The sequence below is a fragment of the Acartia tonsa genome, chromosome 2 (assembly GCF_053477335.1).
Source record: "Acartia tonsa isolate MP-2025a chromosome 2, ASM5347733v1, whole genome shotgun sequence".
NCBI lineage: Eukaryota > Metazoa > Arthropoda > Copepoda > Calanoida > Acartiidae > Acartia > Acartia tonsa.
The window spans coordinates 169,347-313,525 of record NC_137261.1 but is presented as its reverse complement, the minus strand read 5'-3'; the positions used below and the strand labels follow the sequence as shown (position 1 = coordinate 313,525).

Below are 144,179 nucleotides of genomic sequence, written 5' to 3'. Positions count from 1 at the left end.
TGCTTTAGGAATCATTATGCACAGTTGAACATTGATAGGACAATTCTAACATGTGGCCACAAGGATTGTGATAAAAGTTTAAAGTTGAAATGTGTATATTTAGAAAATAAACAATTGACAAACCTCTTTCTTCATTATGTATCCCTTCAGTTCCATTGTATGATTCCTCTATTCTTCTCTGGAATATTCCACCTAGACAATAAAGTTAGAGAATAGAGGGGGCAAGGGTATTTCTTCATTATGTATCCCTTCAGTTCCATTGTATGATTCCTCTATTCCTCTCTGGAATATTCCACCTAGGATAATAAAGTTAGAGAATAGAGGGGGCAAGGGTATTTCTTTATTATGTATCTCTTCAGTTCCATTGTATGATTCCTCCATTCTTCTCTGGAATATTCAACCTAGATAATAAAGTTAGAGAATAGAGGGGGCAAGGGTTTTTCTTCATTGTGTATCATTTAGTTCCATTGTATGATTCCTCTATTCTTCTCTGGAATATTCCACCTAGTATAATAAAGTTAGAGAATAGAGGGGGCAAGGGTATTTCTTCATTATGTATCCCTTCAGTTCCATTGTATGATTCCTCTATTCTTCTCTGGAATATTCCACCTAGGATAATAAAGTTAGAGAATAGAGGGGGCAAGGATATTTCTTCATTGTGTATCCCTTCAGTTCCATTGTATGATTCCTCTATTCTTCTCTGGAATATTTCACCTAGGATAATAAAGTTAGAAAATAGAGGGGGCAAGCCTGCAAGGGTATTTCTTCATTGTGTATCCCCTCAGTTCCATTGTATGATTCATCTATTCTTCTCTGGAATATTCCACCTATGATAATAAAGTTAGAGAATAGAGGGGGCAAGGGTATTTCTTCATTGTGTAGCTCCTCAGTTCCATTGTATGCTTCCTCTATTCTTCTCTGGAATATTCCACCTAGGATAATAAAGTTAGAGAATAGAGGGGGCAAGGGTTTTTCTTCATTATGTATCCCCTCAGTTCCATTGTATGATTCCTCTATTCTTCTCTGGAATATTCCACCTAGGATAATAAAGTTAGAGAATAGAGGGGGCAAGGGTATTTCTTCATTATGTATTCCCTCAGTTCCATTGTATGATTCCTCTATTCTTCTCTGGAATATTCTACCTAGATAATAAAGTTAGAGAATAGATTGGGCAAGGGTTTTTCTTCATTATGTATTCCCTCAGTTCCATTGTATGATTCCTCTATTCTTCTCTGGAATATTCCACCTAGGATAATAAAGTTAGAGAATAGAGGGGGCAAGGGTATTTCTTCATTGTGTATCTCCTCAGTTCCATTGTATGATTTTCTCTATTCTTCTCTGGAATATTCCACCTAGGATAATAAAGTTAGAGAATAGAGGGGGCAAGGGTATTTCTTCATTGTGTATTCCCTCAGTTCCATTGTATGATTCCTCTTTTCTTCTCTGGAATATTCCACCTAGGATAATAAAGTTAGAGAATAGAGGGGGCAAGGGTATTTCTTCATTGTGTATCCACTCAGTTCCATTGTATGATTCCTCTATTCTTCGCTAAAATATTCCACCTAGGATAATGCAAGTCAATATGGGAATTTTATTCCTTTTATTTCATTTTTAACGAAGGAGCTCTAAAACTGTATTTGTCACTATATGTATGGACATTTGTTTTTGTCAGTCTGTCAGTCCATCAATCATTCATCTAATCTACATGTTCTTCTGTCGATCGGTCCTGCTTTAAAAGAAGTAAATGTTATTCTTTTCTCGTGATTTTCTTAATTTAGCAAAATCTCTCTTTTTTTGTCTTTTTTAATGAGAATTGAATATCTGCTCTATAATTCACTTATTCGCTACTTATGGATGTTGTCATCCTTGTTTTTATTTATATCTAATAGCTGTACTGAAACATGAAATGTTAAGCCGTAAAGGAATATTTGTATAACTAAAGAATACAAAAATGAAGGAAAACTATGAGAAAATGTTATTTTTCACTATTGCTTTGAAACCGATTAATATCCTCTGGAACTGAACCGGTTCTCTATCAATATTGAAAAATAATGTATCGTTTTGTATTACAATTTTCCACTAACAATAATATATAATCATAAAGAATTATAAGTTGCTCGGAATTTCGTACCATAAGCCTAATAAAAATAGAATTATTCTTATATCTTTATTTCACTACCCGCGGAAAGCCGTCTATAATACGAGGCGATATAAAACTATTTAGAAAACCAAGATGACATAAGTTTTTCTACTTTTCGTTGCATATAATAAAATGTATCTTTTAACATTGATAGACCAGGATAGGTAAACATTTTGCTATTTTCAAGTATCTTTTGAATTTTAAAAAGCTGTAAAGGACCTTTATCAAGCTATGTGGAAAAGTAAAACAAAATTTGTAAAGAAGATTTATTTAATTCATGCATACAGACGCCTAGACATCTTTTTGATTATATTGTAATACTTATTTATCGGAATAATAATATATACAGCTTTCCACGGGTATTAAAATTAAAAAATAAAAGTATGATCAAAACAAGTTATGATATTTATTTCAATATTCTTGGAAAATTGTAATATCCCAATGCTATACATGAATTTTTAGTACGGCTAAGAACCGGTTCTAATCCAGCGGATACCAATCAGTTTCGAAGCCATACTGGAATATTTATCTCTATCCCAAAAAAAGATAAATCCTGTGTACTGTCTCAATATAAGATTCTAACCTCCAACTGAAAAAGGATTTTCATGTTACACATAAAATATCAAAAACTATAAATCATTAAAAACATATATTGTTCAGGGCTCGGCAGCCGCAACTAAGCCTCAAATTAAAACCCGTTTGGATACTTCGAGCTTGTTTTGGAAAATAGAGAAATTGCCAGGCTTTGGTCAGATTTAGACTTTCAGCTAAATTGTAAAATTGTAAAAAGGTTGATTTCACTGAGGATTTTATGCGGCAAACGCGCGGCTGCCGAGCCCTGTCCAGTGTCCAGGGCATATATTTTCCAACTAGACAGGTTGTTCCACGGGTTTAGACAAAAACTGTTTTTCATATATTGCATCTGGACCACATTATTTTTGGAGGTCATGCCAACGCTGGGGCTAGGACAAAGTTTTTTTCCAACGAAAAGTTAAAAATATCGGGGGGGGGGGGGGGTCAAGAAAGGGTTTTATTGAAAGCATCAAGACAAAGTTTTAAATGGGATCTTTTATCTTAATGTGAGTTTAATTCCCACATCAAATATGCTTAACCCCTAGCCGCCCCCCTCCCCCAGCCCAAAAAGGAACATAACCCCTATAAAAAAACTTGTATTTCTTTCTTTTGTAAACAAAATCAAATAAAGGGGCTCAGGAAACCCCAAAAACACCAAGGAGTCTAAGCCCCTGTAAAAAAAATTATCAATGTTTTTTTACGAATTACAAAAGTTTACACTAGAAGTTTTTAACCAGAGTTTAATTTTACCAATATGAACATTGCATTGATTAGACAATTTTGATAATATCTCTATAGCTTTAAGATGATTTCTATATGGAAAGGTGAAGTTTCCATTAACACTTGAAGCGAAGTCCTATGGGCTAGAGCGAATCCGCTGGTTATAGTATAAATAAACATGAAAATATTCCTGAATGTGTGAAATCCAAAGGTCTACTGCTAGAATTTGTTGTTCGCATAATCTAAAATATAAATGGATATAGGATATATTGACATGGGTTAATTTGTCGTCAATTTAGGTCACTAATATGAAACTCATTTATAGGTCAGTTCTTTCATCCAGTAAAAGTGATAGTATGGGAGATATCCTTACTTTGGCCAGCTACGAGTTTCACTTTATTAGAGTACATTAAAATATTGTGCAACATCCAAGTAATAATAAACCGATTAAGATATTATATGAGAAGGAAATCTGTTTTTAGGGAGGGGAGGTATGTTGGGCTGTCTCTGATTGGTAATATCGTGAAGAAAAATCATATCCTTCATTGTTTCATATATATATATATAGCAAATTACAGACACTTTTCCACGAACTGTATAACAAATTTTATATTTTTATAATTTGTTCAGTATATTGTACGCAGAAATTGTCTATAATACGATGCGATAAATAACTTTTCCTACCATTTTCTCATAAATAAGATTTCTTCCGGTTCTTGAATTTGATTTATTTCTAACTTCATTATGTTTTAACACTTTTGTATGACACATTCCAAATAAAGTTAATACAAAAATAATATGTGAATTCATAGTAGATATTTATTATTAGTTAAAGTTTTCACTATTTTCCACTATAAATCCTGTTATATAAAGTTTTAAGGATTTTTGTAAAGTTTAAAATCTCAATAACTTTTAAACTGGTTGAGTTCTGCTTTATAGGTAAGATTCATATAGGTCACAGTTTGGTTTTAGGCTATTTTACTTCAGCTTTGTGATTGTTTTAGACTATTTTCTGGTTCCTTATCCACTGTATACTATTCCTTTAGAGGTTAGGGGCGCAGCTACTAATTAACTAGTAAGTGATTAGATTTTAATTCTTAAAAGCATGATTGTTTAACACACAGAATTTATTTTTTATGTAATCGATGCAAACGGTGGTTTGTTACTAAATATTAAACACAGATTATGTTATTAACAAGAACAAATGTAGTCATAGTTATTGGTCTAATATACTAGAGTTAACCAGAGTTAAGCTAAGCTTTTTTTGCATGTGATCTGAGGCATTTTTAAAAACCAATACAAACTAAAAAGCTACGTTGCACTAAATTAAAAATCAGTAAACTGTTAATTAAAATTAAAATTAGAATACGGTTAAATAAAATATCTTTGTTTTCTAATATTTGAAGGGCACTTTTTTCATATTAGACTTTTTAGGCTTCCTATAGAGTAGCTTGACTCCATGAAGTAGATTATTGGACCATGGCATATTAAAATGTTACATCATGGTCTAGTGACCTCATGGGGGTGAAACTTTTTTTATTATGTCAACATTGTACAAAACACAAGATTAAATTTTAGGACAATCGATGTATAAATACTTGGATGTTGCATCAGATTTTCATGTACTCTAATAAAGTGATGCTCCCAGCGAGGAGTTTTAACGATACCCCCTTTACTGAATGAACGAACTGACCAATAATGAGCTCCATATTAACAAACTAAATTGAAGACATATTTTCCTGTGTCATAATATCCAGGTTTATTTTATCCGCTATTCTAGTACTTTTGATTACCATGTAAAATGAGATTTCCTTATGTCGACATACAATTGCAATAGTTTATGTTATAAAATACAAGTGGCTATAATTAACATATTATCGACATGTCAAATGATATTATTAGTGTGGACTATATTGTGTTATGGAAAAGTGGTCATCAATGACATTTTATTTCGTTAATTAAAATTAGTGGTTGACCATTTAGGAGCTAGCAACATTAGGGTGGGCCCATTTCCCCCTTTTTTTAGATTTTACCGTTATCATAAGTTGTGGAAGTCATATATATGTATGATAAGCCCCATTCAAGTTTAAAAAGTGACTTGGCTCTTATGGCTGCCGGCGCGCGGGGGGTATAAAAAGTGCCCACCCCCTTATAAAACCAAAAATTTTAATTCCTTCAAACACAGGCATGTCGCATATCAAAATGACCGCATTGAAATGCTGATTACGAATCTGAAAACCGTTTTGAAAAATATTGCTCCTAGTTCGAATAAGATCTCATTGAGTTCCTAAAAACAACTGATTTAGTCAAAATTTTTCATTTTGGTAGGTTCTTTGAAAATTATTTCAGACTGAATAAATATTTTTCAAAACGGTTTTCAGATCTGTAATCAGCATTTCAATGCGGTCATTTTGATATACAACATGCCTGTGTTTTAAGGAATTACAATTTTTGGTTTTATAAGGGGGCGGGCACATTTTATACCCGCGCGCCCGTTGTTTTTGGATTAAAAAACCTCTTTCAAGTTTCACAGGGTTTTATATTGGCCCAGTAACCCTTGCCAATGTCTACTAATGTGAAATTCCAAAATCGACCCGCCCTAAGCAACATATTTTCAAAATTAAGAATAAGAGGGAAAAATGTTTTCGTTAAGTCAAACAGCTAAATTCTTCACTTTTTTAAAATCATGCAAATGTAAAATTTAACAATTAACCCTTAACGGTCGGGGGGGGGGGGGGGGGCGTTGAACGCCCCCCCATCCGGTTTTTTCTATCTCATTTTCTGTGTGTGAAAGATGAAGAGCCCAAACTGCTTGACTTTTTAAGTATGGGAATGACACATAACTGAGGGTTGGAATTTTTTGAATATCTCCATCCTGGCGGGCACAGGATGCCAGCAAACCTGGCAGGGTCATCCAGGTAAAGAGCAAAATATTTTTTTGACTAAAACAAAGCATTTTATCATACCAAAATACTAAAAAATCCTCTAGTAGTACATCCTTATATGAAATACAGGTGTTCAAGTCACTTTCAGGTTCCAGGTATGATCCTGCAGGTCCTGATCCTCCAGGTCTCCAGAAATCTTTAAAAGGCTCCTGTGGCCGCAATTTTTGACTTAGAGACTTCAAATTTTAAACTTAAGCTTTTCTTACATGTCTACATAAGGTATTAAAATTTCATGAAGATCCGCCGCCGTTTTCCCGCCGACCGCCGACTGCGGTGGCTAACAGCTGCCAAGTACAGCTGCGGCCGCTGAAATTTATATTTTGATATTTCTAATGTAAAATTTACATAAAGATAAACATTTTCTGGAAAAAAATTTTTCTTCTAGCTTCAAAAATAAGAAAATTACAGCCGTTTGAAATTTTTAAGTAAAAAAGGACCTAAAAACAAAGGTTGTTAAATAAAAGGGTGAAGGAAGCGAAAATTGACTTAGACTTATAAAAGGTCGGAAATTCATTATCAAACAGGGGACTTGCACAAAAAAATTTAGCCCTCTAGCTCTAATAGGAACTGAGATAATAAGGGGGGGCGTTGAACGCCCCCCCCCCCCGACTGATTAAGGTGCGGCAAGGGGCCCGACTGTAAAGGGTTAAGACAACATCCACAAGTAGCAAAGCACAAAAATCAAGTAATGAAAAATCATGAAGGGACAAAGTGAGTTATAGATCAGATGTTTAGTTCTCATAACAAAGAAAAAAATTAGAAAAAATATGAACAGGAAAATTTGAAAATCATAACGTTTATATTAGGGTTGGGCCGGATAATTTTTTGGCCGGATACCGGATATCCGGCTATCCGGCCGGATAACCGGCCAAATTACCAGATACTAAAGTAGCAAAAAAAATTTCTTCAGAAATCTCATATAAATTTACATAAAGTTAAACTTGTTCAGAAAAAATGTTCTTCTAGCTTCTATAGAGCCGGATATCCGGCCGGATAGTTACAATATCCGGTATCCGGCCGGATATTGAAAATGGCCGGATATCCGGCCAGATATCCGGCCACACCGGATATCCGGCCCAACCCTAGTTTATATCTTTTACAGCATGACCGACAGTTAGACGGACAAACAATGTGTAGATTAGGTGTCAAAAAAATTTTCACTAAAAATTTCAGCTGTCTATCTTTAACCTTTTCAAACTGACTGGGGGACCGACAAAGTGAATTAAATAGTAGCTTCACTACTAACAAACGGTGACAAATTCAACTTGTAATAAAAGTTGTATAAAATTTATGCAAAACAAAGATTGTTAAACTGCAATTTTATAATCAGATATTCTACACAATAAATGTATAATTATAGTTGTATAATCCAGACAACTACCTAGCTCAAGAAGGGGGAACCTTTTTTTTGTCTGCTATAAAATTGCTTTATGTTCTTTTATGGGGACTTGACTGTGTTAATATTGACTTTAGTAAATTTTTATTGGTTGATTAATTAAGTGTTGAAATGATTCAACTATTAATTTTAATTAACCGAAAGGGTAATTTTGTGTATCATCATTGGGGATGTATACCAATTTATCTCTGAGTAGAACTTAAACTGTTTTTAACCTATTTTTAAAACGTATATAAAAAATATACTATGACACCAGTAGAATGAGACTGCAGAGCCTAAATTTGAATTAAGTCCCCAATAAACTTTTTTGAGGGGATTTAAATATTAATTTTTACTGTTGCCGTGATCAATTTGACTGAAGCAAAAGGTCTTCTTTTTATTTGGGTAAAATTCGTAGCTTTTAGAGTGTTTTGCTTCATAAATATTGTATTCTGTTATAGAGTAAAATTAGGCCTTATGATTTTACTATAAAAATTCACTAAAAAGTTAATTCTTTATAATAAATCAACGAATTAACATTAACATGTTTGTGTTCTCTCACTTATTTTAAAAACATAAAAAATGGCTGTAAAGGGTTAAATGACAACAAATGTTTATGCAATACAACAAATTTATTTTTGTCACATATACAAATGTGTTATAAAATAAGATTATTCAAACCAGGGATAAGGGATGGGAAACGTAGGAAAATATTATTTCAGGCCTATTTCAAGCCTAGGCCTATTTCTAGCCTAATAAACCAGTTTTGGGATAGCGCAGTGGATCGTATAAAATGCTAATGAAAAAGCTGTGTGTGTGTGTGTAGATAAAGTATAGAATCAAATTCAGGTAGCTAGTTTAAAGTAAAAAACATAACTTTTTATAAACCTATATATTAATGGCTTTTGTTAAAATGAAGTTTTTTCTCTCCCAAAATTTTTTATCTTTTACTTTGGTAATTTGAACTGTCAGAAAGCTATCGTTGGGTTTCCCTCAGACAGATTTTAGTTTGTATTATTTGCATTTTTATTAATGAGTAAAAATTTTATTTGAAAATTTCATTGCTAATTAAAATTCAAAATAAATAAATAAATATGCACTTGGGTAACATTCTATCAAGTTCTTTGGGTACTATACTGGATATAATGTAATGATATATCTGTACTGTGTTGTATTGTACAAAAATTAGGGTGAAGGTGTTGTATCAACTCCGTACTAAATTTTTAAAATTCAAAATACAACATCTAATTTATAAACTACCAAATGAAAATTCGTAGCTACCTTCTTTCCAAAAAAATAATCCCGTTATTTTTGTTTTTTCTATGTGGCCCTTTTTTAATGTTTAACTCTAAGCAGATTTAATAATTAAACTAATGTGATCTAACACCATTTATATTTATTTTTTCATAGCAGACGAAATCATTATTTTTTCTAGAATTGTCTGCTTGTAAAATTTCCGCCATCTGGAGCCAATTGGTGATTGGTTGATACAAAACAAGCCCAAATCACAGAACACTATTGGTTTAGAGCGGTAGCCAATATGAGCCGTCCGCCAGTAAGGTCATTAAATTAGGCAAATGGTAAAAGTTGCATGATCCCTTTCAAAACCAGGCCGAGACCTAATTTATGGCCAGGTTTCCTATCCCTTATCCCTGATTCAAACATATCTTTTAAAATAATTTTAAAAAGTATGTATCTTTTATGTATATGGTTTTCATTCTTTTCATTTTAATTAAATAAAAAAAATATTTAACTACATTGGAAATACGTCACTTTGTGAAAACACTCTTTTTTTGAATTGTAAAGAATTATATAAAACAAGACTTCTTATTGGTTAGATTTCAGAATTATTTGTTTTATTGTAAATGTTAGATTTTTAAATGAAATTAATTGTTTTGGAAAAAAAAAATTTTTCCAATGAACAGAGTAATGTTTTTTTATTGTATCAATATAAAGTGAATTATATAAAAATGTTCTGTAAGCCACAAAATTACTCGAAGTAGAAAAAGAGCTTTTGCTTCGGTCAAAATGATTACAACAACACTAAAAATTAATTTTTAAATCCTCCCAAAAAAGTTTATTGGGGACTTAATTCAAATTTGGACTCAACAGTCTGATTCTATAGGTGTCCTAGTATATTTTTGACCTCCCATTCAAAAATAGGTTAAAAACAGTTTAAAAGTTGAACCTTGCACACAATTTAAATATATAATCATAAACTTTGCCATGTAAATCAGAGAATAAGAAAAAGTTTTTGTTCCACAATTAGGAAAAGTGTTTTCAAAGAAAAGAAATGGGCGGGACGGGAGAAAAAAATACTCAGTTTAACCTAACTTAATTATAGATTGAATCTGACTGTACATCAAACTATCCTAACTTTGTTTGTGATTTCAACCCTTAAAGGAGAAGCGTATCTACATAGATGATAAGTTCGTCCGTATGTCCACCATGAACAACATGCAACACACCTGCCGTTAAAATAATTTTATTGGTAAAAATTTTCTTGTCATGTCAAGACTTCTCCAATTCCCTGTATGCAAACAGGCAAAATTTAGCTTTATCAAAAAATCCAAGTGAAGAATAATGGATATACTATTACTTGGACGTTGCATCAGATTTTCATGTACTATGATGAAGTGATGCTTACAGCTGGCTAAAATAACGATACCCCACCATCCGGCCCCTTTCTCCATTTCCTTCCTCCTACTAGACCGATAAATATTGGGAAATAAATTTACGACAACTTTTCCTCTGTCAATATATCCACGCATATACTATATCCATTATGTAAAGAATATGTATATGGATATATTATACATAAATGACATTTTTTTTTGCATAAAACCGAAATATTAGATTGAAGTTTGGAAAATCCTTTTTTATTGCATAACGATGCAGGAAAAAAATCGGTAAATATAATAAAACTACAATGGATTTAAAATTACTTAGATATTACACCAGATTATTATTCACTCTGCACTGATAAAGTGAAACATGTTGCTGGTTGAAGTAACGATCCTCTCCATCCACCCCTCTTCTCCTATTGGATGAACGTACTGGCCAATAAACAATGTTATTGTCGATGTCAGCAATCTAAATTAACGACAATTTTCCTTGTCATAATATCCACGTACAGTCTACATCCATATTAAAACAACATTTTTGCGTTATGGATCTTATAATTAAAGTACATCAAAGATATATAACACGCACATACTGTTCCATAAACCTAAATTTCCCTCATTCATTATCTTTGATTTATTAAATTTTAGCTGATATGCCCCTAGAGGCCAATAGAGGTAAGTGTGGGGGAGGGAAACGGCACCCATCCCCAAAGTAAAGATTTTGGCATTTTATTTCTAGGGCGTAGTTTACCCTCCCACAAAAAGACATAAACACCTCCCCAGAACCTATGTGAAGCTACATTGTAAAGGAGAACGATGTAGATTCAGCGGTTATCCTTATGTAAAGATCGACAGACAGACGGACACAAAGACATCTTGCTACTAATTTTTAAATATCTTAAATTATCTGTAAATATTTTTTTTATTTTTAATTATATCACTGCTATGACCGTTTTTAATCTTGTTATTTATTAAATCTAAAAAAATATCATAAAAAAGATGCAACATTATTTGGTTAGGTCGTTAGATAACACAATATGCAATGCTTTAGGGATGTTATAAAGGAAAGATAAAAAATAATAGAAAAACAGGAATCAAAGCATTCATTTTTAAAAGAGCTCAAAAATAACATTTGAAAATCAATAAACCTTAAAAAGTACCCCTTACATCTTTTAGGGCGTAACCGACAAACAGACTGACAAAATAATATAGAGATTAGATGCGCATATGTCACAGGAATCTTTACTATATAAAATTCAGCTGTCTCTTTTCAATAGTAGACGAGAAAATCACACTAAAGACTGACTGACGGACGGAAAGACAATGTGAATTATAGAGTAGCTTCGCTACTAAAAAAACTGTGAATAAAGTGAGAAAAAGAAACCAATTTTCTTATTCCCCCAGGAAAAGTATAATGGCACCTTTGGCTTTGGATTTTTATTGTATGCAGTTCTGTGTGTGTGTGTGTGGGGTGTGTGTGGGTGTGAGTGAGTGTGTGTGTAGGTGTTTGTGATATTGTGGGTGGAGAAAATGTGATTTTTTTATAAATTTGAGTGTAAGGAAAAGAGATGACAAAATATGGTTTAATAATGGATGTTGAATATACTTTGTATTATGGCAGGGGAAAAGTTATCATAAGTGGATAACATGGAACTCGTTTATTGGTCAGTTTGTTCATCCAGTAGGGACGGGATAAAGGAAGTGGATAGGTGGGTATCATTATTTTAGAACGATGTGTGTTTCACTTTATTCAAGTACATGTTGATCTGGTGTAAGATCTAAGTAATGATGCAGCCATTGATTTGGTGTTTTATAATACACTAGCGGCTTCGCCCCTAGCCTCTAGGGGCTTTGCCCCAAGAGGTGATTAAAAATTTTTTTTTTTGCGAAATACGTAAAAGAACCAAGGAAATCTTCTACAAAAAAATGGGGGGGGGGTTATTGTTTTTGGGGGGGTTGGGGGTGTCCCACCCCCCAAGAAAATAACCTAAAACCACCACAGGACCAGTAGGTATATTCCCTGAAGAGAAGAATCCGATCGGTTCAGTGGTTACCGAGATCTTAAGGGACGGACGGACAGACAGACGGACAGACATCGTTCTACTTTGTATTATAGATAGATACTTAGTTCTTCTTATTTTTATGTTTTGCCAATTTTAAAATTCTTATTTTTGCCTTTCGTGACTTCATAGTTCGAGAGGTTTTGTGACTTTTTTAAAAGAACTGTCATGGATTTTTATTAGCATTGTAAACCACAGTGTAAAGAGATGAATATAAATATAAAATAATGATAAGATATGAAAGTGGAATTGAGAAGGAAATTAATATAAAACATTGGGGACTAGTTTAACAAACATACCAATGTCCCCTTCATTCCTTAAAGAAACCACAGTGTAAGGAGATAAATATAAATGTGAGATAAAAATAAGATACGAAAGTGGAGAAAGAAAATCTTGCAAAACTTTGGGTCCCATTGTAATAAACTGCCCAATTTCCTCTCCCACCCTGCTTGAAACCACAGCGGAGAGTGATGAATCTAAATATGAAATAATAATAAGATATGAAAGTGGAGTGGAGAAAGAACTTTGGGGACTAATATAATAAACTGCCCAATGTCTAAACCCCCCCTCTCTGAAAGAAACCACAGTGTAAAGAGATGAATATAAATATGAAATAATAATAAGATATGAAAGTGAAGTGGAGAAGGAACTTTGGGGACTAATATAATAAACTGCCCAATGTCTAAACCCCCCCTCTCTGAAAGAAACCACAGTGTAGAGAGATGAATATAAATATGAAATAATAATAAGATATGAAAGTGAAGTGGAGAAGGAACTTTGGGGACTAATATAATAAACTGCCCAATGTCTAAACCCCCCCTCTCTGAAAGAAACCACAGTGTAAAGAGATGAATATAAATATGAAATAATAATAAGATATGAAAGTGAAGTGGAGAAGGAACTTTGGGGACTAATATAATAAACTGCCCAATGTCTAAACCCCCCCTCTCTGAAAGAAACCACAGTGTAAAGAGATGAATATAAATATGAAATAATAATAAGATATAAAAGTGAAGTGGAGAAGGAACTTTGGGGACTAATATAATAAACTGCCCAATGTCTAAACCCCCCCTCTCTGAAAGAAACCACAGTGTAAAGAGATGAATATAAATATGAAATAATAATAAGATATAAAAGTGAAGTGGAGAAGGAACTTTGGGGACTAATATAATAAACTGCCCAACGTCTAAACCTCCCCTCTCTGAAAGAAACCACAGTGTAAAGAGATGAATATAAATATGAAATAATAATAAGATATAAAAGTGGAGTGGAGAAGGAACTTTGGGGACTAATATAATTAACTGCCCAATGTCTAAACCCCCCCTCTCTGAAAGAAACCACAGTTGAGAGAAATGAATATAAATATGAAATAATAATAAGATATGAAAGTGGAGTTGAGAAGGAAAATCTTGCAATATCCATTAGAATTAAAGTGATGTGTTTCATTATTATAATCTCAAATAATCCTCCTTTTTGAAAATTAAAAGAAACCTTCAAGAAAAAACCGCTCAATTCTATCTATATAGCAGCCGAGTATATAACGTTACTCCCACCAGATGCTTTTTGCCTTTTTACATCCTGACTTATGATGATATAGAATAATCGATATATGATATAATAGATACTTGGATATATTGACAGGAGAAAATTTGTCATCGATTTATGTTGCTAACATGGACCTCAATTATTGTTTAGTTCGTTCCTCTAGTAAAAGGGTGTGAAGGAGGGGGGGGGGGGAGGTATCGATATTATATCCTAGCCAGCTGAAAAATCACCTTAATACAGTACATGTAAAATATATAGAATGGACTGGATTATATTTTAATAGATAATGTTTGAAAATCTGACCAGACAGGGGTCGTAAATCATAGCGGTTCAGTGGTTAGAGAGATCCTTCGGTGCAGACAGACACATACACTAGACATCCTGTTACTTTTTGTAAGGATATAATGGGATGTTATGGACTGGAAATAAAGGTACTAAGAAAGAGAGGGAATGTCTGATTGAGCCAATAGGAGAATCCCATCGGTACATACATTTAATTTCATTGGTTGAAATTGTGTACACATCTTGTTACGAATGCATGTTTTTTTTCATTTCACACTTAGATAAAAGTCAGCTGTAAACAGTATATTTTCTTAGTAGAAAGCTTTGCGGAATCAGAATTAATTGCCCAAAAATTTCGTTTAAATTTGAAAGCTTAGTAACGAGGTGGATTCTTAAAAAAAAAGTTAGGCTGGCTACTCGCTGGTGAGGCAAAATTATTTTTGTGAATAATCCTCCAAAATCGAATAAAAAAATTTACAAAAATTAAATAAAATCTTAAAAGGGTTATTAACATATGATTTTGTTTAATTTTTGTAGATTATTAATGTGCGTTTGGATTATTTTTCACAAAAATAATTTTGCCTCACTATCGAGTAGCCAGTTTATAATTTCTTAAGAATCCACATCAGCTTGAGTCGAAAGTAAACAATACTTTTGTCTGCTAGAAATGTTCCTTCTTAGATTTGACGAAAAAAGGGTTCAGAATATGCTTCTATTCTTCTATTTCTATTGGACTGGATTATATTTTAATGGATAATGTTTGAAAATCTGTCCAGACAGGGGTCGTAAATCTTGCCCTGCAAGATAAGATAAATGTTTGCAGCAGACACACACACATACACACACACAAACACACACACACACACACAAACCATCATCTTATCAAGAAGGGAAGGGACATTGGGCTATTTATTACGCTCGTCCCCAAAGTTTAATTATGGCAATTTTTGTTCGTTGTCTTAGATGATTTCGATCGAATTTTGATTGGTTGGTTTATTAATTTGACATTTCAACCACTAATCGGGAGAATGAGTAATTTTGTGCATCATCATTGGGAATAAACACCAATTTATCGGTAATTGTCTTATCCCTTTAGATCCCTGTCATCATATACTTTTTAGATAGCGATGATTTTTTCTTCTATAAAATATTTTTCAATACTAAAGTAGGCAAAAATTGATATAGTTGGTCAATACCATAAAAAATCACAAAAAAGTATCTAAAAATATACTTTACCTATAAATTAAATTCTCTTCGGAAACTGTCTATAATACGATGCAATAAATAAATGCATGAAAATTAATTTTCTTTTAGCCGATTTTTCAATATATTATTAATTGGATATTGCACCAGATTATCATGTACTCCAATAAAGAGAAACTTGTAGCTGGCTAAATATCGATATAACCATACACCACCTTTATACAATTCTCATTCTGGATGAACGAAATGAACAATAACTGTGGTCCATATTAGCAAGCTAAAATGACGACAATTTTCCCCTGTGTCATAATATCCACGTTTATTCTATTTTTATCATTTTAATATACTTCAGTACAATATTTCATATGTCGTCTTTGTTTTAGGAAGTTTATAATAGTTATTTCTCGTATCGTATTATAAACGGCTTTCCGCGGATATAGAATGTACAATTATAAGATTAAAACTAGTTTTTTTAGCCCCGTGGTGCCGAAGGCACCGGCTAAAAAAACTAGTTTTAATCTTGTGATTGTACATTTCTATATTCGTAGAAAACTGGATATAATACGATGCTAGACATAGTTTTTTCGTATGGATGAGAACCGGTTCCTATCCACCGGATTCGAATGAATACGAGAAAAGTAATTATATCAAGTTTAAACACATTTGTATCTTTTAACTTTTTAAGAAATTAGAAAAATTAAACTAAAATATATTTGTATTAATTATTTATCGCATCGTATTATAGACAGCTTACCGTGGATATTAAAAGGAAAAAGACCAAAGGCCTTGGGTAAAAAAAGCTTATGATTTTCTTCTAACTTTTGCAGATAATTTTCTGTGATGCAATACTATACATGATATTTCAGCTCTAATCCAGCGGATAATACTCCGTTTGGAAGCCATACTGGAATATATTAAAAGATACATTGTTTTAAAGAAGGATCTCTAAATCTTTTATGACCCTGTTAACTTTGTGAGCTATGTAATCCTTTAAAAGGTTTGGATTGTGCTACAATGGATATAATATATGTGGATATATTGACAGGGGCAGTTTTGATGGTCAGTTCGTTCATCCAGTTAACTTTGTGAGCTATATAATCCTTTAAAAGGTTTGGATTGTGCTACAATGGATATAATATACGTGGATATATTGTCGTCAATTTAGCTAGATATTATGGACCTTATTTATTGGTCTATTCGTTCATACAGAAGGAGGGGATGGGAGGGAGTAAAGGGGTTGGATTTATTTTAGCCAGCCTTGAGTATTACTTTATCAGAGTACATGAAAATCTGGTGCAACATCCAGGTAATAATATATCAATTGTGCTACACCTTTTCTATCAAGGGAGGGAGGAGACAATGGCCTGTTTTATTACACTAGTCCTAAAAGTTTTATGGTAACGTTTCTTATTAATTGGCTTAAAAACTTTGGAGACTATTATAATATTTTGATTGGTTGGTTCTTTAAGTTGAGTGTCCAAACGTTTCAAACACTAATTTTTATATACATAAGGGGTAATTTTGTGTATTATCATTGGGGATGTACATCAAATTATCGGCCATTGTCTTATCCTTTTAGATCACTGTACACAATGGTACAGTGCTACACCATTTCTGACAAACATTTTCAACTTACTATACAAACATTTTTATAAACTTTTCTTACTTTTCAAATTCTTCACAAACAAATATATATTCAAATTTCTATCCTTATTGCATTTTACATACAAAAAATAAAGACAAAAAAAGATTTTTTATTTATAAATACAGTTCAATCTTGTTCAATACTGTAGTTTTTAATCTATTTCTCTATAAAAACAATCTTAAAAAACACCGATAATTACAGCTTTTGAAATTTGTTTAAAAGAGTGTTTAAATTAAACTTTTCGTATTTAAAAATGAAATACCTAAAACCATAAAGAGACCTATTTGAAGATTTCCTAAAAAGGAGAACTCAATCAGTTTTGTAATTATAGAAATCTTAAGCTTTAAACAAAAAAACTTACTACTTATGATATATGATTCGGATCAGTCAAGACAGCATAACCTAAAGAAAGACTAACTTTCTGTAAAGATAAATTTTGTAAAAAATAAAGAAAAAAAGAAGTTAAGTTAGAGTACAAAATTTACTTTTTCAACAATAAAAAATAATCTTTCATGAGTTTTAAAAAACTTTTCTTGAAAGTATCAAAACAGATGAGAGAAAGTTTTGACATTATTTCAGATCTGTTGGCTGATCTCAACAACAGATAAAGGTACTTGTCAGCAGCAAAGCTACTCTATAATTTGGAAACGTTTGAGAAACGTTATTTTCACGTTACCTTGTTGTCCTAGGAATCATTATTACAAAAATCAGAAGAACTAGATAAATATATCATACAAAAAGTACTTGTCATAAAAGAATAAATGTTTTAAATGGATGTACGGAATTTCTGGTAACGATTGTAGATATGATTCCTCAATCGTACCTAAAAAGTTAAAAATTTGCATGTTTTAAATAGACAATCAAACTGCTGCTTAAAATAGACTGGTGAAATTTTTCCCTTGTTGTGCTATTAGATTCCAAAAATCAGAAAAAAAAGATAATTATATCATACAAATGATGTTGTAAAAAAGAATCATTTGTAATATAAGAATGTTTTAAATGAACGAAGAGACTTTCTGGTGACGATTATAGAGTTGCTAAGCTTCCTTAATCTTACCTAAATATTATAGAATAAGTCATATTATATCACTATATTTAATTTACAAAAAATAATTGTATAAGCTATTATTTCAGATGACAATGTCCCTAACTTTTTTACTCTCATAATTAAAAATCTTACACAAGAAACACAAGAAAAAGCTAGTGACGAGTGAAATTTTCCTGACTCCGTAGATTAATCTTCCCAAAGTTTTTTATCCAACGAATAAGATAACGTGGTTTTGTACCAATGCAATTTACCGTCCAATGTGCCCTCCCTCCCTAAAAGTCATATTTAACTGGTATAGTTCTGATTGTCAACAAAAAATTACATCATCAAAAGAAAAAAAAATAATCTTATGAAAAAGAAGAAAAAGCTAATGACGAAAGAAATTTTCCTGACCCCGTAGATTAATCTTCCCCAAGTTTTTTATCCAACGAATAAAATAACTGGGTTTCAAAACGTTTGGGTAACAATGTAATTTACCGTCCAATGTGCCCTACAAGTCATATTTAACTGGTATAGTTCTAATTTGTTTGTCAACAAATAATTACATCATCCAAGAAGTTCTTATGAAATAGAAAAAAAACTTAGTGACGAGTGAAATTTGCCTGACCCCGTAGAGTTTTTATCCAACAAATAAGATAACTGGCTTTTAAAACGTTTGGGTAACAATGTAATATGTAGTCCAATGTGCCCTCCCTCCCTAAAAGTCATATTTAACTGGTAAAGTTCTTATTTGTCAATAAACAATTACATCATCGAAAAAAATCTTATGAAATAGAAAAAAACTTACTGACGAGTGAAATTTGCCTGACCCCGTAGATTAATCTAAATGCATTGGATGGAATGGAGGCAAAGAAGGAGAAAGAATAGGAAATGAATTTGTTATATGAACCAGGCAGAATCGCTTTGCTTGCTCCAAGTTTTACACAATGGATGTCGAATATTAGTAGATATTATGACTGTTAAAATTTTGTCGTCAATTTTAGTTGCTAACATGGAACTCATTTATTGGTCAGTTCGTTCATCTAGTATGATGGATGGGTATGGAGTAAAAGAGGTGGAAGGGGGAAATCATTATTTCAACCAGCTGCGAGTTTCACTTTATTAGAAAAAAATGAAAATCTGGTGCAGCCAGCTGGCAATAAGCAGCCACCCATTTTGAGACAAAGCATATATCCAGGGATCTAAAGGGATAAGACAATTTCCGATAAATTGATGTACATCCCCAAAGATGATTACCCCTTTTAAAGATCACAATTAGTGGTTAACAGCTTTGGACACCCAACCAGTCAAAATTCAATAAAAGTTATTAAGCCAAAAAATAAGAATGCGTTATTATAAAACTTATGATAAACAACCCAATGGCTCCTCCCTCCCTGGTATATATCAATTTAACGAATTTGTCACAACAATGGAAACTTCTAAAGAAAATGCTAAATGTGTAACCCCCTGATATAAAGATTAAATGACCATCAAATAAAGTGTAATAGGAATTTGATTGGGCCAGATAGTTGTCTGGGTTACACATCTATACATATACATTTATTCTTTAAAGAAATTCCTAAATGTGTAATCCCTCTGATATAAAAATTAAATGAGATTATCAAATAAAGTGTAATAGGAATGTGATTGGGCCAGATAGTTGTCTGGGTTACACATCTATACATATACATTTATTATTAAAAGATATTCCTAAATGTGTAGCCCCTGGTATAAAGATTAAATGACCATCAAATAAAGTGTAATAGGAATGTGATTGGAAAGAGAGAATAATGCTTATTTTGGCACGAGGAATAGATATAGAATATACGTGGATATTACGACAGGGGGAAAATTTTTGTCAATTTAGATTGCTAACATGAACATCATTTATTGGTAGGTTCGTTCATCCATTAAATGGGGAGGAGGTTAGTTAAAGAGGGTATATTGGTGTTTCGTTATTTTAGCCCGCTACGAATTTCATATTTTTAGAGAACACTATAATTTAGTTTAAGATCCAAGTTATAATAAATCCATTGCACAAGGGTAATATTTATATCCTCGCAAGGAGAATCCACAAAATCAAAGTAGGCATGCAATAGACTTGAAATAAGATTGAAATTAATATTAATTTTAAAATATTATGACAATTTAAATAATAAAAAAGAATTATTCTATAAACAATTTAGGATTAGTAGGTTTTTATCTGTTTAAAAACTTAACTTGGATGTCAAAAAAATACAGGACTAGTTTATGTTCATTCAAAATTTTAATAAACTAACATTTAGACGGATTAACATATGAGAAGCTGATTTAGACATCCAGCTGTTTATTAAGATTAAAACAATTTCGTTTCTTTGTGTTAAGATGGCTTATGCGCGGCTGACGAGCTCTTCCTTTTAAAAGCGAAGCTTTTATATAATTAGGGTAAGTCCTTCCGTCCAACTAGAACGGATAGCTTTTTTAATTAGTTTAGACATGTTAGAATTGTCCTATCAATTTTAAACTTTGAATAGTGATTCCTGTAGTTAGGTTCTGTTTAGAAAGCATATGTCCATTTTAAACATGTTGATTTTTTAACTTTTTCAACAACAATTTTTTATGTGATTTATTTATTCGTTGGATCTGATTTTTCGAATACTAATTCCTAGGACAACAAAGTATGTTATAAGCGAATCTACTATATAATCAAGTCCTAAAAATGTAAGTATGTCCTTTCACAGTATCCTGAATTAAAGCAGTTTTCAACAAATTAACTAACAATTTTGTTTCGATTTTATAAATTTATATTCAGTTCTGACACTCTACAAGTGTTAATGTTCGTTTGTTCTACTGATTCAGAGCTTCGATTTTATGGATGTCGTCATCCTTGTTATTACTTGGAATATATAATCTTACATAAATTTCCAGTAGGATGGGAGGGGATGGGATAAAGGGGTTCGATAGAGGGAATTATTATTTTAGCCAGCTGCGAGCATCACTTTCTCACAGTATTTGGAAATCCAGTGCAACATCCAAGTAATATCTACCGATTGCTTTAGGGTTGGAAGATCTTTAAACAACAAATAATGGGCCATGGTAAATGATAAAAAATGTTGTTTGGTTAACCCTTCTTCCTCTGTAACCATGTTAAAACCCAGGGAACTAAAGGGATAAGACAATAGCAGATAAATTGATATACATCCCAGATGTTAATACACAAAGTTACCCCTTCTGTAGGTAGATTACAATTAGTGGTTGAATCGTTTGGACACTCAACAGTAATCAAAATTTATTTAAAGTCTTGAAAGTTGTTAAGCCAACAAATAAGAAAACTTATATTATTATAAAACTTTGGGGACTAGTGTAATGAACAGCCCTTTGTCCCCTCTCTCTGGATAAAACCACAGGAGAGGGGTATTTTCATTAAATAACATTGTGCTGTTTAATATACTAATCCCCAAAGTTTTATAATAACTTTTTCTTATTCATTGGCTTAACAACTTTGGGGACTTTGAATTGTGGTTGGTTGGTTCATTAAGTTGAATGTCCAAACGTTTAAATCTAAAGAAGGGGTAATTTTGCTAATTAACATTGTGGATGTACATAAATATATTGGCCAATGTCTTATCCCTTTAGATCCCTGTTAAACCACAGGAGTGGGGTATTTTCATTAAAAGACATTGGGAACCATGGACAAGTTCAAGTTTATAACAAGTATGACAACATCCATTAAAGCGAAGCTTAGCAAACTATACAAAGAAACATTACCATATATAGAGTTAGAGCTCTTTAAGATTGAAAAAGTTTTATCTTAGAATGTACAATGGATATATTGAAAAGGTAATAGTTGCTAATAAGGCCCTCATTTATTGGTTAATCGAGTTATGGGGGAGGGATTGGTTTGAAGGGTTGGATGGGGAGGGGATCTGTATTTTAGCCAGCTGCGAGCATATATTTTTCAGGGTACATGAATATCTAGTGCAACATCAAAGTAATGATATACCGATTGTATGTAAAAAAAAATCTGTCATAAATTTATGAAGTTAAATATAAATGTATGGACATTTTAAGTCTTAACTATGAAGATGCTTCCCTAATAAAGTTGTGCTTAATAATACCGGGAATCAATTTAACCGTAAAAACTTTCTGTTTATTGATTTATTATAAAAACTAGAAATTACTCTTAAATATGCATATTTTTTTATTTTTGTTACTTCGCTTCACGTGGATAAAGATTTTTTTATATAATAGTTCAGAGAAAGGTTTGCTTTGATAATGGGTTAAAGCTTACCTCTCCTCCTTATGGCCTTTCTTATTATGATCATTTAAAAAAGCAAACTTCCTTAAATTTCTCGAAGGTTATTTTAGCATTGTATCTAAAATGGGTATAGGATATACGTGGATATATTGACAGGGGAGAATATGTTGTCAATTTAGCTGCTATTATGGGACTCATTCTTTGGTCAGTTCGTTCATTCAGTTTTATCATTATTTTAGCCAGCTGCTATCACTTATCAGAGTACATGAAAATCTGGTGCAACATCCAAGTAATAATATATGGATTGTATCTAAATATATTGTTTTAAGAGTAGATGAAAATCTGGTGCAACATCCAAGTAATAATAAATCCATTGTATCTAAATATATTGTTATCAGAGTACATGAAAGTCTGGTGCAACATCCAAGTAATAATATATCCATTGTATCTAAATATATTGTTATCAGAGTACATGAAAATCTGGTGCAACATCCAAGTAATAATATATCTATTGTATCTAAATATATTGTTATCACAGTACATGAAAGTCTGGTGCAACATCCAAGTAATAATATATCAAATGTATCTAAATATATTGTTGGCACAAATTGCGGATGTGTAGAACATGTTAAGGTTGTTTTCGGGGAGGGAGGGGACATGGGGACTGTATATTACACTAGTCCCCAAAGTTTTATAAACACACTTTCCTCGTTTCCTTAACATCTTGGTTGGTTTATAAAGTTGATTTTTAAAAAAATTTACCCATAAGCTACAGAAGGGGTAATTCTGTGTATCATTATTAGAGATTTACATCAATTTATCGGCCATTGTCTTATCCCTTTAGATCCCTGTTGGCTGTTATTTACACGAAGTATTCGGTATTCAAGGCTGAGCAAATTAAACTTTTGCAATTATACCTATTTGGTAGCAAAGTTACTGTATAATCCGTTTTCAGTCTTATGTTATGCATATGTTGCTTCCAAATATTTTTAGTAGCAAAGCTATTCTATAATTTGAAATGTCCGTATGTCCTTCTGTCCGTCTTAGTTTGGGGTAAACGTGATTTTCTCGGCTCCTATAAAAGATAAAAGGCTGAAATTTTTTTACAACATTCCCATTATCAAGGAGCACAATTAACTATGAAACATCAATGGCGATAGGACCGCTTTTTAGCAGGTTTTAGGCAATTTTTGTATTTTTCACATTTTTCTCCATATCTTTGGTGTTTATGGTCCGATTTCCAAAATTTTTTAGTTATAGAATCAAAATTAAATTTCTTGTCGTTTCAAGAAAACAACTATGACGGTCAGACTGCCTTTAAGCAGGTTTTAGGCTATTTTTGTATTTTTTAATTTTTCTCCGTACCTTTGTTGTTTATGGCCCAATTTCCAAAGTTTTTCAGTTATAGATATCAAAATTAAATTTCCTTTCGTTCCAAGAACACATCAATGGTGGTCGCACTGCCTTTTTGCAGGTTTTTGGCTATTTTTATATTTTACATTTTTCTTCATATCTTTGGTGTTTATGGTCCGGGTTTTTTTTAAATTTTGTAGTTAAAAATATCAAAATTAAATTTCCCGTTGTTCTGAGCATCCAGTATGTAATTTACTTTGACCGTCAGTCTGTTAGTCAAAGTACTGAAATATATATAAATATTAAGAAATTAAAAACAAATGTTGAAAAGGTTTCGTGATTTTTTCCTAATATACATGCTTTTGTCAACTAATATCTAAATTCTTATTTAATTGTTTATGCTTCGCTACTTATGGATGTTGTCATCCTTGTTTAAGTTTTAGTTTAGGAATTGGCAGAAGCGCGTACACCAACCCTTTACAATTTTAAATATCACATGACCCTTCTCTTCAAGAAGAATCCAAACGGCTTTATATTTTGTGCTTAACATTTTTTTTCTTACTTATCTATAATACAAAGTAGAACGATGTCCGTTTGTCTGTGTGTTTGTTTGTAGCGAAGGATCTTGCTAACCGCTGAACCGATTAAGTTCTCCTTTACAGGGTAGCTTCTCATAGGTCCCGGGAAGGTGTGTAACTTTTTTTCTTGGGGGGGTGGGACACCCCTAACCCCCCCAAAAATGAAAAAATACCCCCCCCTTAAAAAGAATATTTTTTTTTAAATCTAAAAAACAAAAAAAATTGTTTGATAAAACCTCTTGGGGCAAAGCCCCTAAGGGCTAGGGGCGAAGCCGCTAGTATAGTTAAAACTTGATACTTGGATTGTAATAAATAATATTACCCCTTTTGTAGATTATTATTGGTTGAAAAGTTTGATACTAGCCAAATCGAATTCAACAAAAGTACACAACGTTTTTGAGCCAATGAATATGATTAAAGGAATAATAAAACTTTGGGTACCAGTGTAATTTACACGCCAATATACCTCCCCTTCTCTGACTTAAAAGTTGATACATATGTTTTGTATATTTTAAGGAATCTAAAGGGATAAGACAATGGCCAATAACTTGATGTCATTAATGCTAGTCATAATTACCCTTTCTATAGATTACAATTAGTGGTTGAAATGTTTGGGCACTTATCTAAATAAATCGACTAATCAAAATTACACAGGAGTCTACAAAGTTCTTAATCCAACGAATAAGAAAAGGACATTTTACACTTTGGGGACTAGTGTAATATACAGCCCAATTTCCCCTTTCCTCCCTAAATGTAACGGATAATATAAATTATCACATTTTAATTTACAACTCTTTTTTTCCACCCAAAATTTATCGCCAAATTACTGCACAGACACAGCGGAAAATCTTAGCAACATCCATTGGTATATCCATGAATTTTTGAGGCGCACAGTAGTAGGTCCTTACAATGGATATATGATATACGTGGATATATTGACAGAGGAATATGTGTTGTCATATGGACCTCATTTCTTGGCCAGTTCGTTTATCCCGTAGGAGGGGATGAAGAGGGGGATATTGTTTTTTTTTAACGAACATTAATATATCATAGTACATTAAAAACTGGTGCAACATCCAAGTAATAATATATCCAATGTCTTTACAATGAACACCACCGGTGGTTGTAGCTCCTAGAAGGTAAAGCGGGTGGAAAAGGGGTAACATTATTTTAGCCAGCTAAGAGCATCACTTTATGTAAGTATTTGAAAATGTGGTGCAACATCTATTTAATAATATATCTATTGTCCTTACAATGAGCACCACCGGTGGTTGTAGATCCTAGGGTATTATTATTTTAGCCAGCTGCGAGCATCAATTTATTAGACTACATGAAAATCTGGTGCAACATCCAAGTAATAATATATCCATTGTCCTTACAATGAGCATCACCGGTGGTTGTAGCTCCTAGGAGGCACAGGAACATAGGAATAATCAAAATAATCTTCTGTAATAATAAGACAAGCAAAAAATGGTTTATTTCAAGATATTAAAGATAAAAAAAATTAGAAACCATACCAAACAAAAAGGGTTATATTCTTAGAATTATATATTAATAACGGCGGAAAGCTGTCTTTAATATAAATCAATAAATAGCCTAGAACTATTCAATAAATGTATTCAACTGTATTACACTACAAATTACAAAGTATCCCCCGAAAAATATTTCCCCTTAAATTTCGATAGGTTAGTTCCCTAAGTTGAATGTCTAAACGTTTTAACAACTAATTGTAATAAGGGATAATTTCTGTATCAACCTTGGGGATGTATATCAATTTATCGGCCAAGTGTTATCCCTTTAGATCTCTGATTACTCATCCATTTATCTCTGAATAGTGCTGTTGTCTTGTTTCCGAAACGCATCTAAACTCAGGAAATCAACATCCCTTATTTTCAGTGTTCATACAATTATGCATTAAATTTATAATCCTATGATAGCAAGTAGTAAGGATTTGTAGCTAAAGATCTCAGAAACGCATCTAAACTCAGGAAATCAACATCCCTTATTTTCAGTGTTCATACAATTATGCTAAAAGTATATCTATCCTACTGTATAAAGTAGTAAGGATTGTTATGTCTGTAGCTAAAGATCTCAGAAACGCATCTAAACTCAGGAATCAACATCCCTTATTTTCAGTGTTTATACAGAAAAGCATTTTTAAAAGTATATAAAAAGTTATATGATTTTATATTTAGTATTATATAGGGTTTTGGTTTCTGTAGCTTAGGATTTCGATAAGTATTCCATTATAAGGAAATTTGTTTCTGGTATAGTTTTAGGCTATTTTTCAGCCCCTTTCTATATACCTTTAAATACAAAGCTCTAGATGCTAGGGGCAAAGCCGCTATTATTTTTTGTAATAAAATAAAAAGCCTAGCATCTTTTGAAATGATGTTTACTCTATGGTATAATTTTACACCATATAAACATCTTTTTTTAGATGGTTATTATGGAAAGGTTTATTCAATCTTCCCCGAAAGAAATAAATTAAAACCTTCCCTGAAATGACAACACGAATAACATAATATTTGGAGAGAAAAAAAATTGAGTTAAAAAATTTAAAAGTTTAAGAGAACACCAACTTTATAAGACACTTCTTAAACCCATTCTTAAAGATTACATACTAAACTCACAGCATAATAAAAATAATAATATGATAATTATTATAATTTAGAATTAGAATATTGATTTTGATAAGTTAATAATTAATAAATTTCATTTATTCATTATTAAACCCTTTTAAAAGGTAAAGATTTATTTTCATTAGGATCGTTACATCTGTATCATATAGCTCAAATCGTAGATATATAAATTTTATAGTTGTTTTATTTATTTTAAGCCTTACATGTTATTTGAATATGATTTATAAGACGAATAGGCATTTTGTGTTCGTAATAAGCCAAGCTTCTCAGAAATCAAGTCCTAAATAAGTACAATTTAATCTACATGACGACATCTTAAAATACATTTTCTCGAATTTCAAAAAAATTCGTTTTATGACTTTTTCCTAAAACGGGCATAAAACCATCATGGGAAAAATTTTAAAGTTCCCCTAAATGTAAAATAGCTTCGCTTTGATAAAAAAAAACTATGGTAGTCTTTTCTAGAATGCCTGTAGAGATGTCATAACTTGAACAACTTTTGTATTTGATGGTTACACAAGGATGACAACATCCATAAGTAGCAAAGCACAAACATTTGGAATGGACTAACATCTTTATAATTATTACGGGACAGACAGAAGGACATAACAATGTATAGACTAGAAGAACCTTCACTAAAAATTCCAGTTGTCTATCTTTATAAACAACCGAGACAATCACATTTCCCCCATACCATTATGGACTGACTGACGGACGGACAGAAACAGTAAATTATAGAGTTGCCTCGCTACTACTAATAAAATCAAAGCTTATATATCTATTGAATATACACATATACACAATCATATGCTCCCCATTATTATATAAAGGACGCACAGACGGACATACATAGTAAATTATAGAGTTGCCTCGCTACTAATAAAATCAAAGCTTATAGATCTATTGAATACATATATATATACACAATCATATGCTCCCCATTATCATATAAAGGACGGACAGACGGACATACATAGTAAATTATAGAGTAGCTTCGCTATTAATAAAATCAAAGCTTATAGATCTATTGAATAAACATATACACAATCATATGCTCCCTATTATTATAAAGGTTAGCGGTTAGGCTTGTTCCAAATATTTGAAATGTTTTTTGTTTTTTTTATGAGACCAAGTTATGAGACCAATTTACATTACATTGACATAAAATAAACAATAAATACTCTCAAAAGTGACTTAAATGTGCACACTAACCTCCCCACTTTCTAAAAAAATTCTAGAAATAAAATTAACCTTGTATTTTAGAAACTGAATCCGCAGTTTAACATACCCCATACATATGAGACAAAAATAAAGTCGCAGCAGCAACAAACCAGCCTTCCTAAGCCACACCCGGTCTAAGCTACCCTCATCCGTACGGCTATAGGCACGGCTGCGGAACCCTGCTACAAAACTTAATTAAGTACAAGCTATTAAAAATCCAAAGCCTTATCTAAATAGATTTTATATTTGAATAAACACTACAAGCCTAAACTAATGTTTATATAACTGGATGTTGAGATGATAGTTAAATCTGAATAGATTTGCCTTTATAATATTATAATATAGTTCACTACTTGTCATTCCACCATTTTTAGAGGACTATATAATACCGTAACGTCAAATTTTATATAAAAACACTTGATTCTGTATTATCAACTATTAAAATACAGGGAGGGAGCGGACATTGGGATGATTATTACACTTGTCCCCAAAGTTTTATAATGACGGTTTCATATCGGTTGGCCTAACAACTTTGGGGACCTATATTGAATTTTGATTGAACTAACTGAAGGATCTCGCTAACCGCTAAAAAACCCAAAACAAATTACCCCCCTTTAAAAAAATTATGACAGAATGTTATGATGAATTATAGGTATAATAGTTAATCATCGCTTTTTTGAAATATCTAAAGTCAGTTTTCCGCGGACTAACAAAACTGGTATTAGTTTTATGATTTTTATTTTAATATTCGTGGAAAATTGTCTGTAATTCGATTCTTTATAGCATGGATTAGAGCGGGTCCCAATCTAGCAGATATTCATAGGTTTCGAAGACACACTGAAGTGTTTTTGTTGCCAATTTTTTGTTGTTCTTCTTTAATTTATTACCAAGACATCAAATGATAAACCTAATAAATACACCATGACATATACATATCGTGGAAAAAGTTACAAGTAAATAATCAATATATTATTCAGAAAGTAAGGAAGGGGACAATGGGCAATTAATCTAATTTTATCGTTGTGACACTTTAAGGCTGAAAACTCAGATTTTTCCAGATAAAACAAGAATTTCCAATAAAGCAACTTTTGTTGGAAATTTATGACTTTTAAAAATAATTTTAATTCAAGATGCACCATCCTTAAAATGATGCTTTACCACAAGCCTTTGATTCTTGAGATTAAATCCCTTGTTTACAATTCATTTCCATAATTGTTATTGTTTTAACTTTTACGACTTTTTTTACCCAAATGTTGTATTGTTTTTAATACAAAGCTTATACATGAAATAACCTTTAAATAATTATATTTTAAAATTTATTAAAACAATTACCTTCCTGCAAAACTTTTAACACAAGTAATTTCATTTAACAAAATAAAAAAGAGATACCTTGCGACAAAATTTGATACTACATAAATAAAAAGGTAAGAACATGAGTTCATCTTAATTTTAAAGATCTTTAAAGTTCATGAAACATATCTAAGGATAACTGGCAGCTGCGCCCCTAACATCCAGGACAGAAAAATAACATAAAACCATCTATCAATAAGAAACATCTAACATGTCTAAAGTAACAAAAAGAGCTAACCGTTACGGACGTACAGATGGGCAGGAACTAATAACAGGAAAGCTTCGCTCATAATAACTAATAATCTTAATATAGTTTCTTTTTACAACGCAATAATCGGAATAAATTATTATTAAACAAGAAATAGATATAAAAAATATATTATTACTTGGGTGTTGCACCAGGTTTTCATGTACGGTGATAAAGTGATACTCACAGCTATATCAAGTTTTTTGAAGCATGACCGACGACAGACAGACGGACAAAACAATGCATTGATTATATGTGCAAATGTCATAGGAATCTTTACGAATATTTTTAGCTGTCTATCTTTTATAGCGGCCGAGAAATCACATTTCCCCCAAGCAATACAGACAGACTGACAGACAAAGTGAATTATAGAGTAGCTTTGCTGCTAATAAAAATATACTAAAATAGCTCATTTACTTATATATGTCTTAACTCCTGCAAACATAAAACAAAAGTTGTACTAAATGCAAAATTTAAAGGATGGACGGAGAGACAAAATTATTATAAAGTAGCTTTGCTAATAATTATGAAAAGCTCATTTACATGTATCTTAACGCCTGCAACCATACAAACAGAAGTTGAACTAAATGCAAAATTTAAAGGATGCATTTCAAAGATTACATCACCTCCATGCCATTAATTACAGGGTGGAGTCAGGGGGGCAGGGATAAGACAATGGGATGATAAATTTCAAAGATTACATCACCTCCATGCCATTAATTACAGGGAGGAGTCAAGGAGGAGCAGGGATAAGATAATGGATGACAAATTTCAAAGATTACATCACCTTCATGCCATTAATTACGGGGTGGAGTCAGGGAGGGTCAGGGATATGCTAATGGAGGATAAATTTCAAAGATTACATCACCTCCATGCCATTAATTACAGGGTGGAGTCAGGGAGTAGCAGGGATATGCTAATGGAGGATAAATTTCAAGGATTACATCACCTCCATGCCATTAATTATGGCCTGAGGTCAGAGAGGTACTGGGATAAGACAATGGTCGATAAATTAAAATACATCCGCATAATCTGTACATTAAATAATTGGTTGAAATTTTAGAACACTTCAAGTCTGTAACTAACCAATGGTTTCAGACAGCGTGGTTCTAAAAGTCAGGGCATTTATATAGATTCACAAAAATTAGGAACAAAGTTTTGTAATTTAAGTAATTGGTTGTAACGTTTGGACACTTTTGGTCTTGAAATAATCAATGTTTTGAAACAACGTGGTTATAAAAATTAACAGTCAAATGTTCCCTATCTGCCATGATATGTCATTATTAATAGGGTTTATGACAATATACAACCCTTTCTTCCTTTAAATATTTACATAATAAGAAGAATTTCACACAAAAAGTATTTTAGGAGAAGTTGAATTAATCGTTCGTTTTCCTGTCCATAAATTCCTGGGTTTGGACATTATATTTGATAATCAATACACATTTTTATAATTAATTCTATTATATAAAGTAGTAAACTTTTTAGTCTTCGGCTTTTTTAGTGTTTTCCTTAACATTGAAGCTTTTTATCCGAAATCTTAATCTTGACAGTTATTGTCAACAAATCACTGAATATGACATTCCAGGAAAAGTTTAATACTAATTTAACAGCCCAAGGTTCCTTTCAGAAGAAACGGCTTATTAAGGATCGGCTCTTCTTCCCGATGCCGCACGGATTAAAACTGCAGCTTGCAGCTGTGTCTGTTTAGCGCATAAAATCTATTTGTTGGACATAAATATATCAACATTTTTTTTTTTACAGAATTTGATATTTAAAATGTTTTCTTAAAATGCATGATGTAGGCCGTTTCAAACTAATAATTGATACTGTCATGTATCAACAATTAAAAGGAAGCTCACCAACATTTTTACAAGCGTAACTACTCTATAATTCACTGTGTCTGTCCATCCTTTTATCTATACATTGTTTTGTCCGTCTGTCTGTTAGTCATGCTTTAGAAGATGTAAACGTTATTTTTTAAGGTTTACTTGAAATTTTCTCTCTATATTGTTCTTTGTTACTAAAACAGAACGTTTGCTCTATAACTCGTTTAGTCTGTTTGTCCATTCCATGATTTGTTTGTTGTCATCCTTGTTAAAATATGTTTAAAACTACGCAAATTCCTGCGTCACATTTTAAAATCTACGCAAAAATCCTGCGTCAATGAGTGAACCAGAAGGCAGCTAGTAGTAGCTAATTTTTTGAATATTTGTAAACTCAAAAAGGATGCAATTATTTTTTTTTGCAAAGAAGTTGTGTTGCAAATTTTTTGTTGAAGATGTGCCTGAAAATTTGAGATATTTGGTTGTAAAACTAAGCAACATAAAGATATGGGGTGTGGAGGGGGTATACAAGTGAATGTGTGTAAATGTACAGGGATCAAAAGGGACAATGGACGATAAATTGAAGTAAATGTCAAATAATGATACTCAAATTACCCACTTTGTAGATTACAAACAGTAGTTGAAACGTTTTGACACTTTATTTAATGAATCAACCAATTAAAACTCAATAAATGTCCCTAAAGTTATTAAACGAATAAGTAAACGTTATTGTAAAACTTTTGGGACTAGTGTAAGATACAGCCCAATGTCCTCTCCCTCCCTGGTAAATATATGTGTCTAGAATCAGGAAATAGGTAAACGTGTTTTTTTCCCTATGGCTTCGAAACTGAAAAATCATGTATAGCATTGTATTACAGACAATTTTCCATGAATAACAAAAATAATATAATAACCCGAGCCTTCTGCCCCTCGGGGCTAACAAAACTATTTTTAATTTGATAATTTTTCAAAGTAAAATTCTTGGAAAGTTGTCTATAGTACGATGCGATAATAACTATTTATATTGAATTAGATTACCTCCTCACACCTTTAAAACCTTTCATGATTTACTACCTCAAAAGCTTTGACGTCCTTGATTTTATAAGTATTTTTTGTAAGACACTTTTAATGAATGTCAGCTTTAACTATATGGTTGATATTAAGCATTAATCGACTATTATACAGTTTCATTTTTTATTGATGAAATATTGATATCAGAAAATAAATAAAATAAGTTGAAGTTACTTTGGGATGAAGCAGTTTTTGGACGTGTCTAGTCCATTGTAAAGCTTTAAAATACATATATATAAAAAATACGGATTGTAAGAACCAAAGATATGTGGAAATCAGTAAAAATAAAAGTAGTTTGACAGCCATGGTTGTTATTTAATACCTATATTTGCGACAATATTTGCTTTAATAGCGGCTGCGTAAATCACATTTCTTCAATGGCTAACGAACTGACAGACACAGTGAATTATAGAGTAGCTTCGCCACTAAAAATATCTGAGTAAGTATGCTTGGTATTTGTTTGAAATTCTAATCTATTCCGCGAGTGTGTGCTAGTGTGTGTGTGTGTGTGTGTGTGTGTGTGTGTGTGTGTGTGTGTGTGTGTGTGTGTGTGTGTTCGTGTGTGTGTGTGTGTGTGTGTAGGTGTGTGTTTATGTGTGAGGTGTGTTTTTGCAAGTTATTGTTTACTTGTATCTATATCTTTAGACAATTACAATATATTTACAAAATAGATAAAAGAAACACTTTGTCTTTATATGGTAACTTGAATAATCTTAAAGATGCAAATCGTACCTAATCTACCTAGAAATCCACATTTTAGATCAATAATCAACAGGATCACTATATTAAAAATGAACGTTATTACATTCCAACAATGAAAGCTTTTGATCACTATTACAGCACACAAGATTACACAATTAAACACCCAAAAACGAATCTGGTGTTATGATTTTTGGACCTTTGTTATTGTTTGTGCAATTACGTGCATATCAATTTTAAAAATCCCAACAAATAAATGTTGCAAGAATATTGTATGTTCAATGTATATCAGAAAATAGAAGGGTATTTCCATTACGTAAATGAAATATATAATTTAAAAGCAGCTTCAAAACGAAGCTTTTCTATATTCATTGTTTACGTCTTTATGTCCGTCAGCAACGGATAGCTTTAATATTGTTCTCCTTGTAAAATAAACCTTTACCAATCCAGGGAAGGTAGAAAATTATTTCGGGAGACGGTGCCTCACCCTTCCAATATAAATCATCACTTTAATAATAAACTTGGGCGTTGTCTAGATACATATTTCAACAAAATTTCATTATTTAAATCTAATAAGTTTGCAAAATTTCTTTATTTGTTTGTATTACATTGCATATCTTATGAATATGAATATTGTCATCCTTGCTTATTTTCAAATGAATACTGTACAATGTAATTGTTTATAAAATGTTTGTTTAATATGGAGGTGAAAATATTTCATATAATGATAGAAGGTTCTTACTATCGTCAAACTTAGGAGACTTGAAAATAAAAATTTTAAATATACGCATGTATATAATCCTTTAAAAAGTTGATTCATGCTAAGTCACCCCAGTGCTTTATAGATTAGGTGGTACAGCCTTTTGGTCACGCCAGGAATAAAGCCATGTTGTTTGCATTTTTTTTAAATGTGTCATTCTGGTTTTTAGCATCGATATATATATTACTTGGATGTTGCACCAGATTTTTATGTATTCTGGGAATGTGATACTCGCAGCCGGCTAAAATAATGATATCCTACATCCACAAATCGTAATTAATGCTCACAGTTGGATAAAATAAAGTTACCCTTATCTACCTTCTCCCCTCCTAATGGATGAACAAACTGACCAATCAATAATGAGCAAGCTAAATTGTCCACAAATTTTCTACTGTCAATATATCCACTTATATTCTATATCCATTCCTATTCCTTATGTTTTAACCATGGTCAACCCTGCTTTATAGATTAGGTGTTGCTATTATTTCTGTTTGTGTTGCCTATTCCCTTTATACTAAACCATGTTCATTCAACCCTGCTTTAAAGATTAGGTGTTGCTATTATTTCTGTTTGTGTTGCCTATTCCCTTTATACTAAACCATGTTCATTCAACCCTGCTTTAAAGATTAGGTGTTGCCTTTATTTCTGTTTGTGTTGCCTATTCCCTTTATACTAAACCATGTTCATTCAACCCTGCTTTAGAGATTAGGTATTACTATTATTTCTGTTTGTGTTGCCTATTCCCTTTATTCTAGACCATGGTCAACCTTGCTTTATAGATTAGGTGTTGCCTTTATTTCTGTTTGTGTTGCCTATTCCCTTTATTCTAAACCATGGTCAACCTTGCTATATAGATTAGGTGTTGCTATTATTTCTTTTTTGTTGCCTATTCCCTTTATTCTAAAGCTTGGCCACCCCGGCTTTATAGATTAGGTGTTGCCTTTATTTCTGTTAGTGTTGCCTATTCCCTTTATTCTAAACCATGGTCAACCCTGCTATACAGATTAGGTGTTGCCTTTATTTCTGTTTGAGTTGCCTATTCCCTTTATTCTAAACCATGGTCAACCCTGCTTTAAAGATTAGGTGTTGCTATTATTTCTGTTTGTGTTGCCTATTCCCTTTATTCTAAACCATGGTCAACCCTGCTTTATAGATTAGGTGTTGCTATTATTTCTGTTTGTGTTGCCTATTCCCTTTATTCTAAACCATGGTCAACCCTGCTATACAGATTAGGTGTTGCCTTTATTTCTGTTTGAGTTGCCTATTCCCTTTATTCTAAACCATGGTCAACCCTGCTTTATAGATTAGGTGTTGCCTTTATTTCTGTTTGTGTTGCCTATTCCCTTTATTCTAAACCATGGTCAACCCTGCTTTATAGATTAGGTGTTGCTATTATTTCTGTTTGTGTTGCCTATTCCCTTTATTCTAAACCATGGTCAACCCTGCTTTATAGATTAGGTGTTGCCTTTATTTCTGTTTGTGTTGCCTATTCCCTTTATTCTAAACCATGGTCAACCCTGCTTTATAGATTAGGTGTTGCTATTATTTCTGTTTGTGTTGCCTATTCCCTTTATTCTAAACCATGGTCAACCCTGCTTTATAGATTAGGTGTTGCCTTTATTTCTGTTTGTGTTGCCTATTCCCTTTATTCTAAACCATGGTCAACCCTACTTTATAGATTAGATGTTGCTATTATTTCTGTTTGTGTTGCCTATTCCCTTTATTCTAGACCATGGTCAACCCTGCTTTATAGATTAGGTGTTGCCTTTATTTAACACTTGGCTGAATATACTTTTATACTGTACTTTAACCCTTAAATATTCATGCATTAAATTTCTATTATGACAAATAAACAGTTATTTATCATTTACTAGCGGATTCGCCCCCTAGAAGCCTCTAGGGGCACTTAAGGTATTGAAGTCATTTTTTACTTCGTGGGTGGAGATAATCAACCCCAAAATATTTTTTGGCCTCTTAGTAGCTTAACTGTAAAGGAAGGCCATATCGGTTCAGTGGTACAGACAAAAAAAAACGTATTACTTCATATAAAAGGACTAGCGGCTTCGCCCCTAGCCTCTAGGGGCTTTGCCCAAAGAGGTGATAAAAAAAATTATTGCGAAAACCGTAAAGGACCATGGAAATCTCCTTCAAAAAAAAAAAAAAAAAAAAAAAAAAAAATGGGGGGGGGGATTTTTTGGTTTTTGGGGGGGTTGGGGGTGTCCCACCCCCCGAGAAAATAGCTTAAAACCACCACAGGACCAATAGGTAGATACACTGAAGAGTAGAATCCGATCGGTTCAGTGGTTACCGAGATCTTAAGGGACAGACAGACAGACGGACAGACGGTCAGACGGACAGACAGACATCGTTCTACTTTGTATTATAGATTACAGAACAAAATTGTTGAAAAACATTGCAGCAAAAATAAGCTGTCATTGATTTAAAAGCGAGGCTTTTCAATAATTAGATTCGTCAGTACGTTCTTCCATAACAGATAGCTCATATTGTAAAATTAGAAATATTCAAATTGTCTATAGATTTATACTTAGAATGGGGATTCCTATAGTAGTTAGGTGCGATTTTCTATATTTTTACCAGAATGTATTCTCGTCCATTTGCAAAATGCTGATTTTTAACCTTTTTAACAACAATTTTTATATGATTTAATTATCCAATTTTGGCATACTGCTTCCTATTACAACAAGGTATAATGTTATAAGCAAAGCAACTCTTCGTTTTTAAAAATACATTTTTTATAATTCTTGTTTCAAGTAGTATGTTTAATAACTACTTATATTAATAACTTAATATTGCTAAATGTACCAAATTGTTAAAATTGGATAATTAAATTGTTAAATCCATTGCCAAGTATAATCCAAAACAGACATATGAACACAACCAAAGGATTGTAATCTATATAATGTACATTAAGAAACATTTTATATCTAAGATTGATTTTTCCTCCCATATATGTATTAACATATTTCATTCATTTATTTTCTGTTTTGACTTTTTTTTATAAATTTCAAGCATTCTTTTATCAATTAAACTTTTTTTGTTTCTACGATGAAAACACCATGTAAGACATACAACTCATGATATGTGGTGAACATCCTGTGTTGGGATGAGGGTGACCTCCCCCCCCCCCCCCCAACCCATCAACTCCGGAGGTTTCTGATGGTTGTCGTACGTCCGTCCGTCCGTCGTTTCTGTCATATACACACTAACCATCCCACCTGTTTATTTATGTGTGTGTGTGTGTTTCAGTGCGTTTATCAGGGAGGTTGGGTATATTGGGCTGTTTATTACACTAGTCCCCAAATTTTTATAATACTATTTTCGTTTTTGTTGGCTCAACAACTTTGGAGACTTTCATTGGATTTTAACTACTAATTATAATCTACAAAAGGAAAAATTTTGTGTATTATCATTGGGGGTGTACAAAAAAATTATCGGCCATTGTCTTATCCCTTTAGATCCCTGGTGTTTATAAAGATGAGCATTATACCCCCCCCCCCCTCCCCAAGCAGTACCAAAACCCAAAATTCCCCCACTGTCTCTCAACTCTTTCACGCACGTAAGTCTCGGTAGTGCACGCACGTAACAAACAACACTCAGTTCTGCTCAAACACTTCCAATGTTTACATCCGCTCACAGTGATTTTAATACGTGATTTTTACGTCCCCCCCCCCATCCCCTTTCAACACTTCTATTCCCAAATTTGATCTTACCCCCCCCCCCCCTCCACTCCTTCTTTACAATATAATTATATTTGAATATGACACATGGGAGGGGTGGAGGGGAATTGCAACCATTGAATATATGAACTTCGCGCATTTATATAGTCATACTTAAATGCATATGTATATATATACGCTGAAATATGCATATATTATCAGGAAGGAGGGGGACAATGGTTATTTATTACACTAGTCCCCAAAGTTTTAATTCTTATTCGTTTGCTTAACAACTTTGGGGACTTTACTGAATTTAGATTGGTTGGATATAAGTTGAGTGTCCAAATGTTTTAACCACTAATTGTAATCTACAGAAGGGTTATTTTTGTGTATCATCATTATGGATATACATAAATTTACTGGTCTTTGTCTTATCCCTTAAGATCCCTGTACACATATAGTATAGTGTCAGGGGTAATTGAAGTTAATGAGATCACGAAGTCATATAGATGGATGAGTGTATGTGTGTGGGTGTGTGTGTGTGTGTGTAAGCAATTAGGGATCTAAAGGGATAAGACAAATGCTAATACACAAAATTACCCTTTTTGTAAATTACAATTAATGAACCAACAAATCAAAATTCAAGAAAAGCCCCTAAAGTTGTTAAACCAACTAATTAGAAAATGTTATTATAAAACTTTGGGGACTAGTGTAATAAACAGTGCAATATCCCCTGCCTTCCTGGTAAGCAATCTAAAATTCATATCCTATATATTCTAGTGAATGAAAACAATTAAGAAGTGAATATGGCAGGTATCCCTATTATTATTAGTTCATTAAAATTAATCACCTAATAATTATAATTACTTCTACAAAATGGCAGTTTTGTTTAATCCATTAACTAAAAACTAGCGGCTGCGCCCCTAGCATCTAGGGGCTCTATATTCGAAGGGATATGGAAAGGCAGAAAAATAGCCTAAAACCATACCCAGACTTATTTACAAATAAAAAGTAGCCTAAAACCCTCTCAGCAGCTGTATGAAGCTTCACTGCAAAGGAGAACCATAGAGGTTCAGTGGTTAGTGAGATTCTTTGCTACAGACAAAAAAAGCTTATTACTTTATATAATAGGATAGTTATTTATCGCATCGTATTTTTTTCGCGAATAGTGATAAGTGAAATGGTAAGATAAAAACCAATTTTGTTATCTCCTAGTTGACCAAGACATATTTATACAATAGGTTTTACTTTTTTTTAAGTAAAAACATGTTTTTCATGATTTTCAATCTTATGGCACAAAATGTTATTATTTATCAAAAGGCTTGTTTTTTTCTAATAAGATCTCGAAAAAAGTCAGATCAAAGTGTCTAAAAAATTAACGAAACTTAGTTTCAGGTCTAGGTTGGGTTTAAGGCTAATTTCGGGTGAGGAATGTTTCAAGTGTAAAAAAATTACAATAATATATCATAGAAAATTTGACGCACACATTTAATCTAAATTGATAAGTAAATGATTTTACTTAATTATTTTCCCTTTTCTTTAAACTTTTGCGAAGTTTTGTCTTATAAGATCTTAAAAAAGGCTGAAACATTAGGTTTTGATCTATTTTTGAATATGAGAAGGAAGTTTTGGGAAGGTTAAAGCAGCTAACATATAAACTACAATTTTATCAAAATCGTAACAACGTATAGAACACAAATTGCGCGTTATATTTAAATTGATTTGTGAGTGACTATAGAATATGGCCTGGAGATATATTATTACATATTATCAGACCATAAACTGGCCTAATAGTTAGGTGTTAAATGAGGCATCTGTGGGGTTTAATACAACCCTAGTTGTTCACTCTTAAACTTGATTATTATAATTGCATAATGCATGGAAAATCACCATTAGAAAATCTCTATAGTAATCAAGTTAGGAGTATTTCAACCGTTTAAACTGTTAGGTAGTTGACTTTAGAAGAAAAAACTTCTATAAAAAAATCTTTAGATTCCTTAAAAGAATCAAATATTTAAAACAAAAATTAAAAATTACTTTTGGTTTTTGATATAAAAATAGTTAACTTTTGATGTTCTAATAACCTTAGTTTTGTCTGAACTTCTTAACAGGGAAAAATGGAAAAAAGATTAGCAGGGGTCCAAATATTTCAATAGGGTCAAGAAATTTGAATATGCAATCATTAATAACACATGCTTGAGTGTTTCCCAAAAACTGCGTTAGAAATTGTTTTTAAACTTATTGAAATAAATAAACAAAGAAATGTACATAAGGACATCCCCAAAATGAATAAATTTTTTTAGATAATTTAATACAATGGAATAATGGATATTAATAATTCTTTTTTTGTGAGCAAGGATATTTATTATGATAATATGAGTGGTTAGTCAACTGTAACTGTGGAAATTCTAATCATCTGAACTTAAGCATCTTTCTCAAAATTAATTATCATTTTTTTGTGATATCATCACAAAGAATTAATATGATGTTCACAGTAACTTTAGTTACTTTTTTCTATTTTAATTTTTTTATTACATTACAGAGCAACCCCACGCCTGCATATTTGTTTACATATACTATTTATAGATTTGTAGTATCTTCATATGTATATGCAGGGATCTTAAGGGATAAGACTATGAACATCCTTAATGAGGATAACAAAAATACTCTCTTGTATTTTAAAATTATTGACTAAAAAAATTAATACTGAGAGAGCCAAATAATAAAACTTTGGGTACCATAATAATTTATATATCAATACCCCCCATTACCTGAACATTAACTTCTTATTACTACAGTCTAAAGATGCTAGAGGGGGTGTGTGTGTGTGTGTGTGCTTGGGGGGAGGGGTGGGTCAGTTGAGCTATTGGTAAACTACCCATTTTTTACACCTACGGACGCATTTATTATATTTCCAATGTGTGGTGTTCTTAAAAAACTTTGAATTAAAAAAGTAATTATTTAGAGATGATCAGTCTAGTTGATGTAAACTGACTTTTTCTACAACAAATGCTAAGTATGGGGTTTACTCTCTCTTTAGACAAATAATATTTTTTGTTTATGTTATCATCAAACTAATAACTGAACTGAATAACTTTTTGGGGAAGCTTCACAGCCTCTAAGAGGTATGTGGACTGATTAAAGTGATTAAAATATTACTAATTTTTCTGATAAATTTTATTTAGGATATTAAAGGAAAGATAAATTCTTTTATACAATTTCATGGTAAATATAGTATTTGCTCTCCAATAATTTGCTTCTTTAGATAAACACTTTAACCCTTTGTGTTAATATTTAGGCGGGCGCTGTAAGTTTAGTTTATTGTTAGACATGAAAGGGTAAAGAAGAATGCATTCAAGATTTACATAGAAACAAACAAAGAAAAAAGAAACTCTTTAAACTTGTTCAAAAGTCTGAACAGTGTATATTTTTTTCCTAATAAATATGTAATTATTAGGATAAAATTTATAATTGTTCATGCTTTTGAATCTCTACAATTCTGCACATTTTTCTGATATACGTTAATAAAAACAAAAACCAATAAAAAACTTGAACATTTCCTTATTATAGAACTTGTGTATGTTCTGAAATAAGTATCTGTTTATTATCATCTTTATTGGTATAAATTTAACTATATTAGAGTGAAAATGAAACTATTAAACAAAAATAGCTGTTTAAAATAAAATATAATAGCTCAAAAAATAACTTCAATTATGTCAATCAAAATTAAGAATTCCAATTGTTTCTGATAGTACATGTTAATGTTTTTTTTGTTGTTAATTATTATTGCTAAAACTTTATTTTTATGAAATTTACATCTTTATTAAAATAATTCTTAAATAAATATTTGTTGGAAGATATTGTTTTTTAAAGGTGGAGTAAGAGGAAAAGGGAGAGGGTAAGCTTATAAAAGGGGTAAAATATAAAATGAAAAAGAGGGAACCAAAGGCAAGATGACAAACAGAAGCGTGCATAGATTGGTTAGGGGTAGGTGAGCTTTTAGGAGGCGTTCATGTCATTGGGGGGGGGGGGGGTGTCACCAATGCAGCTAATCAGGATTAAGGAGGGGGGAAAATTTCCCTGAGAAAAAGGGATGATTTATGAAGGGAGATGAGTAGGGAGAAGAAAAAGAAAAAGGAAAAATAGGGTGGGGGGGGGGGAGGGCAAGGGTAAAAATTAGGTGCAAGCAAAAGGGAAGGGGTGAATTTTTGTCTGGGGAGGAAACCTACATTACTATTATCAAATTTTGGCATAAAGAAAGTAAATAGAAATTTGAGAACACTATGTTTATAATAAAATGCAATGATATTCCCTTTAATAGAAGACATTGGGGAACCTTGGCACCATGCTGAGACTCTGAATTTTGCGTCTTATACTACATCGGGGTAATATTATAAAAAATGACTAGTAAATTTCTGAAACTTGATGACTATTTTCATCTTTAAAGATTATTCTTAAAGTATTATACTAAATTTCTAAATTCAAATGAGTAGGGAATGGCCGATAAATGGATGTACATCTCTAATGATTATACCCTTTTGTAGACTACAATCAGAAGTTGAAACTTTTGAACACGCAACTTATTGAAACTAACAAAAAAAGTTTAATAAAAGTCGCCATAGTTGTTGAACCAACGAATAAAAAAAAATCTACACTATAACTAATGACATAATCCGCCCAATATACCCTCCCTATCTGGTGTTAAATAAGGTTGAAAAAAATGTCCAAAATAGTTATAAACCTTCATTGGACTTATAAAAGACTACACTGTATAGGAGAAACATATAGGTTCAGCGGTTGGTAGAGATAGACAGAAAGACATTCTGTAACTTTTATATAAGGATTAAACATATTTGTATTATTAAAATTTATATTTTAAATGGAGTTAAATTGACCTCAGGCTTGATTATTACATATTATTAGACCATAAACTGGCCTAATAGCTGGGTGTTAAATAACATGTACATATATAAAATTATACATAGTAAATTAAAATATCTGCATATGTGCTTAGCTGCAGGGATCTAAAGGGATAAGACAATGGCTGAAAAATTATTATACATCCCTAATAATGATACACAAAATTACCCTATCTGTAGATTAAAATTAGCAGTTGAAACTTTTGAACTCTGTATTCAATTATCCAACCAATCAAAATTTACAAAAGTCCCCAAAGTTGTAAAGCCAACGAATAAGAAAACGTTATCATAGGACTTTGTTGACAATTGTAATAAACAGCTCATTGTCCCTCTCTCTCTAACTTAAACTCTGTTTATTATTAACTAGTTGCTTCGCCCCAAGCCTGTTTACAAATGTTAACTTAAGTATATTTTCTAAATTTGAATATCTGCAAATTATATGTACATTAATATAGGACATAAACACTTTAATATGCACAGTAGATGGTGTTGGAGCCAGAGATCTAAAGGGATAAGACAATAGCCGATTGATATACATACAAAATTACCCCTTCTGTAGATTACAATTAGTAGTTTAAACACTTGGACACTTAACTTAATGAACCAACCAATAATAATTCAATAAAAACTCTCGAATATGTAAAGCCAACCAATAAGAAAAGTTTAACATAAAAGTTTGTGGACTAGTGTAATAAACAGTTCAATGTCCCCTCCCTCCTTCACTAGAATGCATGTGATGGGATGTCTTAATGTGTGTGCATTGAATGACTAGTTGTAAATAATATTTATGTGTTTCTAATGGATATATAATAGTATGGATGTTATGTCAGGGGAAAATTGTCGTTAATTTAGATTGCTATTTCACTTACTAATTAGTTCCTTCATCGGGTAAAAGAGAAAATAGATTGGTTGAGGGGTATCGTTAGTATAGCCAGCTGCGAGTATCACTTTATCAGAGTACATTAGAATCGGTTGCAACATCCATGTAATAATATATCGATTGTTTAGGTTCTTCTTTAAATAAAACTAGCGGCTTCGTCCCTAGCCTCTAGGGGCTTTGCCCCAAGAGGTTTGATCAAACCAATTTTTCGTAATTTAGATTTTTAAAAATAAATATAAAAAAAATGTCTTCGGGGGGGGGGGGGGATTTCTTTTATAGGGGGGGGGGGGGGGGGGGGTAGTCGACCCCACTATTTTAATTTTAGTTTTAAAAAGAAAACAAATTTTTTTTTGGGGGGGTATTTTTAATTTTTTGGGGGGGTTGGGGGTGTCCCACCCCCAAAGAAAATAGTTATAAACCTTCCCGGGACCTATGAGAAGCTACCCTGTTAAGGAGAACCCGATCGGTTCAGCGGTTAGCGAGATCCTTCGCTACAAACAAACAGACACACAGACAAACAGACAAACAAACAGACAGACATCGTTCTACTTTGTATTATAGATATACACGTGTATACTTTGGATTAGAGGATCAATATAGGCAGGGGTCTAAAGAGATAAGACAATGGCCAATAAATTGATGTACATCCCCAATGATGATTGACAAAATTACCCTATTCGTAAATTATAATTAGTGGTTGAAACGTTTAGACACGACACTCAACTTAATGAACCAACCAGTCAAAGTCCCCAAAGTTGTTAAGAAAACGAATAATAAAATTTTATTATAAACCTTTGAGGGCTAGTGTAATAAACAGTCCAATGTCCCCACTCTTTCTGGGGTTAATATAATACTTGTTTTTCCGTCCGTCCGTCAGTCTGACTTATCCCACTTATATAGATACTTGACTACTAAATTTTTGGTAATGGCTAGTTTTTTTCTATTTCTAGTACCTCTATGTTTGTTATGTAGTACTTCATGAGAGACTAATTTATTACTGGTTATATATCTGTAGTTATAGTACCCATTGCAATTTTCTTTCATCTGATCTGCTGAAAATATCAGGGATGTTGTAAACAATGGGTTGTTTATTACACTAGTCCCAAAAGATATCTTCTTCTTATTCGTTGGATCAAATTCTTTGGGAAAGTTTGTTAAATTTTGAGTGGAGTTTTAATAATTTGAGTGTCCCACCGTTTCATTGGGGATGGATATCAGTTTATCGGCCATTGTCTTATCGCTTTGAATTCCTGTGAAATTATGGTCTGGTTTCTGTAATATACTAATATCTTTACAATTTGCTATTAAAGTAAAAATTTAATTTTTTTCATTATTGAAAATTTGTATATAATCATACAAAATAAAACGATATCCTTTGATGCGTCCCTTATTCCTCAAAATACCATTATTTTCAAAATAAAATGGCGAATTAGTCCCTAGAGGCTATTAGTTTTATACATGTTAAAATTAACAAAATACTAATCTACTAATCAAAATGTATATTAAAATAGTTGATTTCTAAGTTTTAAAACCTGTAATCGTAAAAATACCTGTAAATTAGTGCAAAACAAGAGAATAATTATTGTATTATAGGATTCATTTTAGATATTTTATGTCGCTACTAATTTCTACTAATCCGTGGATTATATGCAAAATCTATACATTGCAATGTAATGAGAGCCAGGGAGGGAGGGGACATTGAACTGTTTATTACACTAGTCCCCAAAGTTTTATAATAACATTTTCTTATTCGTTTGCTTTCGGGACTTTTACTGAATTCTGAATATTTGGTTGATAAAGTTGAATATCCAAAAGTTTCAGCCACTAACTGTAATCTACATAAAGGGTAATTTTTTGTATCATTACTGGGTATGTACATACATTTATCAGCCATTGTCTTATCTCTTTATATCCCTGAACGAGTGCAAATATATATATTATATAATTTTCCTTATTCACATACCAATTAACAGATTAAAAAATAAAAAATTCAGATAATACCGTTTATGTGTTTCATTACAAAGAAAACACAAACTTATAGGATAGCTTTTATTTAAAATAGAGAAAATTTTTATTATAGCATATTTTAATTGTATTATATAAGTAGTAAGGTTTTTTCTGAAGCTTAAGATTTAAATAACAACTGAACTTATTGGGTTTTGTGTATATTTTAGGTAATCTTCATATAGGTCCCAATGGTGGTTTTAGGCTATTTCATTTTCAGACTTAAGTCTTTGGGTGTTTATAAGTTATTTTCTAGCCCATTTCTGCTCCTATGAAGACAGGGCCTTTAGACTAATTTAATTTTAAAAGCAACATCATACTTGTTTTGTATTATTAATTAATGTTTTATATACCAACTGTGTTGCAGTTAATTTTATCTTAATTATATGTTCCATATTTAGTCTTTACACCCAGACCCATAATTAATTATAATTTAATTACTTCAAGTCTATTATTATGATGATGCTCTCAGGGAGAGAGGGGACATTGTGCGGTTTATTACACTAGTACCCAAAGTTTTATTAAAAAGCTTTCTTATTCGTCGGCCTAACAACTTTGATTGTATGGTTTATTAAGTGGAATGTCAAAATGTTTCAACCACTAATTGTAATCTACAGAAAGGGTAGTTTTGTGTATTAATAACAGACATATACAACACATTTTTGGCCATTGTCTTATCCCTTTAGTTCCCTGTGATTCTTTGCATTCATTTAATTCATCACGTCATTGTTATTTGTTGTCTGACGCTCTATGCTTTATAAGCCTACTAGTTTTTTTAGAGAAGCTTTTCCTTATTTATTGTTGATCTGTACCTTAATTACGAATATATCTGCATGGTATAATTAAGTTAAAAACTCTATAATGATACCGTAAGCGAGGGGACATTTGAATTGTACTACACTAGTTTTATAAAATGTTTTCTTATTCGATAGCTTAATATTTTAAGGGAATATTATTGAATTTTGATTGGTTGGTTCATTAGTGTCAACCACCAATTGTAATCTACAGAAGGGTAAAGATGTGAATCATTATTGGGGAATTAAATCAATTTATCGGCCATTGTCTTATCACTTTGAATCCCTGATAACCAAACCATACTTTTATCTTAAACATGCGAAGAGTGACTAATAAACCGTCGCAATAACGTACAATACTCTAACTATAGAGTAGTTACACTTATCATAAAAAGGCTGCACTTCTTATAAAAAGAAATTGTAGTATATTTCAATCAACAAGGATGACAACATCCATAAAAGCGAAGCACTGAAACGGTAGGACGAACGGACATTAACACTTGTATAGTGTCTGAACTGAATAATCAGAATATAAAAGTATCGAAATAGTCGAATCAAAATTGTAAGTAAATTTGTTGAAAAACTGCTTGATACAGGACAATGTTTTGGACATACTTACATTTTTAGGACTTGATTATAGAGTTGCTTTGCTTATACTATAGTTCTTTGTTGTCCCAGGAATCAATATACCAAAAATCAGATCAAACGGATAATTAGATCACATAAAAATTTGTTGTTAAAAAAGTAGAAAAATCAACATGTTTAAAATGGACATACGGACATTCTGGTAATGATTATAGAGTTGCTACGCTTTCTAAGTCGTACCTAACTACTACAGGAATCACCATGCAAAGTTTGAAATCGATAGGACAATTTTAACATGCCTAAATTAACGAATAAAAGCTAACTATCTCGGACGGACGTACGGACGGACGGACGGACGGACGGACGGACGGACGGACCGATCCTAATTATAGAAAAGCTTCGCTTATAAAAATGTATTAATAAAGAACTATATGTTGACTTTGGAAGTGTAATGTAATACAATAGGGGTGAAATTTTAGATTCGCCATTTAGATAATAATTAATACATACATTGTGCTTCAAAACAATATCCAGTTTTTGCATTTTGCCTACCCAGGAATAAATGTATAGTCCAGACAACTATCTGGCACAATTGGAGGATACACTTTTTGTCTGCTAGCAAATTGATTTATGTTCTTTTGTAGGGACTTTACTTTGTTTATATTTCTGACGCTAATAGCTGATTTCAAAGACCAATACAAAATAAGGACCCACACTATATAGACAGTTACATATGCCCTCTTGTTTCTTTAACTTTCTATTCCTTAGGCATATGCAGATAACTCAAAATCTTGATAATTTTAAAGGAAAATGGATTGCCTTCGAAGGAGTAGGTTAAAACATCAAGTTAATTTAAATGTTTTAAATCTACAAGACTTTTAAAAATAAAATTAAGCTGATTAAAGCTAGTACTTTTGTCAAATCTTACATAAAAAGTAATTCAGTCCAAAAAAAGCGTGGATTATTTATTTATAACATAAAAAATTATGTATTTTTTCTTATTTTACTTGTTCCTAAATTGCTGATTGTATTTTGCAGTGCACTATTAGTTTTTATTTCCAAATTAAGTGTAATAAGAAAATTATCAATAGGAAAATTCTACAGCCAATTTAAGGTTATTCACTTTTTTGCAAATAATTGGTTATTTTAGTATTCATAGATTTTTCTATTAATTTAATAGGACTAATTGTTTACGCGGACTCTTGCTTTAGAAAAAAAAACACTTCAGGAGATATTTTTTTCATGGAAGGGGGGGGGCGGGGTTTAGATTTAAATGCAGAATATATAATTTTTTTTACTAATAATAACTTTCAATCAATCACTAATTTATCTAATTATTTTAAAATCGTTGTCTTTACATTATTAAAATAGCATAATTTTTGGAATTTTAATTTTAAATACAAATGAAATATATGTTCAAATTAGAATTATTTAAGATACAAATTAATGGCGAAGTTTAAGTAAATTTTACAATTAACTTTTTAAAAGCGAAGCTTTTCTATAATTAGGGCCGGTCCGTCCGTCCGTCCGTCCGTCCGTCCGTCCGTCCGTACGTCCGTCCGAGATAGATAGCTTTTATTCGTTAATTTAGGCATGTTAGAATTGTCCTATCGATTTCAAACTTTGCATGATGATTCCTGTAGTAGTTGGGTACGATTTAGAAAGCGTAGCAACTCTATAATCATTACCAGAATGTCCGTACGTCCATTTTAAACATGTTGATTTTTCTACTTTTTTAACAACAAATTTACAAGTGTTTTAATTATCCGTTTGATCTGATTTTTGGTATATTGATTCCTGGGACAACAAAGAACAATATTATAAGCGAAGCAACTCTATAATCAAGTCCAAAAATGTAAGTATGTCCATAAACATTATCCTGTTTTTAAACAGTTTTTCAACAAATTTACCTACAATTTTGATTCGACATATTTACATTTATGTTCCGATTTTTCAGTTCAGATACTATACAAGTGTTAAGGTCCGTTTGTCCTACCGTTTCAGTGCTTCGCTTTTATGGATGTTGTCATCCTTGTTTAACAAAATATCATGGGTGCTACGCCCCTAGAGGCTTCTAATGGCACTTGAGGTGGGGGCGGAAAGTCAATCCCACCACTCTTTTAAATTTCGTTTTGAAAAGAAGTAAAACACACAGATCCTGTTACTTATCTCAAAAGCTCATAAAAGAAAGGGTGAAATGTTCAAATTTGACAAAACCTAAATCACTAACCCAAAAACAAATGTTGGATTATATTTTTTTTGACACTATAGGCATCTGCAAATAGCAATAAATGCACTCTATATATTTAATTAATTTTAAAGCACGAAACGCTTTAAAGGCTACACTAACACATTATCATCAAATACACAGACTTACACACACATACATACACACAGACAGACACACATACTTACACACACATACACACAAAACAAACACACTCACACACACACACAAAATGAAATAAGCAATAATATCACCTACTCATATAAACATTCAATAGAATGAGGGGACATTGGGCTGTTTAGTACACTAGTCCCCAAAGTTTTATGATATCGTTTTCTTATTCGTTGGATTAACATCTTTAGAATCTTTTATTAATTTTTTATTATATGAGTGTCTAAACGTTTCAACCATTAATTGTAATCTACAGAAGGAATGAATTTGTGTGTCATCAATGGGGATGTACATACATTTAATGGCCGTTGTCTTATCCCTTTAGATCCTTGTTCATCATATACATTAAATACAGTGACTCTAACTATAGATTTGCACAGAACTACAGACTTAAGCTATCTATTACCGACGGACGGACATATTAACGTACTGACCCTTAAATGGATAAAAGTCTTGCTTTTAAAAGAGTATTAAAACACTTTAATATAAATTAGGCTGTAAATTTAATGGACAATGGAAGTAGGTGTCGGTAGATTTTTTTGCATATAAATGGATAATTTTGCTCACTTTTGAAGCCATAGTGATTTTGCACAGGGCGGGGTCCTTCTCTAGGTTAATTAAAATATCTGCAAGTGTAATAGAAATCAGGGGTTGAGGGAGGGGACATTAAGCTTTTTAATACACTAGTCCCCAAGGTTATGTAATAACTTTTTCTTATTCGATGGTTTAAAAACATTGGGGACTGTTATTTGAATTTTGATTGTATTGTTTATTAAGATAATTGTTTAAATGTTTCAACCAATAATTGTAATCTACAGATGGGGTAATTTTATACATCAACATTGGTGATGTATTTATAAATTTATTGGCCATTGTCTTATCCCTGACTAGAAATAGATTCAATAATGACTAGGAAGTTACCACCACACTGTAGGTGTCAATGCTAGCTGTTTGTTTCGGCTTGTGCAAGATAGTTGGGAATTTGTTAATAGTTATTTAATAGACAACTCTAAGCGGATTTTAAAATGTTAAATTTAAGATTAAAACAAGGCCTCGAATGCACGGGTTTTTATTTTAATATCTATGAAAAATTATTTGTAATACGATGATATACATGATTTATAAGAACTGGTTTTAATCTACTGGATATTAATTGGTTTTGAAGCCATACTGGAAGTTTAATATTTGTTGAGAGTAGAATAACAATTTAATCTAATAGAATCAGAACAAAAATAGATTACTTCTTTGAACAAGGATATAGGTGTCTGGTTTTAATCTTTTTAAAACTTTTAAATCTAATATCAACAGAAAGCTGTCTATAATACGATAAAATAAAAATTAATCCTAAAAACTTTAGAAAGTTTTATCAAAGCTTTACTACATCAATTGGTATAAAGGAATGATGTTGGGCTTGAACCTAATTGTAGTCTGACTGACACACATGTAAATAAGCCCAGGGGGGGGGGGAGGGAGGGGACATTGGTATGTTTATTACACTAGTCCCCAAACAAGTGGTATAAAGGATTGATGCTGGGCTTGGGCCTAATTGTTGTCTCACTGACACACATGTAAATAAGACCAGGTAGGGAGGGAGGGGACACTGGTATGTTTATTACACTAGTCCCCAAACAAGTGGTATAAAGGAATGATGTTGGGCTTGTGCCTAATTGTTGTCTGACTAACACACATGTAAATAAGACCAGGTAGGGAGGGAGGGGACATTGGTATGTTTATTACACTAGTCCCCAAACAAGTGGTATAAAGGAATAATGTTGGGCTTGAGCCTAATTGTTGTCTGACAGACATGTAAATAAGCCCAGGGGGGGGGGGAGGGGACACTGGTCTGTTTATTACACTAGTCCCCAAAGTTTTATATTAAAACTTTAAGGACTTTTTGGAACTTTGAATGGTTGGTTTTAAAGTTGAGTGTTCAATTGTTTCAACCACTGATTTTAATCTACATAAAGGGTAATCTAGTGAATCATCATTGGAGATGTACATTAATTTAAAGGCCATTGTCTTATCCTATTAGAACCCTGAAATTAGCCAGATAGTAAAGTAAGCTAAGTTTAGGTGCATACCAACCTCAAACTATACGATAGTAGAGATGATAGATATTAACACAATATAAAGAATATACCTTCGATTTTAAGATTTGATTATAAGGATGTCTCGCTAATAATAGTGTAGCTTGATGTCCTATTCATCATAACTTTTTTTTTTAAAAATCAGATTAATAGGATAATTACATAATACAATACAAAAAGTTGTTGTCAAAAAAGTTGAAAATCAGCATGTTATAAATAGACGTACGGTCTTTTTGGGAACGATTAAGCTTTCCAAGTCGAACCTAACTGTTATAGGAATTATCATGTAAAGTTTGTCTATATTAACAGAAAGTTTGTTCTCTAATACATTTACTACCACAGTGCCACGTAATTGCTCAAACCTTCTTGCATGTTGGATTATTTTACACCCTTTTTTTATCAGTTGGTTGGACACCCCTCCAGCAAATGGTGTGCGTACACTGTACTGTTTCTTTTAAATTGTTGAAAGTCACAAATTCTGCAAATTTATTAGGATTTATTAGCAGAGTGGTATTTGTCGTCATTTTAGCTCAATGGACCTCATTATTAATAGTCAGTTCATTCGTCAAGTAGAAGGGGTAAATGAGGAATATGGTTATTTTAGCCAGCTGTGAGTATTACTTTATCAGAAAATTATTATGCTCGCTCCTCTTTTGGCTATTTATAAAATATTTTTTGGCTGTTATGGACCACCCAAGCAGAAAATTTTGCACTTTAACCACACAACTTTCAAGCAAAATTATGTAACAGAATGTGGACTTTAGGAAGGTGTATCCACCCATAAGGACAATAAAATAACACACCTCTTGTTATCTCAATACACCTCCTTGATTTTTGCCTAAGGGGGTGTCAAAAATTAGAAGGGTCGTATCTAAATTTTTGGTAGCGCTTCGCGCGTCCCCCTGTGCACGCCACTGAATAATGCTTTCAAAGATTTATTTTAAATTTTTGAAAACTCTGACTTATTGCACTTAGGGTTATTATTCTGAAGGGCTCTCTCTAACTTTTACCTAACCTAACTTTTAAAAAGCATCGAAAATACGTTTTATTTAATGTACGCCGAATGACGAAAACTACAAATTAATCTGCATTAATCATTTAGGATTCACACTAGTATGGTTGTAGTCATCCTTGTTGCTTAAGCCACGCGCCTAACAAAGCAGTCCCGGAATCAGACTTGTTTTCAGCGCCTAACAACTATTAGACGAGTTAACAACTGAAATCTACGTAAGATAAGATCAAAAGAATGGGACATTTACGACACACAAGAACAAACAAAGACAAAGCGGAAATCTTTATACAAAGTTAACTTTTTAAATTTTAGTTAGGTTATTAACATGTGGGGTTTTAAAGATTTGACGGGGGGGGGGGGGGGGGGGTAATCTAATTTTTAAAAATTTTGGGCGGATAAAATAAAGGTTTTCAAATCTTTAGGGTGATCATCCCTTTACCTTCTTGGACGTCTATGTTGTTCTATGGCGCGGTGTAGGTAACTTCCAAATAGATAATAAGACGAAAATTTTGGTAGTTCTTTGTTTTTTTTCTTGGATCCATATTTCTGGCGCGACTTACCTAAATCTTACGAAATAGTCTAAATATACCCAGGACCAAAACTAAGCTTCCTTAAAATATTGTACCTTAGATCTGCCGTTAATGAGATCTTCCTGCTCAAAACCCGGGGGTTTGAATTCAGCAACCATTTTTTTTTATTTTAGTTTTGAAACAAAAGTATTTTTTTTATTGCAGGTATTTTTCTTCTAGGGGCGATTTATCTTCAGAGAGTTGTGGTACCCCACCCCAAGAAATTCATAAATCTTCCCAGAGCTATTAGAATCTATATTGAAAAGGAGGACCATACCGGTTCAGCGGTTAGTGTGATCCTTTGGTACTCACAGATAAAGAGACCGAGATCCTTTTACTTTATTATAAGGATTTCATAAATCAAAAAACCTAAAGTAAAGAAAGTAGGTCTTATTGCAGAAAATTTTCCTAAATTATGACCATATAATTTAATCCTAATATTTCATTTTCATAAAAATTTCTCATCCTTCTAATGCAGATTGCACGAGAACGGGTTGAACACCCACCATTCAAGTCACACTATGGTAGAAATCATAACAAGTTGAATGTTATATTAACGCCAAAATGAAAGAAGTTTTGTATAGTTTGAGAATTGAAATACAGCCTACTTTCTAACAAAAATATTCTATTCAAACCTCAATTTTTTTTCTGTAGTTTTAAATAAAACAAGGATGACAACATCCATAAAAGCGAAGCTCTGAAACGGTAGGACAAACGGACATTTACACTTGTATAATGTCAGAACTGAATAATCAGAATGCGAATATATAAGAGTCAAAGCAAAATTGTAAATAAATTTGTAGAAAAACTGCTTGATACAGGATAATGATTATGGACATACTTACATTTTCAGGACTTGATTATAGAGTTGCTTTGCTTATAATATTGTACTTTAATGTCCCAGGAATCAGTATACCAAAAATCAGACCAATCGGATAATTAGGTCACATACAAATTTGTTGTTAATTAAAAAAGTAAAAAAATCATCATGTTTGAAATGGATGTACGGACATTTTGGTAATGATTATAGAGTTGCTACGCTTTCTAAATCGTACCTAACTACTAAAGGAATCACCATGCAAAATTTGAAATCGATAGGACAATTCTAACATGTCTAAATTAACGAAAAAAGCTATCCGTGACGGACGGACGGACGGACCGACCCTAATTATAGAAAAGCTTCGCTTTTAAAAAAAAACTTATTAAAATCTTTTGATCATTAAGTGACCAAATGTTTTAAGCAATGATAATAATCTTCTGAAGGGTAATTTTATTTGAGGATGTACATCAATTTATCGGCCATTATTGTATCCCTTTAGATCCCTAATAATTAGTAATTGTAGAAAAAGAACCAAATAAGATGGGATTGGCTAAAAATGATTAGAGTAAATAATATAGATTTAATACTAAACCAGCCAAAAAATAAAGGGTCTGCTACAACAACACATAAATATAAAGGCAAATATAAGAGTTTGAAACTACTAGGCAATCCTAAGAAATCGCTAATAATGGATACATTATTACTTGGATTTCACACCAGATATTTATATTTTCTAATAAAATTTAACAAAATAAAATAACGATACCACCCTTACCCTATCCACTCCCTCCTACTGGATGAACGAACTGACCAATAAATGAGTTACATTTTAGCAATTTTTGCACTGTCATAATATCAACGTAGATTCTATATAAATTGGGCTTTTCATGCCCTAAACTTATTTTAGTTGCCAGGCCAGTGTGCCCTGTTGCAAAATTATCTTGAGGTTGAAAACTTTGGAATAAAAAGTATATAGATGATCTTCAAAGTTTCAATTTAAGTGAAATTAACTCTCAAAGATTATTTGGCAAGAGTTAAACTTATGAACCTTGGCTCCAAACTTTGCTCAAACAAGTTTCAAACTATTCACAGATTTATTCTTTTCATACAATAGTCATGTTCATTTCCTTTCAACTCAAAACTTTCAGGAATCTAAAGGGATAAGACAATGGCCGATAATAATTGATGTACATCCCTAATGATGATGCACAAAATTACCTCTTCTGTGGATTAAAATTAATGGTTGAAACAATTGAACACTCAACTTAATTAATCAACCAATCAGAAGTCCCAAAAGTTGTTAAGCCAACGAATAAGAAAATGTTATTATAAAACTTTGGGGACTAGTGTAAAAAAAAGCCCATTGTACCCTATCTCTCTCTGCAAAAATCATTTCTAAACCACAATTATTTTCATATTTTAGATTTAGATTATTTAAATTTTTGTGGCATAATGCAGCAAGAACAAGAATATTCATAGAAAAACAAGGATGACAACATCCATAAAAGCGAAGCACTGAAACGGTAGGACAAACGGACATTAACACTTGTATAGTATCTGAACTGAAAAATCAGAACATAAATGTAGAATCAAAATTGTAGGTAAATTTGTTGAAAAACTGTTTAAAAACAGGATAATGTTTATGGACATACTTACATTTTTGGACTTGATTATAGAGTTGCTTCGCTTAAAATATTGTTCTTTGTTGTCCCAGGAGTCAATATACCAAAAATCAGATCAAACGGATAATTAAAACACTTGAAAATTTGTTGTTAAAAAAGTAGAAAAATCAACATGTTTAAAATGGACGTACGGACATTCTGGTAATGATTATAGAGTTGCTACGCTTTCTAAATCGTACCCAACTACTACAGGAATCATCATGCAAAGTTTGAAATCGAAAGGACAATTCTAACATGCCTAAATTAACGAATAAAAGCTATATATCTCGGACGGACGTACGGACGGACGTACGGACGGACGGACCGACCCTAATTATAGAAAAGCTTCGCTTTTAAAAACACTAATGCTAATTTTCACAATGCTTATTAGATTAGCTAGTAGTAGCTTCTCCCCTAGCCTTGAGGTGTTTACAGTAGTTCTTAAAAATTGGACTCATATGAAGTTCTTATCTCCAATGATGATGCACAAAATTACCCCTTTATAGATTACAATGGTCGAAAAGCTTAAACACTTAACTTATTGAACCAATCAATCAAATTGCAGTAAAAGTCCCCAAAGCCAACGAATAAGAAAACCGTCCATTTACCCATCCTCTAATAAGACAGACAAAGTAAACTTTAAAAGAAGGGAGTGTGTAAGGTATGGCAAAGCAAATATAAAAACAAGAATTTAAAAAGTAATCTTTTGTTAAATTATTTATATGCCTTTTTAACCCCTTACAGTCGGGCCCCTTGCCGCACCTTAATCGGTCGGGGGGGGGGGGGGCGTTCAACGCCCCCCCTTATTATCTCAGTTCCTATAAGAGCTAGAGGGCTAATTTTTTTTTGTGCAAGTCCCCTGTTTGATAATGAATTTCCAACCTTTCATAAGTCTAAGTCAATTTTCGCTTCCTTCACCCTTTTATTTAACACCCTTTGTTTTAGGTCTTTTTTTACTTAAAAATTTCAAACGGCTGTAATTTTCTTATTTTTGAAGCTAGAAGAAATTTTTTTTTCCAGAAAATGTTTATCTTTATGTAAATTTTACATTAGAAATATCAAAATATAAATTTCAGCGGCCGCAGCTGTACTTGGCAGCTGCCAGCCGCCGCAGTCGGCGGTCGGCGGGAAAACGGCGGCGGATCTTCATGAAATTTTAATACGCCATGTAGACATGTAAGAAAAGCTTAAGTTTAAAATTTGAAGTCTCTAAGTCAAAAAGATTTCTGGAGACCTGGAGGATCAGGACCTGCAGGATCATACCTGGAACCTGAAAGTGACTTGAACACCTGTATTTCATATAAGGATGTACTACTAGAGGATTTTTTAGTATTTTGGTATGAAAAAATGCTTTGTTTTAGTCAAAAAAATATTTTTGCTCTTTACCTGGATGACCCTGCCAGGTTTGCTGGCATCCTGTGCCCGCCAGGATGGAGATATTTAAAAAATTCCAACGCTCAGTTATGTGTCAAGTCAAGCAGTTTGGGCTCTTTATCTTTCACACACAGAAAATGAGACAGAAAAAACCGGATGGGGGGGCGTTCAACGCCCCTCCCCCCCACCCGACCGTTAAGGGTTAAGATACAATTAGCAGGGCTCGGCAGCCGCGCCTTTGCCGCCTGTGAGCCCCAAGGAAATAAACTTTTTACAATTTCAAAACACAACTAGAATTCTAAATCTTACCCAAATATGGCAATCCCTTTTTTTCCAAATTTTTAAAGTATCCAAACGGGTTTATATTTGAGTTTTAGTCGCGGATGGTACAATGCTGCCGAGCCCTGACAATTAGCCCTTGGGTTGAAAGCAACAAAAACTATAAATTAATGACAATACTCATGGTGGTAATAATCATGAATTTTAATTAGTTAAATGTGACTAATTAGCAAATCATCGCTCTTTTTCTTGCCATAATCGATATATTTTTACTTGGATGTTGTACTACATTTTCATATCTATAATACAAAGTAGAATGATGTCTGTCCGTCTGTCCGTCCGTCCGTCTGAAGCTTGAGATCTCGGTAACCACTGAACCGATTGGATTCTACTCTTCAGGGTATATACCTACTGGTCCTGTGGTGGTTTTAGGCTATTTTCTTGGGGGGTGGGACACCCCCAACCCCCCCAAAAACAAAAAATCCCCCCCCCATTTTTTTTTTTTTGCAGAAGATTTCCTGGGTCCTTTTTTTGCAGAAGATTTCCTTGGCGCTTTATGAATTTCACCTTAATTTTTTTTATCACCTCTTGGGGCAAAGCCCCTAGAGGCTAGGGGCGAAGCCACTAGTACTTTATTAAAGTAACACTCGCAGCTGGCTAAGATAACGATACCTCCATCCATCCCCTTTACTCCAATCTATCCCCTCCTACTGGATGAACTTACTGACCAATAGATTAGGTCCATGTTAGCAAACTTAAGTGACGACAACATTTTTTCATGTCAATATATCCACATATACTATATCAATTCTTGCAATTCTATTCATTGCAAATAAATGTTGAAATAAACAAATTTGTATTATAGAACTGCGTATTATAAGGCTTTGGTTTCCCCAATACTTTAAAAGCATAACCTCAATTTAAGTTTTCGTTTCTGTCTGGCCTATCTGTCTGTACTTCTTTATTTCTCTCTTTGCCCTTCTCACATTTTTCCTATTTTTTTCACTATCTCAGAATGTTCATCTTTTAATTTTTAGCTTTGTCACTGATAGACTTATACTATGAGCTTTACTATTTAAAATGTTAATTTAATTAGAATTGTTCTATCGATTTCAAACTTTGTATAATAATTCCAATAACAGTTGGGTACGATTTAGGAAGCATAGCAACTCTATAATCGTTATCAGAATGCCCGTACGTTTATTTAAATCATGTTGATTTTTAAATTTTTTTAATTTGGAATACTGATTGTCCTACCGTTTCAGAGCTTCGCTTTTATGGATGTTGTCATCCTTGTTATTTTATTGTTAATGTTATTTTACTTCCCCTTGTAGGTAATTCAGCAGTTTATTTGTTTGAATCGTGAGTTTGGGTCATTCAAGTTTATAATATGTTTGCAGATTATCAACTACTACTACTGCTACAGACCACAATTTATTTTCAAATGCAATCATTTAGCCACAGAGGGAGGGGATATTGGGCTGTTTATTACACTAGTCCCCAAAGCATAGACGTCCAAGGGGGGGGGGTAAATTTTGGGGGGGGGGGTAAACAAATTTTACCCCCGGGGTAAAAATTTTGGGGGGGGTAAAAAAAATTTGCGGCGCGCTTCGAGCGCCATTTTACCCCCCCCAAAAACCGAATTTCCCCCCCCTGAAAAAAATTTTACCCCCCCCAAAATAAAAAGCTTGGACGCCCCTGCCCTAAAGTTTTGGTTCATCTACCTTGGGGACTTCAATGTTTGCATATTATCAACTACTACTGCTACAGACCACAATTTATTTTCAAATGCAATCATTTAGCCACTGAGGGAGGGGATATTGGGCTGTTTATTTCACTAGTCCCCAAAGTTTTATAATAATATTTTCTTATTCGTTGGTTTTACAACTTTAAAAACTTTTTTTTTTGGATTGGTTAGTTTGTTGAGTGACCGTCCAAACGTTTCAACTTCCAATTGTAATAAACAAAAGGTGAAATATTGTGTATTATCATTGGGGATGATCATCAATTTATCGTTAATTGTCTTATCCCTTTAGATCCCTGCATTTAGCACAATGGTACACGTGGAATACGAATTTTACATAGCTTTGATTTGTTACTTTTAACTAGAATAATAATATTTCCCGTATTCATTTGAATCCGGTGGATAGGAACCGGTTCTCATGAATACGAAAAAACTATGTCTAGCATCGTATTATATCCAGCTTTCTACGAATATAAAAATGTACAATCATAAGATTAAAACCAGTTTTTTAGCCGGTGCCTTCGGCACCACGGGGCTAAAAAAACTAGTTTTAATCTCATAATTGTACATTCTATATCCGCGGAAAGCCGTTTATAATACGATGCGAGAAATAACTATTCCAGTATGGCTTTGAATCCGATTTATATTCCCTTGATTATAACAGGTTCTCAGGAATACTGAAAAAATCATGTATAGCATAATGTTCCAAACAATTTTAATAAGATAAAAATCATAAAATTAATACCAGTTTTGTTCGAGCCTTCGGACCCTTGGGACAAGCATCGCTGGTTTTAATCTTATAATCTTTTTTTTAATATTCGCAGAAAGCTGTCTATAATACGATACTATAAATTATTAGTTGCACCTGATAGACCAAAAAAGGGTCCTACGACAAACGCAGGAGTCCCAAACGACGAAGTGGACAAATGCAGGAGTGGATACTTAACCTAACCTAACCTATTCTAAACCATTTTTTTAGGTTTTTTAAATGCCTAACCCCTGCGGGGGGATCATTTGTATATTAATATCTTAACCTAACCTAACCTGTATAGAAATACCTAATTAAATTAATTTTTAACACTCCTCCGTTTGTCCACTCCGACGTTTGGGACTCCTGCGTTTGTCCTGGAACCCCCCAAAAAAGTGATTTAATTATAATTTTATCTGACCAAATTAAATTTCTAATACTGAACTTTCTAGCAGCAAAAAAATATAAAATCATTAATGAATGCAGACAAAAGTATTTTTAGCATTTATTATACAGAATGTAAACAAATATTTTTAAGTGGTTTTGTTGTTTGTGTTTGTTTGCAAGGGTAATCGATATGTTATTACATGGATGTTGCACCAGATTTTCATGTACCCTAATAAAGTAAAACTCGCAGTTGGCTAAAATATCGATAACCTCCATCCACCATCTTTACCCCATCCCATCCCCTCCTACTGGATGAACGGACTGACAATAAATGAGGTCCATGTTAGCAACCTAAATTGATGACAAATTTTCACATGTCCATATATCCATGTATATCCTATATCCATTTTGCAAGAAGGACTAATGTTAGTGAGAGTTGTATTGGTTTGAAAAGAGAGTATGGCTCTAGATTATCTCTATTGTAAGGACTAATGTTAGTGAGAGTTGTATTGGTTTGAAAAAATAGTATGGCTCTAGATTATCTCTATTGGAAGGACTAATGTTAGTGAGAGTTGTATTGGTTTGAAAAGATAGTATGGCTCTAGATTATCTCTATTGTAAGGACTAATGTTAGTGAGAGTTGTATTGGTTTGAAAAGATAGTATGGCTCTAGATTATCTCTATTGGAAGGACTAATGTTAGTGAGAGTTGTATTGGTTTGAAAAGAGAGTATGGCTCTAGATTATCTCTATTGTAAGGACTAATGTTAGTGAGAGTTGTATTGGTTTGAAAAGTGCATCCAACATCTAAAGAGGCAAATAAAGTTGGTTTATAACCCAATGTAAAGAGTCAAGCCTACAACATGTTTTTTTTTCTTCCAGGGATCTAAAGGGATAAGACAATGGCCGATAAATTGATGTACATTCCGAATGATAATACACAAATTACCCCTCGACACTCCACTCATTGAACCAATCAATAAAAATTAAATAAAAAGTCTCAAAGAAGCTAAGAAAACTTGTTTATAAAACTTCGGGGACTGCTGTAATAAACAGTCCAATGTCCCCTCCACCCCTGCTTTTTTTCTGACTTTGAAAAAGAAAGAAAAAATGTTCAAATGTTTACAATTCATAAAACTAAACTTGGATGCAACTTTGGGTACTTTTTTTAACTTTAAAACATTTTATTGCAATTATATTATTTGAACAAGAAACTTGATGTTGGACAAAGAAAACAAAAATAAGATAACTATGCCGCTGTTTAATTTTTGTCTCAAAGTATGTCTTAAAAATGAATTATGGAATAATTATACAAAAGTAGAGAGAGGAATTGATCAAATTTGGTTGATCAAGTGCAGTTAGCAAGGGCGTGCACTTATTTTTTTTGGTGGTGGGGGGAGGGGGGATACTAACTACCCTCCTTGATTTAATTACACTTGTCACAAATAACGTTGGCTTTCCAACTTTAGTGACTTTTGATTGGTTGGTTCATTAAGTTGAGTGTCCACATGTCTCAACCACTTTACAGAAGCGATAATTTTGTGTATTATCATCGGGGAGGTACTGTACATCAATTTTTCGGCTTATCCCTTTAGATCCCTGATAGCTTAGAGTATGAAATATGAAAATAGGCCAAGGATTTTGGGGGAAAATTTTCATATCTTTTGAGGAAGCAATAATTGATTAACCCTTTACAGTCGGGCCCCTAGCCGCACCTTAATCGGTCGGGGGGGGGGGGGGCGTTCAACGCCCCCCCTTATTATCTCAGTTCCTATTAGAGCTAGAGGGCAAAATTTTTTTGTGCAAGTCCCCTGTTTGATAATGAATTTCCGACCTTTTATAGGTCTAAGTCAATTTTCGCTTCCTTCACCCTTTTATTTAACAACCTTTGTTTTTACTTAAAAATTTCAAACGGCTGTATTTTTCTCATTTTTGAAGCTAGAAGAAAATTTTTTTTCCAGAAAATGTTTATCTTTATTTAAATTTTACATTAGAAATATCAAAATATAAATTTCAGCGGCCGCAGCTGTACTTGGCAGCTGCCAGCCGCCGCAGTCGGCGGTCGGCGGGAAAACGGCGGCGGATCTTCATGAAATTTTAATACGTTATGTAGACATGTCAGAAAAGCTTAAGTTTAAAATTTGAAGTCTCTAGATCAAAAATTGCGGCCACAGGAGCCTTTTAAAGATTTCTGGAGACCTGGAGGATCAGGACCTGCAGGATCATACCTGGAACCTGAAAGTGACTTGAACACCTGTATTTTATATAAGGATGTACTACTAGAGAATTTTTTAGTAATTTGGTATGATAAAATGCTTTGTTTTAGTCAAAAAAATATTTTTGCTCTTTACCTGGATGACCCTGCCAGGTTTGCTGGCATCCTGTGCCCGCCAGGATAGAGATATTCAAAAAATTCCAACTCTCAGTTATGTGTCATACCCATACTTAAAAAGTCAAGCAGTTTGGGCTCTTTATCTTTCACACACAGAAAATGAGATAGAAAAAACCGGATGGGGGGGCGTTCAACGCCCCCCCCCCCGACCGTTAAGGGTTAATGAATCAAATTTGAATTTAGATCAGAGACTTGAAGGCTGCGGCTAATGAACCGACGACTCAATAAATGAAAGTCAAATAAACCTTTAATTTTATTTTTTATGTGAATCCCTTCCACTTTAATGATTAAAATATCTATTTCAATTTTGGTCAGGTAGAAAATGGATTGTTACAAACCTAGCTTTTATTTAGAAAAATTGTTGTAAGTTTAGATTGCTATTATCCTTGTCTTTTATTAGTAAGTTTATTCATCCAGTAGGATGGGAAGGGATGGGTTAAATGGGGTAAGGCAGGGGATGTAGCCCGCTACAAGTTTCACTTTATTAGAGTACAATATAATCTGGCGTAAGATCCAAGTAATAATAAATCTATCACTGTACGATATTGTAGGTCACAGATACAAGTTTACATATTGAAAGAGTAGCTGCACTACTCAAATTTTTATTTTAAATTCAGCCAAATTTATTATATACTCTTTACTTGAAAAAGATATGAAAAGAATTTTATTTGAAATATGAATATACAATTTGATGAAAATGCGTTTTTCATTGATAAATTTCAATAGAATATACCAAAAAATAAGAAAACATGGGGTTGGGAAATTAATACCCTTTCCGAATTCTGCCCACGGAGGGAGAGGACATTGGGCTGTTTATTACACTGGTTCTCAAAGTTTTGGAATAGGTTTATCTTATTTATTGGCTTAACAACGTTGGGGACTTTTATTTCATTGATTGGTTCATTAGGTTGTTTGTCAACCACTAATTGTAATCTACAGAAGGGGTATTTTTGTGTATCATATTTGGTGATGTATATCAATGTATGGGCCATTGTCTTATCCCTTTAGATCCATGCACAGATGCACAGTATACTTGGTAACAATAAGGATAAGTATTATAAATCTCAAGAGTTCATGTTGTTGTAGTAAGCGAAGCAATTCTACATTTAAGCTGTGTTTGTCCGTCCGTACGTTGTATATTGATAGCTCAATAAAATATAGCAAATATAGGTTACATCTTTCCAAGTACTTAATAACCATCTTGGTTCTTTTTAGTGTATGTTATTATCTTTGTAAAAGGCAAAGCTATTATATAATTAGGGTTGGTCCGTCTGTCTGTAACGGTAAACTCTTATCGTTATTTAAGGCATGGCATACGTAGAAACTCTATAATCACTACGTCCGTATGTCCATTTTAAGTACTCTTTATTAGTTAATAATAATTTGTTTGTCCTCTTAATATGTTAAGCTTTGCTTTTATGGACGTTGTCATCCTTTTTTTAGTACACATATATACTGTATAGTATACACAACAGATATAGAAACCATGAATCTAAAGAGATAAGACAATAGCAGTTAAATTGATGTACATCCCCAATGATGCTATACAAAATTACCCTTCTGTAGTTAATAATTAGTGGTTGAAACGTGTGAACACTCAACTTAATAAACCAACCGATTAAGATTTAATAAAAGTCTCCAAAGTTGTTAAGCCAACGAATAAGAAAAAATATTTTAAAACTTTAGGTACTAGTATACTAAACAGCTCACAATGTACCCTCCCTCCCTGTAAAGAAACCCTTGATGCAATTTTGAGTTTAAACATACATATATTCAATGTTCAATTCTTCCGAGAAAAAAGTCAATCTTTATAATACAATGGTTTTCCCTGTGTGTGTGTGTGAGTGTGTGTGTGTATATGTGTGAGTGTGAGTGAGTGTGTATATATATGTGTGTGTGTGTGTGTGTGTGTGTGTATGTGGGTGAGTGTGTGTGTGTGTGTGTTGGTGAGTTAGTGTGAGTTTGTGTGTGTGTGTGGGTGTGTGGGTGTATGTGTGTGTTCCGATGGAAAAAAATGTGCAGTTTGTTTTTTAATCTTTAAATTGCTTTTATTAAGATTAATTGTTTTGCATTTTTGAAGGTGTTAAGTATTGAATTTAGAATAATAATAAAAACCTTCTTAGATAATCTGTATACAATTTGTTGCCAATGCACTTTAAAATTACTGTATAACAATAGATTTTTATGTTCTTTAATAAAGAGAAATGTGTAGCTTGCTAAAATAACGATCTCCCCCATACCCCACCCTTTAATCCATCCCCCCCCCCCTCCTACTGAATGAACGATTTGACCAATAAGTTGCAAGGATAATAGCAACCTAACGTATATTCTGCCTCCTTTTAAGAATTCAAAATTTTAAAGAGATTTTACATTTTGGTAAAATGATTCAAAATTTGCAGACTTCTGCTTCCTATTGTTCGCGGAAAATTGTTTGAATTAATGTTTATGAAAGAACAAACCATCACATACCAACTTAATGAAAAAGACTAAAATTTTGTGTCAAATGCTGTCTTACCCCCCATTTCCTCCCTCCCCCAAAACACACCTAAACACAACCAACCCTGGGATCTAAAGGGATAAGACCATGACTTATAAATTGATGTACATTCCCAATTATGATAGACATTATCAATTCTTGTATAAATTTAGTGCTTAAAAATTAGTGCTTAAAATCTTTGGACACTCAAACCAATAACAATAACAGTCCCCAAATGTGTTAAGCCAACGAATAAGAAAACACTATTATATAACTTTGTAAGCTAGTGTAATAAACAGCCCGTTGTCCCCTCCCTCTCCGCAACCAACAAATGTGTTAAAGCTAGTGGCTCTGCATGCAACATTTTTGCCTTTTTAATGTTGTGAGCTGTTCCATTGCAAATATTTTGCAATATTGTTCACAACAGGAAAAGTGTTGGGTACCAGGGAGGTAGGGGACATTGGGCTGTTTATTACACTAGTCCCCAAAGTTTTATAATAATGTTTTATTCGTTGGCTTATCAACTTTGGTGACTTTAATTGAATTTTCATTGGTTGGTTTATGAAATTGAGTGTCCAACCATTAATTGTAATCTACAGAAGGGGTAATTTTGTATATTATCATTGGGGACTTACATCAATTTATCGGCCATTATTGTCTTATCCCTTTAGATCCCTAGTTGGGTACCGGGGGAAAAGGGGGGGGAGGGGTGTTGGTTGTAGGAAGGGTAAAAGGGTGTGTGTAACCCATGGATCTTCAGGGATAAGACAATGGATGATAAAAGAATGTAAATCCCCAATGATTATACATAAACTTACTCCTTCAGTAGATTACAATTACTAGTTGAAACGTTTAGACACTGAACTTAATGAACCATACTATCAAATTCAATGAAAGTATAAAAAGTTCTTAGATTACGTTATTATCAAACTTTGGGGACTAGTGTAATAAACAACCCAATGTCCCCTCCATCCCTGTGTATTGTAACCCGTGTTTAAGGATTAAATGTTGCAAATACAATGTTATATACTCTATCTATCTATGTATGTATATTAAAGAATAAAAAAATTAACTTTTTTAAGGTAAATACTAAACTTTTTTACTAAACATTTTCCTATAAATTTATATCTAGAACTTACAAAGATGACAACATCCATGAAAGCAAAGGTTTGAGATCAGAAGGAAGGGTAAACAAACCATAACTCTTGTAGCCGATAAAAAACTTTAGTATACATCAACAATTGTAATTGAATTTATAGCTTAATAATAGCTTAATGCTTGATAATCAAATTAAGGGTTAATATGTATTTATTACATCGTATCATAGACAGCTTTCAGCGGATATTAAAATGGAAAAAAGATAATATTAAAACCAGTTTTGTTACACCCGAGGGGCTGAAGGCCCGGACGGACAAAACTGGTATTAAAATTTTTATGATTTTTGTTTTTATCCTAGTGGATATTTGTCGGAAATACATTATTTTTCAATATGTCTGAACACCGGTTCTAATCCAGCAGATATTAATCGGTTTATAAGCCAAACTGGAATGAATAATTCTTCAAATTTTCTTCGTCACTATTTATACATGTCATGTTACATTACATTGGACTATTCCTTTAACCTTGCATTGATACCCACTAAAAAAGGGAGAGGACAATGAGCTGTTTATTACCCTAGTCACCAAAGTTTTATAATAATTTTATTTTCTTATTCGCTTATTTATAAACTTTGGGGACTTTAGTGAACTTTGATTTGGTAATTTTGTGTATCATCATTGGGGATGTACATCAATTTATCGTCCATTGTTCTATGCCTTTAACCTTGCGTTAATACCCACTAAAAAGGGAGGATCCCATATGTTTCATAGAAAAAAATGTAATATTCAAATTTAAAAAGTAGAATAATCCATGAATATTTTTTTGTGGTATAGCATTTCTGCAATTTATTATTTGCAGGTCTGTTTTTGATTATATATACGCGGAAAAAATATAAAAAAATTCAGAAAATTTTATATAGAAAGTTGACCTCTCCCTTCCAGTTTTAATTTAGTTTAAATTAGAAAAATAAAAAAATACCTATGAGAAGCTTCATTGTAAAGAAGAACAATATAGGATCAGCGGTTAGCGAGATTCTTTGGGAGGGAGGGCCGGGGACATTGGACTTGTTAGTCCCCAAAGTTTTATTATAACATTTTCTGACTGTTGGATTAACAACTTTGGGGACTTCAATTAAATTTTGATTGGTTGTTCATTAAGTTGATTGTCCAAAACTTTCAATCACTAATTGTAATCTCCAAAAGGGGTAATTTTGTGTATCATCATTGGTAATGTATTTATATTTATCAGTCATTGTCTTATCCCTTTAGATCCCTTGTCACTATAGCATAAAGCCATCCTTGTTTGTTAACAGATTTCTATGTTTTTAAATGCACATTTTTGTATGCATATGTGAACTGATTAGATATTCAAATCAGGAATATAAAGGGATGAGACAATGGCCAATGCACATCCCCAATGATAATACACAAAATTATTAAAATGTTTAGACACTCAACTTAATGAACCAACCAATCAAAATTTCAATAAAAGTCCCCATGGTTGTTAATTGACTTTTGGGACTGGAGTAATACACAGCCCAATTTGCCCTCCCTCCCCGCTATGAACTGATTAGATCTACAAATATAGATAAATTAAGGCGGAACCCCCCCAAAAAAATAATTTTTGTTTTCCTGTACGTTTTAAATAATTCTTAATTTTGAATCCATTGCAGTGAATCTATTTACAGTATAGCTTCGAAACCGATTAATATCCGCTGGATTCGAACCGGTTCACAGCCATACTGAAAAATCATGTATAGCATCGTATTATAGACAATTTTCCACAAATGTTAAAATAAAACTGAATTTAATCTTATAATTTTTCATTCCAAGGGAAGCTGTCTATAATACGATGCTATTACTATATAATACTACTAGCGGCTACGCTTGAGGAGGAGAGAGTCAAATTTAATAATTTAATTTCTCGTATTCATTTGAATCCGGTGGATAGGAACCGGTTCTCATGAATACGAAAAAACTATGTCTAGCATCGTATTAAATCCATTAAATCGGCACCACGGGGCTAAAAAAACTAGTTTTAATCTCATAATTGTACATTCTATATCCGCGGAAAGCCGTTTATAATACGATACGAGAAATAACTATTCCAGTATAGCTACGAAACCGATTAATATCCGCTGGATTCGAACCGGTTCATAGCCTTACTGAAAAATCATGTATATCATCGTATTACAGACGGTTTTCCACAATTACAAAAATAAAAATAATAAAATTAATACCAGTTCTGTTATCCAGGCCTTTGGCCCCTCGGGGCTGACAAAATCGGTTTTAACCTTATAGTTTTTTTTTATTTAATATTCGCGGAAATGATGTGATAATAACTATTTTCAAATATATCAAAAAGTTTGTATTGTTTGTAATGTTAATTTATAGTATTATGTTTAAAATCAAAACAGATCATTCTTATCTTTTTCAGATTTATATTTTACAGTTATATAAAAATGTTGAAAAAATGTTAAAGCATTGTCAATCGTTGTCGGGCGAGGGTCGCGGCGGCGGTAGCGGGGGGCATATTGGCAGCGGCGGACAAAATGGCGGCAAACCGGCGTCTCCGCCGCCCCTGCCCCCAGAGTTTGAGCTGTGCACGGAGACAATTTCTTTGTCGTCGAGTTCATCTTCGAGATCTTCACCAACTTTGTCAAGCATCAGGTAATAGAATGATGTTCGTTTGTCTGTCTGTTTGTCTATTTGTCTATTTGTCTGTTTGTCTGTCAGAGTTTGAGCTGTGCACTGAGACAATTTCTCTGTCATCAATTTCGTCTTCTAGATGCCAACTTTGTCAAGCATCAGGTAATAGTACGTCTGTAAGTCTGTCTGTCTGTCTGTCTGTCTGTAAGTCTGTCTGTCTGTCTGTCTGCCTGCGTCTGTCGTCTATATGTATATTGTATGTCTGTCCTTTGTTTGTTCGTCTGCAATGTGTTGAAGGAAACGATATTTTCTCGTCTCCTATAAAAGATAGACAGCTAAACTTATGTGACTCCATTAGTATGAGCTTACCAATCATTTATGAAGGGTCCATTCCAATAAGATTTGTCTTAATAACCTTAATTTCCAGGGATATAAAGGGATAAAAAAATGATTGATATATTGAATATTGATGTACATCCACAATTATGATACACAAAATTACTCCTTAAATAGATTTCAATAAGTGGTTGAAATTTTTGGACACTTAACTTCATGAACCAAACCAATCAAAATTCGAATGAGATAACAGATAACGTTATTATAAAACTTTGGTAACTAGTTCAAAAAACAGCCCAATGTCTCCTCCCTCCCTGATTAATTTCACTTGATCAAGAAAATTTTAAACTTTTATACACAAAAACGTGACGAAAACCCTGTTTCTCTCTAATCAGTTTGAAAATGTGCATTTTTTGTGTAAATAACTTTGCATGATTAGGTAATTTAAAAGATACAGCCACGAGTTTATAAAGAAAAGCTTGAAGATTTATATACGCCACACGGGTAAAGAGATAAGTCAATATGCATTGTTTTATATACAGCTTTCCGCGGATTTTAGAATAAATAATTATGAAATTAAAACTAGTTTTGTCAGGCTCAAAGAGATGCCCGGGCTAACAAAACTAAACTTTATGATTTTTATTTCAATATTTATGGAAAATTATCTTTAATACGACGCTGTATATGAGTTTAAAGTATGGCTGAGAATCGTTTCTAATCCAGCGGATATTAATTGGTTTTATGCCATAGTTCCATATTACATCTCGATTTAAGCTAAGCTATTTTTTAATTCTGATACATTTTTATTGCTTTTTAAAAAGATTTAATTTATATACTTTTATCCCCTGAAAGATAACAATATGTATACCACAAGCGCATTTATTTTGACATCCATGTATAAAAATCAATATGAAGCATTTTAAATTTTTCCGCAGGGGGAGATGCCTATGATCTAAATAGATAAGACAATGGCCGATAAATTGATGTACATCCCCAATGATGATACACACAATTACTCCTTCTTTTGATACATTAGTAGTAGGAAACTTTTTTAACCAACCCATCAAAATTCAATGAAAGTCCCCAAAGTTGTTAATCCAACAAATAATTAAACCTTATTTAAAACTTTGGGGACTAGTGAAATAAACAGCCCAATGTCTCCTCCCTTTCCGGGGGAGATGATTATATGAAGCCACATTTTCTCAATTATGTTTGGGTACTATCATAATAACGAACACGCGCTTTTGCCGCCGCGCGTCAATTTACGCAGCTTTTCAACAATATTTCACCATAAACGCCCAATATGGTCACGAATATTGCATACCTAGGGGTATTTTCAACCCATCCAGGGAGGGAGGGGACATTGGACTGTTTATTACACTTGTCCTCAAAGTTTTATAATTACGAGTTCTTATTATTTTCTTGAACAACTTTGGGTACTTTAGTTTAGTGTCCTGACGTTTCAAACACTAATTGTATTCTACTGATGGGTAGTGTAGTGTATCATCATTGGGGATGTACATCAATTTATCTGTATTATCCCTTTAGATCCCTGGAATGTCCTAGGTGCGCATAACTAATGAAATTTCTCGCACAATTATTATGTGCATGCGCGCCGCATTTATTGACAAGCCTTATAGTAAAATGCACGTAGGGACGTCCAAGCTTTTTATTTTCAGGGGGGTAAAATGAGGGATTTAAAAGTCTTTAATCTAATTTATTTTTTAAAAATTGTAAATTTAGATATTTTTTCTAAGTATAAGGGGGGTAGACACTTCTTTACACCCACCCTTGGACGTCTATGGCAATTTCAAATTTGGTCGTATTAGAAATTCTAATAAAATAACTTTAGATTTGGTACAGATATTTTGCCAAAACAAGAAAGGGAAGTTAAATAAGAACTAAACCAATTTAAAGTTGCATTAAATCTAAAGGAGTAAATTAAGTTCATACCTAATAAAGTCATTGAATAATTAACTTTGTTCAGATTCTTTTTTATCTTTGCAGAACTTTCCTTCGACGCTATGTAAATTATATATTTGAATCATAAACTTATAAACTTTTTGACATGTTACATATACATATGAAAAGAGATTTAGAATATACTTGGATATTAAGACAGGGGAAAAGTTGTCGTGAATTTAGCTTTCTAATATAGACCTTATTTATTGATCCGTTTGTTAATTTAGCCAGATGCGAGTATTACTTTATAAGAGTAGTTGAAAATCTGGTGCAACATCCAAGTAATAATAAAATAAATCCATTATTTGAAACGACTTTTGTGGCTGACGTTGGGGGTAAATCAAATTTTACACTCTATTCACGAAAAAAAGTTGTCTGTCATGGAGGATCAAACACAATTTCACATTCATTTTTTACAATAGATACATACATAGTACATAGTACTCAGAAATAACCTTATGCATTTTTCTAAAAGAAAAGCTTTTCTATTTCAGGGCTCGGCAGCTACACGTCATTTGGTTGTTTATTACACTAGTCCCCAAAGTCGTTAATAATGTTCTCTTATTCGTTGGTTTATTTATTGAATTTTGATTGGTTGGTTCAATTAGTTGAGTGTCCAAACGTTTCAACCATTAATTTTAAATCTACAGAAATGGTAATTTTTAATCAATATTAGTGATGTCTTATCCCTTAAGATCACTGCCTGCCTTCCCCTTATTTACCCCCTGTTGAATTGCTGTGCACGCCACTGTTCGTAACAAGCGATCTAAAGGGATAAGACAATGGCTGATAAATTGATGTACATGCCCAATGATTATAGACAAAATTACCCCATCTGTTGATTTCAATTAGTGGTTGGAACGTTTTGACACCCAACTCATAAACCAACCAATCAATATTTAATGAAAGTCCCCAAAGTACATTATGCCAACGAACAAGAAAATATTTATATACAACTTTGAGGACTAGTGTAATAAACAGTCCGATGTCCCCTCCCTCCCTGCTTGGCTCGTAACCCATTGACAACTTTCAGAATATTGATTTCGTAATAGAAAATTTCTTGTGTCAATATTATTTTCCATGAAGAAGACACGCCTAGAGAGTTGACGAGAAAAATATCAAATCAAATTGAAGGCGTAATAGTCTTGACAATGGATTTATTATTACATGGATGTTGCACAAGATTTTCATGTTATTTATTAAAAAAAACTTGCTGCTGGCTAAAATAACGATACATCCCACCACCCCCCCCCCTCCTACTGGATGAACAAACTGACAAAACAATGTTCCATGCTAAATTGACTACAATTATTCCCCTGTCATAATATCCACGTATATTATAAATCCATTGTCTTGAATAAGATCAGTATCTGTTTATATTTCAATCTATCAATCTATCTAGCTAAGTTGTAATATTTTAAATTTTAAAAAGCTAAGCCTTTCTATATTTAGGGTAGTTCCGTCCGTCTGCCCGTAAGTATACCCTTGTCATGCATACTGCATTTAAGTTGTTTTCGGATATTCTATATTTGTTAATGTTTGTTTGTCTTGCATTCTGATTTGTTAATCGTCGCTTTTTATAATGTTTTCATCCCAGTTTAGTGGGTAAAACTATTTATTTGAATACATGCTGAACCTTAAATTTAAACAAAGACTCACAAAAACTTAATCTAAATCTATAATATTATCTAAATTATATTTTTTGTTATAAATTACTCTCTTTTTTAGTAGCGAGGCTACTCTAAAATTTACTTTGTCTGTCGGTCACAGAATACACATCTATTCTAAATATTGTTTTGTCCGACTGTCTCTAGGTCACACTTCACAAGCCATAAACCTTACTTTTTAATATTTTGTGATTTCTTTTAATTTATGTCTATCATCTATCTTTCTATTCTGTGAAATGACAATTCAACATCTTTTATATATTTTACTTTGTCCGTTTGTTCTTTCCATTATTTGTGTAGATTCACTAATTATGGATGTTGTCATCCTTGTTTTTATATTAATGTTATCATAAAATATTCTTTTCGCTACTTATGGATGTTGTCATCCTTGTTAAATGAATAAACCACTCACAAATACTGAATAAAAATATGAATATTTCTTTGTGTTACATAAATGATTGGCATATAATATACGTGGATATATTGACGGGGGAACATTTGTCGTCAATGTAGGTTATTACATTGATCCTTATTTATTGTTCAGTTTGTTCATCCAGTAGGAGGGTAGGGGATGGATGGGGTAAAGGAGTTGATTGAAAGGTATCGTTATTTTAGCCAGCTGCAAGCATTATTTATTAGAGTACATGAAAATCTGGTGCAACATCCATGTAATAATATATCGAGTGTTACATAAAATTTGATCTAATTTCATTAATGGATTTAAATTTGTACAAAATGATACTTAAACAGTTTTTTGTTCTTCTCTTTTGTCTGAATGATATTAAATATTCCAATATTATGATATTAGCAAAAAGGCGGGGTTTCTAAAAGTGTAACTTATATACAATTATTCAATTTAAGAATCAAAAATATTAAATTGTTTTCTATTATTTTAAAATTGTTTTATTTTTCACCCCAATTTAAAACACCAAAGTTTATATGACAATGTTTCCTTTTTCTTTGGCTTAACATCTTTAATTGAATTTTGATTGGTTGGTTCATAAAATTAATCTCCGAACCTTTCTACTATTAATTGTAATTTACAAAAGGGGTAGTTCTATGTATCATTATTGGGGATGTACATGAATTTATCGCCCATTTTCTAATCCTTTTATAGACTTGTTATTTTCTTCACAAACCTATTAACTTTATTTTTTTGTCCATAATTTAGCTAATGTTTTTCTTCGTTTTGGAGTATAATCATCCTTGTTAATTTGTTAGAAAAGATAGTTCGTACTGTAAATATATATGCTAGCAAATACGTCCCCAGATGCCACTAGGTGCCCTTGAGGTGGTGAGAGGAAAAAATCATCCCACCCCCTCCCCACTTGAAATTGTAGTTTTAAAAAATCTTTCCATGACCCAAGAGAGGCTTAAACACTGTATAGTAGAACCATATCGGTTCAGCGGTTAGCAAGATCCTACGGTACAGACAGAAACACACATAGAGATCCTGTTACTTTTATATATGGATTCAAACAATCTTTGTAAGGCAACATTATAGTTATTTATCGAAACATATAATTGACACAGTTAGAAAAATGAAAAAATATAGTTATTAATGATTTGATTCTATTATTTATAAAAAAATGTTGTTCGTTACTATACATTTTCAGTATGGCCGAAAACTTATTCTAATCTTGCGGATATCAATCGTTTTCGAAGTCATACTAAAAAAAGCAGCTTATCACTTTTGCAGTTAAATAAATTGGTGTCAAACGCTGTAGTATTATTTTGTTTGACATTTATGCATGTTTGCATCTCTAAGAAGGAAGGGGACAATTGGCTGTTTATTACAATAGTCCCCAAAGTTTTATAATGACGTTTTCTTATTTGTTGGCCTAACAAAGTTGGGGACTATTATTCAATTTTGATTGGTTGATTCATTAAGTTGAGTCTTCAAAGGTTTCAACCACTAATTTTAATCTACAGAAGGGGTAATTTTGAGTATCATCATTAGTGAAGTATATCAATTTATCGGCAATTGTCTTATCCCTTTTAATCCCTGATATTTGCATCACTCACTTCCTCAAAAAAATGACATTTTGACCCAAGAATGAAGTAGATTATATGTTGCTATTATGTAAGTCGTAACTATTGTCACTTTGAATTCCTTGTGTAAGCATACCATTCATGCAACATTTTAAAGATTTTGACATTTTATTTTTTTAGAAGTTTGCCTTTAGGTCCGTAGGTCTGTCTGTCTTTCTTGAAAGTTAATTTTTAATATCTACGTTGTTGCATTGGATGTTCATTGTTAATGTATGTTTGTTTTGTGATAGTTTTTTTTATCTTATTATAGACAGCTTTCCGCAGTTATTAAAACGAAAAAGTCAAAAGATTTAAACCAGTTTTGTTATCCTTTAGGGCCCAAAGTCCCGTGCTAAAAATGATGGTAATCCAGCGGATATTAATCAGTTTCGAAGCCATACTGAAACTAATATTATCCTATTGATCAAAGTAGTGAGTTTTACTTATTTTTCTGGTAAACACTGAACCGATTGCGTTCTCCATTAAATTCACAGAATTTTATTCATCATTATTTGGGATGTACATCAATCATTATTACACATTGTCTTACCCCTTAATGTCCTTGATAATAAACTAAACGCACAGGAAGCACGTATTTGCTTTTCAAAATGTCTACCTAAAACCATTTATAATAACATTGCTGTTGCTCTCAGGGATCTAAAGGGATAAGACAATGATGTGCATCCAAAATGTCTACTTAAAACCATTTATAATATTGCTGTTGCTTTCAGGGATCTAAAGGGATAAGACAATGATGTACATCAAAAATGTCTACTTAAAACCATTTATAATATTGCTGTTGCTCTCAGGGATCTAAAGGGATAAGATTATGATGTACATCCAAAATGTCTACTTAAAACCATTTATAATATTGCTGTTGCTTCCAGGGATCTAAAGGGATAAAACAATGATGTACATTCAAAATGTCTACTTAAAACCATTTATAATATGCTGTTGCTTTCAGGGATCTAAAGGGATAAGCCAATGATGTACATCCAAAATGTCTACTTAAAACCATTTATAATATTGCTGTTGCTTTGATAGTTGTATGTTTCAGGGATCTTATGGGATAAGACAATGACCAACAAATTGATGTACATCCCCAATGATGATACACAAAATCATCCCTTCTGTAGATTACAATCAGTGGTTGAAGCAACCAATCAAATTTCTATAAAGTCCTCAAAGTAGTTGAGCCAACCAATAAGAAAACGCCATTACAAAACTTTGGGAACTAGTGTAACTAAACAGCCTAATATCCCCTCTCTACCTGAGTTGTTTGTATAATGATTGATTTGTATATATTGATGTATATCACCATTGATGATGCACAAATTTTACCCCTTTTGTAGATTACTATTAGTTGTTGAAACGTTTGGACAATTAAGTCAATGAAACAAGCAATCCAAAATGCAATAAAAGTTCCCAAAGTAGTTATTATAAAACTTCGGGGACTAGTGTAATAAACAGCCCAATGTGCCCTCCCTTCCTGAGTTGTTTGTATAATGATTGATTTGGATATATTAATGTATATCACCATTGATGATGTACAAATTTTACCCCTTCTGTAAATTACTATTAGTTGTTGAAACGTTTGGACATTCATCTCAATGAAAATTCAATAAAGTCCCCAAAGTAGTGATTATAAGACTTTGGGGACTTGTGTAAGTAACTAAACAGCCTAATGTCCCTTCTCTCCTTGTGGTGTTTGTATAATGATTGATTTGGATATATTTTCTCAAAGCTTTTCCTCCCAACCTTGACTCAATATTATCTTCTATGACAGTGTGCATTATAAAACTTTGGGGACTAGTGTAATAATCAGCCCAATGTCCCCTTCCTTCCTGTGGTGTTTGTAAAATGATTGATTTGGATATATTTTCTCAAAGCTTTTCCTCCCAACCTTGACTCAATATTATCTTCTATGACAATGATGTGCATACAGTGTAGCTAAAATTGCTAGGTTGCCGAACAAAATAAGCCATTTTTAAGGGCATTATCTTTGTCTGAAAATCTTTTAAGAATGTATGGTTATGGGGTACGACTGTTTTTTTTTGTGTTTATGGTATTGCCTCACCTTTTTCGACATTCAATTTTATATTTACAAAGTAAAAAATTGGGGGGTGGAGTAATTTTTGCCAGGGGATATTTATCTTGGAAGGGTGGTTGTAAATAGTTATAAAATAGCTGTAAAACTCCCAAGAGCTTATGAGAACCTATACATATTGTTGGGACACCCTACCTGTTGTTTTTAATATTTGAAATATTGTTGGGATACCATGCCTGTTGTTTTTGTATAGGAAACAAGATCAGAGTCACAGCGTCATTTATTCGTCTGATGAGTGTCGGAAGTGGGACACCCTGCTTGTTGTTTAATATTATAGATACTGTTGGGACACCCTGCCTGTTGTTTTTGTATAGGAAACAAGATCAGAGTCATTTATTCGTCTGATGAGTGTCGGAAGTGGGACACCCTGCTTGTTGTTTAATATTATAGATATTGTTGGGACACCCTGCCTGTGTTGTTTTTGTATAGGAAACAAGATCAGAGTCACAGCGTCATTTATTCGTCTGATGAGTGTCGGAAGTAAGGAATTATTAGACCCAGGGAGGGAGGGGACATTGAGTTGTTTATTACACTAGTCCCCAAAGTTTTATAATTAAGTTTTCTTATTAGTTAGCTTAAAAACATTGGGGGCTTTGATGCTTTTTTGATTGGTTGGATCATTAAGTTAAGTGTTCATTTGTTTCAGCCACTAATTCATTCTAATCTACAGAAGGGGTATTATCATTGGGAATGTACATCAATTTAGCGGCCATTGTCTTATCCCTTTAGATCCCTGATTATTATACAAAATACGTTTTACAGGAAAACATATTGTTTGGTGATTGGTTCAAGCTTTAATATGCTCAGTTTTTATGTAGTGAAGCTTCTCTAAAGTTTGAATTTCCGTCAATCCGTAATGCTATAGGAAAAAATGTGATTTTCTCATATGTTATTGAGGATAGAGATCTGAATGGTTCAGATTTTTCAACTATCATTGCTAATTCTAATTGCCAAAGATCGCTCATTAAAAATTAGTAAAAAAGAATGTTTATCAAGATGGACCATTTTAAACTGTTTCTCTCAATCATTGTTTGTTGTAAAATCTGCTTTATCAATTTTAAATAATATGGGTCTAAATTCTGATTTTCTTAATGATTTTCTTGAGTTTCTATTAAAACAAAAAAATAATATCTCATACTTCAAATGTACATGATTTATATTCCGTAATTCGTAATTTATCTATTATAAACATTTAAAAATACATAAATTCATAGTTTGTTTCATGTTTAACTCGAAATAAATTATATAAAAACAACAACAAGATTGCTTTGACATATGTGCATCTAGTCTATACATTGTTTTGTTCATCTGTCTGTCGGTCGGTCTTGAAAAGGTTCCGTAATTTGCTTTGAGTTCATGCATATAATCTTTCTTACTTTTATTTGTTATGGCAATTGGACATCTTCTCTATAACTCACTTTTTTCTTTTGTCCATTCTTTGGCATATTGTGAGTCGGTACTTATGGATGTTGTCATTCTTTTGTTATACAATATACATACATAATACATTTTTGTAGCTACTGTATCATTATTGTTGCAGTCTAAAAAAATATTCGTGGAAAATTGTCTATAATACAATTCGATGAATAACTATAAAACTAATATATTTTATTTTATTTAGGGATATGACGGATTCACTGAATATTTCCATCTCCATGCTTTCTAATACGAGGAAAATTGTCTTTAATCATGTAATAATAGTAATCTGTAATCATGTATTAATCTCAACTAATTAATGTCATCAACATAAGGAAGAAACTATTATAAAATACCTATAACTTTAAATAAAAATCTATGACGATTATTCCCTTTTCTTATCTTTGCATAAAAATGTAACAATGTTATCTTTATGTAACAAATTTTTATATATACATGCATTTTTCAAAAGTTTGATTGAAAGATAATTAAAACTCAGATATGAGCCACCGCTAACCTCTGGACTAACACCATTTACAACTGTAACCACAGCATCAAATCAATCCACAAGGTAGTAACTTTTTACTAAGGCTCAGCAGTTGTGTCCTAACCTCTGGACTAACACCATTTACAACTGTAACCACAGCATCAAATCAATCCACAAGGTAGTAACTTTTTACTAAGGCTCGGCAGTTGTGTCCTAACCTCTGGACTAACACCATTTACAACTGTAACCACAGCATCAAATCAATCCACAAGGTACGAACTTTTTACTAAGGCTCGGCAGTTGTGTCCTAACCTCTGGACTAACACCATTTACAACTGTAACCACAGCATCAAATCAATCCACAAGGTAGGAACTTTTTACTAAGGCTCGGCAGTTGTGTACTAACCTCTGGACTAACACCATTTACAACTGTAACCACAGCATCAAATCAATCCACAAGGTAGGAACTTTTTACTAGGGCTCGGCAGCTGTGCCCCCAACCTCTGGACTGACACCATTCACAACTGTAACCACAGCATCAAATCAATCTACAAGGTAGGATCTTTTTATTAGGGCTCGGCAGCTGTGCCCTAACCTCTGGACCAACACCATTCTCAACTGTAACTACAGCCTTAAATCAATCAACAAGGTACGAACTTTTTACTAGGGCTCGGCAGCTGTGCCCCCAACCTCTGGACTAACACCATTTACAACTGTAACTACAGCATAAAATCAATCAACAAGGTAGGAACTTTTTACTAGGGCTCGGCAACCGATTACAGATACAGACCAAACTATTTTCAGTTTTTAGATAGATTTCCTAGACAAAAGTTATAAAATCAAAAGTTTAGTTTGTCTTATTTGTTAATTAATTAACTTTAAAATTTTAATTGCATTTCATATAGTAATAAGAATAATAATGTTTTAGACAACTACCTGGCTCAAGTGGTAGAGACCTTTTTCGTCTGCTAGCTAATTGCTTTCTGTTCTTTTGTATGGACTTGGCTATGTATATATTTCTCACGCTATTAGCTGATTTCAAAAACCCATCACAAAATCGGAACAGAATTACATACATATAATTCTTGTCCCCTCTTTTCTTTTACTTTAATTTATAATTGTATTTTTAATATTTCAGAGTATCAATAACCAAATCATTTTCTGCGCGAATAAGAAGCACAATCACATCTGTCCCATCTAATAGGTCAAGGTTATATAAAAGTTTATGCTTAAAATTGTTTTTAGAATAAAAAATAATAAAATTGAACCGATCCGTGTTCACCCCAATAGAATAGCTTTTCATAGGTCCAAGGAAGGTTTATAAATGTTTTGGTGGAGGGTACCACCACCTTCCCAAGAGGAACCGCCCCTAAAAAATTACCCCCCCCCAAAAAAAAAAAAAATCAACTAAAATAACAAATAGAGTTGGGGGGAACGTTCGCCCCCCCCCCCTTTTTTATACTGGACAAGACATGTATACATACAAACACATAGTAAAGGTTAATTAACCTATTTTAGAAAAGCAATTGAAAATTTTAATAAGCCATATTTACCCTAGCATACTTTGTATAAAACCTTGGCGTAGACTATCCCTGCCGGAGACAGCTAAGCCTTGCCTACCCCCCAAGCCCCTGCTGTCCTCGCATAGTGTCCTAGGCTCCAGAGCCCTGCCCATCATGTCAGCAACATCCAGGTAACCTAACCTAACCTAACCTTGTCTACAACCCCCCCCCCCCCCCAGCCCCTGCTCTCCTCGCACAGTGTCCTGGGCTCCAGAGCCCTGCCCATCATGCCAGCAACATCCAGGTAACCTAACTTAACCTAACCTAACCTTGTCCACTACCCTCCCAGCCCCTGCTCTCCTCGCACAGTGTACTGGGCTCCAGAGCCCTGCCCATCATGTCAGCAACATCCAGGTAACCTAACTCAACCTAACCTAACCTTGTCTACTACCCTCCCCAAGCTCCTCCTCATAATTCATATTTGTTGATAAGAAAAGGCAGTCATGTTGTCTGGGTAAAAAAATATATGTGGTTGCGTCACCACCAGCCGACTTTCTAACGCCTAAGCCCTTGGAGGCCGCTAGGGGCACTTGAGGTGGAGGGTAGAATTCGTGAATTTTAAGGGGGAATTTCATTTGGAGGTTCGTGGTACAGACTCCGATAATAGTTATAAATCTTCTCTGAAACTTTAAGAAGATTAACTGTAAAGGAGAACCTTATCGGTTCCGTTGTTAGCGATACATACATTACTAACATACACACACACACACACACACACACACACACACACACACACACACACACACACACACACAGATATCCTATTTCTTTTGTGTAAGGATTACATTTTAAATTTGGGCCACAATTTATTATCCACGGATGATAACATTATTTGTTATTTATCTTTGTCTTTAAAAGTATTTATACAGCAAGACCACAATTTTAATATTTTTAAAAGCGAAGCTTTTCTATAATTAGGGTCGGTCCGTCCGTCCGTCCGTACGTCCGTCCGTCCGTCCGTACGTCCGTCCGAGATAGATAGCTTTTATTCGTTAATTTAGGCATGTTAGAATTGTCCTATCGATTTCAAACTTTGCATGATGATTCCTGTAGTAGTTGGGTACGATTTAGAAAGCGTAGCAACTCTATAATCATTACCAGAATGTCCGTACGTCCATTTTAAACATGTTGATTTTTCTACTTTTTTAACAACAAATTTTCAAGTGTTTTAATTATCCGTTTGATCTGATTTTTGGTATATTGATTTCTGGGACAACAAAGAACAATATTATAAGCGAAGCAACTCTATAATCAAGTCCAAAAATGTAAGTATGTCAATAAACATTATCCTGTTTTTAAGCAGTTTTTCAACAAATTTACCTACAATTTTGATTCGACATTTATACATTTATGTTCCGATTTTTCAGTTCAGATACTATATAAGTGTTAATGTCCGTTTGTCCTACCGTTTCAGTGCTTCGCTTTTATGGATGTTGTCATCCTTGTTTTCTGTTGGTTTTTGTGCAAAATTGGTGATTATGGGGTTGTAAAGTAACTGCTAGAGATGTTTTATCTACATAAGTACTTCAGGGAAAAAAAGAACATTCAAATTCGATCAAAAGATAGAGGGACAAAGAAACTCAAAAATCAGCCTTGCGACGGCATATGGGTTTTCTTTCCCACTTCTCTCATCTCCCTCATTTATATGACGTCACATGGCTGATTTTTGAGTCACTTTCTCCCTTTACATCAAAAGTTTAAAATTGAAAGCTTATATCCTTATGACCATCGCAACTGTAACAAATGTCGGAAATGTTATAGGTTCGAATCTTTGTCCTACACTGCGTCCGAACTAAAGACACTAAAATGGTTCCTACTGCTGTTATGCCTTGGCCAAAAACAGGTGCAACATAATTACCATGGACACTTCACTAGTAATATTTAATAATTAAAACTGGGCCTTTATGTAAATATCCGCAGAAAACTGTCTATAATACGATGCTAAAAAAAACAAAGCATTCTTTGGTGCCTGTTTATAAATGCTCACACAATAAATATCTGCAAATAATAGTCCTTGTGCAGATATATAACATCCTCAATGATGATACACAAAATTACCCCTACTGTTGACAAATAACTATTATTTATTCCTTGATGCATGTTTATAAATGCTCACACAATAAATATCTGCAAATAATAGTCCTTGTGCAGATATACAGTATGACCCTCGAAAAAGTATTTTTAAGCATCTGCAGCTCTTATTTCTCAATGAATTATTAAAAAATGCATATGTCCTTGTTCTCCATAGTATTCCACGTAAGTAGATATAAAAATATTTTTTTACCTCCATTAACACCGGAGATTTTTAGAGCTAAAGTTTTGAAAAAGTGACTGAGAAAAAGAATTTTTTTTTGTTTCTCTTATTTTTTGGATGATAATATTATGTTTTTCTGGCAACTGAATAATGAGACACAAAGAAAAACAAGTTAACTAAATATTTCTTTTTTATTCTACAAAAAAATATAAATTTTTAATGGCAAAAAATACTACTGAATGAATTGATTATTTGCAAATTTTAGGTTATTTATTAACCCTTTTTTATAGAAAAGGATTAATTATGACAGTTGCTCCGCCTACTTTTCTGACATCTCAATTATTTAATAGGGGGTAAATTAAGCTTTTTAGACTAAAAAATCATTATGTTTTATTTTTATTTTCTTCATAACTTTTTTGTTATTAAAGTTAGGATTGTGAAACAAAAACAATTTTCCTGCTATATTCATAGAGATTTATTTGTTTATTTAATCTTAAACAATTTTGCCTAATAAGTAAGTTTTTCAAAATATCATTAAACTAAAAAGACTCAAAAAATATGTGTAAAAAATGCTTTTTACTCAAAAACTAAATTTTTTTATTTCATTTTTGTATGAAGTTTCTGCTAGTAACAAAAATAAAAGGATTTCTAGCTCAATTTTGCTAAAAAAATCGTTTCATGTTAAAAGTTACTTTTTCCTCAGTCACTTTTTTAAAACTTTAGCACTAAAAATCTCTGGTGTTAATGGAGGTAAAAAAAATATTTTTATATCTACTTACGTGGAATACTATGGAGAACAAGGACATATGCATTTTTAAATAATTCATTAAGAAATAAGGGCTGCAGATGCTTAAAAATACTTTTTCGAGGGTCATACTGTATAACATATAACATCCTCAATGAGTGGGTTAAAGGTTTCCTCAATAGAGGGTCTGACAATTACATCAAATAAGCGATTTTATTTGCTGTGTTTTACACTAGTTGCCAAAGTTTTCAAATAGCTTTTTCTTATTCATTGGCTTAACATCTTTGAGGATTGAATTTTAATTGGTTTGTTCATTAAGTTGAATGTCTAAACGGTTCAATCACTAAATGTAATCAACAAAAGGGTTTTTGTGCATCATCATTGGGGATATACAATACATTAATTTATAAGCCATTGTCTTTTCCCTTTAGATCCATGCAAGATTGTATATTTTACAGTTTTGTTTTTGATTACACTTTGCTAAAGATTTTAAAATAAGAATTATAGCAAAATTGACAAAATTTCAAAAAGACCCAAATTCATGAACCCTCTAACCGCACCTAACCAAAATTGATATATATTATCACAACCAATTGAACAATGTAACAATAAATAAAGAAAAATACACCTATTTTAGGTTAAGTTTTTTGAGAATAAAAAATCATCCTTTATTTGTCTTAAACACAAAAACAAAGAATTTAAATTTTTCCCATTTATTATGCCATAAAAATATAAATCGAATTATTGGTTTGAATTTAACAAAATGTAAATTTTCTTTAGGAAGCTGCTTAAAAAAAAGTCGGACAGCAATTGATTTTATAACTTAAATATGCTACATAATGATAGGAATGTTTTAGATTTAATAAAGGCATAGTTATTTTCATCTCCCCCATAGTGTTATGATCTGACTGGCAGACAGACATAGTAGAGTTAGAAAGCAGCTTCGCTACTAAAAAGTGTGTTTTGTAATTTAAGCAGAAGATATTCAATTTTGCTCAGACAAATGACCCAACTTTATATGTAAATATAGAACATATTTAATCGATATATGATTACTTGGATGTTGCACCATATTTTCACATACTCCAATAAAATGGCCCTTCCAGCTGGCTAATATAACGATACACCCCATCCACCCCTATAACCCTTTTCCCCTTTCCTACTAGTAAGTAAAAATACTGACCAATAATTAGAACAAAATTACAACCGAATTTGACGACACAATTTTCCCATGTCATATTCCACGTATATTATATTTACTTGCCAGGTATAAAATGATTATATGACGTAGACACAAACATTGAAAAATGTAGGGACATGGGGATATGTAAAAGCAATTTCCAGTATGGCTTCGAAACCGAATGATATCCGATGGATTTAAACTGGTTCTTAGCAATACTGAAAAATAATGTATTGCATTGTATTATAGACAATTTTTCCGCTAGGCTAACAAACAAAACATGTTCTAATCTTAAGTAATTATGCATTTTTGTTTGCCTAAGATTCAAACCTATCACCTTTCCACGAATTTACCAAACTCTTTATCTCTTTTATCAGACAAGGAAGCAGCCAGTAGAGCCATAAGATGAAATATAACTTCAATATGTAGACTAATAAAGTTTCATATGGTAGGATATCTTCTTTGATGTACATCCCCAATGCTGATACACAAAAGTACCCCTTTTGTAGATTAAAATTAGTGGTTGAAAAGTTAAAATACTCAACTTAATGAACAAACAATCAAAATTCATTGAAGTCCCCAAAGTTGTGAAGCCAACGAATAAAAACAATATTATTAAACTTTGAGGACCAGTGTAATAAACAGTCCATTGTCCCCTCTGTCTCTGCACAAGAAAGCAGCCAGTAGCCATAAGATGAAATATAACTTCAATATGTAGACTAATAAAGTTTCATATGGTAGGATATGTTCTTGGAGGGCAACAACAACAGTGTGGCTTAAAAAATGTGGGGAAAACAATTTTCGTCTCACAAACAAACTTTTTTTATAGCAAGATTTTCAAATAAAATATTTTAACACCTCATTTCGAACACAGTAAAAGTGTCTGACTGATTATGACGTAACAAAAAAAAATTAGCCAATGAGAGGCCATTATTGACCAATGGTAAAATTTATAGTGGCCTCTCATTGGCTAATTTTTTTTGTTACGTCATAATCAGTCAGACACTTTTACTGTGTTCCCTCATTTCAAGACTTTTTACTTATTTAAACATTGCTTATTAAATATAATAACTGGCTTTTCTTGAGCTAGACTAACAATTATTTAATGGATAATTTTAAATTCTTACTTGTTTGGTTTAAGCCATTCTGACAAATTATTTACCGTCTTCTTGAGATAAATTTACTTATTACTTGTTTTGTGTGAGTAATGGCCTATAACAAAATCTTTCCTGGCTTCTAGAATATAAAACTTTTTTTACTTGTAATGTGTGGGCCATACTAGAATAAAAATATTTTTAAGTTTTACTTGTTTTGTGTGAGCCATACTCTAACAAATTGTTACCTGGCCTCTTGAGATAAATTTGTATTTTTGCCTGCATACACCAGAGAGAACATTTATCTTTAGACTTCTAGTTCATATTCTTTTACATTAAAATTCCTTCTACTATATTGTTGAATAAAAACACTATCGAATAATCTCCTTCTATAAAGGAATGAAAGTATTAACTTTTGAGAAAACAAATAAAGAGACCACGATTTAGATTATTTAGATACGTTTCATATGTTTAGTTAGGTTATAATAAACATTAAGTTTAGCTAACAATTGAAAATTTTAGAGAGAAAAATTACTAAAAGACCTATGTAACGCTTCCCTGAAAGAAAGATTTGTTAGTGAGATATAAATTAGGAATATAAAAGAAAAAGACAATTAAATCAATAAATTAATGTCTTTTCCCTATGATGATACATAAAATTATCCCTTACTATTAGTGGTTGAATTACAATTACTCATTAGGCATTTTTTGGGGGATATTTGCAAAGCCCTGATTGATATTTTTTTTAGGCTTAGTGTTGATAAAGACAGAGGAAGTCCAATCCTAATCAATTGCAGGTATTTATTTTATCCATTAAATTTGTAATTATCATATCCATTGATTCATTTTCGTTTTGAAAGATTTTTTTGGGGGAGGGGGGATTTTTCCAAGGTTCGATTTCTCTTGAAAGGGTGGAGATACCCTTTCCTAAAATAAATATACACAATCACTGGCCCCATAAAAATCTTTGCTGTAAAGAAGAACCATACACGTTAATCAGTTAGCGAGATCCTTTGTTACAGACAAAAAAAAGCTAAATACTTTATATAAAAAGATTATATATTTCAAAATTATTCTTCAGGTGGTTAGAGTCCCCAACTCAAGAATTTGAACCCAAGTGTAAGCCACCCCCCAGCCCACCTCCCCTTCCCCCCTGGTTTACCCCCACAAATCCCCCATCCCCGCCAAAATCCCCGCCTCCATCGCCCCCCGCAACCTCCCCTCCCTCCTCTCCTGCCCTGAAACCCGCCCCTAAACCACCCCCAATGCCCCTACATCCCCTGCACACCAACCTAACCATTGTCTCTCTCCCCAACTCACCAGCAGCGGTCAAATCAACAGGGAAGCAGCTTATAGTGCCTAATAAAAAAATGACATCATACAATACAAATGACTAATGATAGGCCCTTATATATTGTAATTGACCAATGGTAAAATGTATACTGGCCTATCATTGGTCATTTGTATTGTTTGACGTCACTATAAGCTGCTTTATCAACAGGTACAGGCACTAAGCAGCTGTCAACTTTTTCAACTAAGCCGGTCAACTCAAGCTCAATCATAATCCAAGCCACGCCCACACAGCGCAGAGGGGAGGAGGGGGGTCAGCAGCGTAATTCTGTGGGTAGGAGGGAGCCCCCACCCCCGCCCCCAGTTAGGACAACACGGCCATTGGGAAGTGTGGCCACATCAACTGGAGGCAACAACCTACAACTTAATCCTAATAAACAAGGACAAGATGTAACCTCTTCATTAGGTATGCATTTCATTTGACTAACTTGTGTAACATTTTATGATAAATTAGAAACGCCCCTAGAGGCCTCTTTCAGAACTGAAATGTTTACTTTCAAATTACCTAAGTTGAGAAATAATTTGTTAAGATCAGTTGTTTTATTTATGTTTCTAGCGCCACATAGAGGCTCTCTTAAATATTATTTTAGAGATTTCTCATGGAAGGGTGGTGATAACCTCCCCCAAATAATTCTAAAACTTCCCAGGAGCCTTAAATAGCTACACTGTAAAGGAGAAACATATCGGTTCACAGATTAGTAAGATCCCTTGCTGCTACAGACAGAGAGACAGACATGCATCCTATTACTCTTATATAATTATAGTTTTGAATAATTTATTTAGAATGTGATAAACCTGGGGAACCCTCCTCCCCCCGTTCCACCGCTAGTCAATATTCCCATTACATCAGCCAACCATCACCAAAGAACGCAGCTGCCAGACCATATTCAAGCAGCAATGACAGCTGCCAGCCGCAGTTGTCAGTAGCCGCAAGACAGATTAGTTATAATGACGCATTTGCTGCGAAAGGTCAAAGTGATTATTTGAGCAGCATGACTAGTGCTAACAGCTCTAGACAATCGTCTGTAGAAAGTTCGGCAGCTGTTTTAGCAGCTGCTACTAACAGACATACTAACAGTGAAACCAAACGGCTCAGTGGTTGTGCAGATGCAAACACTAGGCTCGGCACTGGTTCTGCCAGGAACAGTTTGCATAGAAATGGCATGGGATATGAGGCCGAGCCTTGCTCACAGAATATTAAATCATGTTCACCGATTTTACCAATGAAATTGTCACAGGTAAAATATTTTTCTAATATCAGAAAGAAAGGGGACAATTGGCTGTTTATTACGCTAGTCCCCAAAGTTTTATTGTAACGTTTTCTTATTTATTTGATTAACAACTTAAGTGGCTTAATGAATGTTAATTGGTTGGTTCATGAAGTTGAGTATACAAACATTTCAACTAGTAATTGATCAACAGAAGGGGTAATTTCGTGTATCATCATTGGGGATTAACATAATTTTATCGGATTTTGCCTTATCCCTGTTGATCCCTGGATTTGAAGTAAATTTTTAGATTAGAGCACTTGACGTTTGAGGTGGGGGTATGGTTATTAGTCGAGAAAAAATGTGATAATGTTTTTTTCCATTGGAGATTTCTTTTGGAGGATGAGGAGGGTGGTGGATTTCTCCCCCAAAATAGTTGTAAACCTGGACATGTAAAGTAAAAGATTAAACCATATCGGCTTCAGGGTTATTGAGTTTTTTCTCTACAGACAAAGACACAGACAAATATTCTGTTGCTTAATGTAAGGATATTAAACATGTATATCATTTTTTTTTATTTTAACTCTATTAAGGAGATATTTCATAATATTATTTACTATTATGCAAATTATGCAAATTTTATAAACGTAATTTGTTTGCTAGCGGAACAAGATTTAATCCCCCGCCTTAATTTAATTAGTTTTCCAAACATCAGATCATTAAAAGCGAATTTTTCTACAATTTGGGTCTGTACGACCGTACGTACTGTTAGCTCTTTTAGTTCATTTAGTAATGCTAGAATTTTCCTATCTCTATCAAACTTTGGATGATTATTCCTGTAACAGTATAATTTAGAAAGCGTAGCAACTTTATAATCATTACCAGCGAGTCCGTATGTCCATTTAAATCTTTTTTTACCACTTTTTTAAACACTTTTTTGACAACCAATTTTTGTATCCAATTATCATCTATACATCTTATTTTTTTTTAAAATTGATTCCTAGAACAACAAGCAGGGGCGTCCAAGCTTTTTAATTTGGGAGGGGGGGGGTAATTCGTTTTTGGGGGGAGGGGTAAAATGGCAAATTTTTTTTACCCCCACAAAATTTTTACCCCGGGGGCAAAATTTGCTTGGGGGGGGGGGGCAGGGGTAAATTTAGTTTATCCCCCAAAAAATTTACCCCCTGGGGTAAAATTTTTTGGGAGGGGTAATTTAAATTTTATTAAATATATAGTATTAAAAACGCGCGCGAAGCGCGCAAAATTTTTTTTTATTAGAGATTTTTTATGGGGGGGGGTATTTACCCCCCCAAAATTGTTTGGGGGGGTAAATACCCCCTCCTGAATGGTTGGGGGTGCCTACGGCAACCCCAGGGTTGGGGTACAATTTAAAGGGGGGGGGGGCCGAGGGGGGGGTAAAATGAAAAAAAAATTGGAGGTGCCTACGGCACCCCCAAAATCGTTTTGGGGGGGTAATCGCCCAATTACCCCCCCTTGGACGTCTATGACAACAAGGTATACATTTTTAACGAGGTATCTAAAATCAAGTCTTAAAAATGTAATTAAACAGAATCCTGTAATTGAACAAATTTACACTCTACAAGTGTTCATGTTCGTTTCTTCAACCGTTTGATTTTGGAGCTTCGCTTTTATGGATGTTGTCATCCTTGTTCTAATTTGATAGAATAAATAAAGAGTTAGATCTAAATGTTTGGTAATTACCAGAGAGAGGGGATAATGGGCTGTCTATTACACTAGTCCCCAAAGTTTTGTAATAACGTTTTCTTATTCGTTGTCTAACCAACATTGGGGACTTTAGTGAATTTTGATTGGTTGATTCATTAAGTTGAATGTTTAAACGTTTCAACGACTAATTTTAATGTACAAAAGGGCTAATTTTGTGTATCATCATTAGGGATGTACAACAATCAATCGGCGATTGTCTTATCCCTTTAGATTCCTGGGTAATTATCCTACCTAACTTAATCTTCATGGGGGCTATATTTAGAATATTCATGTAATTTGTCGTCTCGACTTTGAAATTCATACTTTCCTTAGAAATTCTTAGACCTAAGTTCATTTATAAAATGATATATATAATCAAACATTCGTGTCTTTTGAAAAATTTTATCAATAATTTTGATTTAAGAGATAACTATGAAATATTTTTTGCGCGTTAATATGCTATGCGGGAAAAGTTTTGGCGTTTTCATTTTATCGTGGTTATAACAATATGTGAAAACAACATGCCTATAGATCTTACAAAATTCGTAGATTTCAGAAAAATTTCGATTCCAGCATTTAAGTTAAACAATATAGGGGTAAAATGGGTTTAATAACTGTATGTTCCCACCCCGAGGACCCAGTGCCGATTTTCAATTGGGTTTTTGAAAATCAACCAGTAGCGTCTGTAATCCTAAGTAAGATGGGATCCACAGTGTATTTTCTTTTGTTTTAGGACAAGAAACCTGTTAACAAAGTAAACCTGCAAAAGAAAGATTCTATCTACGCCAAACTTGCTTTACGGTAAGAATATTCATTCATTACATTGTATTATAGACAGCTTTCCGTAGATATAAAAATAAAAAGTAAACAAAGTAAACCTGCAAAAGCAAGATTCTATCTACGCCAAACTTGCTTTACCGTAAGAATACTTTTTTTCAGTATTGCATCGAAACCGATGGATATCCGCTGGATTAGAACCTGTTCTCAGCCATACTGTAACCCATGTAGAACATTGTATTAAAGACAATTTTCTACAAATGTTAAAATAGAAATCATAAAATTGATACAAGTTTTGTTAGCCCGGGCCTAACAAAACTGGTTTTAATATTTTTTTTATTTTAAGATCTACGGAAAGCTGTCTATAATACGATGTAATACTATTATTTACTTTAGACAATTTAAATTTGCAAGTAAAGTGTTACAATTTACTGTATAACATATATAATCTTTCTAGCTTAATCTTTGTCTTGATCTGATTTCTATTTTGATTGTTAAGTGGACTTTAAAAGAATTCCCAAAATAGCAACTGCATGTCAATAACCTTTGCCCCAGTAGAACAAACCACTTGTATTAAACAACAGATCTATAGTTTAGATGTGTATACAGACAACTATCTACCTTCCTTTTTCAAAGACCTCTTTCGTCTTCTTCTAAATTATTTTCAGCTACATAGCTGAATTAATATAAGCGACACCATTGGTTGATTTTCAATGACCCAATAAAAAGGTTGCACAAGGCGGTTGCGTTTTACTCTAATTATTATTAGACAATAATTTACTAGACGCTATAGTTTCTACACAGTCTAGACTCTTTAGTGTTAGGGGGGGGGGGTGGAGTTGACCCCCCATTTTCAGTAGTAGTTTAAAAAAAAAAAAATTTAAATTATTGAGGTGATATTTTTTCTCGGGGAGATTTCTCTTAGAAGAGTGGTTGCAACCTCCCCTAATTTATATCTACAAACCTTCCCAGGACCTATGAGAAGCTACCCTGTAAAGGAGAACCATTTCGGTTCAGTGGTTAGCGAATTCCCCATGTACACACATACAAACAAACATCCTGTTTTTTTATTATGAGGATGATATCAATGCTAAGCCTCTTATAGACACAATTACAATTGTTTGTCAGCGAGGGGAGGGGACATTGGACTGTTTATTACACTAGTTCCCAAGGTTTTACAATAACGTTGTTGTATTCATTGTAGACTTTGTGGGCTTCTATTGAATTTTATTGGTTAGTTCATTAAGTTGAAGGCCCAAATGTTTCAACTTCTAAATGTAATCTACAGAAGGGGTAATTTAATGTATCATCATTTGGTCGACCAGTGTCCTATACCTGTTTGTTTGTTCTTAAAATAAAGGTGTGTATATTTATTTCAGGAAACCAAAGACTTTATCTTTCTCCCTTCCAACTGGCAAACTATCTAGGTCACAACTTTGTAACAACAAATAAAACAAAACCTGTAGTAATAAGCTACAGAATACTTGTGTATGTACATCCTATTATATAAAGTAGTAAGCGTTTTTTGTCTGTCCCGAAGGATCTCGCTAACCGCTGAACCGATCGGGTTCTCCTTTATAGGGTAGATTCTCATAGGTCATGGGAAGGTTTATAACTATTTTGGGGGAGGGTACCACCACCCTCCCATGATAAATCACCCCTAGAAAAAATTACCCCTTCCCAAAAAAGAAACTTGAACGAAACATAAACCAATTATTTCTCTAATTAAATATTTTAAATAAAAAAAAACATTCAAAGTGCCACTAGAGGCCTCTAGGGGCGTAACCGCTAGTTTAAATAAAAGGAAGTAGCTAATAGTGCATAATAAAAAATGACGTCATACAATACAGATGATCAATGATAGGCAAGTATACATTTATATTGATTAATGGTAAAATGTATACTGGCCTATCATTGGTCATTTGTATTGTAGGGCGTCATTTTTATTAGGCATTATACTCTGCTTTAAATAGAGGCAATTTTCAACAAGGATGACAACATTTATATTTACAAGCGAAATTTAACAATTCAGAAAAAAGAATATTACTTATCCTAATATATAAAGTAGTAATGTTTTTTTTTCTGTAACATAAAATTTTAGGTTCCTAGAAGGTTCTAGACTATTTCATTTTTAGATTTGAATTTTATATTTGCTTTAAACTTTAAACTTTTAAACTTTTAGCTTTCATTGAATATAAGGGCTAAAAAAGACAGAATTAACATTTTAGATACAGAATCAAAAATTTAAAAAGATGACCATCTTATACTTATTATAGAAATAGTTAACTTCCTAGAGTATATCTAATACCGAGAAAAATATGAGTCTCCAATGTAGAAAACCTTTGCCTTAAAAATATATATAAATGTAATTAACCAAAAAAGTATAAAAACTATTTTTAAAGATAAATAACACTTACTAATATGATAAAGTAAAATGGTGAATTTAACAATCTTTTCCCTTTATATTTACTTTGTGAATTTTCAATGTGCTATACAATAATGGACATATAATAAATAGACATTATGACACGTGAAAAAATAGGTTATTTTAAAAATTTAATGTATCTCATTTATTGGTCAGCTCGTCCAACCAAAAGGAAAGAAGGCGATACGGATAAGGGGTTAAATGGTGGTTTCATTATTTTAGCCCGATTCCAATTTTTACCTTATAAAAGAACATGAAAATCTGTTGTAACATCCATGTAATACTATATCCATTTACACACAGCATACACAGCTTAAATTTAATTCTTCATAGGTTTTCGATAAAATGTTTCTTCACCAAACATAATTGCACATTTTTAGTAAAGAAAATTCTTATTAGGAAACAAGGTTGTTCATGTTGATATCTAGTCAGTAGTCAGATAGACAAACAGACGGACAAATAGGAAGACAGAAAGTCAGAAAGAAATACAGACAGAAAAAAAACAGACAGGCAGAGAGACATACAGAATTAAAGGCAGACAGACAGACAAACAGGTTTTTAATGAAATGTTTTTTCACAAAACGTAATTGCGAATTTTTAGTACAGAAAATTCTTGGATTATTAAGAAACAAGGTTGTTCTATGTAAATAGCTGGGAGAGAGATAATATAAATAATAAAATATAGATATCTAGACAGAAAGACAGACAAACAGAAAGATAAACGGACACAACTAGAAAGACGGCCAGTCAAATATAGAGAAAGAGATAGATAGAAGATAGAGAGATAAATAGATAGATAAACTGACATACAAACAGACAGACTAACAAATATAAATAAGGACAGATACACACAAACAGACAGATAGACAGACAAGCAGACAGACAAGCAGACAGACAAACAAACAGAAAGCCAGAAAGATAGAGTGAGATAAAGAAAGAAAATGAGACAGAAAGCGAGAAAGAAAGAGAGAGAGAGAAAAAAGGAAAAACAGCCGAACAGACAGGCAGACAGGCTGACAAAGAGACAGACAGATAAAAAGATATAGAGAAGATAAGATAGAGAGAGTGCAAGAGCGTTAAATAGATAGATACGAAAGACAAGACAAGAAACAATTTTAATTCTGATTTCATAATTCAGATTTTAGAAGTTTTTACCTAACATAAAAATATTGACATTTATAAAGGCCAGGCCTGAGCATTGAAATTAGGATAACCAACAATTTCTTCATCACAGATTTAAAAAATTTTCTTAACAACTTGTAATTTTATAAATTTATATTGTACTAGCGTCTGAGCCCCTAGCATCTAAAGGCTCTGTATTTGAAGGGGTAGGTAGGAATAATAAATAGCTTAAAACTGTCTCAAGATTTAAATCTGAAGCTTACTTAAGAGAACCCAATAGGCTCAGTAATTAGTGAGATATTAAGCTTCAGACCAAACATCTTATTACTTTATTAATAGGATTATATAAAGAACCATTTAATTTTAAAGAATAATAAAACTATTATCTTTGAGTTAGTTTTAATGAGTAGAAGTTTTAAAAATGTGTTTACTTTAAAAAGTATTAAAATTCTATTAAATTAATAAATTTGTTACAAATGGTTGATGTATGACATAGATTGGAGAGAGACAACGCTATAGTTCATCAAAATAATAACAACACCAAATCACAAATGGGAATCAAAACATTAAACAACAACAATAATATTGGACCAGGAACGACAAGGATTTAGACCTTGAATTTAATCATTTTTTGGATGTATTTAAATGAAAAATTGGTTAAAGAAGGGGGGATATGGGAATTTAAATTTCACTGGTATCCAACGTTGAAAAAGACGATTATTCGTTGGCTAAAAAACTTTGGGTACTAAAATTGATTACCCAACAAATGGGAATCAAAACATTAAACAATAACAATAATTTTGGACCAGGGACAAGGATTTTTATTTAAAATTAAAGATGTATTTAAAGAATTTTGGGCACTTTTATTAACTATTTTTTAAATGGGAATCAAAACATTAAACAACAACAATAATATTGGACCAGGGACAAGGATTTATAATTTGAAATTAAGGATGTATTTAAAGAATCTTGGGAACTTTCAATGATTTTTTGGCTGTTTCCAGACTTGTAGTGTCCAAGCTTTTTAACCAATAATTCAATCTACAGAACAAGTATTTTGTTTATTATCATTGGGAATGCCATTTATTTATCGCTTATTGTCTTTTTCCTTAAGAACATTGCAAATTGGTATTATGAATCTGGTATTTACTGCAGGGATCTAAAGGGATATGGCAATTACCGAAAAATTGGTATACAACTCTTGTGATGATACACCAAATTACCCTGTAGATTTTAATAAGTGGTTGAAACTTTAAACAACTTAATGAACTAACCATTTAAAATTTAATAAAAGTTTCAAAGCCAATGAATGAGAAAACGTTATTATAAAACTATGGGGACTAGTGTAATAAACAGCCCAATGTCCCCTTCCTTTCTGTATTTACATAAAGTCCAAAATCCTAATCCTTGCGTACCTGTAACTGAAGGCATGAACAAGACTGGTCTCATTACTGAGGAAACCATTGGTGGAGAGACCAGCAATGGGTATTGTGCACTTAAGGTAGGTTTTTATTTTAATATTCGTGGAAAATTGTCTGTTATACGATGGTATACATGATTTTTTCAGTATGACTAAGGACCGGTTCTCATCCAATGAATAAAAATGATTTTCGAAGCCACACTGAACGCTAATTTAAAGAGCCCAAATTAAAACAAAATATGTCAACTGTTTAGTCATTATGACTTAATACAAATGCAATAATCAGAACTTTATAGTATTGTTTAAATATATTTTTTAGTATAATACCTTTATTAGAAAAATGAAAACATCTCTTCTCCTCCTTTTCATTTACAAAACTTTCATTGATTTCCATTGCAAATTTACCAGAGGTCTAGGGATAGGTAAATGGACAGAATGCTATCAATGCTTTTTCAGACCGGTTTTAGTCCAGTTTTTTTTATTTGTTTCGAAGATACGCTAAAAATAATAATTTAACAATCTTTGTTTCCCCCCTACCCTCAAAAAAATGTCCAGTCCCTCTTTCGCTACCCTAACAAATGCCTCGGAGATCTAAAGGGATAAGACAATGGCCAATAAATTAATGTAAATCTCCAATAATGTAACACAAATTTACTCTTTCTGTACATTGAACATAGTGAGCCTTGAGATGACATGTCGAGCCAAGGCTCAACATACATTTTTATATTACAATTAGCGGTTAAAACGTTAGGACACTCAACTAAATGAATTATCCAATTAAAATTCAATAAAACTCCCCAAAGTTATTAAGCAAAAGAGTAAGAAAACTTTGGGGACTAGTGTAATAAACAGCCCAATGTCCTCTCCCTCCCTGCAATGCCTTGCCACAGTTTATTGAATGAAAAACAATTTGCATTTTGTAAGTTTGCAAATATTATTGCATTTTTAATTCAAGTGTTGCTTGATGATTGGTTGAGCAACCTTTATTGCAAACAATGGATATATTATTATTTGGATGTTGCACCAGATTTTCATGTACTCTGATAAAGTTATGCTCGCAGCTGGCTAACAAACCAATATCCCCCATCCATCCACTTTACCCCATCTCCTCGGATGAGTAAACTAACCAATAAATGAGGTCCATATATTAGCAGCCTAAATTGACGACAAAACATTTTCTGTGAATATATCCATGTACATCCTATATCCATTTTGTAAGCATAACACAAAGGTTGTCTCGAAATTTTGAAAGTTATTGGGTTTGGCTAAGGATTTGTTTTTATGCAAAAGTTGTCTATTATTTTGACTTTGTAGTTAGGTAGGGAGGGGCCATTGGGCTGTCTATTATACTAGCATAGAGAATGTTCATCAATTTATCGGCCTTTGTCTTCTGCAATCAAGATTGAAACCAGATTTGTAAGCCCCGAGTGGCTAAAGACGGGCTAACAACACTGGTATTAATTTTAAGATTTTTATTTGGATATTCATGGAAAATCGCCTATAATACGATGAATTACATGATTTTTCAGTATAGCTGAGATCCAACGATTCTAATCCAACTGAATTTAATCGGTTTCGAATCCATTCTAGAAATCTATTTCTGTGACAACCATAATACAAAAATATCGGGTCAAGGCTAAAAGTTTTTAGTTTTTATTTAGAATTTCAAACAAGCCTTTTACTTTTCAAATATTTCAATTATATTTTGTTCTTTCATTAAATCCTTATGTTAAAGTAACAGGATGTCTATCTGTTTGTTTGTCTGTGCCGAAGAATCTCGCTATGGTTCTCATTTACATTGTAGCTTCATTGTCCTGGGAAGGTATATAACAATTTTGGGGGAGGGTAGCACCACCCTCCTGAGAGAAATCGTCCCTGGAAAAAAAATCATGTGTAGCAGAATAAAAAAAAACGCTATTTTTGAACAGTATTTTACATAAGCATTTTTTTGCAATATTGTTACATGAAATTGTACTTTACAAATTTTGTAATCTGTTTAAAATTTTAAATACCAATATTCAACATAATTACGATGTCATAACTTTGAAACGGTATTAAGCCAAAGATTAAACCCAAAAAACTCTCATTAAAAACTACAGTAGTTCCATAGAGTAATAAAATCTTGGAATTTAGAGTAATCTTAAAAATATTTTTAAAAGCGAAGCTTTTCTATAATTAGGGTCGGTCCGTACGTCCGTCCGAGATAGTTAGCTTTTATGCGTTAATTTAGGCATGTTAGAATTGTTCTATCGATTTCAAACTTTGCATGGTGATTTCTGTATTAGTTAGGTACGATTTAAAAAAGCGTAGCAACTCTATAATCGTTACCAGAATGTCCGTACGTCCATTTTAAACATGTTGATTTTTAATAACAATTTTTTTATGTGATAAAATTATCCGATTGATCTGATTTTTTGATTACTGATTATTATTACAATAAGGTACAATATTATGAGCGAAGCATCTCTATAATCACGTCTTAAAAATGTCAGTATGTCCTTAAACAGAATTCTGTATTTAAAAAGTTTTGCAACAAATTTAAGTATAACTTTTTTCAAATCTTATAATTTCATATTTTGTATATTCAGTTCTAACACTTAACAAAAGTTAATGTTCGTCTGTCATATCGTTTCAGAGCTTCGCTTTTATGGATGTTGTCATCCTTGTTTTCTCGTATTTAAAACGTTAATGAATGTATTATTGTAATAAAAAATAATAGCAAAAGGCATTACGATATAATCTTCAGGGAATTTAGCTTCTTGTCCTGCGGTGGTTTCAAGCTGTTTTCATACACTCAATACCCTACCACAAAAATACCCCTCCTTTCAATTTTATTTTGTATTTTAATCAAACCCCACTAACACCAATTAAATATTCATATACCCCCATTTTTGGTCTTCTGATTGCTAAATCTTATTAAGATTTTTCAATTGTTTGACTTGCAATCACCTCTTGGGGTGAAGCCCCTAGAGGCTAGGGGCGAAACCACTTGTAATCATTAAGTAAATATAATTTTTCATTGTGTTACTCTTATTATTGAATATGGAGTATTTCAATAATTCGTTGTCTTCCGGAGTTAGTTGCCTCTTTTTACCAACAACAGAGTTCATACAATGTAACCAATTATGTTATTTATTAAATAAATAGCATGTCTTCTTTTTCTTTTATCAGAAGGAGCAAAGCTTTTGAAAATCTTATTGATCATGTGTTCTTATTAGGTCTATTGGTAACTATTTATTTTAGGGATCTAAAGGGATAAGACAATTGTCGATATAATAATGTACATCTCAAATGATGATACACAAAATAACCCCTTTTGAAGATTAAATTAGTGGTTGCAACATTTTGACTTTTAACTTAATGAATCAACCAATCAAAATTTATATAAAATCCCCACCGTTGTGAACCCTACAAATAAGAAAACGTTATCAGAAAACTTTGGGAAGTAAAGTAATAAGTTTTAAGTTTTTAATATTATTATATATTTTGGAAGTAATGTCTAAACAGGAGAAGTAGTATAAGTTCAAATTCATCAACTTCCTGGCTTTTTGGTATCCGGTAGCTACAACTACGTATTATTAGGGAGGGAGGGGACATTGGGCTGTTTATTACACTAGTCCCTAAAGTCTTATAACAACATTTTTATAATTCGTTGGCTTAACAAGCTTGGGGACTTTAATTTTAGTTGAATGTCTAAAAGTTTTAACTACTACATAATTATTTATTTTGTATATCATTATTGGGGATGTACATCAATTTATCAGCCATTGTCTTATCCCTTTAAATCCCTGACTACATATTATATACTAATCATAATAATAATAATAACACAGGCAACACAGATTAGCAGGGATATAAAGGGATAATACAATGGCCGATAAATTGATGTACATCCGCAATGATAATACACAAAATTAAAATTGTTATTAGAGTTTGAAACTTTTGGACCTTCAACATTATGAACCCACCAATCAAAATTCAATATAAGTCCCCAAAGTTGGTATAAAACTTTGGGGAGTAGTTAAATAGGCAGCCCAATGTCCCCTCCCTCTCTCCCTGGGGGAGGATAACCATGCAAAACATGGAAGAGGAGGAAGGATGAAAGAGCTTCTTTTTGTCATTCAACCACCAATTGTATGACATACATACGAACGTACATCAAAACACACATACACACACACACATATACACACAAACACACATACACAAAACACACACACATACACACACACACATACACACACACACGAACACACATTGAAAATAAGAAGTAAAGTGGGTACAAACACACACATACAAATACACACACACACATACACACACACACACACACACACACACACACATACACACAATCACACACACACACATTGAAAAAATAAGAAGTAAAGTGGGTAGGAAATGATTTTTTGCATCCCTATCATGAAAATCAGAGTAAGGTCACCTTTTTTTGGGTACTCAACTACAATTTTGGGGTAGAATATAACCATATTACAGAATAGTTATTTATCGCAACGTATTATAGACAGCATTCCGCAAATATAAAAATGAAAAATTATAAGATTAAAACAAAATTGGTATTGGCATTAAGATTATAATTTTAATTTTCGTGGATAGTTGTCTGTAATACGATACTATACATGATATTCCGTAAGGCTGAAAACCGGTTCAAATACGGCGGATAGTAATCGGTTTAGAAGCAATACTGGAAAGAGTTTGTTTATTTAACAAGATAACAATATTCATTCTTCGCGGATAGCTGCCTATAATACGATGTGATAAAATTAAAATCTCCATGATTATTCTATTTTATTTTATTACCCAATTTAAAGTTTTATAACTTAAAAAATTCCATATATTTATTTTGAATTATCCAATAAAATCCTTTCTTATCTTTCTAGCTGTGTTAAAGTGGAAATTTTGATTTATAAAATTTATGTGCATAAATCTGATATACGTACGTGGTTTATCTCATAAAAAGCTGGCTAGTTATTATTTTTATATTTTATTAACAGCTATGACATACTAGAAGCCCTAGAGGATTTTTTTCTAGAGGGATTTATCTTGTGAAAGTGTTTTACACTCCCCAAAAATAGTAATGAATCTTCCAGAACCTATGATAAGGTACATTGTAAAGGAGAACCATATCGGTTCAGCGACACACACAGACACAAGGATAACAAACAAAAGTTTTTATTCAATAAAGAATGTTTTGCAATATCTGATGCTTGAAATTAATATTTTTATCAAATCTTTACTTTGATATTGCTACCTTATTCATGTATATTAAATATCAGCATTTCTGACCGACATACCTACACAGTAATAGAGATGCTTTTCTAAAACAGTCCTTTAAAATTTCAACACCAAAATAAATCTAAATTAAAAATAAAAATTTTCAACACCGAAATTAATTTAAAATTATAGTTATTATAGAAAGCTTTCCGTGGATATTAAAGAAACACGCCGGTTTTATTAGCCCTGAAGATTTCCCTGTAAACATTATTTATGTTTTTATTGTTCCTTTTTCCAAGATAATCTCTCAACAAATTCAACTGGATTGTAAAATTCCATTTGTCTGGGTCTGAGCTATATGTCAGGGAGGGAGGGGATATTGGGCTGTTTATTACACTAGTCCCCAAAGTTTTATAATAACGTTTTCTCATTTGTTGGCTTAACAACATTGGAGATTTTTATTGAATTTTGATTGGTTGGTTCATTAAGTTGAGTGTCCGAACGTTTCAACCACTAATTATAATATACAGAAGGGGTAAATATGTGTAATCATTGTGAATGTACAGTCATTGTCTTAGCCCTTTAAATCCCTGGATATATATTCATATGTAATAAAGCTGGCTTCCGTCAGAATTTCACCCACACAGAATTCCACCCCCTTCAGTGAACCTAACCCATTTGGAAGCTTAACTGATTGATAGCACCTTCGCCACTAGGTTCTAAGGGCACTATATTCGAAGGAGCAGAGAGGGGATACAAAAATAGCTTAAAACCATTTAATATGAATCAAAAAAGCCTAAAACAATCAATGGAACTATGTAATTTTTACCAAAGGCAACCCAATCGGCTCAGTAATTATTTTGATCTTAATAAGATGATATTAATTCAAACTGACAAAACTTAGCTTCTCGTTAATAGCTTTATAAAAAAAAAGTAGAAATCCCGCGTGGGTGGAATTTTGTGTTAACCCCTTTGGCGGAGTTAAAATATTTTTATTTGCCTTCTCAAAAAGCGCAACATCTGCTTTTATAAGGTTTAAGGTCCCTTACTCAATAGCAATAGCAATAGCAATAGCAAGATTAAGCTTTAAAGAATTTCTTCTTATATTTACCTAAATCATTAATAAATAATAGATTTTTTTTTCTTCTTTTTTCATTTTGTAAGTAAACAAAAGGTACCATAACCCAAAAGGAACGTTATCCTTTGTAAGTTACCAGATTTCTGTCTAACCTAACCCCTCAAAAAAAGGATTCTCAAAAAAACCTCCCTTCGAGTGCCCCCCCAAAAATACAAAAATGCATAAACCCATTCTTGTTATACAACGTGTAAGGTGGAAAAGTTTTATGAAACAATATATTTTTTAATGCAAACAGAATAAGATTTCTAGTTTTGCATTTGTTAAACGCATGTACAAATATTTTCGCGTCAAAGAATTAAATTTGTCTGCTCATTTTAAGAAATTGCCATTGAATAAGGATTGAACCAACCATTCAGAATTCACTCTGGGCTGAATAAACTGGTTTTAATCTTGAAAGTTTTTATTTTATTATTCGCAGAAAGATGTCTATAATATGATGCAATAAATAACAAATCTTCAAAACCGAATTTAATCAACATGTCTTTCTTTTTGCACTTCAAGTGCGGTAGCAGTAAAAAAAGAAAGTATCTCTCATTTCTTTTCCTTAATTTATCTGAATGCTCGCAGAGATCTACAAGGATAAGACAATGACAGATAAATTTATTTACATCCCAAATGATGATACACAAAATTACCCCATCTGTAGATTAAAATTAGTGGTTGAAACGTTTGTACACTCAACTTAATGACCATCCAATCAAAATTCAATAAAAGTCCCCAAAGTTGTTAACCAACGAATAAGAAAACATTATCATAAAACTATAGGGACTAGTGTAATAAACAGCCCAATGCTCCCTTCCTCCCTGTATTGCTGGACAATGAAAAGAAGAATCCATCTGAATCTGAAACTATTGAAAAAGAATAAAACGTTGTCTGCTTTGCCAAATGTGGACCCATCCCACAAACATTAAATAAATGGGTATTCAGTCTTCTTAAGATGGATATTATATATATTACCAAACAAAAATTTAGTGTTTTAGAAACTGGAAGGGAAGGACATTTGACTGTTTATTACACTAGTCCTTAAAGTTTTATAAAAACGGTTTATTATTCGTTGGCCTAACAACTTTGACATCATTGAATTTTGATTGGTTGGTTCTTTAAGTTGAGTGTTTAAAAACCCCTAATTGTAACTTACAGAAGGGATACTTATGTGTATTTTCATTGAATATGTACATCAATTTATCGGCCATTGTCTTATCCCTTTACACCTCTGGTTTGGAAATGTATACCAATAATGTTTAAATAAGAATTCAAAATATGTATACAAAATTGCTAATACATAAATATTTGGCGGTTGAATATTACTAACATTTTTTCATGTTAAATGCAGATGTACACATTGTTTACTTCAGTTTTGGTTTATTAGACGGCTTGCTGTAAAGGTGGCAGATTAAAAAAATGATTAAATGATTAAAGGATAAGGGAATGACAGATAAATTGATATACATCCCCAATGCAATTAGTGGTTAAAACGTTTAGACACTCAACTTAATGAAACAACTAATCATAATCTAATAGTTGTATAGTCCCCAAAATTATATAAAAAAAAACTTTTGGGACTGGAGTAAAACAGCCGAATGTCTCCTTCCCCCCTGGTTTAAAGCACATGTTGGAAATAAACCTATATAAATTTTCTGATCAGTATAATTTGTTATTTTTGCTAATGTGCAAAAATTCTTCTAGACTGAATAAAGGGGCGGGTGTTGATTACAAAATATATAGAAAAGATTACAAATTAGATACTAGAAATGGGAAGTTTTACAGGAAATATAAATTGTGTAAAGATTAGAGCATTGGTATCAAAAACATTTAGTCAAACGATTTATTTTACTGAAATATGAAAAATCTAGCGGCTACATCCCTAAAAGATTCTAGGGCCATTAAGTTGTGTGTGTGGGGGGGGGGGGGTTAAGTCGACCACCCCCCCCCCCAATTCCATTTTCAAGTTTTTAAGAGAAAAAATAAATATTTTTTTTCTTGGGGGGTATAATTTATTTTGAGTGTTGATGTACCCTCCCCCAAAAAAGTTGAAAACTTTACCTATAAGAAGATTCACTGTAAAGGAGAACCATATTGGTTCATTAGCCAGCAAGATTCTTCGCAACAGACAAAAATGCTTACTACTTTTTAAAGTAGGATAGAATCAAAACGAAAACAAATAATTTTCTGTGGTCTATCCCAATCAAACATTCTAGCAAACTACTTTCTATGATCCTCTTTGCAATTGTGTTGAAACTCTGGAAACTTAAATGATCAGTGTCTATCAAATAAATGTCTATTTCTATTTCTATCATTCTCATCAAATTCACAAAAACGGGGCTTGGCACGTAATATAAAATGCGACCATTTCCAAAGCAAAGCTACTCTACAAAAGGGGAACTTATTAGTAGGACACACAATCAAAAGTAAATATGCCTACATGCATTATCTCTTCATGTTTGCTATTTTTTGAATAGGTTAGCTAACATTCATATATATATTATAAGAATCACTATTAGTATTGGCTTATACAATCCAGAAGATGCCTTATTCTGCCTAACTTTTAGCAGTACTACCTTTTAGATATTTAATAACTATTCGATTTTCGAAAACAAAATGACTTACAATAGATTGATCAAAATGACTTTCTATTCTTGAATATTTTTTTTAAATGGGAAATTTGTTAATAGTCCCATTCTGAATACACCAATGAAATTGTAAATTAACAACATAGTGTCACAAGAAGGGGTGCATAATCTCTTTGTCTCAACTACCTTACCATGGATTAAGGATACCACAATGGACAAAAATTTAATTTACTACAAACTTTTCATGTGTACAATCCTTTAGCTTGAAGAATTAAATGTTTGGAAGAAAACCTAGGGATCTAAAGGTATAAGACAATGGCCGATAAATTGATGTACATCTCCAATAATGACACACTAAATTACCTCTTCTGTAGATTAGAATTAGTGGTTAAAACGTTTTAACACGTTATTATAAAACTTTGGGGACTAGTGTAAAAAAGACCATTGACCCCTTTCTCTCTGGCCGATTTTTATTCGTTGGCTTGTCAACTTTGAGGACTTTTATTTAATTTTGATTGGTTGAATCATTAAGTTTAGTGTCCAGACTTTTGTTATCCTCAGAAGGGGTATTCTTGTGTATCATCATAGGGCATGTACATCAATTTGTAGGCCATTGTCTTATACATTTAGATTCCTGGTACATACCTGGATAATTTACTATGTATAGAGTTCCTACACTCGTAATTCTCCAGACAATTTCACCAGAGAGAGAGAGGGGACAATGGGGTGGGGGTGTTTATTACACCAGTCCCCAAAGTTTTATGTTAACAAATTTTTATTCGTTGGCTTAACAAATTTGAGAACTTTTACTGATTCTTAATTGGTTGGTTTATTAAGTTAAGTGTTCAAATGTTTCAGCCACCAATTCTAATCAACAGAAGGGGTAATTTAGTGTATCATCATTATGGATGTTCAGCAATTTATAGGCCATAGTTCTTTATCAAAATGTTATGCTGTTATCAAATCAACAAAACCCCAATCCTTGCTTAGACTAAATAAAGCTTCCCTAAAAAGAAATGCCTAACCATAAAAGGCATTTCTGACATGATTTAAATTACTACTTCATTTTATAGCCTGTTAGTTAAAATCAGGATTTGTGATATTTAAAGTTATGACAATGCATTATGTTGGTCAAATGTTGACATAAATATCAGTTAATATCAATAATATGTCAGCTAAGAAGAGCACTTTAAGTTATTTAAATAGGTCTGTAAACAGATTGCCTTCTAGTTTGATATATTTCTAAGCATACATACATGTCATTTGAATTTAAAAGCTAAATAACTTATAATATGTACATGTGTTTAAATTTGGTAGTTTGTAATAAAATTATACAGCCTTTCCTTTCTAATATTAACTTCTCCCGTTTTCCTTTTGAAGTAATGCTACTCTATAAGTGGCTAGTGTCAGTTTGTCAATTTTTTCATCACGGAAGAAAAAAAATTTGCAGGGATCTAGAGGGATAAGACAATTACAAACAAATATATGTACATCCTCAATAATGACACACAAAATTATCCCTTTTTTAGATTTCAACTCAACACTTAACCTAATGAACCAACCAATCAAGATTCAATTAAATTCCAAAAAGTTGTAAATCCAACAAATTAGAAAACTTTGGGGACTAGTGTAATAAACAGTTTCCTCCCTCTCCCTGTATATTGCTATTGGATGTTGCCATCCTTGTCTAAAGTTGAAGTTAGAGCATTTTTCCTTTGACTTTGATTCTTGATATAAAATGGTGAGAAAATATTGACAATTTTACTAATAAATTCTGCACCTTGGCTTGCCAAGTTTCAGGAAACAGTAAAAGTGTCTGACTATGACGTCAGAAAAAATTAACAATTAACCAATGAGAGGCCGCTATATATTTTACCATTGTAAATACTGGCTTCTCATTGGTTAATTGTTAATTTTTTCTGACGTCATAGTCAGACACTTTTACTGTTTTCCAAGTTTCAGCTTTATCTTTCAGGCTTGATTTGGTACAACTTTTTGGTTTTGATTTTTCTTTTCATCTGTTATTTATCCAGGGAGGGAGGAGACATTGGGCTGTTTATTACACTAATTCTAAAAGTGTTATAATTAAGTTTTCTTATTCTTGGTTTAACAGCTTTGGGGACTTTTATTGTATTTTGATTTCTTAGTTCATTAAGTTAAGAGTTGTCGACAAAGCCCAAATTGTGTTAAGATTGTGTCAAAAAGATCCATGTGACGTAATAAAAATGATGTATTATCCATCTCATTTTTAAAGGTTTTCTTTCCCACTTCTCCTCTTATCTTCCTCATTTTATTACGTTACTTGGATCATTTTTGACACAATTTTAATAAAATTTGGGCTTTTTTCCGTTTAGTTATTTTTCAACACAATTTATTTTATATTGAATTTTTTTTAGACTTAAACATCAATATCCTGCTTATTAAGTTCTGACATTCTAAAAGTGTTTATTTGCCCTAATTTGAGAGCTTCACTTTTATAGATGTTATCATCCTTGTTTATACACAGACAAACAGAGATTGTTTCCTTTTAAGGAAACTACCATCTAGTCTATGATCTAAATAATCTTGCAGTGCTATTAAATATAATTATAAAACTCCTAACAGACTCTAATAGCACTGTGCTTATTTATAAACCTTTCCATTATTGCTCCGAACCCGATTAATATCTGCTAGATACAGAAGGGGATATTTTGCATATCATCATTTAGGGATAATTTTGTGTCATACATTTTTGTGTGAATTTTGTGAAAAACAAGGATGACAACATCCATAAAAGTAAAGTGTCAGTACGAACTTTCTTGTTTCGATAACCGCACCTAAATGTAACAACAGTAATCCTCCTAATTATAAAAAAAGATTCGCTTTTAAAACCTGAATATTTTTTATTTGTAGGTGTATGCCAAGTGCTTAGCCCCAGACATTGAATATAAAACAGTGAATGTACCAGAAACCATCTCTAGCAGAGAACTTGTACTCTTGTTGCTTTCTAAATACAGGTAATACATGTATAAGTATAGATGTATAATAAATGTATAAGTATAGATGTATACTCCAGATATTGAATATAAAACAGTGAATGTACCAGAAACCATATCAAGCCGGGAACTTGTACTCTTGTTGCTTTCTAAATACAGGTAATAAATGTATAAGTATAGATGTATACTCCAGATATTGAATATAAAACAGTGAATGTACCAGAGACCATATCAAGCCGGGAACTTGTACTCTTACTACTTTCTAAATTCAGGTAATAAATGTATAAGTATAGAAGTATAATAAATGTATAAGTATAGATGTATACTCCAGATATTAAAAATAAAACAGTGAATGTACCAGAGACCATATCAAGCCGGGAACTTGTACTCTTACTGCTTTCTAAATACAGGTAATAAATATATAAGTATAGATGTATAATAAATGTATGAGTATAGATGTATAATAAATGGATATACCCTGATAAATGTTTCTCCCAGCTGGCTAATATAACGATACCTCCACCCTCTCCCCCTTCTTATGAATTTAGCCCATCCCCTCCCCTTACCTTATTAGACTATATTATCAACCTAAATTGACCACATAAATTCCAATGTCAAATTATCCACGTATTCTATATAAATTCTACTCGCTTAATTATTGAAATTCATGTGATTTTACAATGGTTTTTCACAGTAGCTTAACCCTGATGCATTTTAAAGTAAAAGAATAGAGGGGACATAAGCTATATGTAACTCTGACCACAGGGCGGGAACCCTGTCCCGATTTTGTATGAGGAAAAACCAACTAATAGCGTCGGAAATATAAACTCAGCCGAGTCCTTATAAAAGAACAGAAGGCAATTTGCTAGCAGACGGAAAGGGCCAGCCAGTTGTATGGATTATACATTTATACGTGTACTTTTATAATTTAAATAATCGAATGAAAATTTATTGAAACTTGCTATCCCCCTTGCTTGTGTCCTCTTAATACTTTAATAATAATTAGATGAGAGATGGGTAAACCTAATTACATCTCAGCAGTAAACCATGGAGAGAGGGGACATTGGACTGTTTATTACACTTGTCCCCAAAAGTGTCTTTTTTGTTAGCTGAACAACTTTGGGGGTTTTGATTGGTTGTTTACTAAAGTTGGGTGTCCAAATGTTTCTACCACCTAATTGTAATCTACAGAAGGGGTAATTTTGTGTAGCATCATTGGGGATGTATGTCAATTTATCGGCTATTGTCTTGTCCCTTTAGATCCCTGGCAGAAAGAGATTCCAAACATGTTTCAAATCATAAAAATACACAACGATTTTACCTTTTTCAACTATTTCATATGCTTTGATATTTATATGACTTGTAACATTGGAACTTGTTTGGTCAATCTAATTATTTTCTTTGAAGATTAAGACTTAGCATGTGAACTTGTATTTTGAAGGGAGGGAGGGGGGCAGGTTAGTTGTTGCACTCTTATATAAGCATATATTTATTTAATCAAAATTCAAAACCCATTCGCTCATATACAAGGTACAAAATTATTATATCTATAATCAAATCCTAAATATGAAAGTATGTCCTTTTACTGTATCTTGTAAAAACGCAATTTTCAACAAATTTAAATACGATTTTGTTTTAACTTATAAATTAATGTTCTGCATATTAAGTTATTGTTTGTTTATTCCTCTTTCAGATTGTCTCACTATTATGGATGTTATCATCCTTGTTTTATCTAATAAAAGATTTGCAAACTACAACTGAACCGTGCTTGTTTTGTGTTAAAAAGCACTTTACATTGACATATTTCCTAAAATTTTAAACTTTGTTGTAAGTAAGTTAGAAATTCTCGAAATTGCGCACCGATTTATTTCGAGTTAAAGATGAAGAAAAGAAAAGATTCAATTTTTCAATTTTAGAGAAAATAAAAATGTAAAAATAGAAACAGTATAAGCACTTTGACTTTATTTTTAGAAATATTTTTAGGAAATCTAACTTTATTGGAGTAATATTATATACTCCTCAGCTGGTATTGAGCCTAATATTTTTTTCATTTATTGTAGGCAACTTAATTTCTTATTGAATGGCAGATTCGAAATGTAGAAAATATGCTTTCTTGAATTTAATATCAGTGATAAATGACATGCTTTTTTAAAGGGGGATGAAGGGTTTCTACGTTTTATTGTGTAAGGAAGGGATATAACAGCCTTTTATGTCTTTACCCCAATTGACGTCTTATATTAACACTAGCGGCTTCGCCCCTAGCCTCTAGGGGCTTTGCCCCAAGAAATGATAAAAAACAAATTAAGGTGAAATTCGTAAAAGAACCAAGGAAATCTCCTGCAAAAAAAAAGGACCAAGAAAATCTTCTGCAACAAAAAAAAACATGGGGGGGGGATTTTTTAGGTTTTTTGGGGGGTTGGGGGTGTCCCACCCCCCAAGAAAATACCTTAAAACCATCACAGGACCAGTAGGTATAATCCCTGAAAAGTAGAGCCCAATCGGTTCAGCGGTTACTGAGATCTTAAGCTTCAGATGGACAGACAGACAGACAGACAGACGGACAGACAGACAGACAGACGGACAGATGGACAGACATCGTTCTACTTTGTATTATAGATAACTTTGAGTACTTTTAGAATGAAGCATCGAGATCCCAAGTTGTTTTATTTAACCATGGATGTTACAATCAGAAAAACAGGAATACCTATCCATGTAATAATATATCCATTATATTTAGAATGAAGCATCGAGATCCCAAGTTGTTTTATTTAACCATGGATGTTACAATCAGAAAAACAGGAATACCTATCCATGTAATAATATATCCATTATATTTAGAATGAAGCACAGAGATCCCAAGTTGTTTTATTTAACCATGGATGTTACAATCAGAAAAACAGGAATACCTATCCATGTAATAATATATCCATTATATTTAGAATGAAGCATCGAGATCCCAAGTTGTTTTATTTAACCATGGATGTTACAATCAGAAAAACAGGAATACCTATCCATGTAATAATATATCCATTATATTTAGAATGAAGCACAGAGATCCCAAGTTGTTTTATTTAACCATGGATGTTACAATCAGAAAAACAGGAATACCTATCCATGTAATAATATATCCATTATATTTAGAATGAAGCACAGAGATCCCAAGTTGTTTTATTTAACCATGGATGTTACAATCAGAAAAACAGGAATATCTATCCATATGTAATAATATATCCATTATATTTAGAATGAAGCATCGAGATCCCAAGTTGTTTTATTTAACCATGGATGTGACAATCAGAAAAACAGGAATACCTATCAAGAGGACGATGGTACTTGAGGTAATTAAGTTTTTATTATAATATTAATTGTTATGATAACGGCTGCAACCCTAGCATCTAGGAACTCTTCAAAGTTGTGAGAAGGGTACAGAAAAATAGCCTAAAATCGTCCCAACTCTTCAATCTAAAAATGAAATATACTAATACTATCCCAGGACCTATGTAAAGCTTCCCTAAGATGCAATTCTAATTTGAATATTTTTCTAATTTGACCAATTTTTAGGATATCGCACGACCTGTCCAACTGAAATCCTGCAATCCATTTGGTGATGTCAGGTATTCTTTTTAGAATTTACCACCAAAGTACATTGAATTGAATGTTCCTAAATACAGGAATCTAAAGGGATAGGACAATGGCCGATAAATCAATATACATGATACGCAAAATTACCCCTTCTATAGCATAAAACAAGTGGTTGAAACATTTGAACACTCAGCTTAATAAGCCAACCAATCACAATTTATGACGTTTACTTTTTGATTTTTAAAAAATAATTATTGAGGCTAACAAAACTGATTTAAATTTTTTATTTTACTATCCGCAAAACTGTCTAAAAAAATATTACAATTTTAGGTTTAGTTTACAGATGAGAAAGGGGGGTTTAGTGAGAATTCATGACAGTGTTCTAATGGAGGAAAGCAAGTATAAATGTCTGTTAATCAGTGATGAAACTACTGTTGAGGATGTTATAAGGTAGTTTTATTGATTTTTTTATATCCTTATACCAGTTGCCTTCATAGCTCATTTATAGAATGTTGGTTACTTGATCCGTATGTTGAGGGTTCGATGCTCTCCGAGAGAGGCTGGGATTTTATTGCTATTCAAAATTGGGAGTTTCTGTGTAGTAAAAGTTGTCGCAAATATAGGTATTAAATAAAAGTAGGAGGATGTCTGTCTATCTATAGTGACAGTGTTCTTATGGAGGAAAGCAAGTATAAATGTCTGTTAATCAGTGATGAAACTACTGTTGAATATGTTATAAGGTAGTTTTTATATTCTTATAAACAAGTAAGAGGATGTCTGTCTATCTATAATAACAGTGTCCTCATGGTTGGGAAGTATAAAAGTCTGTTATAATCAGTGATTAAACTATATACTGTTGAAGATGTTATAAGGTATCTATTTTATGATTTTCAGGGATTATACATAGAAAGGATATAGTTCTTTTTAAAAGAGGTTATCCTTATATAAAAGTAACAGGATGTATGTCTGTCTCTATGTAAGTTTTTACCACAGAATCTCACTAAACGTTGGATGGTTATGGTTCTCCTATAAATTGATGCTTCTCATAGGTCCTGAGAAAGAATTTGCGGGGAGGTTTTCACCACCCTCCCAAGATATTAACAATACTGTTTCTACTTTTTCTTTTTAAAACTAAAATTTAGATTCCCTTCCACCTCAAATGCCCCTAGAGGCCTCTAGGGGCATAACTGTTAGTCATTTATATATTCAACAAGGATGACAACATCCATAAGTAGCGAAGCACAAAAATAAAATCATAGATGGTAATACTTACAAGTAGATTTAAAGTGTAGGTATTTATTAATTGATTTATTGGCGAAAATAAACACGAAACCCCGTTTTATTTTGTATAATGATGACAATCAAAGTAAATAACATAAAAGATGCTTATAACAATGGGAAAAATTATTTTGATACTGATATCCCAAAAAAGTTTTAAAATTGGACCAAAAACACCAAAGATATGAGGAAATATGTAAAACATATAAACAAAAAAAAACCTGCTAAAAAGCAGTCTGACTGCAATGCTTGTTTTCTTAAAACGACAGGAAATTTATTTTTTAAATCCTTCACTTAAAAAAATTTGGAAAATTGGACTATATACATCAAAGATATGGAAAAATTTAAAAATAGCCAAAAACCTGCAAAAAGGAAGCCTGACCGTCATGGTTGTTTTCTTTAAACAACAGAAAATTTAATTTTGATATATGTAACTGAAAAAATTTTGGAAATCGTACCATAAACACCAAAGATATGGAGAAAAATAGCCTAAAACCTGCTGAAAGACAGTCTGACCGTCATAACTGTTTACTTAAAAGGACAGGAAATTTAATTTTGATATCTATAACTAAAAAAATTTTGCAAATCCGACCATAAACACCAAAGATATGAAGAAAAATGTGAAAAATACAAAAATAGCCTAAAACCTGCTTAAAGGCAGTCTGACCGTCATAGTTGGTTTCTTAAAGGACTGAAAATTTAATTTAGATATCTATAACTGAAAAATTTTTGAAAATCGCACCATAAACACAGAAGATATTGAGAAAAATGTGAAAAATACAAAAATAGCCTAAAACCTGCTAAAAAGCGGTCCTATCGCCATCGATGTTTTATACTTAATTGTGCTCCCTATTGATGGGAATGTTGTCAAAAAATTTCAGCATTCTATCTTTTATAGGAGCTGAGTAAATCCCATTTCCCCCATAGCGTTACGGACTGACTGACGGACTGACGGACGGACGGACAAAGTGAATTATAGAGTAGCTTCGCTAATAAAAAATGAGGTAAAACCAATTTTCCCGTGGCTGGCATACGGCTGCCGAGCCCTTATATCTGGCATTTATATAATGTCTTACCAAAATACAATATCTTTGTTAGATTATAATCGATATAAAGAAAGGATAGGTGATTACTCTGACATTTTGGGATAATGAATTGGGCAATTAGTGGAGCATAAGTAGGCCTTTACTCACAAATCTAATGCCTATAATTGTGTAATTAACAAATTAGTATTGTACACGAAAAGGTATTACAAAGCTTTTTTTACTCATATGACTGTCTGTCAGACAATTAAGCATTACTTTAAAGCGTAAAAACTCTATAATTCATTTGTTACCAGAAAGTCCTATTTGAAAAATATTGATTTTTTTTTAAATGTTTGATATTTTTTAAAAACTTAAATTTTGAAGTGATGATTCTAATGACAATTATGAATTATATTATAAGCGTTGCATCTTTATAATTGCATCACATAATGTCAATGTACATCAATCTTTTCTTGGCAGTTTTATAAGTAAAATAGTATTTTCTTCAATGTTGTCAATGTTCGTTTGTCCGACATGTTAAACTTCGTTATTATCAAAGTTTTCATTCTTATTTTAACATGTTGAAGATCTATTTTAGTCCCTTTGTTTTCTTTATTCTTATAGTAAAAGGAAACCATAGATAAAGGTGACAACATCCATAAAAACGAGGCTCAAAAATTTTGAAAACACTTGTAGAGTGCAAGAACTTAATAAGCAGAATATCTATTTATAAACATGGAATAATACACAGCGACGTTGTTGAAAAGAAACTATCCAAGGAAAAACACACAGCTCAATTTGAAGGAATATATTTCGATTAAATCACATCTAATCCTTGTCAACCTTCTTTATCATGGTTCTTTACTGTAAAAAGGTTTGTTATTTATAAACAAAATTGTATGTAAATTGTTGAAAATTACTTTTATACATGATACTGTTTAAGGAACCTTTTAAAGACTGGAGTAAAGATATGCTTCGCTTGTCGTCATAGGAATTATCATTCTAAAATAAAACTGATTTTGGTTTCTTTGAAAATATGTATTTAGTGTTTTCCTTAAAAATCTTTTTATTGTTGATTGTTGCTTTTAAGAGAAATAGATTGAATGAACAGAAAATATAAAAGTGTACAAATATATTTATAAATAGGTATGTCTTTACACAAAATTACATTTCATAATACACAAGATATTTTACGTTTTAACATTATATTGATTTTTTAAATTCTCTATTTATTGTTTACAATAAAAAGCATTTTATCGTTGATTGTTGCTTCTAAGAGAACAAAATAAAATGAGTAGATTTTCCCCCTAAAATGTGTACAAAATACAAATATATCTATAAATAGGCATGTCTTTACAAGTATTTTATTGTTGCTTGTTGCTTTTAAGAGAACAAAATAAAATGAGTAGATTTTCCCCCTAAAATGTGTACAAAATACAAATATATCTATAAATAGGTATATGTCTTTAGAACAAATGACAGTCCATTATATATACACATGTATTAGGCCAAGTCGAGTAAAAGGATCTCTATATGTGTGTCTGTCTGTTTGTCTGTGTATGTGTACCGAAGGATCTCATTAACCACAGAACCAATATTGTTCTCCCTTGCAGGGTAGCATCTCATAGATCCTGGGCAGGTTAAGTTTGGGGGAGGGTTCCACCACCCTCCTAAAAATCCTACTTACTTTATATAAAAGGATATATGACCACAAAAAAATATTTTAAGAAAAGGTTTCGCGATTTTTTAAAAATCTGTATTTTAATTATACTTTATGAATTGTTAAAATTTGAAACAAAGTAAAACTTTTTGTATGCATATTATGACATAAACAAAGGAAGTATGCCATATATTTTTATATATTTTATATTTGTTTTTTGCAAGGGGTAGGTTGTTACTTTATGTTATGTTTCTAAAATATTTTCTAACATAATTTTGAATTTAAAAGAAATTGAGAGGGTAGGAGAAGAGTAAAATAGCCTAAAACCATTACAAGTAAAAACTTTTGTATGCATATTATGACATAAACAAAGGAAGTATTACATATATTTTTATACATTTCATATTTGATTTTGCAAGGGGTAGGGAGTTATACACTAAAATTAAAAGAAAAGCTTTGAATATTTTATATAATGTTTTTAAAATTGTTTTCAGTAGGGCTTTTGAATCCGATTAATATCCGCTAGATTAGAACTGGTTCTTAGCCGTACTGAAAAATACATGTATAACATTCCTTCTGACTTTCTTTACTCAAAGGGGAGGGATGGGGCTGAGAAAAAAAAGCCTAAAACCATTCCAAGATTTAAATCTTACTAATATGATAGCATATTCCAGGACCTATGTAAAGCTTCCATGCAATGTAAAACTCTATCTATTCAGAAATAAGCGAGGTCTTATTGGACAAACAAAAAATAATATTTCCCCACTGATTTTATGCCATGCCATTTATTGAGAAAATTGAACTTGCTGTTTGTATGACTTTGAGAGCGCGAGAAAGAGGGAGAGAGAGAGAGAGAGAGAGAGAGAGAGAGAGAGAGAGAGAGAAAGCGCGAGAAAGAGAGAGAGAATGAGAGAAAGAAAGGAGAGAAAGAGAAATAGCAAACAATCCACATTCAAACTTTAAGAAAACTTTTAAACAATCTTCCATATTTGTTCCCTTAAGACTAGAAAATAGAATAAGGCAATTACTTCTAGAAATATCACAAAAACCAAAAGTTTTCAATGTTAATAAATTCATTTTTGGTAGGTATTTTCTATGGTTAAATGACATTTTCAAAGACACCACAATTGAGGCGAGTCACTTTTTCAATTTCAGTTTTAAAAAGTAGATATAAAATAATTCATTGAAGGGGAGAGAGGGCAAGTTTTTCTAGGGTGATTTTTCTTAGATAGTTAGTGGTACCCTCCTTTGATAATAATTTGAAACCTTCCCAGGATCTATGAGAATCTATATTGTAAAGAAGAAAAATATCGGTTCAGTGGTTAGTCAGATCATACATAGACATCCTGCCCCTTTTTAAAAAAGGATTTTTAAAACAAAACATAGTTTTAATAAATAATCAGTACATAACATCAAGGGCGTCCAAGCTTTTTTATTTGGGGGGGGGGGGGGGTAAAATTTTGAAGATAAAAATTTTTGGGGTGCCTACGGCATCCACAAGCTCATTGTTGGGAGGGGGGGGGTAATCTTTATTTCATAGAGGCATTTTTTTATTTGGAGGGGGGGGGAGGAATTAAAAATTCAAAATTTATGGGGTGCCGTAGGCCGTAGGGGGTGTAATCACCCCTTTACACCCCCCCCCCTTGGACGTCATGCATAACATAATGGTATGTACTTAAAACTGTGTTTTAAGTCATAAAATCATATTTAATGCATACTTTTAAAATTTGTCATGCAAATTTAAATATTGAGACTTGTTAACTTTTTGCAAAGGGAAATTAGCAAAGAAATTAATTCATATAATTCATACTTCAGTACTTGAAATCCATTAAAACAAGGATAACATCATTCATAGAAGCTGAAAAAATCAATTTAAGAGATATTCATAACATTTCTGAACGAATGTTCTATGTTATTAGTTTTAAAACGGCATTAAAAGGTTAGAGCATCGTTCCTAATTATCCAAGAAATCATTTTTAAAAAAGATTTATTAGAAATTGATACAAAGTTTTTAACATGCCTAAACTTACGAACTAATAAATACAGACAAACTATAAATGTAGAAAAGCTTTGCTAACAAAAAAAAGTTTAAACCAAAGACTTTAGATGATGAACTATCTTTGAACTTTGAAACTTTCAAATATATTTTCTTTTGAATTTGGATATCGGAAAAAATGAAATGATAATGGATGTATTATTACTTGGATCTTACACCAGATTTTCATGTTCTATGATAAAGTGAACTCTGTAGCGGGCTAAATGACGATATCCCCCATGCCACCCCTCTCCCTCTTTACCCCATCTTCTTTCCCCCTACTGGATAAACGGCCCGACCAATATATGCAAGGGGAAATTGCAACCTAAATTGACGACAATTTTTCTATTTTTATATCATCCACGTATATTGTACATCCATTGAAATGATGCTCTCGACACGCATAATTTAGTCTCACTACATACATACACATTTTTTATACTTTTTTCTTAAGATTTCTGTATTTCCAAAAATGAAACTTTTCTATATTTAGGGTAGGTCGATCCGATTTCAAACTGTGATAACTGTAGTAGTACATGTTGATTTTTAACAAAAAGAAATTTATGTCATATAATTATCCAATTTATCTGATTTTTATAATGATAATATTATAATTCTTAATACTACAGGATACAATCTTATTAGCGAAGTATCTATATAATTAAGTCCATGTTTGCAAAATGATTTTGCCAAAATAATAATTCGAAAAAATTGTCTTCAGTAACTAATCACAAAAATATATCATTAATTTGCTTTTGATATACTACTTGTTTATTAAACCTTTAAAATTAAAATCTAATGTTTGCAGGATATTATTGAACTGTTACGGGCTGGAGAACCTGGAGGAGGTCTCCAGGTTCTGTATCCTGGAGGTCAGAGAGAGAAGAGAAAGAAAACTTAGCAGGTAAATTTATTTAACTTTAGGCCAGAATTAATAAGCCAGGTTGCTGGAAGGAAAAAAAGGCTATGACTGCTTCCAAGATTGAATCAATTAATACGCTGCCAAGAAATAGTAGAGGCTACATTAATTTGGTCAGCTGTGCAGATTGCTCAAAAATAAAAGTGGTAAATAAATATGGTTATCATAATTGAATGTGTATCTTCTTCTTATCTCCTAAGATCACCTTAAACTACTGATCAAATTGATTTCTTCATTTAAGGGAAGCTTTACAAAGGAGGCAGGATGGTTTAAGGTTATTTTTGTCATTCTTCTCCTTGTCATTCGAATAAATATTCCTTAGAAGAGCAACCGCTAGTTATAAATAGTTAGTTTATCCTTGATATATATTATTATTAGGCTTGAAAATTTTGTGCCATTTTGTACAAATTTGCCTTACTAAATTTGCCATATTTCCGCTAGTTAACGTATTTTTGCACACTATGACTCCAAACAACAGAGTTAGTTACATTGACTGTGCAATAACGTATTTTTGCACACTATGAGATCATACAACAGCGTTAGTTACATTGACTGTGCAACAACGTATTTTTGCACACTGTGCCTCCAAACAACAGAGATACATAGACTGTTCACCAACATATTAATTGTTATACCAGATTATCTGATATAATGCATTAAAGAGAAACTTGTGGCTGGCTAAAATAACGTTACCACGATCTACCCTTTTTACCACATTTCCCGCTTATTGCTGGATGAACGAACTTTCCAATACCATTGAGACTCATATAAGCAAGATAAATTGACGCCAGTTTTTCCCTCTCATAATATCCACGTAAATCCAATCAATCTAGTTATTTTGAGTCTATTTTGACACCTATTTTAGAGAGGATGTAGAAAAACTATTTTATGACGAAATTAAAGTTGAATTACAATGCTAAAAATATGGCTCCGTAAGGAAAAAGGTAATTCCAGGGCCCATTTGTCTATAATTTTCCAGATATAAGACAATTGTCGATAATTGATATACATCCCAAATTATATACACAAAATTACCCCTTCTGTGGATTAGTGGTTGAAATATAGGGTTACCCAACTTATTGAACCGACCAATCAAAATACAACATATGTCCCCTAAGTTTTTGAGCCAAAGAATAAGAAATCATTATTATAAAACCTTGGGACTAGTATAATAAATAGCCCAATCCATCACTAATATTTTTCATTGTGATTCTAGATTCTAGATTAACATTGGAATCTATATAGGCGTCTAGAGGTATACCCACTAGTAAAGTAATTAAATAGGCTATATTAATATAATAGGTTTCTAGGGGTGTAGAGCCTGCCCTGTAAAGGAGAACCATATCGGGTCAGCGGATACAGAGTCGGTACACAACCCACCGATACTGTTTCTTTTAGTTAAGGATAGATTTAGCTTATAAAACTATTTTCTTTTACTTTCCATTTGTTTAAAATTCGCTACCTTGTTCTTCCTATAATGAAATTACAGATTAATTGAATAAATAAACATGTCTCTTATATATTTAGCTTTTACTACAATTTTAACAGGGTTCGACAACCGCCCGAAAGCAACTTATAAGCCGCACAAAGAAACCGCGCGACGTTTTGTACTATAATAATCCAGGGCTCTAAAGTGCTAAGACAACGGCGGATAAATTAATGCCAATCGCCAATTATGATACACAAAATTACCCCTTCTGCAAGTTAAAATTAGTGGTTGAAACGTTTGGACACTCAACTTTATGAACCAACCAATGAAAATTCAATAGAAGTTACCAAAGTTCCTAAGACTAAAAAAAGTTATTATAACACTTTGGGGACTAGTGTAATAAACAGTCAAATGTCCCCTCCCCCCCTGAACTACATTTGGAAGAACATAATATCTAGCAATTTATCGTAGAGGCACTCGAACGGGTTTAATTATCGAAATGCCATGACCACGGGTGCCGAGCACTGCCTTTTTATTGTTTAACCTGCCCTCTGAAAGTCAGGAAGAGGTCTGAATTTAAATTAAACTTTCCAGTTTATGTAAAATTCTGTACGAAAGTATCTTCAGTCAGGGAGGAAGGGAAAACTGTTATTTCTAAATTGTTGGCTTTATAACTTTGGGGACTATTATTGAATTTTGATTGGTTGGTTCATTAGGTTGAGTGTCCAAACCTATTAACCCCTAACAGTAATCTACAGAATAAGTAATTTTGTGTATAATAAATGGGGATTTACATCAATTTATTAGCCATTGTCTTATCCCTATAGATTCCTGAGTATTTGTATTACTGTATTTTATGGTCCTATTAATTTAAGTAGCAAGGGGGGAGTTTAAAATTAGAATTTTTCTATTTTTAACAATAATACCTTTTTTAACAACCTGGCTATACATCAATTTTAATATTTGGCAGGAATTGTCATTAAATAGCTATAAATAGCCTTTTCGGTAGCAATCTGTATATTATTATTATTTGGTTGTTGCACCAGATTTACATGTAATGATAAAGTAATACTCGCAGCTGACTAACATAAGTAACGATACCTCCCAGTAGTTAGTCTGTCTTCAACGATAGCCGAGAAAATCACCTAGTTTTGGGGAACACACTGACAAACAGACTAGCGGGAAAAAGTGAATAAAAAAGTAGCTAAACAACATACAAAAAATACGGGTGTGTGTTTACTGTTTATATTATATTATACTATGATTATCATATAGACTTCCTAGGGTTTAAAAGAATCTTTTTAAAAATTATATGGAAAATGCTACAGGGATGTTTATTTAAACCAAAGAGAGAGAGTACTTTGGGCTGTTTATTCAACTAGTCCTCAAAGTTTTATAATAAAGTTGTCTTATTTGTTGGCTAAACAACTTAGCAAATTTTTAAAAATTTTGATTGGTTGGTTCATTAAGTAGAGCGTGCAAACGTTTCAACTACTAATTGTAATTTACAGAAGGAGTAATTTTGTGTATAATCATTGGGGTTGTACATTAATTTATCGGCCATTGTCTTTCTTATTTAGATCCATGGGAAAGCTACAGGGGTGGTTTTAAAACCATGGAGGAAGAGGACATTGGGGTAATTTTGTGAATCATCAATGGGGATTTACATCAATTCATCGGCCATTGTCTTATCCTTTTGGATCCATGGCATAAAAGAATCTTTTACAAATTATAGGGGAAATGCTACAGGGGTGGTTTTTAAAACCAGTGAGGAAGAGAGCATTGGGCTTTTTGTTACACTAGTCCCTAAAGTTTTATAATAAAGTTTTCTTATTGGTTGGCTTAACAACTTTGGTAACTTTTCTTAAATTTTAATTGGTTGGTTCATTAAGTAGAGTGTGCAAACGTTTCAACCACTAACTTTAAAATACAGAAGAGTAATTTTTCGGATCATCAATGGGGATGTACTTCAATTTATCGTCCATTGTCTTATCCCTTAGATCCATAGCATAAAAGAATCTTTTACAAATTATATGGGAAATGCTACAGGGGTGGTTGTAAAGCCACGGAGGAAGATAACATTGGGGTAATTGTGTGAATCATCAATGGGGATGTACTTCAATTTATCATCCATTGTCTTATCCCTTAGATCCCTGGCATAAAAGAATCTTTTACAAATTATAGGGGAAATGCTACAGGGGTGGTTTTAAAACCCTGGAAAAAGGGAACATTGGGGTAATTTTGTAAATCATCAATGGGGATTTACATCAATTCATCGGCCATTGTCTTATCCCTTTAGATCCATGGCATAAAAGAATCTTTTACAAATTATATGGGAAATGCTACAGGGGTGGTTTTTAGACCGGATAAAACATGCTGCTTACTAACCCAAAAACTTGCACAGATACCAGGAATCTAAAGGGATAAGACAATAGAATTGATTAACATCCCCAATGATGATACACAATATTACCCCTTCTGTAGACTACAATTAGAGGTTTAAACATTTGGACACTTAAAATTTAAGAAAAGTCCCCAAAGTTGTTGAGCAAACTATCAAGATCATGTTATTATAAAACTTTGGGGACCAGTGTAATAAACAGCCCAATGTCCCCTCCCTCCCTGTACACACACACAAACACACACACAAACACAAACACACACACACACACAGGAAAAGAGACACATTGAAAATGTGTGTGTGTGTGTGTGTGTGCGTCGGAAACCAGGGAGGGAGGGGACAATAGGCTGTTTATTACACTAGTCCCCAAAGTTTTATAATAACTATTTCTTGTTTGGTGACTTTTATAGAATTTTAATTAGTTAGTTCATTAAGTTTTAACTAATTGTAATCTACAGAAGGGGTAATTTTGTGTAGCATCAATGGGGATGTACATCAATTTTTCTGCCATTGTCTTATCCCTGTAGATCCCTGGACGGAAACCTGCCGAAGGTTAAGGTTTTGAGTTCCTCTCTCTGTGTTTTGTTGACGGAAATTCTTCTGGGCTACAGTGCCACTACTCTGTACAAGATCGACAATTATATTTTCCAACTTTTGTACATCAAAAACATTTTTTAAAAGTTCTTTTGTTATCTTAAATAATATAAATTATCCCATATCGTTATATAATATCATTTATTACACTAGCCCCCAAAGTTTTATAATAATATTTTCTTATTCGTTTAGGTTTTTTTTAGATTGGTTGGTTGACTTTCCAAACGTTTCAACCACTAATTATAATCCACAAAAGGGGTAATTTTGTGTATCATCATTTGGGATGTTCAGCAATTTATCGGCCATTGTCTTATCCCTTTAGAGCCATTGATTGAACATAAGAAAGTAAATTCTGATTAGTGTATAAGTTGTACATTTGTCGATAATTTGAATTTGCGACCATTAATATGAATGACTGCCTGTTTCATATTGCTTTTTATTAATACTTTCAGGAAGAGCTTGCGAATTAATTTTGCAATTTATGTGGTTTGTAATTTTATTTGATGCAATTTAAATATAAGTTTTGATCAAGACTATAAGAAACAGCTTAAAACAGTTCCAAGACTTAAATTATAAAATAAAATAGCCAAAAACCACTAAAGAACCTATGTGAACCTTACCTCTAAAAGAGAACACGGTTAAGTAGTTTTTTGAATAAAATAAAAAAAACTTGATATTTTATAAAATAACCTTATTTTTCAATGTTTAAATAAAGCAACCTTGGTATAACATCCTCCTTCTTAATTGAATAAAGGAAACATATATCGAGAATATTCAGGGATCTAAAGGGATAAGACAATGGCTGTTAAATTTATATACATCCCCAATGATGATACACAAAATTAATCTAGTGGTTTAAACGTGTGGACTCTGACTTCATGAACCAACCAATCAAAATTCAAAAAAAGTTGTTGAGCCAACCAACAAGAATACATTACAATAAAACCTTTGGGGACTAGTGTATTTAACGGCCTAATGTCCCCTCCCTCCCTGGATGATATGCAAGGGAAACACTCTTGGGGTCACAGCAATTACGGGGTGGGGGGAGGGTAGATATACCACACTTTTCTGGGATCTTGCTGAGTCAAGTATCAACTGTTGGGAATATCAAAGGATGACTCCATGCAAAATTTGAGCCGGATCCGGCCAAAACCGGCCGTGAATTTTATGAAAAACCGGTTTTTTCCGGTTTTTAGGGGGTATCTGTAAATCGATTCAGCTGTAGCAAAACCGGTTAGAGGTACAAAAAATTTTACTTCACATGAAATTTAGCCAATGCAATTGCCTACAAAAATGTACTTCATCATCAACTTGATTGGACAACTCTTTCCCCTCCTAAATGTCCATTAAAACCTCGGAAACGGCAAAAATCGCCAAAAATCACGCCTTCGACGGCAAATAACGGCTAAACGGTCAGCCGGAGGCGAATGAAACATAAATAAAGAAATGTCTGCCTCAAAAAGTTGTTCAACATCAAAGAGATGCTTGAAGTCTCTAAAACGACTCCTTCCCCTCCTTTAAGGGGAAAAACTGAAAAAACGTCATTTTCAAAAGTAACCCCACTTTGTGGGTGTGGGGGGCACTGAACCCTTCACCCCAGGGTCACCAAATATAAAGTCTAGGCGGCTCACATTGCTGAATTTTCACCAAGTGAAAGTCTTGTGTCATTATCTCTTATGAGAAAAAAGTTATTAATTAATCAAAATTTCAAATTGTGATTTTTTGATGGATTTCTTTGATGAAATGACAGGCCGGTCAATTTTTAGGCCATTTTTGCGGTTTTTGGGCCGTCACGCCCAAACGGTTTGAGATAATCTCACGGGACCTTTTGCCTAACCTAAGTCTGGTTATTTGTGAGGTCTAGGAAAAAAAACAGACTTACGCAAAAGATTATAATTATAATCTTTACACAGAAAAATGGCACGAGGTGAGGGTTTGAGGGGGCAAAATGAGCCGACTAGCGATTTTTGACGGCACGCAGCGACGTCGTGCTTCATCCAATCCGGGATTTTTTTTTCTTAGACCTTACAAATAACCAGGCTTAGGTCGGGCAAAAGGTCCCGTGAGATTATCTCAAACCGTTTGGGCGTGGCGGGCCGAAAACAGCAAAAAATGGCCTAAAAATTTACCAGCCTGTCATTTCATCAAAGAAATCCATCAAAAAATCACAATTTGAAATTTTAATTAATTAATAACTTTTTTCTCATAAAAGATAATGACACAAGACTTTCACTTGGTGAAAATTCAGCATTGTGGGCCGCCTAGACTTTATATTTGGTGACCCTGGGGTGACGGGTTCAGTGCCCCCCACACCCACGAAGTGGGCATACTTTTGAAAATCACGTTTTTTCAGTTTTTCCCCTTAAAGGAGGGGAAGGAGTCGTTTTAGAGACTTCAAGCATCTCTTTGATGTTGAACAACTTTTTGAGGCAGACATTTCTTTATTTATGTTTCATTCGCCTCCGGCTGACCGTTTAGCCGTTATTTGCCGTCGAAGGCGTGATTTTTGGCGATTTTTGCCGTTTCCGAGGTTTCAATGGACATTTAGGAGGGGAAAGAGTTGTCCAATCAAGTTGATGATGAAGTACATTTTTGTAGGCAATTGCATTGGCTAAATTTCATGTGAAGTAAAATTTTTTGTACCTCTAACCGGTTTTGCTACAGCTGAATCGATTTACAGATACCCCCTAAAAACCGGAAAAAAACGGTTTTTCATAAAATTCACGGCCGGTTTTGGCCGGATCCGGCTCAAATTTTGCATGGAGTCATCCTTTGATATTCCCAAAAGTTGATACTTGACTCAGCAAGATCCCAGAAAAGTGTGGTATATCTAGGGGAGGGGTGGTGTCATATTAATTAAGGGCAAATTTTAATTGTACCTCAGTTGTAAAATTTAATTTCAATTCTTAACGGATCTTAACTTGTATGAAAAATGACAATTCTAACAAAGGTCAAAGTGCAAGGGTTGAATGGATTCATTATTATTTGGATTTTACACCAGATTTTTATTTTCTCTAATAAAGTGAAACTCGCAGTGGGCTAAAACAACGCTATAAAATAGATTAAAGATTAAAAGAGGTACTTTTTTTAAATTTCAAAATGCAACGCCTCCAACATCTAGTGGCTCTGTGTTGGAATTGGAATAAAAGGTCTAGAGAAATAGCTTTCAACCATCCCAAGAACTAGATATGAAAATAGAATAGCATAAAACCATTCATGTAAAACCTACAAAAATAGAGAACGCAAGTTCAGTTAAGTAATTATTGATATCTTAAGATTCAGACAAATAACACAGGCGTAATTTAAGCGTCAGGAAACTTTTATATTTAAACATACACAAACAACATTGAAATGCAGCAGGAATCTAAAGGGATAAGACAATGGCAGATGAAATGATGTAAATCCCCAATGATGATAAACAAAATTACCTCTTCTGTAGACACTCAACTAAATGAACCAACCCATCAAAATTCAATGAAAGTCCCCAAGGTTTTTAAGCAAACACATAAGAAAACGTTATTATAAAACTTTGGGGACTAGTGTAATAAACAGCCCTCCCTCCATTGAAATGCATGCACAGCAGAAAATTTAAAATATTCCAAGAAGACACAACAAACATTTAGGCACACGAAACAAGAAATGAAAATATTAAAAAAATTTTTGTGTGTTTTCAAACAAATAAAACATGTTTTCCCCTTCCTGTTGTTTTCTGGTATAAGGAAGAGACAGCATGGGATCAGGGATCTAAAGGGATAAGACACTGGCCGATAGATATGAAAAATAATCTTGATGTTTTTAATAAAAGCATTCAATTCAGCAACCCAATCAATAATGATGACCATATGTCTATACATCAATTATTATCGCATTTGTAAACTTTTATAATTTAAGGTTTTGAACTTTTTAAGCATTAACTTTAATATGTCCAATTAACAATGGCTGACATTATATCGATAGTATATTGGTATTATTTATAACTAAACACTCTTATTGTCGTTATACTATTACGTGGATGTTGCACCAGATTTTCATGTACTCTGATAAAGTAATGCTATAATCTGGCTTAAAAAGCGTTGCCCATCATCCACCACCCCCCTATACCAAATCCCCTCCTCCCTACTGGATGAACGAACTGACCAAGAAATAAGGTCCAAATTAGCAAGCAAATTGATGACAACTTTTCCATGGCATACTATCTTCATACATTCTATATTAATTAATATTTTAATTCAAATGTTTTTTCTTTCAGGAGTGAGAAGCTGCTACATGTACAAAGCGGATGGTCTTCTAGTCAATATTGTAGGTTTATACTCAAGAGATCCACACGTTCTGTTTCTAATCAGGTAAGTATCTCCATGGTGGTCTAGTCAATATTGTAGGTTTATACTCAAGAGATCCACACGTTCTGTTTCTAACCAGGTAAGGTTCTCCATGGTCGTCTAGTTAGTATTGTAGGTTTATACTCAAGAGATCCACACGTTCTGTTTCTAATCAGGTAAGTTTCTCCATGGTCGTCTAGTCAATATTGTAGGTTTATACTTTATACAAATCTTAGCTTAGGAATATTAAATTGTTAAAAAACTTGTGTTGCATGTTTTTTATGATGTAGGCTCAAAAATCTATTTAACCAAATTATTTTTTTAAATTTTAAAAATCTTTTAATATATGTAGAATATATATGGTAAATTTACCATTTGTGACAATTTAATAAGTCTAATATAATAATAAGCTTTGATTTTCTATTTATTTTAATTCTAAGGTTAGTACATAGTATATAACAAAAAATCAAGTATACATATAAGTCGATCTTGTTTTAAAGGAAACAAATTTAAATTCATTGCAAAAGTAAATTGCCTCTTTCCTGATTCAATTTAAATCTTTACAGTTTTTCAGACAGGTATTTAAGGGGATAAGACAATGGCCAAATTCCCAATGATGATACACAAACTTATTCATTCTGTAGATTATAATTAGTTGTTGAAACGTTTCGACACTGAACCTACCATTCAAATTTAATAAGATGTTAAGTAAATGAATAAAAAAACGTTATTATAGACTCGTGTAATAAACAGTCCAATGGCCCCTACCTCCATGATTTCAGTGAACAACTCTAGCAAAATCAATTTCCTTTGCTATTCCCATTTTATACAACCCCACTTTTATTGAAACTATTTCAGGGGTGAGGGGGATTAAAAATCAGTATGTTTTAAATAGACGTACGGACATTCTGGGTATAGCATAGAGTTGCTACGCTTTCTAATTCGTACCTAACTACTGCAGGAATCAAAGTTTTAAAATAATAGGAAACTTCTAATATGTCTAAATTAACGAAAATCAAAAAAGCTAACCATTACTGACGTAAGGACGGACCCTATTTATTTCAACATTAAGAGGCTAGGGACAAAGCCATTAGTTAGCAAGAAAACATCGAACATTAAAAATCTATGTTTATTTTACACTTAATTTAAACTTGGCTCGGTTGTAAAAACAAATAGGATGAAAATATCCATAATTAGCGCAGTACTTTTCAACCATAGTTTCGAAACCGATCAATATCCGTTGGATTAGAACTGGTTCCAGCCACACTGACAATTTTCAACAAAAATTATAATAAAAATAATAAGATTTATACCAGTTTTGTTAATCAGAGCCTTCGGGGCTATCAAAACTAGTTGTAATTTGATATTTTTTCATATTGATATTCACGGAAAGCTGTCTATGATACGAAAAAATCAGGAAAAAGCATACAAACAAACGGACGCTAGATGGTAATTGAATATTCTTCAAGAATTTTAATAGCTATTTATCGCATCGTATTAAAGACAGCTTTCTGCGGATTTAAAATGAACAAAATTAAAACTAGTTTTGTTAACCCCGAGGTGCTGAAGGCCCGGTCTGATAAAACTGGTACTAATTCTATGATTATTATTTTAATATTCTTGGAAAATTGTCTCTAATACGATGCTAAACATAATTTTCTAATATGGACGAGAACTTGTTTTAATCCAGCGTATACTAATCGGTTTCGAAGCCATACTGAAAATCGTATGTTAAATCTTACTTGACGGAAAACCCCTTTCAAAAGATAGCCATTAAGAATGTTTTTCGGATCTACTGCAGTTCACGGTAAAATATTGCTGGTAATGAATATTGCTAAAAATCTATGAAATTAAAAGGCTGCTAGTTGCCAAACCGATGAACGTACAGATCATGCCTGCACACTGTTTTAAGCGGCATAAGAAGGCCTACAAATAATCTGGAATAGCCATAAATCAATAATGCATAATTATCTCGCAGTGCAGAGAAATGCGCGAAAAAGGCCAATTTTACGCGTTTTTTCTTCAGTGAAGCTTTCCCTGTGCATAATTGGATCTTGGCTATTCCAGATTATTTGTAGGCCTTCGTATGCCGCTTAAAATGGTGTGCGGGTATGATTTGTACGTTCAGCCGTTTGGCAGCTAGAAGCCTTTAAAATTGATAGATTTTCAGCAATATTCGTTACCAGCAATATTTTACCGCGAACTGCAGTAGATCCTGTTTTTCTCCAAAATGTTACAAACATACGGACGGATGAATTATAGAGTAGCTCCGCTGCAAAAAACAAAAAACACACATAAACATGTGTGGAAAGGTATGTAGCAAATTTGTTAAACAATAAAGTTAGGGTTACAAAGATCAAGTATATAAATACTTGTGTGTGTGTGTGAGTTTGTATGTGTGCGTGTGTGTGTATGTGTGTGGTGTGTGTGTGTGTAAATACTTGAACTTGGCTTATTGTCTGCTTGCATGTCAGAGAGGGAGGGGACAATGGGTTGTTTATTGCACTAGTCCCCAAACTTGTATAAAACGTTTTCTTATTGATTGTCTTATTAACTTTGGGGACTTTTGAATTTTGATTGGTTAATTCATTAGGTTAAATGTTCAAACGTTTCAACTTTTAACTTAAATCTACAGGGTTTTTTGAGTGTCATCATTGGGGTGTACACCAATTTATCTGCCATTGTCTTATCCCTTTAGATACCTGGCTTGCGTGTGCAAGTAATAAACAATATATTATAATAGATTTTCTTTGCTAATAACTTTTCAAATATTGTTGGAATTTTGATTAGATATGAATAATGAACTTATGATTAAATTTTAATTAAGCATAATGACTTTATGTTTTCTATTTTGAGGAAAGTATAAGTTTATAATAATATAGGTTTGTTTGTGAAGGGGGGTGGGGGGGGGGGGGGGGGTGAGAGTAAGAAAATATTGAGATTTTGGAAAGAAAACGAAGTAGTGGGTTTCGTTGTATTTTCACAGTAACTTTTTTTCATACTTCTAGCCACTGCTCTAACCCTGAGGGGCAATCATTAACATTTACCTAACCTAACCTTACCTAAAATAACCTATCAAAAGCTATTGTGAAAATACGACGAAGCCCGCTACTTTGTTTTTTTTCTATGATCCAAATATTGTTCGAATAATGCTTTTTCCTTCTACAAGGAAATGCCCTAGAGGCTAGAGACGTACCTTACATTTTCAAAATATAAAATATAAAGAGTTACATTTAATGTTTAATTGTTGGTTAAATTTTAATGAAAAACATATATTAGCAATTCCTTTTTCCTGTTTCAATTTAATAAAAAAAAAACAAGAGTGACAACGCCCAAAAAGTTAAGCAAATGAATGCTCTCTTAATATAGTAGTTATCTATATATCGAATCGTATTATAGACAGCTTTCCGTGGATATTAAAATTAAAACCAGTTTTGTTAGATCCGAGGGGCCGAGGGTTTATAAAATCAAAGTTGATAGGACAATTCTATCGTATAGCACAATTTTATTTAAGATAAAAAATCAACAATCTAAGTTTGATTATTTCCTTATTTCTACATGAATCATAATTTAAATGATTTGAACTGGATAGGAGGATTCTATCAACCATAAAGTTACGATTAAATGAACCAGCCACAAATTTAGAAAAGCTCATTTAGAAAAATATGTTTATCCTTATCGAGTTTTGGTTTATATAATTCCAATTAGGGAAAGATGGGACATTGGCCTGTTTATTACACTAGTCCCCAAAGTTTATAATAATATTTTCTTATTTGTTTGCTTTACAACTTTTTTTTAGTGTCCAAACGTTTAAATCACTAATTGCAATCTACAGAAGTGGCAATTTTGTGTATTATCATTGGGGATGTACATCAATTTATCAGCCATTGTCTTATCCCTTTAGATCCCTGAATCCTAACAATGTGGTTACTTTATTTTGGTTTAACATCCCCCCAAAAAACGGGATATAATTTTTGTAAGTTAGGAATGCGCTTTTTGTTCTCTGCATCTTAGATTATGCAGCCTTACTGTATAGTTTCCTATTATATATTATAGATTATTATATAGATTCTATATCTGTATCAATTATATATTCTATATACAGGGTGCGGCACATAAATCCGGACATTTTTTAAACGGCCATAGCGTCAAAACTACTTGACCAATCAGGACGTTTGACCCCACTATAGAAAGCTTAGGTAATGACCTTTTAGCACAAACAAATCTTTGGACGAAGATGGACGTGTACACCGAGCTGGCCGCGCATATGTTCAACAAGGCAGATTCCAAATGCGCCGGTGGTTTAATGCGCAAAATCACAAAACGTAGAGTCCGACAGGGAAGGAGTTGGAATCTTGACCCCAAATTTTGTGAGTGTCTTAGGCTCATTGAAACACACATTTTGCCGTGTTTAAATCAATTTTAGCTCAATACTAGCCGAAATGAGGTCGATTTTTCAAGATTTTGAGCTTTAAGACATCACAAACAGTAGGGCCCGACAGGGAAGGAGTTGGAAATTTGACCCAAATTTTTTTTGTGTGTCTTAAGCTTATTGAGACACGCATTTTGAGTACTTAAAGTCCACTGTAGCTAAATCCTAGCCCAAAAGAGAGCAAAAACATGGATTTTGTCAATTTGGCGGTTACTCATGTTCCTAAGGAAATGTGGCCTCCCAGCAGCCCGATCTTAATTCAATGGACTTTTGGGCCTGGGGCTACTTTGAAGCATGCACCAATAGACGTGCCCATACCACAAAGACCTCCCTCATTGCCACTATCAAGGAGAACTACGCCAGCTTGGACAGGTACATTTTGACCTGGACCTGCCGGCGGTTGAGGAGGCCGTTAGAGGCGGTGATTGAAGCTGGCGGCGATTTTGTTGAATAATCTACTAGTCATATACCTATTTTGCTTCCCACTTTTTAAAATTCAATAAAATCTTTAAAATTGACGATTTTATGTTCATTTGTTTAAAAATTAGAATTTGTCCGGATTTATGTGCCGCACCCTGTATTTAGTTTACTAGTACTTGCAACCTTTTTATATAGAATTTATATTCTATATTCTACATATTTAGTTTTCTTATGTATACAACCTTAATATGGAGATTCTACATCTATATTAATTCTATATTCTTTACACTTAGTTTCCTAGTGTATGTAACCTTATTGTATAGATTCTATAATTATATTAATTCTATGTTCTATATATTTAGTTTCCTGAAGAAAGTTGTGTGGATGAACTATGTAGTTTCCCAGCATATGCAACCAGAGCAGAATCAAATCTTTCCAGGAAACTGCACATTTTAAATTATTGTTAAACATAAAAATAAAGGTTTCCTATATCCTTACATAAAAGTAACAGGATGTCTGTGTCTGATTGTACTAAAATATATCGCTAACCGCTAAACCGACATCTTTCTCCTTTACAATATAGCTACTTAAAGGTTTAAAACCAAATTTGAGGATGGTACCTCAACCATAGAAATCGCTCTTGGAAATATAACTCTCCCCCCCCCAAAAAAAAAAAATGATAAAATTTTACTTTTTCTTCTTGAAATTAATATAGAAAGTATAGTGTTGACTAACCCTCCATCAACATTTCTTAAGTGCCCCTAGAGGCCACTAGGGGGCATAGCAACTAATTATAAATCAAAGAGTTCAAATTATTATATGTATTATGTTTATCTGTTATTATGTTTATCTGTCCTTAACAACGCTTCATTAAGACACTAGGTTTTTATTTATTCTTATGAAAGATACTAAGTTACTGAATATAATTATTAATGTGCTGACCATTCTAACCCAATAACAGAGTGAGTAGCTCCAGCTCAATATGTTCCGAGATAGAAGCTGCCTTCCATCCAGCCATCAGTCTACACAGGATTATCTCACTGGAGGGGACCACACCCCCTGTACAACACGATCAAACAAAGGTACATTTGATTTGTGTTTAAAAAGTCCTGATACTCTACAACTAAGTTATATACATAAGTTGGTTTAATTCTTGCTTTACTATGTAAAATAGTGGTTTGAAATACTCTGTGAAGATTCTCTTTACATTACATATGGGCATTGTTCATGTTGTACTTAATACTTTAAAACGATGTTTTAAAACTAAGGATGTACAAGGGGGGTATACTTCACTTACCCCAATAACAATGTTTGAAGATGTAGTTTCATGTGGAATTTACCACCCAGATACCCTCACCTCCCTTTAAGTTCTTCAATAATAAAAAAAACGTTGACGTCCTTGTTTCATAAGCCACGCTAATGAATTTATCATTGCTAGGATCAAAATTGTCATGTACTCTAATAAAGTAAACTTGTAGCTGCCTGAATTTTTCCCTGTATACTCTTTATTTATTGCTACACTTAAACCAGAAGCATGAACGTCTAACACACTTGGCCTTAATCGCACCTGTCAAATATAAAAGATTAATTTTGTTGTATAGAGAAAACTTATCAAATTTTACATCAACATCTAGATAACATTGAAAACTAAAAATATAATATTTGAAAACATTATTTAATTAGGGAATCTACTATTTTTTTATGAAAAGGTTGACAACATATATAAACCTATAAACACAGGATTAAAGCCGGTTCTCAGATATACTGAATTATATATAGCATCGTATTACAGACAATTTTTTATGAATATTGATTTTAAAATCATAAAAATATGACCAGTTTTGTTATCCCAGCCTTTAGCCCTTCTGAAAAACATTTACTATCATTTTTTTTATTTTAATATCCGCGTAAAGTTGTCTAAAATGCATCCATCTTATTATATACTTATGTTTTTTTAATAGGTATAAAGTTACTTGCATATTGCACCAGATTTACATGTACTCTAATAATGTATTCCCAGCTGTCTAAAATAACGATACCCCCTGCCACCCTTTCCTCGAAAAGACAAAATAAGAGAAGTCCATATTAGCAACCTGAATTTTCCTCTGTTAATATATTTGCGTATTCTTTATCTATTATAATTCTTAATAGTTTTTTCCAGGTAAAGTTACTGAAAGGCACTGGCTACCCGCAAAGCCCCTACAGCAAAGGGACATCTGCCCTATACATTTTTTTGTCCGTCTTTCTGTCGGTCATGCTGAAAAAAAACAAAAACCTTATTATTTCAGTATAAAAAGGCATCAGTTTTCATGAAAACTAATCTTGCTAATTGTTATTTTTGTCCAGGTAAAGTTACTAAATGGTACCGGGTACCCGCAGAGCCCCTACAGCAAAGGAACATCTCTTGGGTCTGTCATTATATCCATGTATTCTATATCCTTTCTTATTATTATTTTTGTCCAGGTAAAGTTACTGAAAGGTACCGGGTACCCGCAGAGCCCTTACAGCAAAGGAACATCCCTGTATGTCAATATATCCATGTATTCTATATCCTTTCTTATTATTATTTTTGTCCAGGTAAAGTTACTGAAAGGTACCGGGTACCCACAGAGCCCCTACAGCAAAGAAACATCTCTTGGGTCTGTCAATATATCCATGTATTCTATATCCTTTCTTATTGTTATTTTTTTCTCAGGTAAAGTTGCTGAAAGGTACCGGGTACCCACAGAGCCCCTACAGCAAAGGAACATCCCTGTATGTCAATATATCCATGTATTCTATATCCTTTCTTATTGTTATTTTTTCTCCAGGTAAAGTTACTGAAAGGTACCGGGTACCCGCAGAGCCCCTACAGCAAAGGAACATATGCACTAAAATGACAAAAAAACCTTATTATTTCAGTTTAAAAAGGCATCAGTTTCCATGAAAACTAATCTTGCTAATTGTTATTTTTGTCCAGGTAAAGTTACTGAAAGGTACTGGGTACCCGCAGAGCCCTTACAGCAAAGGAACATCCCTTGGGTCTGTCATTATATCCATGTATTATATATCCATTCTTATTGTTATTTTTGTCCAGGTAAAGTTACTGAAAGGTACCGGGTACCCACAGAGCCCCTACAGCAAAGGAACATCTCTTGGGTCTGTCATTATAGCCATGTATTCTATATCCTTTCTTATTGTTATTTATGTCCAGGTAAAGTTACTGAAAGGTACCGGGTACCCGCAGAGCCCCTACAGCAAAGGAACATCACTTGGGTCTGTCATTATATCCATGTATTCTATATCCTTTCTTATTGTTATTTATGTCCAGGTAAAGTTGCTGAAAGGTACTGGGTACCCACAGAGCCCCTACAGCAAAGGAACATCACTTGGGTCTGTTAGCACAAACAGCAGCACTTCAGAAAATGAACAATATTTTTATATTTGAAAATTATGTGTCGTAAAAATTGAGAATCTTTTTAAATTGTCTATAATAAATGACGTAATACTGGCCTACTATTAGCCAATTAAAATATATATTGGCTTGTTATTGGTAATACAATCTGTTTATTGGCCTATCATTGGTTATTTGTATTGTATGACGTCATTTCTCATAGGCACTATAAATAGATGCATACATTGAAGCAAGTTTGATCGTCTTAGAGTAAATCGGTCATGATCCAATCGCAAATTTGTCATTTGTCATTGATTTAAAGATTTATGACAATAATCTATGATTTTATTTAAAAGCTGAATTAATCCTATAGCGAGCGAACTAGAATATTTGAAATGTGGTAGCATACATACAGATAACAAGAATTTGAATATCATATTCAGTATGGCATCAAAACCAATTGATAACCGCTGGATTACAACCGGTTCTCAACTGAATAATCATGCATGCATAGCATCGTATTACAAAAAATTTTCCACCATCCTTAGGTTCTCTGTTTAACAAACTGGTTATGTTCTTAAAATGTTTCATTTTAATATAATTATGTCTGTAATACGATGCGATAAATAAATATTATGCTTTAGTAAATTAAAACTATTAGACCAAAAAAAGTGTAATTAGCAATTAATTCTGTATATTTTCATATAACCTAAGAGTTTTAAATCAGCATATGTATAAGATCACTTTATGGACTTTATTGAATTTTGATTGGTTGGTTCATTAAGACATGTCTGCAAACATTTCAACAATTAATTACAACTACAGAAGGGGTTAATTTTGAATATCATCATTGGGGATGTACATAAGTTTATCGGTCATTGTCTTATACCTTTAGATCCATGGTGATAATGTGCGATAACGATGATTTTATTTTAATGTAATATACGGAATTAAAGGCAAACCAATAATAATATAAATATTTTTAATGGCATTCAAAATCTTGATTCAAATTAAGTACAGTGTATATTATAATTTCTTAGTACTTTAAAAATATAAATTTAAAATCTATTCTATGACTTCTGAGTTTGTTCAACATATTCAAATTACAAATGACAACATATTTTACTGTCCATACGTTGATAGCAGCGAATCCACTCTCTGACCAAGGTGTGACCGTCCAATGTTCAGCAATTGAAAGATTGTTGAGAATCTACTTCGTCTATATTTCTTTTGTTGGCATTTTCTTTCCAATATTTCTCTCAATCTACACAGCCAAAGAAGGAAGGGGCAATGAACTGTTTGTTACATTAGTCCCCAAAGTTTTATAAGATTTCTTATTCGTTTACTTAATAACTTTTTCATTTTTGAGATTTTCATTTCGTTTCATCTACTAATTGTAATCTACAAAAGGAATAATTTTGTGTATCATCATTGGGGATGTACGTCAATTTATTAACCTTTGTTATCTTGATCTTAAGAAAAGCAAGATATCTTTTATTCTGACGCGCTGTTAATGCACCAAAATTGTGCTTGTTATTGGTAATGATGACTTGCACCTTGATTTTAATGGTTATATGGTCGCTAAATTAATTACTGCCTCGCTATTAATTAAAATATTAACTTTTAGATGACTATGTCAACATTAATTATTTGCAGTGATGTTTTACTCTTAATAAAGTGGGGAGGGAAAGGATATTGGCAAAATAAGTTATTTTGATTTTATAAATTACGTTCATTGCCACCTTTCAAGTCAAATGTCCATTTTCCTCAAAGTACCCATCGAGCAATAGCCACCCAAACCTTATTTTTGAATTGAAATAAACTGAAAATTATGTGAAGGGTTTCTTTTTATCTCTAACTAAATATAACCCAAAGTAAACAACAAAAAATTACATACCAATTTCTATTTATCTTTTAGCCCCATTTGAGTTCAATTTAAGGAAAACCAAAAATAAGTCATGCTAGTAACTAAAATAACCTGGATAACTTTCCCCAACAATTTTTAAAAAATCATGTTGATATGTTAGACTTTAAATATGTATGAATGTTTAATAACTTAAATTTTACTTTTATTAATATCCTGTACTTAATTTGATCAAGTTATTATACATGTAATCTGAATCAGATATTAGTCATTTATTTGTTTTTAGCCTTTAGAAAACTAAAATAATTAGTCAGAAAATTTTAGTTTAAGTATCATCCAAAAATGTAAATAATAAATTGAATCTTAAAATAGTTTTTATTTATATATAAATGTACAATTAAAATGGCATTGTTTTTAGTTATTATTATTTTTATAATATGTATTTTTAACAGAAATAGAGTTTATTTAGTATTTTACTTGTTTTACTTTTAAAGTCACAATTAAATTTACTCATAATCAGATAATGTCCTCTTATTACAGAAGGGTTATTAAGAGATAAGACAAAGGCCGATAAACTGATTTACATCCCCAATTATGTTGCACAAAATTACCGCTTCTGTAGATTACAATTAGTTGTTGAAACGTTTGGATAACTTAATAAACACAAATCAATAAAAATCCCTAAAGTTGTTATTCCAACAAATCAGAAAACGTTATTATAAAACCTTGGGAACTTGGGTAGAATAAAAAGCTCAATGTCCCCCCCCCCCTCTGTGACTGACATTACAAACAAGGACGTCAACGGAGGGCGGGTGGGGGTAATTGGAATAACATCTCCTTGTGCTATGGAGTTATCAAAAGAATCTCTAAATATCTAAAAGTAAAACAAAAGGCTACCTAATATTATTAATTTGAACATGAAAAAATCACCTAGAACAAAAAGCCAAAAGCCCCGAGGTGCAGAAAGCTGGATATAATACGATGCTAGACATAGTTTTTTCGTATGGATGAGAACCGGTTCCTATCCACCGGATTCGAATGAATACGAGAAATTAGTTTTCTAACACTTCTTGTCTAACTGAGGGACGGGCAGACATTGGAATCATAGAGTAGCTTCGATACCAAAACTATAATGTACTGTACAATTTCGAGTTATATAAGTGCAGTTAAATTAAAAGTTTTTCAGACAAAATTCATAAAACTTTTTAAAATACCTTGACAACCATCATTAAGCAACTTTTCTAAAATTTGTAAAACTTTTTTTTACATTTTAACAAGGATGCCAACATCAATAAAAACGAAGCTCTGAAATGGTATGACAAACGAACATTAACACTTGTGTAGAGTCAGAACTGAATAATCAGAATATAAATGTATAAATTTGAACAAAACAAAATTGTAAGTAAATCTGCTAAATAAATACATGATATTGTTTAAGGACATACTTACATTTTTAGTACTTGATTATAGAGATGCTTCGCTTATAACAATGTACTTTGTTGTCCTAGATAATATATTTTAAAAATAAAAAAAAAGGTTAAAAAGCAACATATTTAAAATGGACTTACGGACTTTCTGGTAGCGATTATAGAGTTGCTCTGCCTTCTAACTCGTACCTAATTCCTATAGGAATCATCATGCAAAGTTTGAAATCGATAGGACAATTCTAACATGCCTAAATTAAAGAAAAGAGCTATCCGTTACGTACGGACAGACGGACGGACCGACCGAACCTAATTATAGAAAAGCTTTGCTTTTAAAAAGTGCTTGGTCGTAGTAACACATTTCTACAGCTTGTAGTTTAATTGACGGCTAAAAAATTTTAAACTTTCGCAGTTTTACTAAAGCTGAATTAAAGCATTGAAGCTGCTCATAATTTTGTTGTCATCCATGCAAGGGATATATAAAGACAATGGGCCGATAAATTGATGTACATCCCCAATGATGTTACACAAAATTACACAAGATAGGGCTATAATTTTCTAAACGTTTTTTCAACTAATAGTAAGTTTTAAAAAGGAATGTTTTTTGTCCTAGGCTCTAATCATTTTTGCAGCTTGTAGTTTAATTGACGACTGATAAAACTTTGAACGGCTGCATTTTTACTAAATCTGAATATGAACCAACGCAGCTGCTAGGGATTATTACGTCTTGCAGCCGAGGAAAGGAGAAATTAGGCTAAAACGGCTGTAAATTAAATAGCCATTTTTTTGTTTATGATGACCCTGGGGGGCTAGGTGAAGCTTTGGTTACAAGCACAATCATTGTCTGAAAGTCCTAACTGGACATGGTAAAGAGTTGCTCCTGTATTTGGCCAAGGCATTCCCCATTCTATTATGTCGTGCCTCTGACATAGCAGCAGTAGAAACCATTGTTAACGTCTTTAGTTTTGACACAGTGTTGAGCCGAGATTTGAACTCATCACCTACCCGACAACTTGCGGATGCGCAACGTAGAAGATGTCATCCTTGTTTATAAAAATTATATGACATATTCTTGAGACAACAACATTTTACAAGCCAGTAAAACTTTGAATTACAGTTTATAGCATCGTATTATAGACAGCATTCCGCGGATCATAAAGTGAAAAATAATTTAGATTTAAACCGGTTTTGAAAGCCCCGAGGGGCCGAAGGTCGGGACTAACAAAACTACATGTTTTTCAGTATGGCTGAAAACTGGTTTTAATCCAGCAGATATTAATCGGTTTGCAAGCCAGCAAAACTTTTTAAAAATTTGAAAAATATTGTGTATAAAATATAAACTGATGTAAACAACATGTGTACCATAAGGCAGGGAGGTGACATTGGGCTGTTTATTACACCAGTCCCCAAAGTTTTATTTAAAAGTTTTCTCATTCATTGCCCTAACAATTAAGGACTTTTGATGAATTTTATGATTCATTAAGTTTAGTGTCAAAACGTTTCAACCACTAACTCTAACCTACAGATGGAGAAATTGTGTTTATCATCATTGGGTATGTACATCAATTTATCGGCCCTTGTCTTATCCCTTCATGAGTATAGTCAACAACAATATACAACACTAGCGGCTTCGCCCCTAGCCTCTAGGGGCTTTGCCCCAAGAGGTGATACAAAAAAAATGATGGCGAAAATCGTAAAGGACCATGGAAATCTCCTTCAAAAAAAAAAAAAAAAAAAATGGGGGGGGGATTTTTTGGTTTTTGAGGGGGTTGGGGTGTCCCACCCCCCAAGAAAATAGCTTAAAACCACCACAGGACCAATAGGTAGATACCCTGAAGAGTAGAATCCGATCGGTTCAGTGGTTACCGAGATCTTAAGGGACAGACAGACAGACGGACAGACGGACAGACAGACATCGTTCTACTTTGTATTATAGATTATTGAACTTATTTATCATCAATGGCTGTAGAATATACGTGGATATTATGACGGGGGGAAAATTTGCTTGCTAATATGGAACTCGTTGATTGGTCAGTTCGTTCATCCAGTAGAAGGGGGAAAGGAACCGTTATTTTTGCCCTCTGTAAGTTTCATATTATTAGAGAACATAAAAATCTGGTGTAAGATCCAATTAATTATACATCCATTTTATTATCAGAGGTAAACCTAGGAGAGAAAGGATAATGTTGAATAAATAAATCGTCTTCTTAGTTATTATTATTTTTGTCAAATGTTAACATTATATAAGTATTTGATGATTGTTTTTCGTCCATAGAACTCTCTGTCCCTGAAATTAAAAAGGTTTTACCTAGAGGCGAGCTAAAGGGGTGTGGATAACCCCCCCCCCCCCTTGATATTGGTCTACAACTCCCTATAACAACAACATTTAAAACCTAAGATTTTTGCAAAAAGATTCCTAGAACAACAAGATACAATAATATATGCGATGCATCTCTATAATCCAATCCTAAAAACGAAAGTATGTCTTTTTACCGTATACTGTATTTACGCAATTTTGTAACACAATTTTGATTAGTTTTACAAATTAATATTCTTATTAATGATTTATGACACTCTACAAGTTCATTTGTCCTTCCTTCCTATTTTTAAGCTTTGCTTTTTTATGGATGTTGTCATCCTTATTATACATACCATTTAATTCGTATAATAAATATTTGTCCTTGGTATAAAATTGACCTTTTTTAAAAGCGAAGCTTTACTATAATTAGGGTCGGTCCGTCCGTACGTCTGTAAGCTTTTTTCATTAATCTAGGAATGCTAGAATTGTTCTATCAATTTCAAACTTTGCATGGTGATTCCTGTAGTAGTTAGGTACGATTTAGAAAACATAGCAACTCTATAATCATTACCAGAATGTCCGTACATCCATTTTAAACACGTTGATTTTTTTTACTTTTTTAACAACAAATTTTTATGTGATCTAATTATCCAATTGATCTGATTTTTCGTATACTTATTCCTGGGACAACAAAGTACAATATTATATGCGAAGCAACTCTATTATCAAGTCCTAAAATGTAAGTATGTTCATAAACATAAACCTGTATCAAGCAGTTTTTCAACAAATTTACATACAATTTTGCTTTAACTCTCATACATTTATATTCTGCTTATTCAGTTCTGACAAAATACAAGTGATAATGTCCGTTTGTCTTACCGTTTCAGTGTTTCGCTTTTATGGATGTTGTCATCCTTTTTTGCCATAAAATTGATTTGAAAATAATGTTTTGCAATGAGTTGAAAAGAATCAGGCATATAAAATGAAACAGAATAGTTATTTAAAGGTTGTTACGGAGATCTAAAGTTTCAGACGGACAGACAGACATCGTTCTACTTTGAATTATAGATATGACATTTACATATTTGTATAAACTTGACTTTCAAAATTAGCCTAAAAAAGAAAATGATTGTAAAATAATGTTTTGCAATATGAATTGAAATAAATCAGACATTAAAAAGTGACACAGAATAGTTATGTATAAAGGTTGTTACGCCTTTTAAAAGGAGACTCCACAAGTTTATATTTATGTAGGGTAGTTACTCATATCCTAATATCGGATACATCCTTTTACATTAAGTAGTAAGAATTTTTGGCTGTAGCTTAGGATTTTAGTAACCACTGAACTCCAATAAAGGGAAGATTCACATAGGTCCTATGATGGTTTTAAGCTATTTTATTTTCAACTTCAAGTTTTGGGATGTTTTTAAAGCTATTTTTGACCCCTAGAGGCTAGAAGCATAGCTGATAGTGACTAAATACACGTAAAAGTCACGATAACTTTAAGGCCATTTTTAGCCATAAATTATTGAACAAGACCTATATTAGCCGCCAAAAAAGATAGACATGGTAGCAAGTTAAATTTACAACAACAACAAAAATAATAATAGCTATAAAGGCAGTTTTTTGCGGATAGTGAAATTCTATGTGGAATGATACAGTTGCTCAGAACAGGCTTTAATCCAACGGGTAATAAACTGATTGCGGCCATACTGGAAATTCTATTATTTTGAATAATTTATGTAGAATCAAAATTTAATAATTTTAAGGAGTGTCCTTAAACCGTGTATCTGGAATTTATCACTTTTTTATAGTACAGTACAAGGAAAGTATTTGAAAATATTTTTACAAGTAAGGCTTCAAAACCGATTAATATCCGTTGGATTAGAACCGGTTCTCAGCCATACTGAAAAATTATGTATAGCATTATATTACAGATAATTTTTAATTAATACTAAACTAAAAATACCGGGACAAACTGTTTTTTTTTTATTTAATGTCCGAGGAAAAGTGTATACTTGAAAGCGATAATAATTATTATTTCCCCCATAATCAAAATAAAGGAATTTATTTTTGGTCAAACTAAAAGGATATTATAAAAAAACGACTTAATCACCACCAGCCGCGGCCACTCTTAGCCAAGCAGATTTTTGGCACAGGTAGCCGCTATAAAATTTATACAAACAGTTTAGATTTAGCATAAGCAGCAGCCGCAAGTAACTGTGCGGAATCGAGGAAGCTGAACGGCTTGAAGGAAAAATCAGCCACCCTTAGCTGCAGTTACTCTCAGCCGAATCAAAAGACGCGCGGCTGAAGGCTTAGTGTTTACCTTAGCTTTTAGTATACAAAAAAAGTACGTTTACCTCCATTAAAAGAGAAGCTTTTGAATTCTTACAGGAAAAAAAACAGGGATCTAAAGAGATAAGACAATTGTCGATAAATTGATGTACATCCTCATACAAAATTATCCCTTCTGTAGATTACAATTTTTGGTTGAACTTTATGAACCAATCAATAATAATCAGCAAGTCCCAAAAGTTGTTAAGTTAAGAAAACGTTATAAAACTTTGTGGATGATTATAGTAAACAGCCCAATGTCCCCTACCTCCCTGAGAGAAAGAACTAAATAGAGGTAACATTATCGACAGACAGACAAGACCAATCATAGAGTAGTGCCGTTACAAAAAAAAAATTGCAAGGTTGCAATAAAAAAGAATAATAAAAGAGAATTCTTTTGTTAAGACTGAAACACTCAATGCATTTTAAAATAACAATTTATCATTCATCTTTATAGTTTTATATTTTCTTAAATTGCTATACTGAAATATTGTGTTTTTATTACATTACCGTAAGTAAGTAAATAACCCCCCCCCCCCCCACGCATAAATGTTTATCAAAGGGTAAAATTTCATACTAATTTCGTATTTAAAAAAAATGGCAGTGTACATAATCATGATTTTTAAAACTAAAAAATGCAATTGAAATTGTTTTGACTGACAAATCCTCGACATAATGATGTTCCAATGACATTATAACTACACACTTATGTTAATACTAGCAGTTATGCTCCTAGAGACCTGTAGGGATACTTAAAAGTAGGGTAAGAAGATACCCCGCTTTAATAATAAAAAAAAATGGAGGTTCTTTCTGGTTATAATCCTGCCCTTGTTATTTAAAGCTTTACTGTAAATGAGAACCATATCGGTTCAGCGGTTAGTAAGATACATATACACGGACAAATAGACATTCTTTTACTTTTATAAGGACCAGTTCAACGCCCCTAGAGGCCTCTAGGGGTGCTTGAAGTGGTGAGGAATGAATTTTAATTTTGGTTTCAAGAAGAAAAAGTAAAAAAAATCATAGAGATTACCCTCGTCCAAAATAGTTTAAAACCCTTTTAAACATTGCAGCGGTTAGTAAGATACATATATACACGGACAAACAGACATCCTGTTACTTTTTGAAGGATTATTATCACTGCACAAAATTTTGAGAATGATGGCAGAGAAAGGAAACCACAGCTATTTCTAACTCCTTTGCGTGTGAGCGTGTGTGGGGATGTCCTTCCACAGTTGTCATGGATAGAGTGGTAGGAAAGTTAGTACACAAAATGTTAACAATGATGGCAGAGAAAGGAAACCACAGCTATTTCTAACTCCTTTGCT

At 32.7% G+C, this 144,179-nt stretch overlaps 3 protein-coding genes across 3 annotated transcripts; all 3 read left to right on the top strand.

The window, feature by feature from the left end:
• The first annotated feature begins 68,466 nt into the window (after positions 1-68,466).
• On the top strand, positions 68,467-80,393 carry LOC145312346 (uncharacterized). The gene is made up of 5 exons (XM_080151589.1): positions 68,467-68,695; positions 78,399-78,468; positions 79,028-79,140; positions 79,819-79,884; positions 80,266-80,393. Exons 1-5 carry the CDS (start codon positions 68,499-68,501, stop codon positions 80,375-80,377), a joined length of 558 nt encoding a protein of 185 aa, XP_080007715.1. The 5' UTR covers positions 68,467-68,498; the 3' UTR covers positions 80,378-80,393.
• A 132-nt stretch (positions 80,394-80,525) lies between these two features.
• Positions 80,526-94,733, top strand: LOC145312345 (uncharacterized). The gene is made up of 8 exons (XM_080151588.1): positions 80,526-80,596; positions 86,265-86,312; positions 86,597-86,816; positions 87,055-87,271; positions 87,649-88,103; positions 90,532-90,599; positions 91,955-92,002; positions 94,619-94,733. Exons 1-8 carry the CDS (start codon positions 80,580-80,582, stop codon positions 94,731-94,733), a joined length of 1,188 nt encoding a protein of 395 aa, XP_080007714.1. The 5' UTR covers positions 80,526-80,579.
• Positions 94,734-95,544: 811 nt separating this feature from the next.
• LOC145312344 (uncharacterized) lies at positions 95,545-132,021 on the top strand. The gene is made up of 8 exons (XM_080151587.1): positions 95,545-95,623; positions 107,378-107,481; positions 110,705-110,798; positions 111,022-111,074; positions 111,373-111,492; positions 117,849-117,944; positions 126,633-126,726; positions 131,917-132,021. Exons 1-8 carry the CDS (start codon positions 95,552-95,554, stop codon positions 132,019-132,021), a joined length of 738 nt encoding a protein of 245 aa, XP_080007713.1. The 5' UTR covers positions 95,545-95,551.
• Positions 132,022-144,179: the final 12,158 nt, after the last annotated feature.

Coding starts and splice junctions, on each gene's coding strand:
- LOC145312346 (XM_080151589.1), top strand. CDS start 68,499: ATGTTAAAGCATTGTCAATCGTTGTCGGGCGAGGGTCGCGGCGGCGGT. Junction 68,696..78,398: donor CCAACTTTGTCAAGCATCAG/GTAATAGAATGA, acceptor TATTTTATTTAG/GGATATGACGGATTCACTGA. Junction 78,469..79,027: donor GGAAAATTGTCTTTAATCAT/GTAATAATAGTA, acceptor CTGTAACCACAG/CATCAAATCAATCCACAAGG.
- LOC145312345 (XM_080151588.1), top strand. Junction 90,600..91,954: donor TACGCCAAACTTGCTTTACG/GTAAGAATATTC, acceptor TATTTATTTCAG/GAAACCAAAGACTTTATCTT. Junction 92,003..94,618: donor CCAACTGGCAAACTATCTAG/GTCACAACTTTG, acceptor TGTATGACATAG/ATTGGAGAGAGACAACGCTA.
- LOC145312344 (XM_080151587.1), top strand. CDS start 95,552: ATGAACAAGACTGGTCTCATTACTGAGGAAACCATTGGTGGAGAGACC. Junction 111,493..117,848: donor ACTGTTGAGGATGTTATAAG/GTAGTTTTATTG, acceptor TAATGTTTGCAG/GATATTATTGAACTGTTACG. Junction 126,727..131,916: donor CACGTTCTGTTTCTAATCAG/GTAAGTATCTCC, acceptor CTATATATTTAG/TTTCCTGAAGAAAGTTGTGT.